Source organism: Sinohyriopsis cumingii, chromosome 6 (genome assembly GCF_028554795.1).
Source record: "Sinohyriopsis cumingii isolate HCF-2022 chromosome 6, ASM2855479v2, whole genome shotgun sequence".
Taxonomy (NCBI): domain Eukaryota; kingdom Metazoa; phylum Mollusca; class Bivalvia; order Unionida; family Unionidae; genus Sinohyriopsis; species Sinohyriopsis cumingii.
The window spans coordinates 4,539,442-4,683,620 of NC_142966.1; the positions used below are offsets into that span (position 1 = coordinate 4,539,442).

The 144,179-nt window shown below is 38.7% G+C and overlaps 2 protein-coding genes across 4 annotated transcripts; both read left to right on the forward strand.

Annotated features, from left to right (window-relative positions):
* The first annotated feature begins 9,744 nt into the window (after positions 1–9,744).
* LOC149796297 (lim and transglutaminase domain protein ltd-1-like) lies at positions 9,745–77,163 on the forward strand. Of its 3 annotated transcripts, XM_089960940.1 has the most exons (8): positions 9,745–10,185; positions 43,220–43,577; positions 47,168–47,397; positions 48,294–48,595; positions 49,692–51,157; positions 52,037–52,195; positions 54,046–54,106; positions 75,557–77,163. In XM_089960940.1, exons 2-8 carry the CDS (start codon positions 43,281–43,283, stop codon positions 75,667–75,669), a joined length of 2,628 nt encoding a protein of 875 aa, XP_089817066.1. In that variant the 5' UTR covers positions 9,745–10,185; positions 43,220–43,280; the 3' UTR covers positions 75,670–77,163. The 3 variants fall into 3 exon arrangements, with proteins under 3 accessions (XP_089817066.1, XP_089817068.1, XP_089817067.1); XM_089960942.1 differs by lacking the exon at positions 43,220–43,577 and having other exon boundaries at positions 9,746–10,185; XM_089960941.1 differs by lacking the exon at positions 54,046–54,106 and having other exon boundaries at positions 9,747–10,185.
* Positions 77,164–99,108: 21,945 nt separating this feature from the next.
* Positions 99,109–138,484, forward strand: LOC149796298 (neuroligin-4, X-linked-like). Its single transcript, XM_089960205.1, has 10 exons — positions 99,109–99,504; positions 100,305–100,374; positions 104,175–104,325; positions 111,206–111,391; positions 112,123–112,316; positions 123,225–123,372; positions 132,733–132,899; positions 134,628–134,757; positions 137,369–137,552; positions 138,182–138,484. The coding sequence occupies exons 1-10, from the start codon at positions 99,191–99,193 to the stop codon at positions 138,393–138,395; spliced, it is 1,758 nt and encodes a 585-aa protein (XP_089816331.1). The 5' UTR covers positions 99,109–99,190; the 3' UTR covers positions 138,396–138,484.
* The last annotated feature ends 5,695 nt before the right edge of the window (positions 138,485–144,179 follow it).

A 144,179-nucleotide genomic window follows, 5' to 3' on the forward strand; every position in this document is an offset into this window, starting at 1 on the left:
AATTGTGTGTTTTTTTATTCGTATGGGTTGGGGCCGCCAAAAGAATGTTTAAAATATCTCGGCTCAAACTAAAACATTCCCGTCTGCATTCAACATTACCAACACAAACAATAACCGATCCTCCAGTTTGTAACGGTGAAGCAATTTCTGTACTCAACGCTGTGTCACAATCTTCCAATGCACTTTATACAGTTGTACATGGGTAAACGAGTTCTGTTTTAAATAATTAATAATCATATAATGGTTGATATTTACGGAAGATCTTCTATCGAAGGCAAGAAAAACAATATGATATTGGTTTTTAGAATTATTCGACTAGAGATGATCTTGCTTATCCTATGAACCTCTCTGAAGTTGCTATTTTTCAGGACAAATACGGTGTTTTAAGGACGAGTAGCATTAAGTGGGTTGCCATAGTTTGTAGAGTTCGCAGATACCAAGGATAACATTCTTATACTAACTGACATTAGTAGAATCAGAGACTGAAATGTATCAATCGCAACAATCCGAAATGAAACTATAAAATAGTTGCTGATCGTTTACGATCTACCGGTGATACAATGACAGGTGAACTCAGCATGGAAACAAACAGTTGTCTTAATAGAACCAAAATCCGCTGAAGATGCCGTAACAAAAAATATGTAGACAATAACTGTACTACAGTACATACTAAATTAACCACGCTGCAATCTGAGTATGACATTCACGTGAACATGTTTTCAAACATTCGCAGAAATGCTCAAAAGCTGAGTAAAATCACAGATGATTTCTTTGAAAGTCGGTTGTTAGTTGACTTAAAACTCTCTAAAATTCACACAAAACTCAACGATATTAAAACAGCTATGTGAGACATTGAAACGATTAATCAACGATCATGTATTATCAGAGATCTTAAGTCATTTTTCAGATCTAATCACGACAGCGTAGAGTAATATCGATGATATTAGGAAACAAATCGAAGATGTTATCCGTAGAATTCGATATCGTTAAAAATGAATCTGATTAAGATTCCTCACATGCAGGTCATCAACGATGTATACACAGCATCATCAGGATCATCAACATGGTTACATCAAATTAACACTTTCAAGCATTCCGCGGACGTCAGTGGTGTGTATAGTATGTCCGTGTTCAGCTTTACAAAATTTAGTATAATTACATGCATCTTTGGAGTCATTCAACTGATATTTTTTTTTTTTCTGGAACTGTCTATTATATTTAAATAAAGCGGACAAAGAAATGTTTATGCTGGAACCATCTGATAAAACATTAACCGCAGAGTCTTACTGGTGTTGTCTGGAATTTGTAGCTGAAGCACCTCAATTGATTACATAGTAAAACATATATGATTTCACAACTGTCGGATCTAAATTTTGTAAACAAATACAGATTTGGACAAGTATAGTTGTCGTTGACATAACTGTTTATTCTGCATCCACTGTTATCGCTGGAATCAGGGTAATGTTACCAACAATAACAATGACATCACCAGCAGTTGTAACAATTTGTGTTTCAGCTGCAACTGTAATTGCTGGTATTTTTAATGTCATTGCCGAAAATATATCTACATGTGCAAATACAAAATTGAATGATTATACAGAAAAGTTGCATGCAGCGACGCTAGCACACTCCAAATTATCTTTGGTAATATCATCAGGTCTTAACGATGGAATAATATCAGATAGCGAGTTCACGGAAATTATTAGGAGTTATATCAAAGGTGTACATGTACTTTTGGAGACAATCAGAATCTACGTCCGATTTATAAAATAATAATAATAATAATAATAATAATAATAATAATAATAATAATGCCAACGTCAAACGAATTATTACAACAGTTTGTTGTTAATACAACTACAATGAAAACCACGATGATAACAGCAAACTCAACGAATCTTAAGTTCAGCGTGGTTTTTCCAACTGCAATTCCAGCCAAAGAAATGGCACTAGCACAATTACAAGTATATCATGCTTGGCCAAATATTAGATCAAAATCTTTTGTTGAATTGCCAGCAAATAAATCACTAGCATTTTCATATAAAATAAACCCTATGGAAATCCCGATTGGCAAGTTTTGGTATTCCTACAGGTAATAATCAAATTGAACAAATCAGTCATGAATTCCAGGGCAGAATTAAATCTATGTAGAGAATCTAAAACTGCTATCACTGATCATTACCTAAACTTGTCGATTTCTCCACGGCCAAGAAAATATTTTTGAAGCTTCCAGAAAAAACATCCATGGAGTCTAGTGGAAGCTACTTTCATTGCATCTGATGGTACAAAGCTTCCTGCAATAAATTTATATTTTGATTATTAGTATGATAAAATAATATTAAGTAAAGAATAAAATAAATTTTCTAACGACATCAAGTCAAAACACAAATGTGTTCGATCAACTGCAAAATTTGTTTTCAAGTGTCACACAATATTACGGCGACTATACAAAGCAGCAGATCATCGCAATGATACAACATTGAAATCAGGTTATAACCGATCTTGAGTTTGTTAAAAATGTTATCATTAAAAATGTAATTGATAATGCTTATAAAATAATTCGATGTATTGGTGTAGTAGATTATGTCTTAAAAATTAAACATTTTTTTCCTGAACGGATATGTAATTACAGAGGAACGATTACCAAAATGTGTAATACCGGAATTTAATACCGACGAACTAACAAAAATCAATCATCTTATTGATAAATCCTTCACACAAATATTAGCGGCATGAAAAAAATAAACCCACATGTAGGTATTATTAATTACAACAATGATCCATACGGGGGAGGTCGTCATATTTCATCATATTTTGTTAATATAACATCAACGATCGAATTCAATCTTGTATGTGATGCTGGCAGCTTTCAGCTAGATCTTGACAAATCCAGTCAGGCCCAGCCGGGATGTATTTTATATACTTTACACATCAAGCACACCCTGGATTTTTAATTGTTTTAGAACCCGTTAATCCGGTTTATCTGCGATGTCATAATCCACTATTATCAAGGATCATTTCACACTTACTGACCAGACCGGACACCTTGATGTTGTTGGTGTTGTTGTTGTTGTTGTAGGGTTTAACGCCATTTTTCAGCACACGATAGGCCATACATGGCGGCCAGTATCCACGGAAAGAACCACCGACCCTCGAGAAGGACACCTTCTTGATTTGCGACATAAAATTCTAAATGTAAATCAGTGTATCAGATCATAAACATCTGTTCGTAGAGGATTTTGTAAAATCTGTTTCTGAGTCTAGGAACTAACAATAGTTACTTCTTGATTTAATAAAAAAGGGTATTATATAATGTACCAACACATGATAGATTTTGTATACAAAACAGAGATGCTTGAAAGTGCGGTCAGAACAATATTGACACTATCCACCCTTGACAAAGTCAAGGCAGAAAAGTTTAGTGTTAATATAGTTATTGATGAATACGGCGACGAAAAGTAGTTGTCAACGCAGAAACTGTTAAATGAGCTTCAGCGAGAAAATAGGCAGAATAAAAATAAATATCAATGATAAAATCATTGAATCTTATTCAGTATATTACCCATACTGTTTAAGATTATCAAACAATTTCATCAACTCAAAATAATAAAATTCTCATCAAAAACAGAAGAAAAAAAAAATATAATAATTTCACATACGTATATTATAACAGAATTTATTATTTTACTGATTCTCGTCCGGATTTCAGGGGAACGGTATTCAAAATTGTGAAAATCAGATTTTATAATTTGGTGCGGTTAAACATTCAAATCCGACTAAATATTATTTTCTAAATAAAGATAAAAGTCTTATTCTTCACTGATTATCAAATTACCGGCAAATGATACTCAAAATTGCCAAAACCCTACTGACAACAAAATAATTACATAATAAATATATTAATCTGAATAAAAATAAATCTTAATCCGGATAAATATTATTATCAGAATAAATATTATTATCCGGATAAATATTATAATCCGGATAAATATTAAAATCTGAATAAATCTTATTATCATAATAAAAATAAAAATCTTATTCTTCACTGATTATTGAATTTGCTCGGGTGAACACTACTCAAAATTGTGATCATCGACCACATTTCATAATTTGTTGGGGTAAATGGTACTTCAAATAATAATTATAGGACTAATTTCTTAATTTGATTGCGTAAATAATATTCAAAATTATGAAAATCCTATTGGAAACAGAAGAAAAATTAATAATAAAAAAGAATATTTCTGAATAAAATGTAATATTATTATCAGAATAAAAATGAATCTGAATCAGAATAAATATTATAATCTGAATAAAAATATATCTGAAAAAAAATCAGAATAAATATTACATGCATTATTATTTGGTAACACTTTCACGTTCCCAGTCACTAGTGACTTTGTCATTGTTTTCATTTTTACAATCCGTTATCCCAGACAAAGTGGAAATGCTCACTGTTGCCATAACTTTCACTTTCACAATCACTACGGTCACTGGTGACAGCGCTTTCATTTTCGCATTTACAATGAATGGTTTCACGATCTGACATAATCTTTCGCAACTAATAAATAATCGCATATATATTTCTGCTGAGTTATTACATGTAGTACTGTATAACTTAGCTGTATTGTACACTTAAACGGCGCGAGTGTGATTTACTGTTTTTCTGACTTGACTTTGACAATGACGAAGTTAAAAGTGTAAAGATCCTTCTACTAATTTTGAACTATTACAAAATTACGTTACTCCACTAACAGCTAATTGCCACACAGACACAAAAAAATCTGAGGTCTCACTGGATAGTTTCGTATTAAGACACCACTCTAATTTTTAAGTTAGAAGGTATGAGCCTAATTATCACAATCCTAACATTTATAAATTCACACATAAGCTAAATCTGTAATGTGATTTACATTTACTTTGAGTTAGGCTGAAAATGGGTTAGTTTGTTGGTGACTGCCTGTCACATTTAGACGAGCACTGGAGATCAAATGCGTAACTTGGGCTGCAAATGAGAAGCCGACTTGGCTTACGTATTTATGTGCGTCAGCTACAGAGGTAAATATCTAAAAATCTTATATTTGGTCTTATCATTATCAGTGTTGATAGAGAAGGAATCATTTTTAAAAAATAAATTTAAATAAATAACTTTTGATGGCTAATCGGCATACCGTTTACAAAATAGAAACGTCTTAATGCCAGAATAGTTAAATTGTTTTAGAGTTTTCAGAGAAGATGAAATTTGAAGTTTTTTGCTATGTTTATTAGCAGCGATTTGCTATTTTTTAGTAAAGGCTGCCATATTTAAAAACAGATCGACGTCATATCTACAGACATGAAAGCCCATCCTAACAGAATGATTTAGGTTTGATTAAATTCTGTGCAAAGGTTTTTGGGAAGTTACAGGATTTGGACCAAATTTAACTAATTATGGCCACAGCTGATGACTGATTGGCATCTTCTGTACAAATTTGAAGGCCCCCTCTGACGCTTCCTGCCAAATTTGGGTGAAATTAGTTTGGTGGTTTTGTAGACGAAGTGGAAAATAACAATGTTTGGCTGACGCACAATGCACAACACACAACTCACGACGGACTCAAGACCATACATTAAGCTTATGTGACATCTTTCCCAGATGAGCTAAAGACTGAGGATATTCATTTGAGTCTGACGACCAGACCACTGACAATAGAAGTAGGTCATTGAGGTGATAAATATTCCTAATATAAATAAGTCCATACAATTTCATGACTGTACAGCTAACAATGTTCAAATAACAAGGCTAAATGAAATAATTTATATGTGTTGCAACGTCACTATCATACACCCTGTCCAAGGTGTGCAGTACCAACAGAGAAACTGAACTTCATGCAAAACGTTTATGTAGTCGCTGCAAGGTTAGAAGTAGGTCAACATGACCTATATTTGACAGCGGTAAGTAGTGCCTTCCAAGATTGATAATTTCATTATGGTTCATGCCTGCGGTGTCAGAGAAAGTTAGCTATTCCTGTAAATTTAATTTGATATTCAAACATATGCACCATAACACCTTTTTCAAGAAATATCCTTTTTAAGTTCGCAATCAATGGCCAGGAAATACAATCGGAAGACCTTGTGGTTTTTCTACCAAAAACATTTGCGAAAAGGCCCATGCTTGTTTGAACAGTTTGAAAGTAGCTGTCGAGGAACAACAAATTGATTTTCTTTCAGGATATTTACTTTAAATGAGAACCCAGCTTTACTGGAAATCGCATTGCATTATTTTTCATTGCGTTGTGCCATGACTTCTGGTAATGACCTTTACTGAAGTTGCTTTTGGTTACAGATTTCAAAGATGGTGTCGGGTTGTTACAAGCCTCATTATTCAGTAACAAAAAATCTTTGCTCCTGGAGACATTGATGCTTCAACGGTCATCATATCGACATAGGTGATGCATTGTTCGCAATTTTTATTTATTGTTTACTGCAAATATTCACGTGAAATTTATTTAAATATTAAAATGTCCTCGAAAGTAATAAAAAATATGTCACATGCATATGATGTGTGGAGATATACTCCCAACAAGTCTGACGGCAGTCTGGTTGCTTTCCCGAGTACCAACTAAACACAACAAAAATAAAAGACCACGAATTTATTGAGAATTCTAAAAGAGGCATTTAGTGGTGGTCAAGCTTTACCTTCTTGCTCCACGATTGCATTTTTAAGGCATGATGCATTTGGAGGCCTCAACAAAAACACTCAGTTCAATACTTACAGGGCGCGAGGGAGACCACTGCTTTCCGTCTGGTCTGTGTTAGGGTTGTTTCCCCTTTACTTTTGAGATGCTATAGGTTTTCTCTACATAAATAGAAAACATGACCAAAGAAAAGATACGCACATTTATAAATTTTAAAGCTCCGATGCCGCCGTTATATGCAAAAAGTCGTATATGACGAAATCATCTGAATAATAATTAATATTGAAAGATATTGGTTCCAAACATCGTTTGGTTCCAATAAAACCAGATAATATCGTAGTTTCATCACTTATAAGTCATGTAATTTCTTCCTCGAACTGAAAACCAGGCCTTTGTTCACATGTATACTAATTAATCTGATGTTGATTGGCGACATCCTTGAGTCAACCGATTTTCAAGCGAAAGCTGAAACACAAGTTTTGATGACGTCACCGTTTTAAGCATACAAAGTCAACTTAACGCTATGAAAGATACGTAGGTGATAGTTATATAATACGCTATTCTCGTTTTGTGTTTTATGTAATGCAGTACTCGACCTAGAATTTACGAGTATTTTGTTTTATTTAAATGCACAACAAAAGTATATTATTTTTATAAGTCCGTGTCGCATGCTTAACAATTAATATGAAAATTAGCAACAGATGGGTTTGTCTCAGCCCAAGTTCGCCCTTTGAAGTATTCCACCACAACAGCTGATCACCAATATTGACCCCAGTCTTATTTGTATCTAATGCACGGTTTTTCTTCTCAGATCTAAAAGTGGACGTGCATCTCTACATTTCCTCTTGAATCAATTTGTCAGCCACGTTATATTGTTGTTGTTATTACATTGCTCACTAAAATAATTTGTCGAATGTATCATTTCACTACTTATGGAGCATTCCCGAAAAAGATCGGAATTACGAGCGACTTCGGTGATTGAATGGAGAGGTGGTACATCTTAGTTTTAAACTGAATATTTGTACATTTTGATTATTTGCAAGAACGGTTTATGGCAAGAGCATTTTCAGCAACTCATTTCCTTCTTTCCAAACATTAGTAAGATTGGAAGAGTGTCGAAATTTATGAAATACGGCAGCATTAGGCTTTAAGATAGATGAACTAAAAATTATATTTTTGTTAATATATTCTCAAATAAAAATCACTATTTTCACCTGAACCCAGCTAACGGTAGAACTGGACATTTATCTCAGATCCAGATTTGCAGTGGACCGTTGAAAACATGTACAAAGTTTCATACACTTAAAAGTCTTGAGATTGATACCTGTGATAAAGCGAAATTCGAGCGGGTGCTATATATATATATTTACCTCTTCTATTTAATATAAAACTAAATTTAAAAACATTCTGACTCTAAAGTATCGCCTGGCTCTTTTATCTGTACCTGGGACGTATGTAATTAAAAGTTAGTAAGGCAGTTTATTTATAGTAAATATATATTTTTTCTTACCGCTGCCTGAATAAGTGAAAGGCGAAAGGTATAGAGGATTCACTTGTTTGTCCGAGATAAAAAATCCCGTCTATTTTTATGTTTGATTACAAATTAGTAAATAATCTTGTCTGGATCCTAAATTTCCATAGTACGTTCAGTGAGGGTTAAACATTAAGATGGATATGAGCTGCGCACTTACACTAGGTCACGATGAACTATCTTATGGGGTTTTATTAAAAAGTGCTTAACATTTAAGTCCATCTTTCTTGTCTAGTCTGTTATTCCTGCCGTAATATGCCACTTGACATCAAACCTACAGTTTCTACTACTTAGAATTAACTTGTATTGAGTAAGCACGTGACACACCGTGAATATAATCAAGCATTGTGCAAATTGGTACGAAATAATGTTCTGGCTACACTACCAATATTGCAGTCACACGTATACTGGGGGTGGGAGTATACTTTAGGATGGATAGGTGACGCGAACCAAAGATCGATAATTGTTAAAAGGGATTGTTGGCCTCTGTTCTGTTTGGGATGTAAAGTCTATTCTGCTATACAGCAAACGTCACATTTAAACTATTTGCCCTTACTGTGTGCCGCACTAACAAAATTAGGTGACTGTGATATTCTTTCAGTATTTAATACAAAATTCATCACAATTATTTACTATTTAAGCACCAAAACGTTTGCATCTATTGCACCCAACTGACATTGCGTTAGCATTTTACTATGTATATTGTACACATCTAAAGTAGGTCACTGTGAAAACTTTTCCAAACTTCTGAACATTATTTAAATGCTGTCTGTTTTCTTATTTCAACACCTATTTAAATCACTGACATACACTGTATGTGCATCTTTAATTTGAGCTGCATCACACACAAAAACTGACTCTCTATTGTCAAATGGATACGTTTGAAGACAGTGACTCGCTCCACGATGTTGCTTTTCTTATAAGCTCATGTTCACTAACAACTCTAGTATAAGTCTATATATATCTAACAGTTCCCATGAAGGCATGCACTGAAATGCGTTACAGATAAACATTTATTTTCCGGATTCGTCTTATTTAATTGTACTGCAGCGATTTTACCTTGCATAACGTTTCCACGTATTACGATATGCAAGAGTTTTCATGATGATTTTGCACAAGAATAGAATATATGTCATGCTGTGCTTTAAGAAAAATGGGTCAGTGTGCGCTAAAGCCTGTATATTACCCCTAGATTCGTTATATATCTTTTGATATATAGAGTGCTATCCTCGATATAGGATTGTCATTGAGGAATTGGAAATAAGCCCGATCGCAAACATCAATAAAATCCATGCCTCTACAGTGGGGTAAGGGTCAAGTTTCGTTAAATGTATACAAGTCATAGTATTTGATCTAGCAGAATATTTCTCTATGTACAGTAGTGACGGTGGATTAAGGGGGATGTTGATATTTGCACTTCACCACTAATCAGCTGTTCTACATATTCGGTAATCGATTCTCGATACACAAGTTTACAATGACACATTCCTGGTTAAAGAGTTTATAGGTGGGCCTGAGGTGGCACTTTGCCAAAACCCGGTACAGAGACTTTCAGTACAAATTTCATCCTTCAGATGTGTCAAGTTTTCTCGTTGAAGACAAATAGTATTATTTTCATGGGATTGATATAGATGTACTCATGTTCGATTTAAACGGCAAGTGTAACGGAGCAGGTCGAGTTGTGTTACAAATATTTCTATTCAACATACTAGCTAGATACGGTTCATTGTTTCTGTAGTGTGATCAGAAGATAACGTTAGTATGAACAAGAGATTTCCAGCCATACAAATGCGTTTCCATTGTTCCTGGAATCGGCTTTTGTTACGGTTAATACACACGACTAATTGTCGTATGCTATCTCTATTGTGAAGTGGGCAGCTCTACAAACCTAATTGTTTGAACGAGGATCAGAATTCAGAAATGGGTGCTTACTCGGCGCTTTTATCACGGTCAGTGTAGACGAATTCTGTAAATTTGCGGGTAAGTCTGCCGTTCTTTGCTATATTATCTGATATCAATTACTTATTTATTCCATCCTCTGACGAAATGTTTTTAAGTAGCTCGTATCTAAATTTCTCCTCCTCGATTTGCAAGCCATTTTTGTTAGCAGTTTTCTCTAATTATATATTTTAAATTCTGTTATGCAATTTGTTCATTGGCACCATTGAATGCGTATACAAGAGTGACAATTAAATATTGAGAATGCATGAACTAAAACTCTAAAAATAGAAACAAAGATCCATGACGTTTAATGATAAATGAAAATAGAAAGCTCATTTCAAGCAACCCCTTCGCGTGACAACTATTTTGCATTTCGACGTGAAATGTCAAGTTTTACGTCAGTAAACTTTGAATTTTAACTACAATATATATTATCAAAATGAAAACAATTATACAACATAATACCTTAGATTCTATATAAGGTTCATTCTTGCAATTAGAGCCATACCTGCTAGAAATTATAGAACTGTTTTCTCTTTTGTTTTCGAAAGAAAATCGATCAAACGTCTGGTATAATAATTGTCTGGTAATGTCTGGTATAATAATTGTCTGGTATTGTCTGGTATAATAATTGTCTGGCATAATAATTGTCTGGTATTGCTGGTATAATAATTGTCTGGTAGTATAATAATTGTCTGGTATAATAATTGTCTGGTATTGTCTAGTATAATAATTGTCTGGTAGTATAATAATTGTCTGGTATAATAATTGTCTGGTATTGTCTGGTATAATAATTGTCTGGTATAATAATTGTGTGGATTACATGGCTTAATATATATATAGTTCTCAGATCTTCAATAATGAAGCAAGAGCGTTCTGGAACTGTAAGCAGACAATTGTTTCACATTTGAGTTTTGTCCCGATGCGCAGGTGACCACGGGATAATATGCAAAAGTAACAAATTCATATATAGTGTAAGTCTGAACTAATATCAGCAATACGTATGAGAGGTTTGGTGATTTATGTCGAACCATACCTGGTCACAAGGACCGAAACATACTCTAGCATGTTCCATCAATCGGACTAACTCTGAACTTTTCTCAAAACAACTGTATTGTTTGTTTGGTTAATATATTCTGGCTAGGTAAATTTCCCGTCCTAGAACACGAATAAAAAAGCAATAAAAACGAATAAAAAAAATAAAAAAAATAAAATGGGTTTCCGCCGTGAGTTTCGAAATCGCGACTGTTGCTTGCAATTTGGCAAGTGTTACATTCAGCAAGAAAGTCAAATGTGGGTGTTTACATATAAGTAGTGAAGGGGGATATTATAGCGTCAATGGGACTTACCATTAAAAACACACCTGGGAACATATAGCGTCAAGGGAAATTTAACATGGAGAAAAATCGTGGGAACATATAGCGTCAAGGGAAATTAACATGGAGAAAATGGGAATAGGGGACTGTATAGCGTCAAAGGAATTTAAACAGGGTGGGACTGTATAGCGTCAAGGGAAATTGAACATGGGATTTTTTTAAAAAAAAATTTAAAAAAAAAAATAAAATAAAAAAGGGGTAGGCAATTCAAAGGCTATCTCTTTTCGAGAAATATGGGGGGCCCTGAAAAGGGCCTTTGGGTTTATGTTAATGTATTCATTAACATAAAGGGCACCGCATTGGTCTTCTTCTTGTCCTTAGGCTGCGTCTTACTGTTGGTCCGTACATCAGCACTCTTTTCAGGCATCCTTGTCTTTCGACGTAGATCCTACGTATCCACAGGCTGGTGTTTGTCCTGTGGACAACGGTCCACTTCGATCGGACATACATGAGCAAGTCTGTCCGAAACATCATGGAAGACACAAGGGTGGATGACTCAACTGTGGTCCACATCTTGAAGCGACGAGAACAGGTGAATCAATGCATTGAACGGCGCTTATTTATAGGTACAGGAAGGATTGAAACGGATTGAGTTCATTCACCAATCCGAACACGCGTTACACAATTCAGTCAGCCCGCATCCAATCCGAAGATAGCAGTCTGTGACGTCACGTAGTCTATATAGATTCGCTAGCGCTTGTGTGCAGTCAATCTATGCGACAGTGATTCAACATGACGGAAACTCAGAAAACGATCCAATGGGGTGCACCAGCAGGGGAGACCGCCCAAGGGAACCCGGACTTACTTTCAGAAGAGGTGAATTGGGATTTTGTGGATTTTCTCTCCTCGCAAGAATTTGTTCCGGAACCTTCGTTACCTTCTTCATTACCGCAAGTGGAGAATTTTAGACAGAGACAGAAAGAAGAATTGGAGAAATTTATACAACGACAAAAGGAAGCGGAACAGGCTTTTCTCCTACAGCAACAGCAACAAGAAGAAGAGGTAAGAAAAAAACAACAGCAACAACAGCAAGAAGAAGTAGCAGCAAAGAAACAAGAGGGTGAAAATCAAACGGTCACGGTACTGTTGGACATTTTAGCGGAGTTAAGAAGTCTGAAACAAATGTATCAGACTTCATTATCACGACCGAAGAGAATACGACCTTCCCGAGCTAAACACGTCAACCCTGTGACTAAGCCTACCGTACCACCCTTAGTGATTTCAACCCAATCATCATCAGCATTACGCAGTTCAGAAGTAGGCCTTGGCCGTGGCAAAGGCATAAGGCAGTTAAAGTTGATTGCTTAAACTCACCCCTACACCATAAAGAGAAAAAAGCCCTTTTCAGGGCCACCCACATTTCTCGAAAAGAAATACAATTTCAATTTGCCAATAACTCAAAAAAAACCCACCCATTTTACCTTTATAGTACGTGTCTGTGTATGAGTGCGTGAGTGTACGTTCTTATTTTAAATCAAAACTAAAAGACTCTTACCTTATATCATTCATTTATTCTTTTATCCATTTTTTTACAATCCAATTCACATTTCACAACACAACACTTTAATAAAAAGTTCATTGACTTCTTCTTTCTCCTTGTTTAGTCTCTCTGTTTTTTGAATTTCTTCACCGTCTTTTCCTCATTTTCTTCCCTTCTTCTTTTCTTCTTCTCCTGTTTCTTTGCCTCTTGTAAATAGAATTGTCTTTTTTCTTCCTCTTCTTCTTCTGAAGAATCCCTCTCTTCTTCCGAAGAATCCCTCTCTTCTTCTGAAGAATCCCTCTTTTCTTCTGACTCCTCTTGTTTCTTTTTTGGGCAATCTGGAGACCAATGTCCTTTTTCTTTACAATATTAACAGGTATCTTGACTTTTGTCTTTTTTAGTCCCTGTTTTTGTTCTTTTTTGACGGTCTGGACACTCTGAAGACCAATGCCCTTTCTTCTGACAGATATAGCAAGTATCTTCACTTTTATCTCTAAAGGAAGGAGAGTAGTCCGTAGGCTGGTCTGAAGAGAATTTTCTAATGACCCCTCGCAAAGCTCTGACGAAACGTTCCATCTGGTTAGTCTCTTCCATCGTTGTGCTCGGCTTGAGAGTGAAATGAATAGTGAAAGGACAAGACACACACCCTTTTATATACGCTGGTCTGCTATGACTATAAAGTAGCTCATGGTGTTTGAACTTGAGTCATTTGACCTTTTGCTTTCAAGATGAAACGATCTAATTCATTCGAGAAGAAAGAAGAAGAAGAAAGTAAGAGGCAGAAACGTGATCTATCGCCTCGTACCAGGGCTGAAATCTTGGCACAAATTCATGCCAGTGATTTTGAAGAGGACATGAGTGAACCAGAATCAGAACCCTCTAAACCAAGTTCACCACCCTTAGTTAACCCTGAAAAGTACTATTCCATTCGAGAGACGGAAAAGCGCTCCTCTAGAAAATTTAGAACTACGGCTTACAAATACACAGTGAAGTTTAAAGATTTCAAGGCTGAAGTGCCGTTAGAGAAAGCAGAAGTGTTTATCACTGGGGTGTGGGATTCTTTGCTCACTGCACTCAAGCAACAATGTCAACCCAAAGAAGACGATCGCTTGAGACTTTCCATACAACACGACGGTTTGAAATCCCCTGTTTGGATCGAGTTTAGCACCCCTGCAGAAGTGACCGCTTCCAAAGTCATGGACAAGATTCAACACGTGCAACAATCTAATGACCAGTTTGACATCACCGATGGAAAAGCCACATTGGACATGACCCACGTCTCTCCTCCTCAAGGGACCGGACGCAAAAAGATGTTATTGGTGAACGACCTTCGCAGCATTAAGCGTAGCCTTGTCCAAATTCACAATCCTCATGACCAGATGTGTTTAGCCCGTGCCATCGTGGTGGGACGAACCTATGCCAACAAGAACGACACGGTAGAATGGAAAAGAACCTGGAAAACTATTCAACAATCCGACCGAGCCAAACAACGAAACGAAGCAGAACTCCTGTTGCAACAAGCTGGCCTGTCCAAAGACACACCCTGTGGCATTCCTGAGATGCAAAAATTGCAAGATGCCCTAGCTCCACGCTACACCTTGAAAGTGCACCCTCAAGAAGTGCGAGGGCCTCTGTTGTTTCGAGGGCAAGATTTTAAGGACGGAAAATACATTCATGTTTATCATCACGATGACCATTTCGATACCATTACCAGTATCACCGGATTCCTGGGATACGGTTATTACTGTGAGAAATGTGACCATGGTTATAATAATCGAGAGCAACACAAGCATTGTGGATCGAAATGCACAGGATGTTTGGCCTCTTCACCCTGTCTGAGCGAAGAACCAGTGCCTTGTTCAACTTGTCTGCGCACGTTTGTCAGCCCTACCTGTTACCAACAACATCTGAAAACGCAAGGTTCACAGAAGAAATGCGCTTGTCAACTGCTGGGATTGTGCTCTACGTGTGAACAAGTCATACGTACCAATAATACCAAGGCACACGTATGTTCAGGAAAGAAAAAATGTCACATTTGTCACCACATCGTGGACTTGGAACACCAATGTTACGTGCAAAAATACCAACCCCCACCAGAGAAAGAGGACGGTCACAAGAAGAAAGGCAATTTCATCTTTTTCGATTTCGAATGCATGCAAGAAACCGGCATTCACATTCCTAATTTCTGCGTGGCTCATCGAGCGTGCGAGAAGTGCATTCAAGAACCTATCTTCAGTCATTGCCCTTACTGCAGCAAGATTCCTGGAGGACGTGAAAAAATCTTTCGGGGACAGAACACGCTAGCCGATTTTGCCCAATGGGTCTTAGACCCCGTCGACAAGACGTGGAGCCAAGAGGACATCGAACGTTACGGAGATTGTCATCGTCATGCCACGGTGATGGCTCACAATTTCTCCGGATACGATGGACAGTTTCTTTTGAGGTACTATACGGAACAAGGCACCGAGCGTCCTAAAGTGACTTTGAACGGAGCCAAAATCATTTTCATGCAAGTGGGACAAGTACAGTTTAAAGATTCGATGAGTTACTTGGCCATGCCTTTGAGTCGAATGCCTAAAACGTTTGGAATGACAGAAATGGCTAAAGGGTACTTTCCACACTTTTTCAATACGGAAGCCAATCAACACGCCGTTCTACCCCATTTGCCTGAGGCTCATTATTACGACCCCGACAACATGCGTACCGAACAACGAGAAGCTTTCTACGCTTGGTACCAGGCTCACGCCTCGGACCCTTTCGACTTTCAGGAAGAAATGCTAAAGTATTGTCGTTCCGACGTGGACATTTTACGGCGTTGCTGTGGAAAATTTCGAGAACTGTTCATGGAACACGGAGGGGTCGATCCTTTGAAAGAAGCTTGCACCATTGCCAAAGCGTGTTCCTTAGTGTATCGACAACGATTCATGCCTGAAAACACCGTGGCTGTCATCAGCCCTCAAACGACCCACTTTGTCAAACGTCAATACTCGGTCAAAGCCCTGCGCTGGTTACATTACTTGTGCGACAAGGAAGACAAGTGGATTCATCATGCCCGCAACGGAGGGGGCGAAAAGACCATCGGAACGTATTCGGTCGATGGCTGGGACTTAGAAAACCCCAAGATCGTGTACGAGTTTAACGGTTGCTTATTTCACGGATGTCCCGTCTGTTACCCTGACCGTGGCACTAAAAATCAGTTTTTACAACGAACCATGGAAGACTTGTACCAGGACACTTGTCAGCGACGCCTAAAGTTGGAACAGGAAGGATACCAAGTGGTGGAAATGTGGGAACACGAGTACGATCACCGTATGAAAACCGATCCCGAGTTTAAACGCCTCGTGGAAAGTTACCAGTTCATGTACCCGCTGAACCCGAGGGATAGTTTGTACGGAGGAAGGACCAATGCCACCTGTTTGCTGTACCAAGCCGACGAAGAGAAAGGAGAAGAAATCAAATACTTGGACGTGTGTTCGCTGTATCCCTACGTGTGCAAATATTGTCGCTTTCCTGTAGGGCACCCACAATTGCTGACGGAACACATCGACCTGAAAAACATTCGACAATACGAAGGCTTGATCAAGTGTAAAGTTTTGCCTCCCACGAACCTATACCATCCCGTCTTACCTCACCATTGTCAAGGCAAACTGATGTTTCCCTTGTGCCGTACTTGTGCCGAAACGTGCAACCAAGACCAGCCTTGTCCTCACAGCCAGGAAGAACGTGCCTTGACGGGAACCTGGGTCAGCGTAGAATTGTTCAAAGCTTTGGACATGGGATACCAACTGTTAGAAGTGTACGAAATTTGTCACTTTCCCAAGACACAACAATACCACAAGGGTGACCCCACGCAGAAATGCATTTTCGCAGACTACGTGGATGCCTTTTTGAAACTGAAGCAAGAAGCCAGCGGCTATCCTTCCTGGTGTCACACTCCCGAAGACCAAATAAAATTCAAAGAGAAATACTACGAACAAGAAGGCATCACTTTAGACCACATCGAGAAAAACGAAGGCAGGCGATCGTTTGCCAAAGTGATGTTAAATTGCTTGTGGGGTAAAATGGCACAACGACCGTGTTTACCCAAGACGGAATATTTGACAGAACCTTCCCGCTACTTCCAGATGATTCACGACAAAACCAAATACATGAAACACGTGGACGTCGTTCGAGAGAATTTGATCTTGGTCAATTACGAAGAAGATCTGGACTTTGTACAAGACGACCCTTTTGGAAATGTCATCATTGCGGCTTACGTGACAGCCCATGCTCGCTTAAAATTGTACGAAGCTTTAGAACTGTTAGGGGAACGCGTCCTGTACTTTGACACGGACAGTTGCATTTACATCCATCACCCGATTCAATATCACCCTAACATCGAAGGAGACCGTTTAGGAGCCTGGACAGACGAGCATCCCGACGACAAGATTCTAAGTTTCGTCAGTGGCGGTCCCAACAATTACGGCTACGAATACCGGGACAAACAAGGAGAAGTGCACACGACGTGCAAAGTGAAAGGACTGACTCTGAATTATCGTGCTAGTCGAGTGGTCAACTTTGGGGTATTGAAAGAAGCCTTGCAATCGGGAGAGGATGGAAACTTTAAAGTGACCACTTACCAACCTAAAAAGATTGTACGTTTACCCACTCACCACATCGTCAGTCGACCTTTGGAAAAAGTTTATCAAATCGTGTACCAGAAGCGAGTTCGACTTCCCAATCATTTCACCTTACCGTATGGACACGTTGGTATAAAACATTGGTTGTAAGAGGATAGTTACCCCACCAAAAAGATGACTTCGCCACAGCAAGAATCGAGTGAGAAACCCGATGAGAACTCCAAGTTCAAACCCTACCATTTTCCAGTCTTCTTACCTGACTATTGTGATTGTGCCCGTCGATTGGACACGTTTCAGAAATGGCCTACGGATAGGGAAGGATTACCTTCTTCGCATGTTTTAGCTAGAACAGGATTTGTCTACTTGGGACCTGAGTCAGGATTGGGATACGAGGTACAGTGTTTCGCTTGCGGGCTGAAGTTACGAATGGATCTATGTATCTATAAAGATTCAGCTATTCTGGAACATACTCGATGGTCTCCGCACTGTCCTTACCTTTCTATGGCCTTTCCACCCATCACACTACGGTACAATGTTGACGGTACCTTAGAGATGGTGCCTTCCAGAACAGGACATAAAAAACGTAAAAAAGGAAAGATGTACAAGCTGGAGACTGCATTGAGACTAGTATAAAAAGGGGGCTATGGTCAAGATCGATAGTTCATTGTGACTACCAAGACCGAGCGAACAAGATGAATACTTTGAAAGAGACATCGTTCCAGTTTGGGGATTGTAAAAAAGTTGTATCTTCCTCTAGTGTGACTAATACTGGATGGATAAGACCCAGGCATTGCGACGGAAAATGTCCGGAAGGAAACTGCGATTGTCCATGTGGTTACCATTGTAATTGCGTAACGGAGTTTGCAGACGAGTGCGATTGTGAGCCTTGCGATGGATACGATGCTGTACGTTGTGACCTGAGCGATGCCGTAAAGCATCATGGGAACTTTGTTCTCACTGCCCCTGTCATGGAAAGTGATGCTGTGCGTGTCAAACCTGTGGGATGCGAAAGTGATGCCGCTCGTCCTCTTGGACATTTTACTGGGTTTCGTTTTAAAGGGGAATGTTCACCTTCACGTCTACCCCCCTACGGATGTCATCCAGCCCTGAGCAAACTCCTACCCATGTCACTCAACCCTCATCGAAACGAACCTGTGAAAGACGAATATTCGTTTCCTGTGCGTTTGTCGGAATACTGCGACTTTGAAAATCGTCTTCAATCGTTCAAAGGAAAATGGCCTAAGTATCTGGGAGGACCGACCCCCGAAGAATTAGCCAGAGCCGGATTTTTCTACTTGGGCGAAGGAGATAAAGTCAAGTGCTTCAGTTGCGGTGTGTCACTTCACCACTGGGAACCGCAAGATTCGGCCTACGTTGAACATGCTCGATGGTCACCGAATTGTCATTACTTACCCTTAGTGGGACCGAGACATTGAAGTAACTTCTTACGATAATAATCTGTTCATGGATACTTTACAAGAGAACATTCGTGCTTTGCCTGTGGAGTTGAGAGAACGCATTTACCGAGAGCTGGTCAAAATACAAGTGAAACGTAAAGAACAATTGCATCCGTTACGTCACCGGTGTTTGAACCACTGGTACCTGAAGGCTATACAAGGATTGATTCAATTGAAAGTGTTCCATCGGACAGACATTGATCAACGATCCTCTAGTTTTAAAAAGGATTGGTTTGGTATGGACGATTGTAGTTACATCATTGTAAACGTACTGCATCGAATTCCAGAGGAAGAGTTAACGAATTACCAACATCTTGAACACAATGTCAACTTGGTGAAAGAGGAAACTTCTGAACGAATTGTAATGTGTAGATTAGTGACTCAACGATTTAAATTCGACACTGAAGTAAAACCATGTTTGTGCAAAGAGTACATTTCTTGTGTCAGACCAAAGAGGATTTAGTATGACCTATTCATGGATACTTTGCTAGAGAACATTCGTGCTTTGCCTGTGGAGTTGAGAGAACGCATTTACCGAGAGCTGGTCAAAATACAAGTGAAACGTAAAGAACAATTGCATCCGTTACGTCACCAGATCTTTAACCACTGGTACCTGAATGGTATAAGAGAACTGATTCGTCAGAAATTCTTTCAATGGTCAGACATTGTTCAACACTTTGAGGTCGCTAATGATCGACATGTTCATAATTATGGTTACTTCGAGATTCACCTACAGCAATACATTGAGGAAGACAAGGTAAAGGATTACCAACATTTGTTACGTGGAATCTACTTAGCGGAAGAGGAAACTTCTAAACGAACTCTGACGTTTCGGTTACAGTATGCAAGATTTAGATTCCCTACTGGAGAACGAAGATCTCTGGCTAGAAAGTACGTGTATTGCATCCAAAAAAAAGAGAATATAAAAACAGGCTGCCATGCCACGGTTTATGTCACATGTCATCCAACAGATTCCGTGGAAGGAACTCAATGACCATATTCAAACCGTGGATCATTACCATCAATTATTACAAGAACTGTATCCGTTCAATTTGGGACGACAAGTGGTGTGTGTCTTAGTGACTTGTTTTTTGGGATTTCGTTTACCAGCCGATTCTTTGTGGACTCTTTACGATCAGTACTTACCACCTCCATGGCCTTAAATGGTCACGAAAAACTCCTTTTGCTCAAAGCCTTGCGTTTTCATCTGGATACTTCTCGACCTCAACAGGAAAAAAAGATTCGTCAACTTTTAGCTACCCAAGACGTGTATGACGATGTGTGTGTAGCTTGTGACTTACATCCCCATTGGACAGATGTCCGTGCCTGGAAAGAATGGGGTTTTGAGGCTTGGACCCAAGAAGTGGCCCAGTATGCACGAGAGTTGTTCAAGGAAAAAAGTTACTTTTCAACCCGTGTTAGTGACGGTGCCAGAAGAACCCGTCACCCAGGACAGGACTGTCGTGGACAGACCTGAAAGACCCTTTCGGGAGGACACTTGTGTGACCTTACCCCCTACTATAGAACTGGTTAGAACATTACCCAAAACATGTTGTACAGACACTTGTTTTTATTCCACGTTCATCGTTATCATGTGCCTTTTATCCTTGTACTTAAGCCTTTGGCTTTTATGTATTTTTGTCTTTCGTATTCATGTTTGATAAGAAAAAACATTCAATAAACGTGTTCTGAAAAAGTATATAAACTCTTGTCTTGTTTGTTTTCGTGTCACAAGTGACATTTCTCACACCATGGCTACCTCTACTGTCTCTGCTCCCTCTTCCTCTACTGTCAAAGTCATCGACGAACACTTAGATCGTGCCAGTTGGGAGGCTTTGTATCTTCGCCATCCCTTTAACATGCTCATTGCTGGACCTAGCGGTTCAGGCAAAACCGAATTCGTCAAACGTTTGATCGAACATAAACATCATTTGATCGATCGGCCCCCTCAACGGATCGGGTGGTGTTACAAAGAGTGGCAATCGGCGTACAGCCTCTTGCGAGAAAGTCAAGGTGATTCCATCGTGTTTGTGGAAGGCATTCCTAAAGAAGACGACGGCATCGTCTCTGACTCCCGTCAAACCCATTTGGTCATTTTCGACGACATGTTAGGAGAAGACGAAGAAGAAATTAAATTGTGGTTCACGCGCAAAGGGCATCACCGTAATGCCAGTGTCGTTTACATCACCCAAAATTTGTTTCAACAAAGTAAAGCCCATCGCACCATCAGTCTCAATGCGCATTACGTGGTCTTGTTTAAAAGCCCTCGAGATAAATCGCAAGTGCAAGTCTTAGCCAAACAGTTAGGAACGCCTTGGCTGACTCAGGCGTACGACGATGCCACTCAAACTCCACACGCCTATTTACTCGTCGATTTGAAACCTACGACTCCCGAGGATTTGCGATTTCGTACCCACTTGTTTCACCACTGGTGCCAAGACGGAGGGCCTGTCCTGTACACGTCTCCGTCCTCGACTTCATTTCACTCCCCATGAAAAAAAATCTATAAAAACCTCAGACCCTTTTTCGTCTGTCTCACACAGTGTGAACATGACGTCCCTTCAGTCGCATCTTCCCGTCAAATTGATTCGTGCCTTGTATGGCATCAGTCGAGAAAAAAATCCACAAACACGAGCTCGTGTCTTAGAAGCTAGTCTCAAAGAAGTCTTACGATGGTTCACGGTGACGGCACGTCAATTACTCCAAGGAATCATTCAGATTCCTCATCAAACCCAACGCTTTTTCGATCGAAACAAAGTCGCTTTGGTCCAACTGGCCGATCCCCGCATCGACACTCAAACCAAAAAACAAATCATTTTGAAACCTGGAGGGAGCGGTACTCTAGGAGGTGTCATCATTCGCTCACTCTTAAGATGGGATCCTAATGCCCCCAAAGGTATTCCCAAGACAAAAGTCCAACGAAGCCCCAAGAAGAAAAAGAAAAAGACCAGGTCCCCAAGAAGAATAACTTCTCCAGTGGCAGGACCCTCCTCTTACCAGACACCACCCCGGAAAAAGAAAAGAAGCCCCCAGAAAAAGAAACAGAAAAAAGTCCCCAGAAAAAGAAAAGTCCACAGAAGAAAACTAGTCGCAAGAGAGGCACTTCGGCCAGGACGCAACCTTACACTCGCAAACCACGACCTGCCACGGCAGTGACTGCGTCTCCGGCAGCCTCACGTTTGTCCACTTCTCCGTTGATGTCACCAGGAACTGAAGAGTACTTGGAGACGTTGATCACACCAAGAACTTCTCCGTTGATGACCCCCAAAAGAACTTCCCCAGTGGCAGGACCTTCCAATTTAGCGGCAGTGGCTGCTGCTCACAAAGTACCTTCTCCCAAAATCAAAGTCCATGAAAGATCGGGCATGTTACAAAGTTTACTGGATTTGTCCAAGCAAGAACTGGCTCGATTTAGTCCGTTACGTACCCCTGCACGACGTGTCATGCCTGTCCTCAAACTGATACGCCGTAAAGACAATCAGTGGCGACGCGTTCCAGTATAAAAAAGGCCTGTGACCGAGTAGGGTATCAGTGTTTTTAGGTGCTCCTAAAGACTCAAAGATGTCAGCCTCCAGAAATCCCCAAGGAAAGAAAAGGAAAGGATTGCCACCACGTTTAGCCAAACATGGGGACCTGTTATCTGTCCTGTCCAAAGCTTCTCCACCCCTACGAAAAAAACTCATTCAAACGGCCTCCAAAGAGGTCATCGATACCGTGTGCGAATGTTGTTTGAACGTTTTGAAAGGCACGATCCCTTTGTCCAAACACCAGAAACAATGCTTAAGCAAACATCGTCACGTTCTTCGCCAAATGGTTCAAAAGAAAATTCCCATTCGTCAAAAAAAGAAGATGTTAGTGCAACGTGGAGGCATTCTACCTCCCTTGTTAGGCCCCATACTGAAAGGAGTCTTGGGAACCATGTTGGGGGGGGGGGGGCTAGTGGGAGCAAGATAAAAAGGCCTTCGGAAGTCCCAAGATCTCAGAATCGACCGCTGACAACCCCATGGAAGGACGAAAACTAGCTTTAGTGCCTTACAAACGATGGATGGAATACCATCGGTGGCAAGAACAACGCACCCCGCATTTACCTCCCAATCCCAATTTGAGCGAGATGTCCCAGTTACAACACGAATTGCAGTCCTTGATGGATCGCCAAGATTTGTCCGAAACAGAAAAATTGCAAAAGTACGGTCAACTCTTGCAACGACTGCAACTCTTTCACCAGAAAGCTTTAGACGAAACAGCTCTACCCACTCTGCAAGATTTTAAGACCTTGATGAAAAGTCCAGCACCATCACCAGTACCAGTACCAGTACCAGTACCACCAGTACCCGTGACCAAGACAGAAAAAGGAAAAGAAGAAGAAGAAGAAGGGTTTCAAACTCCACCAGAAAAAGTACGCAAGTTAACAACACCACCTACCTCCAGAATTGGATGGATTAAAAAGATGATGGCCACCCCTTCTTCCTCACAAGAGAAAAAGAAAGTGAAGACAGAAGTGAAGACAGAAGTGAAGACAGAAGTGAAACAAGAACCGATATCCCCTGCTCAGACATCCTCCTCCTCCTCTTCGACACCTATTGCTGGCCGCACACGCAAAGCATTGCAATCCAAGAAAATACCCCAAGAGAAAAAGAGTAGCATCTTCCAAGAGTGGGTGCCTTATTAAGACACCAATCAACACAAAAAATGGAAAAAGTCTTAGCCAGCATTTACTACGATCCCTCGCATCCTGCAGGTTACGCAGGAGTTCAAAAATTGTATCGTGCTGCCAAAACGCGACTGAAAAGTCTCCGTTTACCTCAAGTAAAACGATGGTTACAAGAACAAGCTACCTACACTTTGCACAAACCCATTCGACGCAAGTTTGCCAGAAGTCGCACCCGAATGGAAGGCATCGATCATCAATGGCAAGCCGATTTAGCCGATGTCTCTCATTTGGCCAGCTACAATCGTGGCTACAAATATTTGTTCTGTGTCATCGACGTCTTTTCCAAATTTGCCTGGGTTGTGCCTTTGACTTCCAAATCCAGCAGCGAGTTAGTGCGAGCCCTGCAACGGGTGTTGAAACAAAGCGGTCGTCACCCTCTTCGATGGCAAACGGACAAAGGCACCGAATTTCTGAACCAAGCTTTCCAAAAAGAATTAAAGAAACGTGACATTCATTTTTTTACCACCGAGAATCCCGAAACCAAAGCCAGCATCGTGGAACGTTTTCAACGCACTTTGAAAGAACGCATGTGGAAATATTTTACGCATCACCACACTCTGAAGTACATCGACATCTTACCGCACCTGGTGCAAGCGTACAACCAATCTTACCATCGAAGCATCGGACGTGCCCCGCAAGACGTGACTCCCGACAACGAAGTGCTGGTGTTTGAGCGCCTGTTTGGTACGTCCCCGACGAGGGCTGTCCCCAAGAAAAGTGAAGAGTTGGCCGTAGGAGATTGGGTACGCATTGGCAAAACCAAACGAACTTTCGACAAAGGTTACTTACCTAACTGGACGACCGAATTGTTTCGCGTCACTGGACGAGTGCATGGCCGTCATCCTGCCGTCTATAAATTGGAAGACATGAACGGAGAAGTGCTCAAAGGAACGTTTTATTTGCCCGAGTTACAACGTGTGACCAAAAAAGAAGACGACGTGTACGACATCGAAAGCATTCTCGAACGCAGAACCCGTAAAGTGGGCAAACGACGTGTCAAAGAAGTCAAAGTACGTTGGAAAGGATATCCACCCAGTTTCGATTCTTGGATCGACGCTTCGCAAGTCATCGACTATAAAAAGAAGAAGTGATCATCATGCCCTTTCACTCAGCAGACGCAGCTACGTCGACCACTCCTTCTTCACCCAGTTCTTCTGTGCAAGATTTACAAAAACAACCCTTGTGGGTGTGGTGTGGAGAACGTGTGCCTAAAACGCAAATCGTCTTTTTCTGCCAAATCTTCGTGGTGTATTGTGTCATCGGGGCAGCCATTGCCAATTTGAGTTTGCAACAAGGAGACAAACAATTGTGGACCATTTTATTGAGCAGTTGCATCGATTACCTGCTTCCCAATCCCTCCCTGAAATTCTCCTCGAACGGGAACGTTGTGTCCAGTGCCAGTGCCAGTCACCACTCCAACAACCACAACCAGAACCCCATTTTGGGCGGAGACACGCCTCTGACGTCCAGTAATATCCCCTCGGACAGCCACAGAACTCTGGAATTATGAGTCACGAAAACCAATTTTACTTAACCTTACCCAGTGACAGTTCCATGGAGGTGTTTCCCCACAACACGTTGTGCTGTTACACGGCTAAATTACCTCAGGCCATCCAGTTAGATCACGAAGCCCATTGGGAAGTGGCTTTAGTAGAAATGATTCACCCGACCCAAGTCCTCAATGTCCTTCCCAATCAAAATAAATTTGATGTGGAAGTTCATGACGAGCAAATGCAACAGTGGATGGATACCCATAGCAAATATGACAAGAAAACCCGTACACCAAATCTAAAGTGGACCACCTATCACTTGTTCATTCCCCCAGGCTATTATTTTAGTGGTCAACATTTGGTCAACACCATAGCCACCACGTTTAATGGTATGTTTCTGAAAGCTTTGGAAAGTGTCAAAAAAAGTGTCACCCTGGAGTACCACAAAACAGCTCGTTGCTTCCTGATAAAATTTTCTGAGGGGCCCAAAATCGTGTCTTTCTTATTTTGTCCTGAATTGTTTGACATGTTGGGCGGTGACATGGAGCTGAGGAAGAAAGTAGAACAAAAAACACAACCCGAATTACCAGTCATTTACGACAACGATTCTTTTGCCAAGTATTTTCGTAGCCCGGTAGAACTGAACCAAGGACTGAATTTGATGTTTGTGTACTCTGATGTGGTGGAATACAACGTGGTGGGACACACCTCCGTGCCGTTACTGCGTGTCATTCCTTTCAAAGTGGATTCTGCCGCAAACGCTGACGAGGAAGGTGGAAACACTTACCACGTCCACCGCGAATTTGTCCATCCTCACTATTTGCCTGTCAGCAAGTCGTATTTGGACACGGTCAACATTACTATAAAAGGAGATTTGGGACAAAATATTCCATTCACCAAAGGAAAAGTCACGGTGAAACTTCATTTTCGAAAACGGTTTTCTCACGACTCGTAAGTAAGTCATGTATCCAGTGTACCGAAGGGTTGCTCGACAGCGAGGACACGGTTTAGGAGACATGTTAAAATCGGCCTTTCGTTCGGTGGCTCCGGTGTTGAAACCGATGGTGACACGCGGATTGCACGCCTTGAAAGATGCGGCACTGACACAAGGCAAAGAATTTCTCCAAAATGTTATCATCGACAAACAAAACCCTAAAGAAGCCTTCATGAGGGCAGGCAAAAATGTCTTGCTGCAAACGGGCAAAGACATTTTGGGCCGACGAGACACACCTATAAATGCCCTGCACGCTACCGAGTCAGGCATTCAGCAAGGACAAGGCAGAAAGAGACGACGAAGAAAACACCCTTTCACCAGACTTCAAGCGAGAAAGGCCAAGAAAAGAAGAACCGTTCGAGACTTAGACGTTTTCGATTATTGAGAAAGAACAGAACAAAAAAATGATGCACCGAGAGTCATGCGCCTGTTCCAAGACAGAACTGGATCTGTTTGCCATGCCCCCCACCATGATCACGATGCAAGAATCCCAGTGGGTGGAATTTCACCCCGTCTCCTCATTGACAGCCTCAGCTCCCATCGAGTTTGAAATCAAAGGACAGCCCGAAGATTACATCGATCTGAATAGCAGTTACTTGTACTTGAAAGTCAAAGTTGTCGATGAGGACAATTCGACCCTAGATGGCGATGAGGTAATAGCTCCCGTCAACAATTTCATGCATTCCTTGTTTAGCGGAGTGGACTTGTACTTGAACAACAAACTGGTCAGCAGCAGCATGGATACTTACCCTTATCGAGCGTACCTGGAAAATCTCTTGACGTACGGAATAGTTGCCAAGAACACTCATCTCAATGCCTGTGTGCTATGGGAAGCTGACGAAGCAGGCCAGTTTGAAAGATTCGAAACTGATGCAAGCAAAACACCAAACAATGACTGATTTGTAGAACGAAGAGACAAAATCAAAAACGGACAAAGTTTAGAACTGATGGATCGTTTACATCTGGACATGTGGTTGCAAGAGAAATATTTGCTAAACGGGGTGAATGTTCGCCTGAGACTGAATCGTAGCAGTGCCGCTTTCCATTTGATAGGTACTACTGTTTGCAAAACTGTCATCGAGGAAGCCAGGCTCTACGTACGCCGTGTGGAAGTGTTACCTAAAGTGGGAAACGACATCAGTCAGACGTTGAGCAGAACGACCGCCAAGTATCCCATACGACGCGTGGAAGTGAAAACGTTCACCATTCCCAAGGGACAGCGATCCATGATTGAAGATCATCTGTTCCAAGGACAGCTACCCAAACGTTTAATCGTTGGTATCGTCGAGAATACAGCCTTCAACGGAGCTCTCGAAAAAAATCCTTTCTACTTTCAACACTTTGGCGTGTCCAAGATCGAAGTCAGTCGCGATGGCAAGACCTTGTGTACCCGACCTTTCGAACCTGACTTTGAGAAGAAGAATTACTTGAGATCGTACTTGTCCCTGTACGAAGCCACCGGCCAGTTAGGAACCAACACCAGTCACGGCATTACGTACGAGGATTACGCAGGAGGTTATGCTTTGTGGGCTTTCGATTTCACTCCAGACCAAGGCAGCGACGAGGGACATTTCCACCCTATAAAATCCGGCCAAATTCGTGTGGAAATTCAGTTTTCAAACCGAGGCCCTGATGTAACGGTGAACGTCATCCTGTATGCCGAATTTGATAATACCATAGAAATCAATAGTTTGAGAGAAGTCATTCTAGATTACTAGAAGCCATGGAAGACTGTTATCCCTCTTTACCTAGTGGAGAAACTTTGGACATGGAATGTAAGGAGACCGTGGAAAAAGAAGAAGAAGTGATCATGATGAAGTCCCGATGGCCAGAACAAGAAGCGCATTTAGTCTCCTGTTTTGCCAAACACTTGGTCGACAAAATGACGGAATTGATCAAGAAAAATTGTTATGGATGTCAAAACGATCATCCCAGTCAAATTCAACACGATAAATGCCTGATGTTAAGTCAAGAAGAAAAATTGGACGAGTATCTGGACGAAGCTTGGAGTCTCATCTCGAACAAAGACGTGTTGCACCAGTGGTATAAAGACTTGCGTGAACATTCTTGTCCACCATTAACCACTCAAGAGATCCATCGTATCGAAGCTCTCCTGAATCAGAGTGAGGAAACAGAACGAATAACCGTTTATTCGTCAGACATTTTCAAGCAAAAAGTCAGGATCGAATTGACGACTTATTATTACCTGTGAAGAAAAAGAAAACCACACAAATGGATACCTGGGAACTTTATTACCTTTTGAACCACAGTTCGTATACGTCTTCTTGGAATCCTGTCGTCTGTGCTAAAGATGAACTCCCTCATCGCAAACCTAAAGACCATCAAGCTTACGTGATCAACACGGACGACAGTCATCTCCCAGGAACCCACTAGGTAGCCGTTTACTTTCCTCAAGAAGGATGTGTGGAATATTTCGATTCGTACGGATTGCCCCTTTTGGAAGACGATATCATTGACTTTATGAGAAGAAATGCTCAGACCACCCGATTCAATAATGTGAAATTGCAAGGCACAGATTCCTTGGTGTGTGGACAGTACTGTGTGTATTTTCTGCATCATCGCAGCCTGGGCTATTCCTTAGAACATTTAGTGACTCATTTTGATCCTCGTTCTTCTGCTAGAAACGATGTGAAAGTAGATCGATGGTTTTGTGACCATTATGCTTATCTTTTGTCTCAAGCTAGGAAACGTAGTGTCCATCAATGGCCTAATGATTTCCAACAGTGAAATCACAATTTCATTCACAACGTTGTCAGCCCTGTTTAAAGTAGATTGTCTATTGAGAAAAAATGTTTGTGATTTGAAAAAATTGTTTGATGTTATAGCGTTGAATTATTGTTAAAAAATGTTAGAGTTGTTGTTGGTTAGTGTTAAGTGATTTATGAATAAAAAATGTTGTGTTTTGAAAAAATGCCTTTGTGGTTTGTTTAGCTATAAGAATGTTGGATTGATGCTCTTTCATTTCTTACTATCCCTCTCATGACACTCACTGAACGTTGCGGCTCGAAAACCGTGTGGGGGATGTTTTCCTTCACGTCCGCGCTTTGACTTTAAGAACCGGGGTTGTTTCGAGTCTAACCATCCATTGTCGACTCATCCTCCTAAGAAGATGTGCTCCAAACTAGCTAAGCTCAACGAAGCCTACGTGAATTTGCATAGGGTCAGACACAGTCTGATACCGAAGCCAGAAGAAATAGAGAATGTGAGAATGTTAAAAATCACTGAAGACCTGATAGAAGAGCTCTTCAGAGAAGAAATGAACAGGGAGAAAGAAGAATGGACAGAGAAGTACAGACTTCAGAGACAGCAGCAACAGCAGCAACAACAGCAACAGCAGCAGCAACAACCTGAAGCTGACAGAGGCTTTGTCGATTGTCGTATCGACACCAAAGAGTTCTTCTTCTCTTTCCGAAGAAGCAGACCTATCGCCAGAAAGTCTATCCTCAGAGGACATCGCATTCTTAGAAACTAAAAAAGAATGCCATAGCAAAACAAAAAAACAGCCCTTTTCAGGGCTACCCAATACTCTAGAAAAGAAATAACTATTAATTTGCCAGTGTGTGTAGGTAGAGTAGTGTGAAAATAAACACTAACTCTTTTATAAAAAATGTGAGGGTATGTGTTTGTGTGTTTGTGTGTTTGTATGTGCTAACGTAAGTTGGTGTGGATAGTACATTAAAATGATGTCTTTTTGGGTGTTTGAGGTGTATATTTGGGGTTAGATTGGATTGGTTTTGCGTATGTGGATAGTCTATTGAAGTGATTTATGAAAAAATTTTAAAATAGTGATGGGTAGCATAAAAAGTGAGTGAGTGTTTCTTTTAGGTCCGCGCGTTGTTGTTGTTTTTGGTCATGATTTAGGTAAGATCAATTTTATGTTTTTAGGGGATGTTTTCCTTCACGTCCGCGCTTTCACTATAAATTGAAACTCGCTGGACAGTCTAGCTACCCTTGTTGATTGATCAACACAAGAATGAATAGTAGCAGAATAAGCAAACTTCTTGAACTCCAGATACATCTGGAATATGTAAGGCGCCTGGTCAATGAACTGGCTGCGGAGGCTATAATAGAAGAAGAAAGAATAAAGAAGGAAGAGGAGGAGAGAAGACAGAGGGAAGAGGAGGAAAAGAAAAGAGAAGAGAGGATGTCGTTCAATATTCCCGAGACAGAGGATTGGGGTGTTGAAGCGAATCATCCTCCCTCTGCGCTCCCCAGAAGAAAGGTGAAAGAAGACTGGGGAAGAAGATGCGTGTGTGGCGCCAGGCCAGGAAGGTGCAACCATTAGATAGGTGCATCAGGAGTTCAAAAAAACCAACAGCCCTTTTCAGGGCTACCCAATACTCTAGAAAAGAAATAACTATTAATTTGCCAATGTGTGTAGGTAGAGTAGTGTGTATATAAACACTAACTCTTTTTTAAGATCGTGTGAGGGTATGTGTTTGTGTGTTTGTGTTTGTAAGAGTAAAGGTATGTTTGTGTGAATAGTAGATTATGGGTTTCTTTATTGTTTCTTAGCAAATGTGGAGAGTATAGTTTGGGTTATATTATATGAAATGAAAAAGTAGGGGGATGTTTTCCTTCACGTCCGCGCGTTGTTTGGTCATGATCTAGGTAAGATCCATTTTATGTTTTTAGGGGGATGTTTTCCTTCACGTACGCGCTTTCACTATAAGAACCCACAGTATTCGTCGTTCAAACCATTCTGCAAAGAATAAAAAGAAGATGGCGTCAAACCAAATGGACAAAATACAAACCTTGCAAGACGTTTTAGACAACTTAGGAATAATGGAACAGATGCTAATAAGACTCGTTGAAGACCATTATTCCTATAGTCCCCATCGTGTAAAGATGGAATTTAATAACTTAAGAAAAGCAAAGGACAAGATTAGTGGTGTCATGAAAGAGATAAAGGAGGAGAAGGAGGATGAAGAGGAAGGAATAAGAATACGCAAATGGAACGAAAAAATTGAAAAAGAAGAAGAAAATGAGAAGAGGAAGAAAGAAGAAGAGGAGGAAGAGAAGAAAGAAGAAGAGGAGGAGAAAAAAAGAAAGAAAAGAAGAGAAAGAGTGTTGGAGATAAAATAAGAAGTTGGTGGAGGAAAAGAAGAAATTAGAAGCAGAAGAAGAAGAAAACCCAAAGGCCCTTTTCAGGGCCCCCCCCCCCCATATTTCTCGAAAAGAGATAGCCTTTGAATTGCCTACCCCTTTTTTATTTTTTTATTTTTTTTTAAATTTTTTTTAAAAAAAATCCCATGTTCAATTTCCCTTGACGCTATACAGTCCCACCCTGTTTAAATTCCTTTGACGCTATACAGTCCCCTATTCCCATTTTCTCCATGTTAATTTCCCTTGACGCTATATGTTCCCACGATTTTTCTCCATGTTAAATTTCCCTTGACGCTATATGTTCCCAGGGGTGTTTTTAATGGTAAGTCCCATTGACGCTATAATATCCCCCTTCACTACTCATAGAATATTCTATATTACATGCCTATCAGGATTTTCTACCAAACATCTAAGTAAGAAATACTCCACTGGAGTAATACAGTACATAAATTGATGGTGGTGGGGTGAGCCAGAAAATAATTGAGAACTCAGTAGAATCTTGAAGTACACAAATAATTTTTGTTCGTACATAAGTTATATTTTATTACTCCACTGCTTTCACGCACGTTACGCTTTATATCAATCGGTTATTCATGCAACCAAAGGAGAATTTTTGTATGTGTGTGAGTGTGAGTTGGATTTTTAACGTAGCTTTAACAATTTTTCATTGATATCGCTACGATGTCTGCAGTGTGGCAGTTTATAGTGATGTCTAGCACTGGGGCATCATGCCGCAGTCACGTAGCATGATGTCCCACTCAGTCACATTATCCTGACACCAGGCCGACCAGTCCTAACACTAACCTCTTAGTGTTGAGCATTTAGCGAGGTAGCTGTTAGTACCATTTTTGTAAGTCTTTGTTATGACTTGGCCGGGGAGCGAACCCACGACCTCCCGCATCCGAGGCGGACGCTCTAACCACTAGGCCACCGGAACGGTGTGATTTTTTTTTTTTTTTTAATGATAAGCTAAAATCTAAAAAGAGGAACTGACGATAATTAAATTAGTGTCTACATAACGGCAACGCAAAGGTTTGAAATCTTTTGGGATCGGTAAAAGTAATACGATAAATTCCTCTTCGATTTCAAACTGCATAGTGCTGTTATAGGGAAAAACAAAACAAATCCTGCTCAGTTACAGAACTTCCAATGCCACTTCAGGGCAAGGTAAATGTCGCGGCCAGTTGCTGTTTTAGAAACATCAAAAAGCTTGATTGCAAAACGGAACATAAAAAGCCAGATGTAACATGAACATTGGATGTGTTTTTGTGCGCTGACCAAAGGTGTCTGTTCGGACCGAGACTTAGTCTGAGGTGTGTTTTTATAAGCTGACACAGACGTATGGTCTTTCTCACAAGTGACGCCCACCTCCTCCTCAGAAAATAAAGTGGCAACTTCCAGTCGGCTATATTGCTTCAGTTCATACCGAAATCACAACACAACTATACTCGGCAGTCTAATTAAAATAGAGATGACCAATGTAACGAAGATTTGATGGACACCGGTACAGTGTCATGTTCTGTTGACCTTAAAATCACCAAATTAAAGTACAGCTCTCACATTCATGACAGTGGCAAATATAGTGCACTGTAGGACTCACTGTACTAATTGTAAGGAAAAATGGGAACCAGTCTGGAAATGGATGAAGATAGTACCTCTATATAGGTTTAGCTGGCCAGGTTTGATTGATGAGGATAGTTCAATTTTAGAAAACATATTCTTTTGAGAGATTATCCTAGTTGTAACTGAAAAACACAATGTTTTATTGGTAGAATTTCAGTCCTTGAACAGACTTCAACTCATTATTGAAATTAACACCTGACTTTTTGGTGCGGAATTGAAGGCACATATTTCATACACACGTAGAGCCAGAAAATGCCGCGGTTCATATGGTTTTCTCTGCACAAATCTGTCATCCAGGATACATATATACTGATACAAACTGTCATCCAGGATACATCCATACTGATACAAACTGTCATCCAGGATACATCTATACTGATAACATCTGTCATCCAGAATACATCTATACTGATACAAACTGTCATCCAGGATGCATCTATACTGATACAAACTGTCATCCAGGATACATCTATACTGATACAAACTGTCATCCAGGATACATCTATACTGATACACACTGTCCTCCAGGATACATCTATACTGATACAAAGTGTCCTCCAGGATACATATAAACTGATACAAACTGTCATCCAGGATACATCCATACTGATACAAACTGTCATTCATGATACATATATACTGATACAAACTGTCATCCAGGATACATCTATACTGATACAAACTGTCCTCCAGGATATATCTATACTGATACAAACTGTCATCCAGATACATCTATACTGATACACACTGTCATCCAGAATACATCTATACTGATACAAACTGTCCTTCAGGATACATCTATACTGATACAAACTGTCATCCAGGGTACATATTTACTGATAAAATTTGTCATCCAGAATACATATATACTGATACAAACTGTCATCCAGGATGCATCTATACTGATACAAACTGTCATCCAGGATACATCTATACTGATACAAACTGTCATCCAGGGTACATATTTACTGATAAAATTTGTCATCCAGAATACATATATACTGATACAAACTGTCATCCAGGATGCATCTATACTGATACAAACTGTCATCCAGGATACATCTATACTGATACAAAGTGTCCTCCAGGATACATATAAACTGATACAAACTGTCATCCAGGATACATCCATACTGATACAAACTGTCATTCATGATACATATATACTGATACAAACTGTCATCCAGGATACATCTATACTGATACAAACTGTCCTCCAGGATATATCTATACTGATACAAACTGTCATCCAGATACATCTATCCTGATACACACTGTCATCCAGAATACATCTATACTGATACAAACTGTCCTTCAGGATACATCTATACTGATACAAACTGTCATCCAGGGTACATATTTACTGATAAAGTCTGTCATCCAGAATACATATATGCTGATACAAACTTTCATCCAGGATACATCTATACTGATAGATACAGTTTTAATCATGATCACTCAGAACTTTAAAGATATTTAATTTTTGACATCATGGTGTTTGCATAGATTTACTATAAGAACTGAATTAATACCGTGAGTCATGTCGGCAAATAGAAGACAGCGAACCACACCATAATTCTCTCACTCGTAACACATGTCTTCTAACGATAACCCTTCAAAACATGAAATACAATGCTTTATCAGGTAGGTTACTAAACATAAGCGGACTGGGAATTCCAACGGTCGACAGAACATGAACCTTTGTCAGTACCTGTCAGATCTATCTATAATGAATAGACACGATTTCAATCAGAGAGTTGTATTCCCTAGTTATTCTTTGCATTTGATTTTCAGTTTCGCCAAGAGTGTTATATTCCCTAGTTATCCTTTACATTTGATTATCGGTTCTGGGTTTGCAATTGTGTTCTAATCTATATAAATCATATATTAATTCAACATATCTTCTTCGACGAATTTACATTAAAGTCCTTGACAGAGGATATCCCGTCATTTTTTTATAAAAAAAAATTGTTGGGTTTGAGGGTCTTAACTCTAAACAAAGAGAAGTACCCATAGGTCACATATTTTCCATCTTGGGCAGCATCATTGATTGATTACTGACGGTGAAATGTAGCAATCGAATCATAAAGAAACATACCGAAATTCTCACAAGAAATTTAATATTTGTCTTTAAATCTGGACCTAGAATGCCCAAACTCAAATCCAAATCACCACCAAAAAAAGGATGGAAAAAGCTGCTTTAAAATAGATTCAGACTTTACAGGTGGCTATTGACCCTAAAGTACAAAAGTGTGTGCTGGATCCATAAAGCATAATATGGTTACCCTTGATTCTGCTATCTTGTTGTCGAACCGACCATAAACTTAGATTACACTTTAGCTGGAATAATGACGTTACAACACCAGTGCCAGAGTCATCAGAACAGCCGGCTAGAGGCCAACATGTGAAACGGGAAGCATAGGAGAGGTCAGAGGACGGCCAAAACACAGCCTTAATCGTAAGATTCGTGCAGTGTCAGGTACAGGGTTTGGAAACTCAGTCAGTGTCTGCTACATTCCGGACAGTGTATGGTACATTTCGGAACATATATGAATAACCTTTCACATGTGTACATTTTGAACTCCAGGGACAAAGTATGTCCAATCGTTCGTTAAAACTAGGAATTGACGTTTATAGATAACACATGATTTGACGTATTAGACAAGACAGGAATTTACGTTTATATATAACAAATGATTTGACGTATTATACAAGACAGGAATTGACGTTTATAGATAACACACGATTTGACGTATTAGACAAAACAGGAATTGACGTTTATAGATAACACATGATTTGACGTTATTAGACAAGACAGGAATTTACGTTTATAGATAACATATAATTTGACGTATTATACAAGATATGAATTGACGTTTATAGATAACACATGATTTGGCGTATTAGACAATACAGGAATTATAACAAATGATTTGACGTATTATACAAAACAGGAATTGACGCTTATAGATAACACATGATTTGACGTATTATACAAGATATGAATTGACGTTTATAGATAACACATGATTTGACGTATTAGACAAGATATGAATTGACTTTAATTGATAACACATAATTAGACATATTAGACAATAAAGGAATTGACGTTTATAGATAACACTATCACTTGCGTAGATATTTGAAAATAAGACTTATATATGGTAAACAACTGAGAATAACATACCGCAGAAGTAAGAAAGTACCACCAGATGCATACGTTATGGTTCAACGGATGTAAGAATTCAACAGAAAAATTAGTTTGGATACCTGGAATCTTTGTCATTGGAGTCGTTACAATCCTGACAAAATATCTGTTCTATCTAAGAATCTTACAAAATATATCTTCTTGTGAAGCATAAATGCGACCATGGCATCAATATTTGAGGCAATAATTATTTTTCAGGAATACGAGTAAGTTATGCAGTGGACCCCTCCCCCCCACACACACACACAAACAAACACACATAATAACATTACCTGCGCGTCCAAAGGCCATTTTGGATTTAATAGGCGTCTTAACCCAAGGTTGTAAGAATCAGAGTGTAGCGATATGTAGTTTTCTGTCTTCAAAGTTTATATTATTGACAAAATGATAAAGTGCATTTAGTGGACTAAGTTCTCGCAATCTTTTGCAATAATTCATTTGCAATTTGTTTGAATTTCGTCACCATAAAGATAAATTGCATTGGGCGGAATAACTTTCCAAAGTTATGCCAGTAAGTAATTGGCTCTTCCTACACCTCTCCCACCAGCGCCAACAATAATAACAATTCCATGGGAATAAGTTTCATCATTAGTGGCAAACGATTTAAGTAGACGATGACCAACAGCGCTTGACCGATGATCGTTGCTAATAGCCTTAGGCCACCCAAAAAATGTTTCCTGTCGGCCGACCGTCCCTATTTCTCGTTGCCGTCCCTAGCACTTACCACCCCTCCCCACGTGCAGAAAATAAATTAAAAAATAATTATTTTGTTTTCAAATTCCGCAATTGATTAGTGTATCTACACATACAGGAATTACATGTAAGCAGCTTTACGTGAGACGTCAAAACATATACTGTTTGTTAAATATGAAAAATTAATAGAAATGATGGGACGTTGCTATAGACAGTGTTTCTAAACCTCGATATAAATATTAATGCTGCATCAACATGCATGATACAAACTTAGAAAATAAAACAAAAGGGTTATTTTTGTTCACATACAAATAGAAATGAATTTTTTTATTATTATTTTGCAATCGGTAAGTCTGAACATAATTTGTTTTTGTGTTAATTACCACAGCATGTATCCATATTACACTATGTGGTCCCTTACATTCCTTCCCAGTGTGTGTGTGTAGAGAGAGAGAGAGAGAGAGAGAGAGAGAATTAAATGGCGATAAGCCATGTACCTATTCCGCTGTTGGAGTAACTTAACACTCCGTGAAGATAAAACATTCGATCAGTTATTGACAAGGCGTATGGCAGTTGATATCCTATCACCTAGGGAATCCGGCACGATGGCATGCGTTCCCGTGTTATTATTTTTATGCCCAGATACATTATTAATAAGGATGAAATTCCAATTACAGTGGATAGAGGCAACCCGTGAATGGAGTATAAAATACTGTCAGCGGATTACAAGCCCATTATGGTTTATCATGAAGTTGCGATACAATGTAAATTTACATTTGTAATCACCGGTAAATACAATTAATCAATATGTGCATAACCTAAACCCTATCTAACACAACGATAGTACATATTCCTTGACTATGTTGCCCTCACACAGTTATCTAACACAACGATAGTACATATTCCTTGACTATGTTGCCCTCACACAGTTATCTAACACAACGATAGTACATATTCCTTGACTATGTTGCCCTCACACAGTTATCTAACACAACGATAGTACATATTCCTTGACTATGTTGCCCTCACACAGTTATCTAACACAACGATAGTACATATTCCTTGACTATGTTGCCCTCACACAGTTGTCTAACATAACGATAATACATATTCCTTGACTATGTTGTCCCCATTAACTTACCTAACAAAACAATCTTACTTATTTTATGACTATATTGCCCTCACACAGGTCTCTAACATAGCGATATTACCTATTCCCTATGTTGGCCTCACACAGGTATCTAACATAGCGATTGTACTTATTCCCTATGTTGGCCTCACACAGGTATCTAACATAGCGATATTACCTATTCCCTATGTTGGCCTCACACAGGTATCTAACATAGCGATTGTACTTATTCCCTGACTATGTTGGCCTAACACAGGTGTATAACATAACACTAGTACTTATTCCCTAACTATGTTGCCCTCACACAGGTATATAACATAACACTGGTACATATTCCCTGGCTATGTTGTCCTCACATAATTACATCTCTTAGTGCACAGCAGGATAGACTTCCTGTTTTAAACTTATTATTCTTTCTTTCTGATAGTAACTATCCGAATTATAAAACAATAGATTTTATTTAGAAAACTTGCACTATATCCACACAATAAACGGGTCAAACAAGACTTAAAAATGGCGATAATTAGTCCCTATTCCTTAGGTGCAATTATGCCGGGTATATCTGTTCTTTTTAACTGGCCGCAAATCCAGATAAGCTGGATTAAGTTATGCAAATATAACATGACCACTCTATGTCCTTTTCTCTGTTAAAATGAAGGCATAACAGAAAACAAGACAGAACCTTCAGATTTCGCTTTTCAGTTGTCTTTTTGTTTTCCTCAGAATGACAGGGCTCATTAGGTTTGAAGTTTTACAGAACGAACATACAATTAGGGCATGTAGTGCAGATGCACTTAGAGTACCGCTTTGTAAAACGACACATTACGTTTGCTGACCCGCACTGATCTGATGGTAGTATTCCAGTCTGCAGCTGTTTAGTCGCGAGTACGGCATGCTTACCTCGAAGTCGACACCACTTCTTCCGCAGAAAGATTCCACACCAAGGCTAATGTATTGGCATATTGCAATTCAATGCCTTTGAAACGACGCTAAAGTTCTATTAGTCAACCAACCTTTCCTTCCATCTTCCCTAGCTTCCCATTCACCGTCACAATGCTTTTGCCAGAGCATGGATCTAACCGACACTCATTAGAAGGTAAAAGCCTAAGACGTATTTTTCACATCGATCTTACGCGGATTTTTTCCAGTTGCATATCGTAATAAACGTAGACAACTATCAAACAGTAACGTCAAATTCTGAGCCATTCTACTTCTAATTATGTTAATTTCCTTACATGTAGAATAAGAGAGGCGGAAGTCATGTTTCGGTACAAAAGAGAGTGTAGTGGTGCAAAATGTTGTAGATATTTTCGCAGTACATTTGTGTCGTGGTCATCGTGACACGTAAACATTAAGATTTACGTATGGGATAGGCTCGCGATATCTTTGGTAGCATGCAATGGTTAATACCTCTTGTTTGTAAACATGAGTGGATTTTATTTAGGACCCGATAGGTTAACGGTCCGATAGATATGTCAATGTAGTGGAAGAAAGACTGGGTTAAGACAAGCCAGAGGCACATTTTGGGAAATCTTGGTTCATTTGAGTAGGTTACATGTAATTATATTCGGTCTAGTAAGAATTATTCTGGCTTCCATTTGAGTGTTAAAAGTTTGAAGGTTAGATAAAGTTGATCTTGACTGGCTAAGCGAAAAGAGTGTGTGTGTGTGTGTGTGTGTGTGTGTGTGTGTGTGTGTGTGTTCCCAGAGGCAATCAAGGATTTAAGAAATATCCATCGCGAAATATAGTCAATCCAAAATTTTCCGCCGAAAGGGAAGTCTAAGGGACTCCCAGAAAGTTAATTGTAATTACTCTCGTTACGTAAATCGTCCAAGGGAAGTGGGTCTGGAAGAATTTGAAAAACCCGGAACCAGAGAGAGATTTGGCTTCATAGAAAAGGGAGCGAGTCTCGGGAAAAACACCATAGATTGTCGCAATCATGTACAATATGCATTGATGTAAGTTTGTAATTATTTTTTTCGAATTTATTCGTTTTAAATTAATACATAACTTTTCCGTGGGTTCGGAATCTAATGGTTTGATTGTGTTTGCTCAAATGTTATGTGACTCATGTATCATTTGAAATTGTTCGGATTGATATGAATTTGTTCAAATTACCTCGTTCAGATGTAGTAGAAATCATGTATTTTAGGAATTCCATGCATTCTTCTGATACGAATTGTGAGAATTAATACATCTGTCTTAAATGATATGTATTATGTAGGCTAAGAACTGATGTTCTTAATATATGTCGGTGAATCACTAATTAGCAGGTAATGTAGTTAAGACAAAACGTGAAGCCCATTGATTCATTTTTGTAATGATGTTGCGAATTCTCTTAACTGAGAAAAGTCGGCGTTTGTCGATCCAGTTAGTAATTTACAGCTCACACGGGCGCAGTACTATATATAAAAAGGTTCCGTTATGTCGTAGTTCTAGTTAGGAATGCGATTAGCAGCAAAAAAAGACATAAATTCACGTTAATATATATATATATATAGCTGTTTATCAGCATCATTAGGTTGCCCACTGAACACAGCTTTGTTCTGTTAATTACGATAAGACGATATATGACGTAGAAATAATAAGAATATTGCTCGATCCCAAGAGAAGAGGAAATCTGACAAATATTTATGTTGCGTTTCATTTATTTGAAAAAAAATATAGCTCGATACCTGTGCACCATGTATCAGGAAAATACAGTAGACAGCCAAGTTACAGTTGATGACCTGAAGAGGTTGGAGAGAGAGAGAGAGAGAGAGAGAGAGAGAGAGAATAAATACAGCAGTGCTAATCTGTCACCAACATTGATTTGGAAAGGACCGGAAGCAATCAATTATTCCGACATGTCAGCCATTTGAGTTAGATCAGTCACTAGAATCTACGATTTATTGTATCAAAATAACAGAACGGCTGATTGCATTTCGCGAAAATTGTGCTGTTTTATTTCTAAGAGAAAGTGTATTATTCGAATGCCATGTTCAGTTTTCTTTTGTTTATGTAATACTTACATTATTATAGTTTGCATACTAGGGCTTGTGTAGTTCTTGTCTTTATCTTTGCTCAGATCTCTTATTCTATCCATTAATTTCATATTTTATGTTATTAATTTCTCGATATGGGCAATAATACCGTGATTGATCATCCACTAGATAACGAAGACCAACGTACCGTTGCAGGTGGGGGATTACACATACCGTATCTCCCTTCACTCCCTGGCAGAGTCATTACATCATGTGTTACTGTTGTTATTTAGCGAGTTAGCTAGCCATTGAATAGGCACCAATATCGAAATATATCTTAGTGCACTAACCAAACTTTGGGCCATCGAAGTTTCAAAGCGGACTAGCTGGCATAGTAAGCATTTACGAGATAACTCTAAACTAGAAACACCTAAGTGACTTTAATTGGATATACCTGGTCAAACTCAGTTATTTATTACAACCAAATCAAGAAGCTTCTGCCATAAGATTTCTGCATTGAAAATCTAGGAATTGCGGAGGAATGATGAAGATATAAAATTTCATTTTTCTGTTTAAAACAGTCCCCGGTCGTTCAAAACCTGTGTTTCGTTGGCGCTAAAGATAGCCGAATTCTCCAGTGGCTACAACAATTTTGCGATGAGAATTCATTTCAATTAAAATGTCCAGAGGATAGAATTTTAGAGGATGTTGTCTGCCGTATATTTGCATTATTGACGTCCTTTTGGTATAACTCGTTTTCGAGGTTTTAAGCTTGATATAAGGAATTAAATGACTTGACAAAACGAACATTCCGAAAGTCGTTTCTTTTATTAGTTCGTAAATACAGACTTAAAGAAAAATAGAACAGTTTCTGATAGAAAATACGTGTAATACTGTTCAATGACTAATCTGAAATAGAAGGGAGCATATCCTGACGGAAGATTCGACAGTGCAGCTCTTTAATGGTACATCATACAATCGAACATGACAGTATTTTGCAAGGAACATTTGTCGGCTGCTGAGGAAATTCTAGCGCCAACCCCTCAATGGCATTTGATATATGTCCTACCTATTGATTACCACCCCCTCAATGGCATTTGATATATGTCCTAACTATTGATTACCAACCCCCAATGGCATTTTATATATGTCCTAACTATTGATTACCATCCCCTCAATGGCATTTGATATATGTCCTAACTATTGATTACCACCCCCTCAGTGGCATTTGAGATATGTCCTTACTATTGATTACCAACCCCCAATGGCATTTGAGATATGTCCTAACTATTGATTACCATCCCCTCAATGGCATTTGATATATGTCCTAACTATTGATTACCAACCCCTCAATGGCATTTTATATATGTCCTAACTATTGATTACCAACCCCCAATGGCATTTTATATATGTCCTAACTATTGATTACCATCCCCTCAATGGCATTTGAGATATGTCCTTACTATTGATTACCACCCCCTCAATGGCATTTGATATATGTCCTTACTATTGATTACCACCCCCTCAGTGGCATTTGAGATATGTCCTTACTATTGATTACCACCCCCTCAATGGCATTTGAGATATGTCCTTACTATTGATTACCACCCCCTCAGTGGCATTTGAGATATGTCCTAACTATTGATTACCAACCCCTCAATGACATTTGATACATGTCCTAACTATTGATTACCAACCCCTCAATGGCATTTGATATATGTCCTAACTATTGATTACGAACCACGTATAGCCTAGAAATATTTCTAACTTTAATATACACACACATCCATTATTTATTTAAAATAGTTGTAACAAGCACGTTAAAGCTGTGACGTTATTAAAGCACCAAATTTACCGAAACAATGGCAGCCACATATATAGGAACAACAAAGGAATAAACAAAATTGTAATATTCTTTTTGTAATTTTGCATTTTAATTCTAAAGCTAATGTATAACTTTTTCCAACCACGTACTCAAACTCTCATACACAGTGTCATCACATATAGTTACACACACATACTATGAAACCCAAATTAGGTAAACTATTTCTTTGCTATATTCCTAGCATAGTGGGGTCAGTTTTAGAACCCAATTTTATATTATATTTAATCTTTCTGTGCATTTGCATTACACACACACACACACACACACACACACACACACACACACGTATTGAAATTCGTTTATTTCCTTATTTATCAGGAGGATATTGAAGGCTTTCCAATCTGCAAAAACCAGATGAATGGTTGCTTAGATACTCGAAATGAATTCCTTACGGTCACCCCGATCTCCCAAGTCACCTATTTCATTTCACGGACAGACAAGACGGAAGGAAAGAGAATTCTGGGATACAATCAAAAGTCACCTGACATACAAAGGATACTATGATTCTTTCCCAACTCCAAAGCTCCTACGGCAGGCGCAAGATGAATACCGAAGCATCCAAATATCGCCTCCTTTAGATAGCAACAATAAACCATTGCCGTACCCAACCCCCTGCCCCAAAGAGGAGTTGATGGATAGACAGAGGATGTACGAGTTGGATAGGCACTCGCTTGAGGTAATATGGTAATTACAAGAGAATCTGTGTTTTGTCCCCAACGTTTATTTTCTCACCACCACCCCGCCACCAAGATAATAGATATGAATCCATCTTAGAGGAAGAGACATGTGACCCACACCCGTCTATTTCATTTGTGAAGATAATGCTAAGATAGGTCGCGATATGGTGTTTATTATTACACTTGTGACTTGCATTATGTCATTTATATGGTATACAGTTTGAATTTAAGTAATATAACATAAAGAGTACTAAACTTTACAATCTGTTATCTAAAACACATCTATGTGCCTACATTAAGGCTGAGTAGGGTATACGAAGCTTTGCAACCTGTTATTCAAAACACCTAAATGCGCCTAAAATAAGGTTGAATAGGGTATGCAGAACTTTGCAATCTCTTATCCAAAACATGTTAGTGCGCCTGAAAAAGTTTGAATAGGATATACACGGTAGTTTGCGTTCAACACATTAATGCTTACAAAATAACGGATTACTTAAAAATATAATGCTCTGTCAAATAAAAGCATATCATGTTACACAAGTGTTTCGCGCCCCTAAACTTTATATTAAGCTAAAATGGTGGTTGTATATATAGGCATAGAAAAATCGGTCCATTCGGAGACGAAATAAAAATAAAAAATAAAAATTTTTTAAAAAAAATTGGGCAATAAAACAAATCGACTGTTTAATTACTTCTTATGCATGCTAACTTGGTCATAAACTATGTCTCATAGAGCGAAGCATTCAACCGAATCCATTGTCAAGGTCCAGTCGTGTGTCTATGCACGAATGTAAAATAAAATGCGTGTTGACTTTTTCATAATGTATAATGAAATCGCTTCGAAAAAACGTTTTGATAGATTATATATTTGCGTCTTTAAATAATAGTCTTATTTAACCTTGTTTTTTTATTTATTCCAAAGATAATTTCTAGGTACTGTTCTTTTGATACGTATGAAACTTAGTGAGGGAATGAAACTAAGTTGATGAAGGAATGTAAATCAAAGAGTACTGTTTCCTTATCAACAACTTAGGGAACTGTCACCCATAATTCAAGCTTGATGGATTTGATTAATTTGCCGATTTACTTACAAAGTTACTGTCACACAGAGTGTCATGCAGTTTAGTATTTGGAGGAATCTCTCAGTACTAGAACTAAACAGCAGAATGTTGGACAGTGTGACCTCATTGTCCCACTCAAGTTCTCGTAAATTTCTTAGGCAGTGTTTATGCATAATAGTTTAGACTGTCATTTGGTAGTGTCACTAATGTATATAAAACTATAAAGGTGTTTGTAATTATTGGGTCAGTAATGTACATTTGACTCTAAAGGAAATTTGATTTATTTCGATTCGCATCGACTGATTTGTAGTAATATAAAAGATAAATGTTATACTAGCTTAATTAATCTTTTATGCATGCTAACTCATTAATGAGGCGGATTAACATTACTGTTTTGTTGAAATGAACTATGTGAATGGCTGTTAGAGATTTTCTATGGTTGTTCCTCAAGTTTCAACACTATGCGCCATGTGTGTGTGTGTGTGTGTGTGTGTGTGTGTGTGTGTGTAATTTTGACTTTTGACGTAGCTTTAACAATTTGTCAGACATATCGCTACGATGTTTATAGCGATGTATAGCACTGGGACATCATGCCGCAGACATGTAGCATGATGTCCCACCCAATCACATTATCCTTCCACCAGGCCGACCTGTCTTAACACTAACCTCTTAATGCTGAGCGCCAAGCGAGGCAGCTGATAGTACCATTATTATAAGTCTTTGATATGACTAGGCCGGGGTTTAAACCTGCAACCTCCCGCATCAAGACGGACGCTCTAACTACAAAGGCTATCGGAGCGGTCACTGTGCACTGTGATTAGATTGTCTGAAATTAGTTCTAGTTAATTTGATAGGAATGTATATTCTGTTGAATTTTTCTAAAATTAGTTCTAGTTAATTTTATAGAAATATTTATTCTATAGATTGTGTCTGAAATTAGTTCTAATTAATTGATAGGAATGTATATTCTATTGATTTAGTCTGAAATTAGTTCTAGTTAATTTCGTAGAAATGTCTATTCTATTGATTTTGTCTGAAATTAGTTCTAATTAATTTGATAGGAATGTCTATTATGTTGAATTTTTCTGAAATTAGTTCTAGTTAATTTTATAGAAATGTTTATTATATTGATTGTGTCTGAAATTAGTTCTAATTAATTTGATAGGAATGCATATTCTGTTGAATTTGTCTGAAATTAGTTCTGGTTAGTTTGATTTGAATGTCTAATTTATTTATTTTGTCTGAAATTAGTTCTAGTTAATTTTTTAGGAATGTATATTATATTGATTTTGTTTGAAATTAGTTCTAGTTAATTTGATAGAAATGTAAATTACACTGATTTTGTCTGCAATTAGTTCTAATTAATTATATAGGAATGTCTATTCTGTTGAATTTGTCTGAAATTAGTTCTAGTTAATTTGATAAAAATATATATTCTATTGATTTTGTTTGAAATTAGTTCTAGTTAATTTGACAGAAATGTATATTATACTGATTTTGTCTGCAATTAGTTCTAATTAATTATATAGGAATGTATATTCTGTTGAATTTATCTGAAATTAGTTCTAGTTAATTTGATAGAAATGTATATTCTATTGATTTTATTTGAAATTAGTTTTAGTTAATTTTATAGGCATGTTAGTTCTATTGATTTTGTTTGAAATTAGTTCTAGTTAATTTGATAGAAATGTATATTCTATTGATTTTATTTGAAATTAGTTCTAGTTAATTTTATAGGCATGTTTATTCTATTGATTTTGTCTGAAATTTCTAGTTAATTTGATAGAAATGTATATTCTATTGATTTTGTCTGAAATTAGTTCTAATTAATTTTGTAGGCATGTTTATTCTATTGATTTTGTCTGAAATTAGTTCTAGTTCATTTGATAAAAATGTATATTCTATTGATTTTGTGTAGAATTAGTTCTAGTTAATTTGATAAAAATGTATATTCTATTGATTTTGTCTGAAATTAGTTCTAGTTAATTTGATATAAATGTATATTCTATTGATTTGGTCTGAAATTAGTTCTAGTCATTTGATAGAAATGTATATTCTATTGATTTTGTCTGAAATTTGTTCTAATTAATTTTATAGGCATGTTTATTCTATTGATTTTGTCTGAAATTAGTTCTAGTTAATTTTATAGGCATGTTTATTCTATTGATTTTGTGTGGAATTAGTTCTAGTTAATTTGATAAAAATGTATATTCTATTGATTTTGTCAGAAATTACTTCTAGTTAATTTCAAAAGAAAGTCTAATTTATTTATTTTATCTGAAACTAATTTTAGTTAATTTGATAGGAATGTCTCATTTACTGATTTATTCTGAAATTAGTTCTAGTTAGTTCGATAGGAATCTCTGTTCGATTGATTAGATTGTCTGAAATTAGTTCTAGTGAATTGGATAGGAAGATCGTTTCTATTGATTTGGTCTCAAACTAGTTCAAGTTAATTTGATAGGAATGTGTATTCTATTGATTTTGCAAAAACGTATTAGTTTATCCATATGTAAATCATCTTTCAGGCGCAGCGCGTGCTGGCATACGAGGACCTGTATAAGCTGGTGAAGTACCTCGTCGAGCCGGCAGAAACAGAAGTGGAGAAGCTGCGAACCATCTTCCGTTGGATCGCGGCTCAGGACCTGAAACAGTGGCACGACGAGGTCTCTTTCAACGCAGATTCTGCTGCCTGGTATCTGGCCAGGATCCGTTGTAAAAAGGCCAACCACAACCAGCTGCTACAGCGCATGTGCAAGTGAGTGTCTAATTTCAATCACATTTATTATTTGGTTTAGAAGGGAAGTGGAGTCTGTAAAGAGGCTGGCGATCCCGAAATGGGGCTGTTTACTTTAGGGAGTTGTAATGTTAATCTTTGTTTAAACTTTATAAAATTACATTTATATTGAGATGCGCACTCTTACACACGTTGAACATATATACCTTTGTAGAGAGAAAATGCAGTTTTCAATACTATTTTCACCTCTAAATCAGGGACCCCTAGCGGCCGAGTAGTCTAAATCGTTCACCGTTACGGATTATTGCCAACTCACTTCTGTCTACGTGGGTTCGAGTCTCAGGTTCGGCCAGTGTGGGTATGTGAGAAAGCTTGCCAGCAGGTTCTCGTGGGTCGGTGGTTCGTTCCGGGGTTTTCCCGTTTCCTACTTCTACCATTTATACTTAACTCCAGCCTATATTGTGCTGAAAATGGCGTTAAACCCTACACCAACAACAAACAAATCACCTCTAAATCACGATTATAGATGTAAGGCTCATAGGGAACGAGGAAACATGTCAGCAAAAGGGGTAATAATATAATACCTTGACTCAGAGAAATACTTTGTTTGCCACAACAAGAGCAACAATAAGATGTTTAAGCCCTGTGAAGAGCGTCATCTAATATGTGTGTGTGTGTGCGTGTGTGTGTGTGTGTGTGTGTGTGTGGGTGGGTGTGTGTGTGTGTATCACCCATTTATTCATCTATATATTATGTCAAGAAAGGGGTATCTATGCAACGTGATTTCATAAGTACCAAATAACAAGGAAAAAAAGTAATTTAAGTTTAGACAGCTTGAACCAAAGGCAAGGATAGCCCTAAACTATAATTCATACTCGTTTTTCTGCTTCGCAGATTTAACATATTTATATTTTTAGCCTAGCCAATATATACTGTGTGAAGATCCGGGGGTACGTTAAGGGTGTGGACTATGGGTTGGGGCACGAACTGACGGAGTGTGACTCCACGTGGTCTGCCGTACTAGTTGACGGATCCTGGCGCCTGATGGACGTGTATTGGGCCACGTGCCACCGCGTGCATTCCGGAGATGAATCCTGGGAACTGATTGACGACGGCACGGACAGTCTTTCTTCTCATTCGTCCACCCCACGCAGCGGTCCCAGCAAAAGGTCCATGTCTAAGACCGAATACTCTTACAACGATTACTACTTTCTGACTGGTAAGAACGGTGGTTATACATTAAATTACAGGGACTGGCTACAAAGAAAATTAGAAGTTTCCGTCAATGAATCGAGGGCTGGGGGTCTAACCTGTAACAATATAACACAAGGGAAGACACGAGTCTACACGCCTTGAGTGTTCCAACAATACTAGTTTATCCTAATTTCGTCTGCTAATTTCAAACTTAAGCAAGTCGTAATCAAGAATAGTTCAATTTTCAAAATAGCTCGATAGGACTATCCAAGACTATCCGAATGCAAACGGTACGTCCTTACATACACTTATCCAATTGTCATAATCGGCAAACTATTGTTGCATTTTCTTCAATTTGTCACAAACTAAAAGAAGTGTGTCGAGCTGTTTTGAAAATTGAACTTTTCTTGATTACGACTGGCTTAAGATGGAAATTAGCAGACGAAAATTGGATGAACTAGCAGGTTTTTAACTATCAAGGGGTGCAGACTCGTGTCTTCCCTTGTGTTGTATTGGGACAAGTTGGACTCCCAGCCCCCGCTACATTGACGGAAACACCTAATTTTCTTTCTATCGAGCCCCTGTGCATTCGATAGCATATCAGTTTACACTGAACATTGAGAAAACATGAGTATGTGGTTAATTTTAGTTACATTCTTAGGGTAATGTTTAACTGGATGTGATATATTTTAGAAACGGTACTTTACGAAGTAACACAAATGAAAACAAGAGCAGGCCCGACCCTAGGACAAGACGAACGAGGCAATCGTCTTGGGTGTCGCACTTTCAGGAAATCAACTCCACAATGCAATACTTTTGCTTGGGGCTCCGCTCATCGCTTGATTATTTGGGCCCCGCATGATGCCTTCGGCTCGCACATCCTAGGGCCGGGCCTGTAGAAGAGGGCGTCATGTCGGGCAAATCTTTATTTTTGGGAAAATCCTTGCAATTTGCGAACTTGAACTGATTTTAATTTTTACCGATCAATTATTTTGAACAGTTTCATAAGCTTTAAGCAACCATTTCCCTGTACACTAAGCCGGATTAGATATTAAGACATATGATATACACGCTACTGTTGATCGTTACCAGTTATTCGTCTATGTTCTCTTCTTCTTCAGACCCAGAACAGTTCATCTACTCGCATTTTCCCGTGGACGAAAAGTGGCAGCTGCTGGCACGAACAGTTTCCATAGAGGAAGCTAAACAGCTGGCTTTACTCAAGAGGAACTTTTTCAGTCTCGGTCTTGACATCGTTTCTCACGCGCGCTACCTGGTGGAATGTGACTCAGGCGAGGTCCAGCTCTCTTTCACTAAGTTAAACAACTCCAGGATCAACTTCAAGTATGAACTCTATATTGCTACGGAGACTAGCGCTGACATCGTCGATACGCTTAATTCCAGTTTGGATCGTTATGTGTTTTTGGAAAATCCATCAAAGGAAGAAATCTTGAACGTGAAGATCAGATTTCCAAGTGTTGGGAAATTTAAGCTGAAAATCCTGGCGAAAGAAGCGGATGAACATTCTTATTATTACACATGTACGTATATCATAGACTGTCTGAAGGCCATGGAAAACTGCCAGCCGCTGCCCCCAAACGAACGAGGGGAGTGGGGCCCAGGGCTTGACACAGAGGCATTGGGATTGAACCCCGTCACTCATGGCAGGGGCGAGGTAGAGGCAGAAGATGGGAAGGCTGAGGTCCGCTTCCAGATGAACCAGCCAGTGGAGTTTGAACACAAACTGATACGTGGGGAAAACGAAGAATTGCCCAACCGTGTCTTACACCGCATAGAGGATAAGGAGGCCGTCTTTAACGTTAGAGTTCCACAGGAGGGAGAATATGCTCTCAATCTTTACGCAAGGGAAAAAGGAAGTACCAAGGACTTTCCTAACGTCTGCAATTATCTCTTGAAATGCGAGGAGGAGCCTGATGATAAGACACCTTTCCCGGCAGTTAGCAGTCTGGGACCAACAGGGGCTTTTCGGGAGATGGGCCTGGAGAATATTTCCGACATGCCTGCGTTAATGCTTGCGCCTGCTACAGGGGAGATAACTCTACAATTCCGAGTATCCAAGCCGGCAATATTTATCCCGGAACTATTGCTTCAACAAGACGATAAGCAATTTGATTTCTCTGAATACATGATGTGGGATATTCTGAACGAGGTCGCTACCTTTTATGCAAATATCCCTCGTCAGGGTTTGTATAGTTTGGCCATTCGAGCTAAATCTTCACTTGAACAAGACACATATGTACCGATTTTCAATGCTGTTATTGACGCAATTGTCCCCAAGAAGCAATGCTTTCCTTTTCCACAACAGTCCGTTGATTGGCCGTCCAAATGTCACGTGAACGAGCCCTTGTCCGGGATTCTTCCTGCTAGAGAACTCACTTCATTCTCCATTGAGTACCCGGACGCGTTTGAGGTGGTTGTTACCAGTGGCAACGGCTCAAAGACTCTGTCCCGTGCACCTAATGATACCTGGAACGGCGAGATACTGACCGGAAATGAAGACTCGGTGGTGACGGTTGCCGTTCGCTATCACCAGTCTGATGACCTGAGATACATTCTTACGTACAAGGTTGGTAAACCCAGTCTTAAGTCGCGTAGTTTATATTGATTGAACGCATCTATCTAAAATACATATTACTGAATTTATAACTCAAGTGCAACATAAATAATTACTCAGTTTACTTGATGGTAAGCGGACAATCAATCTCTCTTCATACTCGCCGGCCATCAAGAAAGCATGAAACTTCCTCCGTACGAAGAGATACCGTTTCCCATGCTTATGGTATCATTAAATGTAGTTAGTGATATTCATTTTGATACAATATACTTTGTTTAGTTTCCTTTGGTATAACTGAGACAGCCGCAAGAATTCTGATTTGGTTCATGAAACACACGTGTTTCTTTTCCAGTCGTAGCATGGGTTGATCGGCAGGGAGCGTCAGGCACAAGTAGGTATACACGTTGTGGGGAATTATGAGATGAAACTATCATAGTTTGTCATGCTGCGCGAAATAACCAATTTTCTACTGGATTTAAAAAAAAAAAAACAAAAAAAAAAACATGTTTATTTTAGTTATAAAATAAAAACGGTCTTCGTGGTCCAATAGCAATAGATTCTTCTGCAAATTTCGCAAAAACGTATAACAATATAATGACGTTTGATTATTATCATGGGATCTACTGCAAGAAGCATTTGTTTAAGAAAGAGTTTTCATTGTAATCAGTTGAAAACATTTATCTTACGATAAGTATATTTCTTAAATTGTAGAATGCCCTAATCTACTCTGTCACATCTGTAGTATATCAGGGATTATTTTTATGTCCGAATATCTATCCATGAACTTTATACATTTTTCTAGAATACCGACACTGTACCTATTTTTTGTCAGTCAATAGCTTTTATTTCGCAGTTATTTTGTGACACGATTTCCTCTGAACCGTTCTGCAGGTGTCTGGCAAAGATTACATCATAGAGGAGCGTCGGCGTCAATTAGAGCGATACCGTGATGCGGTGCAGAGAGCAGAGCGCATGAAAGAGAGCGGGAAACTTCCGTTCATGTTTGATTGGTCACGTCTGGAGAGTGTTGATAGTGGGACCGAAATGGAGGTGGGTTGTGCCTTTCGACTTTTTATATTGGATCCAATGAATCACGATAAAATAAAGAGCTACCCAGAAAGAATAATTGACGGTGTTTCGTTAACCTTACGCACAATGAATCGTCGATTAAACGATATAATTAGAAATTGATTTAAAAAAAAAATATGATACATTAGTCTCTAGGGAGATGAAAACCTTAAAAATAAACTTTCACATTTTCCTTGTGTTTTGTGCCGCTTACATCTGTTGGAAAAATTAAAGTATAGGAAGTATGGAGTAATTTGCGTATTGAGTTTTGTAGATAAATCGTGATGGTGAATATTGATTTACGTATGTTATTGATGGATCCTACTGGTGAACATTGATTTACGTATGTTCTTGATGGATCCAGTTGGTGAACATTGATTTACGTATGTTCTTGATGAAACCTAGTGGTGAACATTGATTTACGTATGTTCTTGATGGATCCAGTTGGTGAACATTGATTTACGTATGTTATTGATGAATCCTAGTGGTGAACATTGATTTACGTATGTTCTTGATGGATCCAGTTGGTGAACATTGATTTACGTATGTTCTTGATGAATCCTAGTGGTGAATATTGATTTACGTATGTTCTTGATGAATCCTGGTGGTGAACATTGATTTACGTATGTTATTGATGAATCCTAGTGGTGAACATTGATTTACGTATGTTATTGATGGATCCTAGTGGTGAACATTGATTTACGTATGTTCTTGATGAATCCTAGTGGTGAACATTGATTTACGTATGTTCTTGATGAATCCTGGTGGTGAACATTAATTTACGTATGTTCTTGATGGATCCTGGTGGTGAACATTGATTTACGTATGTTATTGATGAATCCTAGTGGTGAACATTGATTTACGTATGTTCTTGATGAATCCTAGTGGTGAACATTGATTTACGTATGTTATTGATAAATCCTAGTGGTGAACATTGATTTACGTATGTTATTGATGAATCCTAGTGGTGAACATTGATTTACGTATGTTCTTGATGAATCCTAGTGGTGAACATTGATTTACGTATGTTCTTGATGAATCCTGGTGGTGAACATTGATTTACGTATGTTCTTGATGGATCCTGGTGGTGAACATTGATTTACGTATGTTATTGATGAATCCTAGTGGTGAACATTGATTTACATATGTTCTTGATGAATCCTAGTGGTGAACCTTGATTTACGTATGTTCTTGATGGATCTTAGTGGTGAACATTGATTTACGTATGTTCTTGATGGATCCTGGTGGTGAACATTGATTTACGTATGTTCTTGATGAATCCTAGTGGTGAACATTGATTTACGTATGTTATTGATGGATCTTTATAGATGAAGTAAAAGAACGAAAACTCTAGATTTAAATAGATCTAATTCAGAATTTTTATGAGTCAAATTTCCAAAGATGACGCTGTAAAATGTTTAATTATATATTGATGATCACTGTCAAATCCAATTTGGATATCAATGGGATCTTTGTAAACTAAAGAAATCGTGAATTCCAATATACAAAGTGTTAAAATGGTTTTTGATATTTTCGTTTTATCTTTCGTGTTTAATATTTATTTAGCACGCGTATTTTACAATATTTTATTTCTTATTTCTTAGTTTACAGTGGAATACATTTGCAGTAAAGACTTTGGCCTGTGTTATTGGTATAACAACTTTATCGAGCTTAAAAGCGTAACTAAAAAGGGCTAGCAATTTAAACATTAACGAAACATTCAAAAATCACCAGGCAGAATTTAATTTTGAATCGGTTGTCTCTTGCCCTGATTAATATGTAGTATATATACATCTCGTGAATAGTTAGTAAACATTATTTGTTGTACACAGGCATTCGCCTCAGAGATCTTCAGCAGGGCATGGCATGGTCTGCCCACTAACAAATTCACAGGTAACATTTTCTGTTGTTGTCATTGGTATTGTGCAACATAATCAGGGGTATGGTGAATATTAGCATGGATGTTAAATAACAATGCCATTGATTTTACCAGAGGAAACTCACCCAGAACTATGGAATTTGTAACAGCTGGGCGTATGAGCTGTAAAATTGCGAGTGGTATGAGCTATGCACAAAATTGAATAGATAGTGAACTCAACTATGACTATAAAAATAGCCAGTAGATTCTGCATGTTAAGACATTTGAACAAACCCTAAGCATCATCCATAAATTGAAGTAATCCAAAGATATAAACGAAAGTGGTTGTTTCTCTTGTAACCTAAGATTGTTGTGTCAGTCGCATCTCGATCAATCTTCATTCTCTGTGCATTGGTTGACTCGACATTTTTCGTCAAGATGGATCGGTTCTATGCAATACCCTGTCCATTAATTTTGCATAAGATATAGAGTTATGAAAAAACATTTCGTCATTGTAGGGTTCAAAACCGTTTTGTTGTAGGCTCAGAGGTACATTTTCCCGTCCTTTACGGAATGTACTGTCTGGTTTGCAGTAATAAAATACTGTTTTCAAGTGTTATGCACACTACGACGCAATTGCAAATCTCCACGGGATTGTTTGATGGTACATACACCTTTTTTGACAATTCAGCCTCTTTTATTTGGTTTTCTGCGGTTATTTCTTTTGATTTTACTTGTTAGTTTTGGTTTGCTTACTGTGTTGATTTATCTTATATAGAGTGAGTGGAAATTCGTCCCTTTTGCTATGACATCTTTCTTAATGTAAATGCACATCTATTCACTTCATGGAATTAAAATTAAATCCTTTTTGAACTTAATTTAGCAATTTTAATTCTGTTATATAAACTTGATATCCACATCATCAATACATATGCGATTTCAATTAGATCTGACGAGTAGGGTCTTGATATCCACATCATCAATACATACGCGATTTCAGTTAGATTTTGCTGCAAAACGTTAGCCACACCAGAGTGTCACAGGATTTTTTTGTAATGCTTATTCCCATTGACGCTAAAGTGTCCCCATTAACTACTCACACCAGGTGGACCGCACTGCAATATCGCTGATATTTTTATGAGCAGCATATGAATAAGATTGAATTTGAGGTGAAAATCGATGGTGTGCTGAATTAAATATTCTAAGCTTCGATATGGGAGCATGTTTGGTATATATAAAGACAAATTGTCATGTGTACATACCGGCTATATTTCATTTTGTGATAGAAAACACCCACTCACCTCGAACAACATATCACTCTTAACACCCTCACTCCAAAAAATCAATGAAATGAAATTAAATGTAAACAAAACAAAACTGACAAAACAAAAACAAAATTAGGAAACAAACAATAGAACAACATCAAAAACAGCAAAAGTTCCACATTTTCAGAAGAGGACACGTTTTTTACAACTCGATGAAATATAGTATGTCAGATAGGTGGGCTTTGTTTAGGCTATAGCAGTTAACCTTACTGTAAAGTTGAGAGCTGCCGAAATAATTAATTATAGAATTTCGTAAAATCGAATTTAAATCATAAATAAAAGGTCCACTTATTCTAGATACGCCGTTTCTTTCGGAACTTGCATGGTAAATGATGTCGATACAGATTTTGAACCTCATCAAATTAGTATTATGATATTTGTACGCGGTAGCTTTGAGTTACTGTTTACAGTCAAGACAGCATGAATATGCCCGCACTTTTTAGAGCACATTTGACTGTCCTGTCTGAAAAATATACGAACTGGACATAACTGTTTCGTAACTATTTCATTTCTATTGGAGATTAGTCCTTGGTGTGGTGATTAATCGTATTGCAATATGAGTTCATGGTCTTTTATTGTTGATATCTGTTTTAACAATGACATGCGTTAAATAGTGATGCAAGTTTAAACATAATATGTTAGTACTTGATACCATAGTTTGGATTTTAAACTTTATGCTTTAACAAATTCAACTTTGGTGTCTTTGAATATTAGTTTTGACAAAGCTGTTTTTTTCTTTCTTTCTTTCTTTTCTAAATAATTGAGGAATGACACTTCATGCGTCCATAAAAGTTTCAGCGTTGTTTATCTTGTTCGCCTGATTACAAGTTTCAGCATTGTTTAACTTATTGGCCTGATTACAAGTTTCAGCGTTGTTTAACTTGTTGGCCTGATTACAAGTTTCAGCGTTGTTTAACTTGTTGGCCTGATTACAAGTTTCAGCGTTGTTTAACTTGTTGGCCTGATTACAAGTTTCAGCGTTGTTTATCTTGTTGGCCTGATTACATGTTTCATCATTCATGTACATAACTTATTGCATGTTTTCAAGTTTTATTATCTCTCCATACATTAAATTTTTATTTTATTTTGGAACTTCTAAAATAATTAAACGGACATGCAACGTGTCAGTCATCTTCAGTTTAAAATAAGTTTTAAAGTTATATATATATATATATATATATATATATATATATATATATATATATATATATATATATATATATATATATATATATATATATATATATATATAATGCTGTAAAGATTGGCACCTATGGGAGTAGTGAAAGGGGTGAGATTAGCGTCAATGGGAATTAGCATTACAAACACCCCGTGGGCGAGATTAGCGTCAATGGAAATTTAACATTAACCACCCTGGGCGAGATTAGCGTCAATGGAAATTTAACATGGGCAAAAAACCCTGGGTAAGATTAGCGTCAATGGAATTTAACATTGGAGAAAGGAAAAAAAAAGGAAATATTGAGATTAGCGTCAAAGGCATTCGAACAATGGAAAAAAAAATATCGATTCTAGGGACAAAGGCAATTGAACATGGGGAATAGAGTTTGGGTCTGTCTAGGGACAAGGGGAATTGAACATGGGAATAAAGTGTGGGTTTGTCTAGGGACAAAGGGGAATTGAACATGTTAGAAAAAAGAAACACTACTTTAGGGACAAGGGGAATTGAACATGGAATTTTTTTTTTTTTAAAAAAAATTTTTTATAAAGGGGTAGGCAATTGAAAAGTCATTCTCTTTTCGAGAAATATGGCTGGCCCTGAAAAGGGCCTTTGGTTTCTTCTTCTTCTTCTGCTTCTAATTTCTTCTTTTTCTCCACCAACTTCTTATTTTTTCACCTACACTCTTTTTCTTCTTTTTTTCTCCTCCTCTTCTTTCTTCTCTTCCTCCTCCTCTTCTTTCTTCCTCTTCTCATTTTCTTCTTCTTTTTCAATTTTTTCATTCCATTTTCGTATTCTTATCCTTTCCTCTTCATCCTCCTTCTCCTCCTTTATTTCCTTCATCACACCACTTATCATGTCCTTTGCTTTTCTTAAGTTGTTAATCTCCATTTTTACTCTATGCGGACTATAAGAATAGTGGTCTTCATTGAGTCGTACTAGCATTTGTTCTATCATGCCCAAATTGTCAAGGACGTCTTGCAATGTTTGAAATTTATCGAGGTGGTTCGAAGCCATCTTCTCTGTAGAATGGTTTGAACGACGAATACTGTGGGTTCTTATACGAAAAGCGTGGACGTGAAGGAAAACATCCCCCTAAAACATAAAATTGATATTACCTAGATCATGACCTAACATCGTGCGGACGTGAAAGAAAACATCCCCTACTTTTCTCATTTCATATAATATACTATCCACATAAGTGAAGCAACAATAAACAAACCCCAAATCTACTATTTACACACGCAAATCATTAAAACAAAATCCATAATCTACTATCCACACAATCGTACGTGAGCGGTTACAAAACCCAAACTATACTCTCCACATACGCTAAGAAACAATAAACAAAATCCATAATCTACTATCCACACAATCGTACGTGAGCGGTTACAAAACCCAAACTATACTCTCCACATACGCTAAGAAACAATAAACAAAATCCATAATCTACTATCCACACAATCGTACGTGAGCGGTTACAAAACCCAAACTATACTCTCCACATACGCTAAGAAACAATAAACAAAATCCATAATCTACTATCCACACAATCGTACGTGAGCGGTTACAAAACCCGAACTATACTCTCCACATACGCTAAGAAACAATAAACAAAATCCATAATCTACTATCCACACAATCGTACGCGAGCAGTTACAAAACCCAAACTATACTCTTCACATACGCTAAGAAACAATAAAGAAACCCATAATCTACCATTCACACAAACTTACGTGAGCAGTTACAAACACAAACACACAAACACATACCCTCGCACTATGAAAAAAGAGTTAGTGTTTATATTCACACTACTCTACCTACACACACACACACACATACACACACACACACACACACACACACACACACATATTGGCAAATTGATGGTTATTTCTTTTCTAGAGTATTGGGTAGCCCTGAAAAGGGCTGTTTTTTTGGAACTTCATGGACACCTGGTTAATGGTGGCCCCTTCCAGGCCTGGCGCCACATACACATCTTGTTCCCCAGTTGCATTTTTCTCTTTTGGGGGAGAGAGCAGAGGCAGGATATGTGGCTTCAGAATCCCAATTTTCGGTTTCTGGGATTCTGAAATTTCTTCTTTTCTCCTTTTCCTCCTCCTCTTCTTTGTATCTTCTCTCCTCTTCTTCTTCTTTGTATCTTCTCTCCTCTTCTTTGTATCTTCTTTCCTCCTCTTCTTTGTATCTTCTCTCCTCCTCTTCTTTATTTCTTCTTTCCTCCTCCTCTCTCATCCTACCTTCTTCCACAATGGCCTCCGCGGCCAGTTCGTTCAACAGGCGCCTGGCATATTCCAGATGAACATGAAGTTCCAACAGTTTCGCCAGTCTCGTGTTCATTCTGGTGTTGATCAATCAACAAGGGTAGCTGGACTGCCGAACGAGTTTCAATTTATACTAAAACTGCGGACGTGAAGGAAAACATCCCCCTAAAAACATAAAATTGATCTTACCTAGATCATGACCAAAAAACAACGCGCGGACCTAAAAGAAACACTCACTTTTTTATACTACCCATTCCTATTCTAAAAATCTTTTTCATTAATCACTCCAATATACTATTCACATACGCAAAGCAATTCAATCAAACCCCCCAAATCTACTCTCCCCACACCTCAAACAGCCAAAAAAAACATGATCTTAATCTACTATCCACACCAACGTACGTGAGATGTTACAAACACAAACACACAAACACATACCCTCACACTATAAAAAAGAGTTAGTGTTTATATTCACACTACTCTACCTATACACATTGGCAAATTGATTGTTATTTCTTTTCTAGAGTATTGGGGTAGCCCTGAAAAGGGCTGTTTTTTTTTTTTTTTTTTGCTATGGCAATCTTTTAGTTTCTACGAATGCGATGTCCTCTGAGGATATACTTTCTGGCGATAGGTCTGCTTCTTCGGAAAGAGAAGAAGAACTCTTTGGTGTCGATACGACAATCGACAAAGCCTCTCTCAGGTTCAGGTTCCTGCTCCTGTTGCTGCTGCTGTTGTTGTTGTTGCTGCTGTCTCTGAAGTCTGTACTTCTCTGTCCATTCTTCTTTCTCCCTGTTCACTTCTTCTCTGAAGAGTTCTTCTATCAAGTCTTCAGTGACTTTTAGCATTCTCACATTCTCTATCTCTTCTGGCTTCGGTATCAGACTGTGTCTGACCCTATGCAAATTCACGTAGGCTTCGTTTAGCTTAGCTAGTTTGGAGCACATCTTCGTAGGAGGATGAGTCGACAATGGATGGTTAGACTGGAAACAACCCGGTTCTTAAAGTCAAAGCGCGGACGTGAAGGAAAACATCCCTCCACGATTTTCGAGCCGCAATGTTCAATGAGTGTCATGAGAGGGATAGTAAGAAGTCAAAGAGCATGAATCAAACATTCTTATAGCCAAACAAATTACAAAGGCATTTTTTTCAAAACACATCATTTTTTATTCAAAAATCATTTAACACTAACCAACAACTCTAACATTTTTTAACAATAATCCAACAATATAACATCAAACATTTTTTTCGATTTACACTCTACTTTAAACAGGGTTGGCAAAGTTGTGAATGAAATTGTGATTTCCACTGTTGCAAGTCATTGAGTCATGGATGGACACTACGTTTCCTAGCTTAAGACAACAAAATAAGCATACTAGTCAAAAAATCAACGATTTACTTTCTCATCGTTTCTAGAAAAATCACGATCAAAATAAGTCACTAAATGTTCTTTTGCTGATAATAAGTGATCAATTTCGATCTCGACTTTCTCTTTGAATTTGTCAAAGAGGGTTTTGATGTAATGGATGTCTCGAGTCGTTAATGGAGGACAGAAATGTTCACGCAAGTCTTTATACCACCAACGTAACACGTCTTTTTTAAACAGACTCCAAGCTTCGTCCAGATATTCGTTGAATTTTTCTTCTTGACTGATGTTTTGACACCCATAGTAATCATGCTTCATCCATGTCGTAATTGTGTCTGCCAGGTATGTAGCACAGTAGGAGACCAATTGCTGTTCTTGTTCTGGCCATCTCGACTAGATCACGATGTCCTTTTCGTCTTTGTGTTGGGATTCTCCTTCCACGGTCTTCTCACATTCCATCTTCAAAGCTTCTCCACTAGGTAAAGAGGGATAACAGTCTTCCATGGCTTCTAGTAATCTAGAATGACTTCTCTCAAACTGTTGATTTCTATGGCATTATCGAATTCTGCATACAGGATGACGTTCAACGTTACATCATCATCACCGATTCTGTTTCCGAACTGAATTTCCACACGAATCTGGCCGGATTTTATAGGGTGGAAATGTCCCTCGTCGCTGCCTTGGTCTGGAGTGAAATCAAAAGCCCACAAAGCATAGCCTCCGTCATAATCGTCGTACGTAATGCCGTGACTGGTGTTGGTTCCTAACTGTCCCGTGGCTTCGTACAAGGACAAGTACGATCTCAAGTAATTCTTCTTCTCAAAGTCAGGTTCGAAAGGTCGGGTACACAAGGTCTTGCCATCGCGACTGACTTCAATCTTGGACACGTTGAAGTGACGAAAGTTGAAAGGATTTTTAGTGATAGCTCCGTTGAAGGCTTCATTCGAGACCATACCAAGGATCAAACGTTTGGGTAGCTGTCCTTGGAACAGATGATCTTCGATCATGGATCGCTGTCCCTTAGGAATGGTGAAAGTTTTCACTTCTACGCGTCGGATCGGATACTTGGCGGTCGTTCTGCTCAACGTCTGACTGATGTCGTTACCTACTTTAGGTAACACTTCCACACGACGTACGTAGTCTGGCTTCTTGGATTTTGGTTTTGTACTCGCCAGCATCAGCCAATAAATGGAAAGCGGTACTGCTCCGATTCAGTCTCAGGCGGACATCCACCCCGTTTAGCAAATATTTTTCTTGCAACCACATGTCCAAATGCAAACGATCCATCAGTTCTAAACTTTGGTTGGGTCCTATGATTCTCTTTCTTCGTTCTACAAATCCCTCATTGGTGGTTGTTTTTGATTTGGGGTCAGCTTCAAGACCTGTTTTATCAAATTCGCCCGCTTTGTCAGGTTCCCATAGCACGCAGACATTGAGATGAGTGTTCTTGGCGTCTATTCCGTACGTCAAGAGATTTTCCAGGTAGGCACGGTAAGGGTAAGTATCCATGCTGCTGCTAACCAGTTTGTTGTTCAAGTACAAGTCCACTGAGCTGAACAAGGAATGCATGAAATTGTTGACGGGAGCTACTGGCTCAGTGTCTATAGCATTTCCATCCTTATCTAGAACTTTGACTTTCAGGTACAAGTAACTGCTATTCAGATCGATGTAATCTTCGGGCTGTCCCTTGATTTCAAACTCGATGGGAGCGGAATCGGTCAATGAGGAGACGGGATGAAATTCCACCCATTGGGATTCTTGCATGGTCATCATGGTGGGGGGCATGGCAAACAGATCCAGTTTCGTCTTGGAACAGGCGCAAGACTCTCGGTGCATCATTTTTTTTGTTGCAGTGTCTCAATAATCGAAAACGTCTAAGTCTCGAACGGTTCTTCTTTTCTTGGCCTTTCTAGCTTGAAGTCTGGTGAAAGGGTGTTTTCTTCGTCGTCTCTTTCTGCCTTGTCCTTGCTGAATGCTTGACTCGGTAGCGTGCAGGGCATTTATAGGTGTGTCTTGTCGGCCCAAAAGGTCTTTACCCGTTTGCAGCAAGACATTTTTGCCTGCCCTCATGAAGGCTTCTTTAGGGTTTTGTTTGTCGATGATGACATTTTGGAGAAATTCTTTGCCTTATGTCAGTGCCGCATCTTTCAAGGCGTGCAATCCGCGTGTCACCATCGGTTTCAATACCGGGGCCACCGAACGAAAGGCCGATTTTAACATATCTCCTAAACCGTGTCCTCGCTGTCGAGCAACCCCTCGATACACTGGATAAATGACTTACGAGTCGTGAGAGAACCGTTTTCGAAAATGGAGTTTCACCGTGACTTTTCCTTTGGTGAATGGAATATTTTGTCCCAAATCTCCTTTTATAGCAATGTTGACCGTGTCCAAATACGACTTGCTGACAGGCAAATAATGAGGATGCACAAATTCCCGGTGGACGTGATAGGTGTTTCCACCTTCCTGGTCACTGGTCATGGTACTATCCACTTTGAAAGGAATCACACGCAGTAACGGTACAGAGGTGTGTCCCACCACGTTATACTCCACCACATCGGAGTACACGAACATCAAATTCAGTCCTTGGTTCAGTTCTACAGGGAATGGAAAAAACTTGTAAAATTCCGTATTGCTGTTGATCTTCGGTTTAAAATTTGGAGCCATTTTTGTGTCTGCACCTAAAATATCAAACAAGTCACGATTAAAACTGATGGACAACGTTTGGGTATCCTGAAATTTCATCAGTAAGCGACGAGCCACTTTATGGTACTCCAGGGTGACACTTTTTTTGACTCTGTTCAGGGCTTTGCCAAAGGCGAACTCGAACCTGGAAGTAATGGTGTCCACCAAATGTTGGCCACTAAAATAAAACCCTGCCGGAATTTTCAAGGTGTAGATATTGAAGGGTGAATTGTTGGATGGTCTTGTGTCCCCTGAAAACCCGATGTCATTCATGGCTTCTTGTAATTGTTGGTTCACGATTTCGACCTCAAAAGTGTTTTGCTTTTCGGTGATGTTTTGGATTTGTGTAGGGTGAATCATTTCTACTAAAGCCACTTCCCAATGGGCTTCGTGATCTAACTGGATGGCTTGAGGTAATTTAGCCGTGTAACAGCACAACGTGTTGTGGGGAAACACCTCCATGGAACTGTCACTGGGTAAGGTTAAGTAAAATTGGTTTTCGTGACTCATAATTCCAGAGTTCTGTGGCTGTCCGAGGGGTTAGTGGATGTCAGAGGCGTGTCTCCGCCCAAAATGGGGTTCTGGTTGTGGTTGTTGTTGGAGTGGTGACTGGCACTGGCACTGGATATAAGGTTCCCGTGGTTCCCGTTCGAGGAGAATTTCAGGGAGGGATTGGGAAGCAGGTAACCGATGCAACTGCTCAATAAAATGGTCCACAATTGTTTGTCTCCTTGTTGCAAACTCAAATTGGCAATGGCTGCCCCGATGACACAATACACCACGAAGATTTGGCAGAAAAAGACGATTTGCGTTTTAGGCACACGTTCTCCACACCACACCCACAAGGGTTGTTTTTGTAAATCTTGCACAGAAGAACTAGGTGAAGGAGGAGTGGTCGACGTAGCTGCGTCTGTGTGAAAGGGCATGATGGTCACTTCTTTTTATAGTCGACGACTTGCGAAGCGTCGATCCAAGAATCAAAACTGGGCGGATATCCTTTCCAACGTACTTTGACTTCTTTGACACATCGTTTGCCCACTTTACGGGTTCTGCGTTCAAGAATGATTTCGATGTCGTACACGCCGTCTTCTTTTTTGGTCACACGTTGTAACTCGGGCAAATAAAACGTTCCTTTGAGCACTTCTCCGTTCATGTCTTCCAATTTATAGACGGCAGGATGACGGCCATGCACTCGTCCAGTGACGCGAAACAATTCGGTCGTCCAGTTAGGTAAGTAACCTTTGTCGAAAGTGCGTTTGGTTTTGCCAATGCGCACCCAATCTCCTACGGCCAACTCTCCACTTTTCTTGGGTACAGCCCTCGTCGGGGACGTACCGAACAGACGCTCAAACACCAACACTTCGTTGTCGGGAGTCACGTCTTGCGGGGCACGTCCGATGCTTCGATGGTAAGATTGGTTGTACGCTTGCACCAGGTGTGGTAAGATGTCGATGTACTTCAGAGTGTGGTGATGCGTAAAATATTTCCACATGAGTTCTTTCAAAGTGCGTTGAAAACGTTCCACGATGCTGGCTTTGGTTTCGGGATTCTCGGTGGTAAAAAAATGAATGTCACGTTTCTTTAATTCTTTTTGGAAAGCTTGGTTCAGAAATTCGGTGCCTTTGTCCGTTTGCCATCGAAGAGGGTGACGACCGCTTTGTTTCAACACCCGTTGCAGGGCTCGCACTAACTCGCTGCTCGATTTGGAAGTCAAGGGCACGACCCAAGCAAATTTGGAAAAGACGTCGATGACACAAAACAAATATTTGTAGCCACGATTGTAGCTGGCCAAATGAGAGACATCGGCTAAATCGGCTTGCCATTGATGATCGATGCCTTCCACTCGGGTGCGACTTCTGGCAAACTTGCGTCGAATGGGGTTGTGTAAAGTGTAGGTAGCTTGTTCTTGTAACCATCGTTGCACTTGAGGTAAACGGAGACTTTTCAGTCGCGTTTTGGCAGCACGATACAATTTTTGAACTCCTGCGTAACCTGCAGGATGGGAGGGATCGTAGTAAATGCTGGCTAAGACTTTTTCCATTTTTTGTCTTGGTTGGTGTGTTAATAAGGCACCCACTCTTGGAAGATGCTACTCTTTTTCTCTTGGGGTACTTTCTTGGATTGCAATGCTTTGCGTGTGCGACCAGCAATAGGTGTTGAAGAGGAGGATATCTGAGCGGGGGATATCGGTTCTTGTTTCACTTCTGTCTTCACTTCTGTCTTCACTTTCTTTTTCTCTTGTGATGAAGAAGGGGTGGCCATCATCTTTTTAATCCATCCAATTCTGGAGGTAGGTGGTGTTGTTAACTTGCGTACTTTTTCTGGTGGAGTTTGAAACCCTTCTTCTTCTTCTTCTCCTTTTTCGTCTTGGTCACTGGTAGTGGTGGTACTGGTACTGGTACTGGTGATGGTGCTGGACTTTTCATCAAGGTCTTAAAATCTTTCAGAGTGGGTAGAGCTGTTTCGTCTAAAGCTTTCTGGTTAAAGAGTTGCAGTCGTTGCAAGAGTTGACCGTACTTTTGCGATTTTTCTGTTTCGGACAAATCTTGGCGATCCATTAAGGACTGCAATTCGTGTTGTAACTGGGACATCTCGCTCAAATGGGGATTGGGAGGTAAATGCGGGGTGCGTTGTTCTTGCCACCGATGGTATTCTATTTTGTAAGGCACTGAAGCTAGTTTTCGTCCTTCCATAGGGTTGTCAGGGGTCAATTCTGAGATCTTGGGACTTCCGAGGGCCTTTTTATCTTGCTCCCACCAGTCCTCCCAACATGGTTCCCAAGACTCCTTTCAGTATGGGGCCTAACAAGAGAGGCAAAATGCCTCCACGTTGGACCAACATCTTCTTCTTTTGACGAATGGGAATTTTCTTTCGAACCATTTGGCGAAGAACGTGACGATGTTTGCTTAAGCATTGTTTCTAGTGTTTGGACAAAGGGATCGTGCCTTTCAAAACGTTCAAACAACATTCGCACACGGTATCGATGACCTCTTTGGAGACCGATTGAATGAGTTTTTCTCGTAGAGGTGAAGAAGCTTTGGACAGGACAGATAACATGTCCCCATGTTTGACTAAACGTGGTGGTAGTCCTTTTCTTTTCTTTCCTTGGGGTTTTCTGGAGGGTGACATCTTTGAGTCTTCAGGAGCACCAAAAAAGCACTGATACCCCCGACTTGGTCACAGGTCTTTTTTATACTGGAACGCGTCTCCACTGATTGTCTTTACGGCGTATCAGTTTGAGGACAGGCATGACACGTCGTGGAGGGGTACGCAACGGACTAAATCGAGCCAGTTCTTGCTTGGACAAATCCAGTAAACTTTGTAACATACCCGATCTTTCATGGACTTTGATTTTGGGAGAAGGTACTTTGTGATCAGCAGCCACTGCCACTAAATTGGAGGGTCTTGCCACTGGGGAAGTTCTTTTTGGGGTCATCAACGGAGAAGTTCTTGGTGTGATCAACGTCTCCAAGTACCCTTCAGTTCTTGGTGTCATCAACGGAGAAGTGGATGAACGTGAGGCTGCCGGAGATGCGGTCACCGCCGTGGCAGGTCGTGGCTTGCGGGTGTAAGGTTGCGCCCTGGCCGAAGTGCCTCTCTTGCGACTAGTTTTCTTCTGTGGACTTTTCTTTTTCTGGGGGCTTCTTTTCTTTTCACGGGGTGCTGTCTGGTAAGAGGAGGGTCCCGGCACTGGAGAAGTTCTTCTTGGGGACCTGGTCTTTTTCTTTTTCTTCTTGGGGCTTCGTTGGACTTTTTTCTTGGGGATAACTTTGGGGGCATTAGGATCCCATCTTAAGAGAGAGCTAATGATGACCCCTCCTAGAGTACCACTCCCTCCAGTTTTCAAAATGATTTGTTTTTTGGTTTGAGTTCGATGCGGGGATCGGCCAGTTGGACCAAAGCGACTTTGTTTCGATCGAAAAAGCGTTTGGTTTGATGAGGAATCTGAATGATTCCTTGGAGTTTTTGACGTGCCGTCACCGTGAACCATCGTAAGACTTCTTTGAGACTAGCTTCTAAGACACGAGCTTGTATTTGTGGATTTTTTTCTCGACTGATGCCATCCAAGGCACGAATCAATTTGACGGGAAGATGCGACTGAAGGGACGTCATGTTCGCACTGTGAGTAAGACAGACGAAAAAGAGTCTGAGGTTTTTATAGATATTTTTATGTGGAGTGAAATGAAGTCGAGGACGGAGACGTGTACAGGACAGGCCCTCCGTCTTGGCACCAGTGGTGAAACAAGTGGGTACGAAATCGCAAATCCTCGGGGGTCGTAGGTTTCAAATCGACGAGTAAATAGGCGTGTGGAGTTTGAGTGGCTCGTCGTACGCCTGAGTCAGCCAAGGCGTTCCTAACTGTTTGGCTAAGACTTGCACTTGCTATTTATCTCGAGGGCTTTTAAACAAGACCACGTAATGCGCATTGAGACTGATGGTGCGATGGGCTTTACTTTGTTGAAACAAATTTTGGGTGATGTAAACGACACTGGCATTACGGTGATGCCCTTTGCGCGTAAACCACAGTTTAATTTCTTCTTCGTCTTCTCCTAACATGTCGTCGAAAATGACCAAATGGGTTTGACGGGAGTCAGAGACGATGCCGTCGTCTTCTTTAGCAATGCCTTCCACAAACACGATGGAATCGCCTTGACTTTGTCGCAAGAGACTGTACGCCGATTGCCACTCTTTGTAACACCACACGATCCGCTGAGGTGGTCGATCGATCAAATGATGTTTATGTTCGATCAAACGTTTGACAAATTCGGTTTTGCCTGAACCGCTAGGTCCAGCAATGAGCATGTTAAAGGGATGGCGGAGATACAAAGCCTCCCAACTGGCACGATCTAAGTGTTCGTCGATGACTTTGACAGTGGAGGAAGAGGGAGCAGAGACAGCAGAGGTAGCCATAGTGTGAAAAATGTCACTTGTGACACGAAAACAAACAAGACAAAAGTTTATATACTTTTTTTAGAACACGTTTATTGAATGTTTCAAACATGAATACGAAAGACAAAAATACATAAAAGTCAAAGGCTTAAGTATAAGGATAAAAGGCACATGATAACCATCAACGTGGAATAAACACAAGTGTCTGTACAACATGTTTTGGGTAATGTTCTAACCAGTTCTATAGTACGGGGTAAGGTCACACAAGTGTCCTCCCGAAAGGGTCTTTCAGGCCTGTCCACGACAGTCCCGTCCTGGGTGACGGGTTCTTCTGGCACCGTCACTAACACAGGTTGAAAAGTCGCAAGGCTCACAATCGCATTCCACTTCAGAAGCCCCACACTTGAATTGTGCCTGTCTAAACTTGTTTTGTGTCTCTCTGAAAGTATTCATCTTGTTCTCTCGGTCTTGGTAGTCACAATGAACTATCGATCTTGCCTAGGGTTCCTTTTTATATACAGACCAATACCGACGTGTCCATACGGTAAGGTGAAATGATTGGGAAGTCGCACTCGCTTCTGGTACACGATTTGATAGACTTTTTCCAAGGGTCGACTGACGATGTGGTGAGTGGGTAAACGTACAATTTTGTTCGGTTGATAGGTGGTCACTTTAAAGTTTCCATCCTCTCCCGATTGCAAGGCTTCTTTCAATACCCCAAAGTTCACCACACGACTGGTACGATAATTCAGAGTCAATCCTTTCACTTTACACGTCGTGTGCAATTCTCCTTGTGGGTCCCGGTATTCGTAGCCGTAATTTTTAGGACCACCACTGACGAAACTTAGAATCTTGTCGTCGGGATGCTCGTCTGTCCAGGCTCCTAAACGGTCTCCTTCGATGTCAGGGTGCTGTTGACTCGGGTGATGGATGTAAATGCAACTGTCCGTGTCAAAGTACAGGACACGTTCTTCTAACAGTTCTAAAGCTTCGTACAATTTTAAGCGAGCATGAGCTGTCACGTAAGCCGCAATGATGACATTTCCAAAAGGGTCGTCTTGTACAAAGTCCAGATCTTCTTCGTAATTGACCAAGATCAAATCCTCGCGAACGACGTCCACGTGTTTCATGTATTTGGTTTTGTCGTGAATCATCTGAAAGTAGCGGGAAGGTTCTGTCAAATATTCCGTCTTGGGTAAACACGGTCGTTGTGCCATTTTACCCCACAAGCAATTTAACATCACTTTGGCAAACGACCGCCTGCCTTCGTTTTTCTCGATGTGGTCTAAAGAGATGCCTTCTTGTTCATAGTATTTCTCTTTGAAAATCTTTTCGTCTTCCGAAGTGTGACACCAGGAAGGATAGCCGCTGGCTTCTTGCTTCAGTTTCAAAAAGGCATCCGCGTAGTCGGCGAAAATGCCTTTCTGACTGGGGTCACCCTTGTGGTATTGTTGTGTCTTGGGAAAGTGACAAATTTCGTACACTTCTAACAGTTGGTATCCCATGTCCAGAGCTTTGAACAATTCTACGCTGACCCAGGTTCCCGTCAAGGCCCGTTCTTCGTGGGTGTGCTGACAAGGTTGGTCTTGGTTGCACGTTTCGGCACAAGTACGGCACAAGGGAAACATCAGTTTGCCTTGACAATGGTGAGGTAAGACGGGATGGTATAGGTTCGTGGGAGGCAAAACTTTACACTTGATCAAGCCTTCGTATTGTCGAATGTTTTTCAGGTCGATGTGTTCCGTGAACAATTGTGGGTGCCCTGCAGGAAAGGGACAATATTTGCACACGTAAGGATACAACGAACACACGTCCAAGTATTTGATTTCTTCTCCTTTCTCTTCGTCGGCTTGGTACAGCAAACAGGTGGCATTGGTCCTTCCTCCGTACAAACTATCCCTCGGGTTTAGGGGGTCCATCAGCTTGTAACTTTCCACGGCACGTTTAAACTCGGGATCGGTTTTCATACGGTGATCGTACTCGTGTTCCCACATTTCCACCACGTGGTATCCTTGCTGTTCTAACTTTAGGCGTCGCTGACAAGTGTCCTGGTACAAGTCTTCCATGGTTCGTTGTAAAAACTGATTTTTAGTGCTACGATCAGGGTAATAGACGGGACATCCGTGAAATAAGCAACCGTTAAACTCGTACACGATCTTGGGGTTTTCTAAGTCCCAGCCATCGACCGAATACATTCCGATGGTCTTTTCGCCTCCTCCGTTGCGGGCATGCTGAATCCATTTGTCTTCCTTGTCGCACAAGTAATGTAACCAACGTAGGGCTTTGACCGAGTATTGACGTTTGACATAGTGGGTCGTTTGAAGACTGATGACAGCCACGGTGTTTTCAGGCATGAATTGTTGTCGATACACTAAGGATCACGCTTTGGCAATGGTGCAAGCTTCTTTCAAAGGATCGACCCCTCCGTGTTCCATGAACAGTTCTCGAAATTTTCCACAACAACGCCGTAAAATGTCCACGTCGGAACGACAATACTTTAGCATTTCTTCCTGAAAGTCGAAAGGGTCGGAGGCGTGAGTCTGGTACCAAGCGTAGAAAGCTTCTCATTGTTCGGTACGCATGTTGTCGGGGTCGTAATAGTGAGCCTCAGGCAAATGGGGTAGAACGGCGTGTTGATTGGCTTCCGTATTGAAAAAGTGTGGAAAGTACCCTTTAGCCATTTCTGTCATTCCAAACGTTTTAGGCATTCGACTCAAAGGCATGGCCAAATAGCTCGTCGAATCTTTAAACTGCACTTGTCCCACTTGCATGAAAATGATTTTGGCTCCGTTCAAAGTGACTTTAGGACGTTCGGTGCCTTGTTCCGTATAGTATCTCAGAAAAAACTGTCCAACGTTTCCGGAGGAATTGTGAGCCATCACTGTGGCATGACGATGACAATCTCCGTAAAGTTCGATGTCCTCTTGGCTCCACGTCTTGTCGATGGGATCTAAGACCCATTGGGCAAAATCGGCTAACGTGTTCGGTCCTCGAAAGATTTTTTCAAGCCCTCCGGGAATCTTGCTGCAGTGAGGGCAATGACTGAAGATAGGTTCTTGAATGCACTTCTCTCACGCTCGATGAGCCGCGCAAAAATTAGGAATGTGAATGCCAGTCTCTTGCATGCATTCGAAATCGAAAAAGATGAAATTGCCTTTCTTCTTGTGACCGTCCTCTTTCTCTGGTGGGGGTTGGTATTTTTGCATGTAGCATTCGTGTTTCAAGTCCACGATGTGGTGACAAATGTGACATTTTTTCTTTCCTGAACATACGTGTGCCTTGGCATTATTGGTACGTAGGCCTTGTCGACACGTAGGGCACAGTCTCAGCAGTTGACAAGCACATTTCTGCTGTGAACCTTGCGTCTTCAGATGCTGTTGGTAACAGGCAGGGCTGACAAACGTGCGCAGACAAGCAGGACAATGTACTCTTTCTTGTCCTTCGCTCAGACAGGGTGGAGAGGCCAAACATCCTGGGCATTTCCATCCGCAATGTTTGTGTTGCTCTCGATTGTTATAGCCATAGTCACATTTCTCACAGTAATAACTGTATCCCAGGAATCCAGTGATAGTGGTAATGGTATCGAAATGGTCATCGTGATAATAGACATGAATGTATTTTCCGTCCTTAAAGTCTTTCCCTCGAAACAACAGAGGCCCACGCACTTCTTGAGGGTGCACTTTCAAGGTGTAGCGTGGAGCTAGGACATCTTGCAATTTTTGCATTTCAGGAATGCCACAGGGTGTGTCTTTGGACAGGCCAGCTTGTTTCAACAGGAGTTCTGCTTCGTTTCGTTGTTTGGCTCGGTCCGATTGTTGAATAGTTTTCCAGGTTCTTTTCTATTCTGCCGTGTCGTTCTTGTTGGCATAGGTTCGTCCCACCACGATGGCTCGGGCTAAGCACATCTGGTCTTGAGGGTTGTTAATTTGGACGAGACTCTTTTTGGTGCTGCGAAGGTCGTTCACCAATAACACCTTATTGCGTTGTCCGGTCCCTTGAGGAAGAGAGACGTGGGCCATTTTCAGTGTGGCTTTACCATCAGTGATGTCAAACTGGTCATTAGATTGTTGTACGTGTTGAATCTTGTCCATGACTTTGGAAGGGGTTAGTTCTGCGGGTCTGCTAAACTCGATCCAAACAGGGGATTTCAAGCTGTCGTGATCTATGGATAGTGTCAAGCGATCGTCTTCTTTGGGTTGACATTGTCGCTTGAGTGCGGTGAGCAAAGAATCCCACATCTCGGTGATAAACCCTTCTGCTTTCTCCAATGGTACGTCGGACTTGAAATCTTTAAACTTCACTGTGTAGGTGTAAGCCGTGGTTCTAAATTTTCTAGAGGAGCGCTTTTCCGTCTCTCGAATGGAATAGTACTTTTCAGGGTTAACTAAGGGTGGTGAACTTTGTTTAGAGGGTTCGGATTCTGGTTCACTCATGTCCTCTTCAAAATCACTGGCATGAATTTGTGCCAAGACTTCAGCTCTGGTACGAGGCGATAGATCACGTTTCTGCCTCTTACTTTCTTCTTCTTCTTTCTTCTCGAATGAATAGGATCGTTTCATCTTGAGTGCAAAACGTCAAATGACTCAAGTTTAAACACCATAGACTAATTTATGGTCATGACAAACCAGCGTATATAAAAACGGTGTGTGACTTGTCCTTTCACTATTCATTTCACTATCAAACCGAGCACAACGATGGAAGAGACTACCCAGATGGAACGTTTCATCAGAGCTTTGCGAGGGGTCATTAGAAAATTCTCTTCAGACCAGCCGACGGACTACTCTCCTTCCTTTCAAGATTAAAGTCAAGATACTTGCTATATCTGTCAGAAGAAAGGGCATTGGTCTTCAGAGTGTCCAGACCGTCAAAAAAGAAAAAAAGGGGCTAGAAAAGACAAAAGTCAAGATACCTGTTATTATTGTCATGAAAAAGGACATTGGCCTCAAGATTGCCCAAAAAAGAAACAAGAGGAGTCGGAAGAAAAGAGGGATTCTTCAGAAGAAGAGAGAGATTCTTCAGAGGAAGAAAGCAGCCAGGTGAAGAAAAAGAAACAGGAGAAGAAAAGAAGAAGGGAAGAAAGTGAGGAGGAAGAGGAGGAAAAGACTGTGACGGTGAAGAAATTAAAAAAAAAAGAGAGAGTAAAAAAGAAAGAAACAGAAGAAGTGAATGCAATTTATAAAGTGTTTTGTTGTGAATTGTGAATTGGATTGTAACTATGGAGAAAAGAATACATTAATTGTATAAGGTAAGTGTCTCTGAGTTTTGATTTTAAAATAAGAAGCTACACTCACGCACTCATACACAGACATGTACGATAAGGGTAAAATGGTTTTTTTTTTTGTTGTTGATTTTTGAGTTATTGGCAAATTGAAAGGCTATCTCTTTTCGAGAGAAGTGGGTGGCCCTGAAAAGGGCCTTTTTAATTTGGTGTAGGGGGTGAGTTTAAGCAATCAACTTTAACTGCCTTAAGCCTTTGCCACGGCCGAGGCCTACTTCTGATGATTGGGTTGAAATCACTAAGGGTGGTACGATAGGCTTAGTCACAGGGTTGGCATGTTTAGCTCGGGAAGGTCGTGTTCTCTTCGGTCGTGATAAAGAAGTCTGATACATTTGTTTCAGACTTCTTAACTCCGCTAAAATGTCCAACAGTACCGTGACCGTTTGATTTTCACCCTCTTGTTTCTTTGCTGCTACTTCTTCTTGTTGTTGTTTTTTTCTTACCTCTTCTTGTTGCTGTTGCTGTTGCTGTAGGAGAAAAGCTTGTTCCGCTTCCTTTTGTCGTTGCATAAATTTCTCCAATTCTTCTTTCTGTCTCTGTCTAAAATTCTCCATTTGCGGTAATGAAGAATGAGACGAAGGTTCCGGAACAAATTCTTGCGAGGTAAGAAAATCCACAAAATCCCAATGTACCTCTTCTGAAAGTAAGTCCCGGTTCCCTTGGGTGGTCTCCACTGCTCGTGCACCCCAATGGATCGTTTTCTGAGTTTCCGTCATGTTGAATCACTGTCGCATAGATTGACAGCACACAGGCGCTAGCGAATCTATATAGACCACATGACGTCACAGACTGCTCTCTTCGGATTGGATGCGGACTGACTGAATTTTGTAACGCGTGTTCGGATTGGTGAATGGACTCAATCCGTTTCAATCCTTCCTCTACCTATAAATAAGCGCAGTTCACTGCATTGATTCACCTGTTCTCGTCGCCTCACGATGTGGACCACAGTTGAATCATCCACCCTCGTGTCTTCCATGATGTTTAGGACGGACATGCTCATGTATGTCCGGTCCAAGTGGACTGTTGTTGATAGGACAGATACTAGTCTATGGATGAGAAGAGTTTACATAGAAAGACAAGGATGCCTCAAGAGGGTACTTGTGTATGGACCTGCAGTTAGAAGGAGTTTAAGAAGAAGAAGAAGATGTGACAGATGCCGTCTATGTTAATATTAATATTAACATAAACCCAAAGGCCCTTTTCAGGGCCACCCACATTTCTCGAAAAGAGATAGCCTTTCGATTGCCTACTCCTTTATAAAATTTAAAAAAAAAAAAAATCCCATGTTCAATTCCCCTTGTCCCTAAAGTAGTTTTTTTTTTCTAACATGTTCAATTCCCCTTTGTCCCTAGACAAACCCACACTTTATTCCCATGTTCAATTCCCCTTGTCCCTAGACAGACCCAAACTCTATTCCCCATGTTCAATTGCCTTTGTCCCTAGAATCGATATTTTTTTTTTCCATTGTTCGAATGCCTTTGACGCTAATCTCCATATTTCCTTTTTTTTTTCCTTTCTCCAATGTTAAATTCCATTAACGCTAATCTTACCCAGGGTTTTTTGCCCATGTTAAATTTCCATTGACGCTAATCTCGCCCAGGGTGGTTAATGTTAAATTTCCATTGATGCTAATCTCGCCCACGGGGTGTTTGTAATGCTAATTCCCATTGACGCTAATTTCACCCCTTTCACTACTTATGGGTTTTATCATGCCGTTATTTGTCTTTGAAATCAATTACAATTGTTGGCTTTTGCCATCGAAAACATCTACCTTCATTTTAAGTAAAGATATACATTTGTATACGTTTTTCTTAATACTGAACCTTCACCATAAAGTATAAGCAGAAATAGGCATACCCTTCGTTCTCTGGCAAAGCCAGTTTTGTAGTCTAATTTTGCACAGGCACTATTTTGCTTTCATCTTTGGACTTTCTGTTTTCAGCAGCGAATCAAAATTTTCCTAACTCATTAGCTCCTATGTACTTCAGTACGTTTACAATTTCAAGTGTCCATCTTTTAATTTACTGGATAACTAATTTATAGCTTGTATTGTCGTTGGCACTAATGCCTAAACTACTATTGAAATCATTTGGCACATTTGTTTCATTTTATCAAATTATTGTTTCAGTGATTGACCTTGACCTTGCATTTAATAAACATGGATTAGTCTCTTTCGTGTATGAGGGGTTACTAAGTGATAACAAATCACTGCCGTAAATGGTTTATGTTTTGCTGCAATGCTGAACTTATTGTTTCAGCTCTATGTAATCAGAAGCATATGGATTCACCAATTCAAAGTAAAATATTACATTTCTATATAAAAATGGAACAGATTATATATTTTTATGTCAAATTCAGTTATCGAAAAGCAATAGGTTTAAGTCATAAATACGATAAAAGTGCATAACGTCAGATGCGCAAGATTATCCGAGGTGCGATATTGGATATATATACTTGCAGTGATCGAATTACTTTTTATATACAGGAAGAAGAAAAGCCGAACTCCAAGTCGTGCCAGACTGTTCTTACCTTGCTGGAGGCAGATCTGACGTTGACCAGTGCCTACCTGTATTATGGCGAATAACTGAATTCTATTAGACTGACTGCTGGGTATCATGGGGATGTAACGTGTGAAGCGGAAGTAGATGTACATCTACTGAGCTGTGGGGATAAAACATAGAATCGATAGAATACTTGACAGATGAGCACAGCATAATGAAATCCATATTAAATGAAACATTCTAGCCCTGAAATCCTTGTCATACCTTATGAATACTGCTTTCATTATATGCTGTACTTGCCAAGGAGGTCGAATACGTTTGAGCAATGTTCATTTCAGGATACTACACTTACTGTTTCATTGAATGTGTGTTATGTGATCTTCATTCCATGACACCTTACTAACTGTATTATTGAATGTGTGTCATGTAATCAACATCTTTCATGCCAATTTTATGTGTATCATTTTACGTTACACGTGTGGCTGGTACACAGTTCTTGAGTTCTGTGATGTTTATGCAGGTTCAATATGTGTTTAATGTAATATATCTCTGACCCTATAACGTTTCTAGCTTTTCTTGTTTCATTATCATTACAAATTGTGAGGGGATATATATATATAGCTTTATTTATAATAAAAGTGAAAAACATATAATCACAAATATAATTCCGTATTAAGTGCATTATTGTGATTTTTAGAGTTTTTGTTTTCTTCTGTTTGTCATGTAAGCATACCTAGTATAATAAATTTTCAAAAGTCTTACTAAGATATTGCGGTGTCAAGACAACACTATCCTGAGAGTTCATGTGTTTGATATTTTCTTCTATATATTTTTTATTTTGTAAATATGTGATGTGCTTCATTTACAAATCTATTTTATGCTTATAACGCATTGTTCATCAGAATATGTATATCATGCACTCTTGATTTACACTGGAAAATGTATTCTGTTTCCTAGTGTAGTCAAGAGAACTTCACTAGCGTTTGCCATAAAGCTTGCACGGACAAACATTAGATTGAAAACCGTCAGCACGACGTCTGCAATAACATGGTTAGTATCTCCGTCTGAACACGACGAAATGTCAGCTTGCAGGATAATCATAGAGCCTGCAAAATTAGGATCAGCAGGATAATGACTCCAAAAATGATCGACAACTTCCACTGTGGCATGTCCTGACACAGGTTGGAGATCCTATTTTATTTGGTTATGACGGCAGCACCTACCACATCGACATGCAAGTTCGAATGATATTATTTACTGCTGAAAGCTAACAAATATGCAATATATCGGCAAAACCAGCAAATACACAATATATCAGCGAGAAAGTTTGCGGCGTGATATTTTTTCTGAAAAACAATGTCTAAAATGATAAAGTTCTTAATAAATTGCTGTTTTGTTGTTGCATGCGAATGTTTCTGTTACGTTTTTACCAGATTACCTAAGTGTTGTTTTTGCTCAGCTCAGTTTTTAAATCTTGCTCGTTATCAGCAATCGTACGTGTTTGGTTTCTTGCTAACCGGTGATAGCTATGGCTGTGATGACTTGCTATATATTGATATTGTTTATCTTTTAATTAAACGTTTGAAACAAACAGAGACTTTGTTAATACTGTCCTGGAATACAACTATAACACTTTCTGTGGTGTAAAGTGTGCAAGTTGTCTACGTACAGAGCTTAAACAGGTTTATTATATTAACAAAAAAATGAGATCTCGATATTGCTTTTTCAGATTAACATGTTTATGTGTTAAAGATTTTCCACCTGGGAACAAAAAGATATGTGCTGATTTTTGTTGTTGTTCTTGTAGGGTTTAACGCAATTTTTCAGCACAAGATATGCTATACATGGCGGCCAGTATAATTGGTGGAGGAAGAACCCTGGAAAACCCCGGGAAGAACCACCTACCCACGAGAAGCTACTGGCAGGTTTTCTCACGTACCAACGTTAGCCGAGGCTGAGACTCTAACTCATGCAGACAGAGGTGAGATGGCAGTGATCCGTAACGGTGAGCGCTTTACACCACTCGGCCACTCGGGGCCCGGATATGTGCTGAATTTCCCAAGTTTAAATTAGGTGTCTTCGTCATCTCCTGAGATAACAAACTAACAATAAGCTTCTCCCACCCGTAAAGACAAGTTTACCTCTAGAATTTATATCAGTAGGCTGCCAGTGAGAGAAAGCAATTAATCTATTTACATCCTTAAATAATTCAAATGCTACTGTAAATTACTGGATTTGTTGGTAAAATGAGATTAATGAACCACGATAACATTTAAAATCGTACGGTTATGTTCTTATGGGTTTTGTAGATACACAGATAAGTTTTCAGAAATTCGCATTTCTATATTTTAAGTTTACTAAAATAATAATAGACCTGTATAAATCGAGGACATTTTATTTACATATTAAAAATTACTAGACCAGGCATATCACGAAAACAACTAGCGGTCGCAAAATAAGGAAAATATGGAACATAAAATAAACAGTGCACACACTTAAATTGTATTGAAATCCGTAGTTTCAAGAGTGATCATGTTCAAAAAAGTTTACACGAAAACAACAATGTCGGTGTACAGAGATAATGTGTATCTGTTCACAGTTTTGAATGGGATAAAAGTTTGGTAAATCTAGTTGTGGAGAGAATTTGTTTTGTAACTTATTGATTTCAAACATCGCAAAAGATATACCCTTGTGTTTGAGAAAAGATGTAGATTTACATATCACGTGAGTAGTTATATGTGGGCATTGGGGACAAATATGACCCTTCGGGGATAAACGGGAATTCCTATGTTACATTAGTCCATAGGTTTAACATGGGAATAGATTAATAGTGACAAAATTGTTCACAAGCTGATTAAAATCAGATTTCATCTGTCCTACGTGAATATATGACTGGGACTACTTAGGGGTCATGTTCTGTTGACCTTGGAATTGGCAATGGAAATGCAGCTTTCAGAAATCTGAAAGTAAATCAGATCGTTCGGCAAATATTGTTGCTCTTCAGCGATACTTCTTCCTCTCCCAAACGCGAAGATATAAGACATCATCTGAGTGACTGATATAATTAGTGTTTACAGTAACAGTGTTACAAGTTGCTGACCTCAACGATAGTGTCATAGTAGCAAAATGTGCCAATATAGGGAAGTATGGGAAATCATAATGTTAAATTAGTCTATCGGTTTAACAAGGGACAATAATATTTAACAAGCTGAAGGGCTTATGTGGACAAACGGGAAGGGTAATGTTAATAGGACAACAATTCAATACATATACACCACATAGACAAACACCTATATCAATATTTAAATAAGGGTAGTGTTAATAGGACAACAATTCAATACATATACACCACATAGACAAACACCTATATCAATATTTAAATAAGGGTAATGTTAATAGGACAACAATTCAATACATATACACCACACAGACAAACACCTATATCAATATTTAAATAAGGGTAATGCTAATATGACAACAATTCAATACATATACACCACATAGACAAACACCTATATCAATATTTAAATAAGGGTAGTGTTAATAGGACAACAATTCAATACATATACACCACATAGACAAACACCTATATCAATATTTAAATAAGGGTAATGTTAATAGGACAACAATTCAATACATATACACCACATAGACAAACACCTATATCAATATTTAAATAAGGGTAGTGTTAATAGGACAACAATTCAATACATATACACCACATAGACAAACACCTATATCAATATTTAAATAAGGGTAATGTTAATAGGACAACAATTCAATACATATACACCACATAGACAAACACCTATATCAATAGTTAAATAAGGGTAGTGTTAATAGGACAACAATTCAATACATATACACCACATAGACAAACACCTATATCAATATTTAAATAAGGGTAATGTTAATAGGACAACAATTCAATACATATACACCACATAGACAAACACCTATATCAATATTTAAATAAGGGTAGTGTTAATAGGACAACAATTCAATACATATACACCACATAGACAAACACCTATATCAATATTTAAATAGTATCTCTTTCGTAGAGATGCTTGTGGCCTTGAAAAGATACGTTGGGTTTCCTCCACGTCTTTGGCCACCGTTTACCCGCCAAGACCTCCACGACAATTTCTTTTTGAGGACTACTTTTTCTTTGCTAGACGGTATCCAATATGGATGGCCTAACTGTCTAAGCATGTCCTGGACCGTAATCTGGGTGCTATTAAATGTCCTTATCTTTCTTCTGACTTCGCTTAATGCACTTAGTTTTTATTTTCTCAGTTTCCTGTGCAATGACTTCTTTCACGAGGCTCTTAGCTCTTTGATATGTAGCAACAACCCTTCTAACTTGGCTTGTAGTGTACCACCGAGCTTATGCATGCCATAGCTGTTGTTCCAAGGCTACCAATAAGTCTACTGCTTCTTGTAGCCTTCAAATTTTACAAGGGTGGACTTTTGTCATTCTTGTCTTATTGACGCCAAATGACATGACCGAGGAAAGCACATCCTTGCATCATTTGAACGTGAAGGAAAACATCCCTCACACAATCTACATTTCCTACCATATACCAGACTAAACAACATCTAAAAGAAACATCGGGCGAACCTAAAATAAACTCTTTCTCTACTTCTGCCAACATACACACTACTTCATACAAACACACACTGTATAAGGGGAGGAGTTTTTTTTAGGAAAGATATTCTTACACCAAATCTACAAAACGTACACAAGTAAGGGAAGGAAGTGTTTATAGACACATTACTATATTCTTACATTTAAACACTCATTGGATAAGGAAATTGTTTGTGGGGATAGATAAAGACAAACACAAATACAAATATTTGGCAAAATTATTGGTATCTCTCTTTTCCAGAGATCTGGAAGGACAACCTGATCTCGCTGTTGGCACTACAACGGAATAAGGCTTGCCTTTTTGAAATGAGAAAGAAAGCTCATATGTCACTCTACATTCCATTTCTCTTCCCTGCTGCTGTTGTTGCCTCTGTTGCTTCTGTTTCGCCTTTCTCTTTTGTTGCTCCCTGTGTCTCTCCATCCGCTCTTTTTTCTCATTCGTGATTTTCTTCACGCGTGCAATCCTATAATACGTATTGCATTATTTTCAAGAACATTGTTTTCTTCCTTTTGGCAGGCTCCTAGATCGGGTTCTGCCTGATAACAAGGAAATACATATAGGCTTCGTTCTTGCTATCTTAAGAGTCATCTTGTGAGTTGTTGAAGAGTTAACGATGGCTGACCAGACTTTATTCATACATAGCTTCGATTATAGTCGCTTGCTCTCCGTAGGCATGTGCGTCTGGTTTATTACCACTATAGGTGAGATTCTTAATTGATAGTTAGAAAACTAAAAAGAGACCCGATCCTTACGCATGTATGTACACAATGCGTGTTATTTAATTGTTCAGGACACTGAGGCAATGAAGCCTCAGGGTACAATATTAATTTTAAAATTGGTGGGAATCGAACCATGCACACTCTCAACCTGTAAGACAATACGACGTTCAGAGGGATTAACACCCGGACATCTGGTGCCTTGACGAGTGGGAATCGGCCCACACACTCATCTTGGCAGTCCGAGCAGGAAAGAGAGAAAAATAACTCGGATGTTTGTCACTACAATCAGTTGAAACGTTAATCAAACGCATTGATATACTATAGTCAAATTCTGCCGAGTTCACAAGAGTGGGCCTTTCCCTATTGCCAGTTTGGTGTATGCCACCTTGGTAATTATTGTCCCATGTGGCAGTTAATAATTTTAATTTTTTTCTGCCCCATTATATTTTGATGGTATTTGGTCGGTGGTTTTGCAATCATATTTGTTTAAATTGGTATTGCCAAGAAAAGCATCCCAGCACAAATGGATGCTTACAAATATGTTATAAATATAGCCCAAAGAAGGGCTTTTGGGGCAAAATAGAAAACTCGTTAGAAACGGTTTGGAAGCGTAAACTGTTTCCTTTTTCTATCTTTTGTTTGCCAGGATCCAATAGGTCACGACGAAGAAAACACACAGAATGTTCCAAACGCCATGGAATCTGTTCCAGGTAATCTCACATAATTGAATCCAATCGATACAGCATTTCTTCTCATAAAGTGAATAATGTCGTATTTCAAAAGCTGCGATCCATAAGATTAAAATTGTCCAAACTGTGATCGTTGGAATGTAGGCGGCTACCAAATGGTTTCTTGGTTGATGACTGTCATCTGTGTTGATGATATAGCCTTGAATGTTTTTAATTTTGCAAAGGAGAAGTTCATCTTTAGCACACGTCACACGATTTTGTCTGTCAAATAAGTTGCTCTAAGGTTCAAGAGAGATTCGATGTGTAGGATCTCCAGAAAAGTCGGTGGAGGTAAGGAATGGCCATGCAAACCTGTATAGTACTATATTCAAGCTTTATCTTCGGAGATGAGAGTCCAAGCCTCATCTACATCCTATTTCAGGTGTTCCTCTTGGCTCATCATCAGTTTCCTTTTGAATCTGACTGGTATGATCGATTGGACATCCAAAACAATGTTCATGAGTGAGATCTATTATTCTTTCAGTTAGGTCATTAGTAAATAAGGAGACTAAATGCTATTATTGTCCTGTCCACGTCGACATCACCACTCTCTCTTGTCCTTTTTCTTTTGTAGTTGTTTCGTTTTCTTGTTCTGGTGTTAAAGATATCCTAGTGGCCCATATGCAGCGATTGTCAGTATTCCAAAGTTTCTAATGGACTAGAATAATTTGTCTTAAGCTGTTTATTTCCAGACTTTTGTCAACTTCTGCATACAAGACGTGCTTCACCGCTTTGGTCAGAGGTGTGACAAACTAAAGTTCTACACGTTAGCCGGATTTTATAGAGTGGAAATGTCCCATGTGGCAGCCTTGGTTTGGAGTGCAATCAAAGCCTCACAAATAATTGCCTCCTCCATAATCCTCGTACGAAAGGCCGTGGCTGCGTTTGGTGCATAACTGTCTCGTGGCTACATTCAGGGACAAATAAGATCTCAAGCAATTTTTCATAGCGAAATTCGGCTCCAAAGGTGGGGTACGCAAGGTCTGGCAATCTTGACTGACTTTTATATTGGATACCCTGATTGAAGAAACTAACCCATTATCTCTTATCAACACAGAGGGAAGAGAAAAAACATTATCTGCTATCAACATAGAGGGAAGGAAAAATCCAATATCTACTATCAGCATAGACTAGCCAGGAGTTAGTGTTTATAGTCACACTACTCCGCATTCACAAATATTCTTTAGTGCAGAGTCAAGGTTTTTGATCTATTAAATGAAGAAACAAACACACACTCACACACACACATACACACAAACACACACACACACCCCCAAACAAACGTAGGTGGACGCACACAAAAAATACACAGACACACACAAACACATACACGCACGTACACAAACAGAAAAGACATACACACACAAGCACGTACGAGCACGCACACATAAAAATACACAAACACGCACACACGTACGCGCACTTACACACAAACAAAAATACACACACTCTATCAATGTTTGCAAAATGGGTGGGAAATTTAACATAGGGAATGTATAGCGACAATGGATTGAGACTGTCTACAGACAATAGGAATTGAACAGGGGTGACGTTATAAACACTGGTAACAATGTTACAAGTGGCTGACCTTAATCGGGCGAAACAGGGACAGCGGGAAAAAGCTATAACGTATGGAGTAGGATTACCGCCATAATTTTATGCGTGCATTTTCTAATCTTTGATAAATTACTGTAAATGACTGCTTGCGAGTGCTACTTTCATAATTCTATCCATGTACATTTTATTCTTCACTGATGCAAACTGTACGTGGCAGTTTACAAGTGTTACTTTCCTTCTGCATTATTGTAAATGGCTGTTTGTAAGTGCTTAGATATACTTTCCTTCTGCGTCATTGTATATGGCCAACTACTGAATTGATTCTGTAGTTTGTCGTATGACAAACGCTTTATCAGTTATTACAAGTTTGGTATATTCTGTTTATAAACTTGCCATGTTATAATTACATCATTCGAACTGCTGTTTTCATACATATTTGGCCTTGCAACAATGTACATATCTAGTTTTATCAGTATCGTCTTTGTTATCCAACTCGTGTCGCCATCTGTTGTCATAATGGCATACTTGAGATTAGCATGGCATTATGACAACAGACGGCGCTTTAAATCTAAGTTGTTCTCTTACCAGAAATAATTAATGCGCCCCACGGAGCTTTACTGCATTATGTTTGTGTCAATTATCATTCTAACTCTTTCAGTTCCTTTTTTAATGGTGTACGTTATCAACGAAGTTTTAATCGTTCTCTAAATCCATGCGCTTTCTCGAAGATCTAAGTGATTTATATAGCACCTTACGAAATCAAAAACGCATACACTACAGCTGGGTGGTCCATCTTCTTCAATCCCAGTTTTGACGCACTTAAGTATTTACTTTCACCGTTTATGAAATCTACTTCTTAGTGATATCTCTCATTACTTTGAAAACATTATCTTTTTTAACAAAGTAAGGATCCGAAATGACAATGATACCTTCCCTCGTACTCTTTTTAACGAGCATTTATAAGCCGATCCCTGGTTGTAAGGATCGTATTGACGCACCTCAAAGACGTCTGTATTTCAGAGCAACATTAATAGCATATAAAAAAGTTTATAGGTAAAGTGACATTAAAACAATTTAAGCAGTCCATAAGGTTTTCTAATTTTTTTATCACAATCTTCATTTTAAAACATAATTTTGTCGCAAAAGCCGAAATAATCAAAAAGTGGTATATCATGTTCGTATCATGATAAAAAATGTTTACTTGCGATTAGAAGTATTAGATTTTGTGCATGATTGTTTTCCAATGCTTACTTTGCATTGCTAATGTGCAAAACCTCAACCTTTGAATACATTTTTAAAATTTGAAATTAACAAACAAAGAAAAGAAATAAAACAAGCTTTAAAACTGGTTTGCAGCCATTAAAACGTTTGTCCTTAAAAGTGGAAATAATAAGAGACAAAAGACGCAATGTTACAGGAGATTTTACTTCTAATTATTGTATTTCTTACCATTATCGGACCAACTGAAACTAAAAAAATTGGTTAAAGAATTTTAAAAACATAAATTTAGTACCTTTAGGTTCTAATTATTCAGATGCTCTTTGTCACATTAAGATTGCAAAATAAACTTTGAAGTATTTTCGAAATATGAATGTAGTGACGCAAGATTACGACTTATTAATTGTACTGCTCTTCGCAACATAACAGTAGTTTAGTGAATTAGCTGTGATCAAAGAGAGAGAGAGAGAGAGAGAGAGAGAGAGATTTAATTAAGTTTTTGTAAATGTATACATGTATCCTGTGTCGTGTTTTGGAACAGTCTTAGGATCTTTCCTTCAGCAAGTATTAACAAGAGAAAAAACTCTACTGATCTTACTCGATAATTATAAATGGTATAATTTTATTGATCACTGTCGTTTTATTTGGATTTATTCTATTTAATTGCCAACATGTATCCTGAGTATTTTTGGGGCAGTCTTTTGCTGTTTTAGGGTAGTCATGGGGTCTTTCATTTTGTGATAATTACCAAAACGTTTTTTTTTAAAAGAACTCTCCTGATCGTACTCGATAATTTTACAATGCAGGGATTTACTGATCACTGTCATTTTTAAGGTCTGATTCAACACAGTTGTGTACATGTATCCTGGGTAGAAGAGAGTGTTTTCTGAAGTCTTGTGCTAGCCCCATGACTTTCAGTGTGATAGGTATGAAAATTAAACTGTTGGATGTCCAATTCATGCATACATTTTGGGAGGCAAACAAGTGTTAAAAACATTGCCTAAACATTTAGAACAGTTTTTGCTTTAATATTCTTCAATGGAATAGCCTATGAAAATATTGAGAACGCACACATTATGGTCATCAAGTATTGGTTACTTGACTCGGTATTAGGAAAGGAACAGACAGTACCATTTGTCTGCTAAATGGCTTGTCAAATTGTTAAATGCAAGAATAGGTTGCCTTATATAGCTTATGGTTGGGATTTCCTACCATTTTACAAGTGTAACAAGATCTATGCTACTTATGAACATCACTTTTAATTTTCGGCAAATAAAAATGATCCAGGATCTTGTGATAAGTCTTAATGACACGACAACGCCCAGCTTAAGGAGTTTTATGGGCTAGACTATGATTTTTCTGTCGATACTACGTAGGAAAAACAATTTGATTGCTCTTTGACAACTCATCATCAGCAGGTACACCAGGTGGTCTCCATTTTCTCATGACCCCATTTTTTACAAAGTAACAAATTGGTACTGCGTGGCTTCAATTTCGGAAACCCAGTCTAGTGTCTTTTCTGAGGAATAGTACTTGGGGGCCTATAACTCACATTAAAATGTATTGCATGATTGTAAAGTACATGAACGGCGTTTGGGGGTGGCAAGTGGGGCGACCAGTCAGGGCCCCTGCTCTTGAGGGGGCAAAGCGCTTCAGATCTAAGATCGTCCTTATGAGTTTGTCAAGCTATATTCTCCGGTAAATTGGAAAGGCTGATACAGGTCGCACGTAATGCACGCAAAGTTGCGAAGTCATCTTAGTCAACTTCGTAAAGCAATTAACCGGTGGCCTCATAGATGACGAGAGATGCAGCCATTTTCTCAACGCCACTAGCGACGAACGGCTGTCCGATAACTTCGATCTCAGTTTTTCACTTTGGCCCCGCGCGGTCATGGTCGGCCCTAGGCTTCGCGTACTCCTAACGCTGCCTCTGGTAAAGTAGTTGTTACTTCAGCTCAGATATCTTACAACTGCAGTCAGAAATTGGCTAGTGGTTTCTTTTATTCTGTAAAGAAACTAACTTACTTATGAAAATCTCTCTCTCTCTCTCCCTCTCTGTCTGTTTAGTGATTAAGTCATTTAAATTTTGGAATTTACCTTATCCATTGTTCCAAGGCACATATATTAGGGATAACATGCCAAATTTAAAATTTCATCTCAGGTTCATGTATATATATATATATATATATATATATATATATATATATATATATATATATATATATATATATAATAGTTAAGTGAAGGTCAAAAACTTAAGAAATAAAATAATTTTTTAGCAAATAAAATATAATTCTTTTCATGGGTTTTTGCACATAGCAAGTGCGAAAAACTTATTTTATTTCCCGTAAAAAATTCTCCAAAAAGTGCCTATTTTGTTACAGTGTATATATTGAATACAGATCCAGTAATGGAATGATTTTAGGGATTAATTCATGAAATAGTCACTGTGAATATAACCTGACTGTTCTTCAGGCATAATTTACAAAAGAAATGTGTCTTGGCCAATCCAGAATTTACAGTTTTAATTCCTCAGAATTTGTAATCATGAGTGTATGTCCAATCCAAAAGCCAAATTGCGTGAAAAGCTTGCCTTTATTTATGTTTTATGCATGTGAAAGTGAAAAAAAAAGGGATTGGCAAAAAAATCTATAAGAACAATGTAGCAAGACAATCCAGGTACTTGTTCCTTTCAATAAATACCTGTATGATAGTTTTAGACCAATTAATCTAAAAATATTGTTTTTATGAATGCCGGTTTACATTATATATTTATTTGTCTCTAATATTTCCTATGAAAAGTTAGACACAGGACTGCAAATAGTTTTTATTTATTTAGTTTGCTTTATTAAATAGTTGTATTGTGCTGACATTTTATGTGTCATGACAATATTAATTCATATTTTAAACAGCATAAAATAATGATAAAATCACAGACAAATTAAGATGTTAATGCGGGTGGGGGTATGGATGAAACAACAGCTTGAGCTGTGAGGAGCTTTAAAAACTGTAAAAAAAAATAATTAAATTAAGGTTGGGGTCTTAATCGTCTGACGAAAAACAATCACATCTGTAGAAGTTACACGTAAAAATTTGTATTAATCTTTTTAACTACGACATTAATTTCATATCGAAATGTATCAAGCAAGTTTGGTACGTCATTGTAACAGTAATAATAAAAACAAACTGAGCTGGTTACTGGTAGCGGTATCAACGTTATTTATATTCAATATATTTTTTATAATTGCTGCCAAAGGAGTCTGATGTTTTATAAGTGAAATACCTTACAATCAATCATCTTTTCTGTTCTATACATATCAATTCATACATGGACGAATACGACTTTGAATAATACAAAAATGTATTTCCCAGTTTGATATCTGTGGAAATAAAGCATCTTATAATTGCAAGGACACGTTCTTTATAATAATAATAATGAGGACTTTGTATAGTGCCTAATCTTTAGAAGCTTTAAACGCTTTACAATATTAGACAATACCTGTAAGAAAAGAAACATAATAATATTATTACAAAAACAAACAACATGAAATTTGAAAAACATTGAAAAGTATAAAAAAACATGCTGACAACATTTCAGGTAAGAAACATTATTAGGTCTTTCAGTTTGTTCTTGCAGTCGAAATAAGTGAGTTTTGAGAGCCTTCTTGAATGTGATAACTGTGTCTTTGTGTCTAAGTTCAGTGGGCAATTCATTCCACGTTGCTGGGCCCTGGTATGCAAAAGAACACTGCCCATATGACTTTGTTTTCATAGTGGAAATAATGAGTATACGATTGTCAGAAGAGGAGTGTAAGTATCTTGCTGGTGTGTACACATGGGTGAGGACAGATAGGTATGTTGGACTAGAGTCCGACAGTGAAATATAGCACAGAGAACAAATTTTGTGTTTGATTCTGTATCAAATGTATAGCCAGTGTAGGGTAGATAGCAGCGGGGAGGTGTGCTCTGATGGTGGTACTTTAAGTATGATCCGAGCAGCTGTGTTTTGAACTTTTTGAAGTTTCTGGAGTACATATTGAGATGAACCAGACAGAAGAGTAGTTTCAGTACTGTGGCAAAGGCGATATGCAGATTGTACATTCCGAAAAAGACTGTTTGAATATAGATGAGATACAAGCTGGGATATAACAATCTTTCCTAAGATTTTTGAAATGAATGGGAGATTAGAAACTGGGCGGTAGTTCTTTAAATCATTATGGTCTAGTGTTGGTTTCTTCAGCAGAGACTTTACCAGGGTAGTTTTGAAAAATGATGGGAATTCCCCAGATGAGAGAGAGGTATTAATAACATCAGTTAGTGAAGGCAATACTGGATCTAAGCACTCAAGCAGCAGTGATGTTGGAATTGGATCAAGTTCACATGACTTTGGTGCACTCTTCATCAGGATTGTATGTTCGAAATCAATATAAACAGGTTCAAATGCTGCTAATGGTTGCCGCTCAAATTATATATCCCAACTGTATGGTGACGACGAGTCAATTGAAATTGTGGTGTCAAGCTTATCTCTAATGGTTTGTACTTTTTCACGGAAGAAATTTGCAAACATGTCCGAAAGGTCGACTGGAGAGAAGGTAGTTGGAAGTGGTGTTGATTTGTTCCATGACATTAGCTTGTTAGTAATCTCGAAGAGCTCTTTGGAGCTGGAAGTTTCCATGATTTTGTAGTGTAGTGGGCTGATTTCGCTGCATTTACTATATTTGTGACATTCTTCTTAGTGAAAAGCCAGAGCCTCTCAGGTTTACGGCATTCTCTTTTAGCAGTGTAAAGCTGGTCCCTAACACTGCTATACCATGGAGAACACTTTTGAATTGATACTCTGCACTTGCTAGCTGGGGCATGTTTGTCAAGTAATTAACGCAGACAGTTATCGACTTGTTCTGTGGTAGGAGGTAAGCAAGTTGTTACGTTAGCTTGGATGTCGTGCCTTAGTTTGTTTCTATTTATCATACTAAGGTTTCTCTTAGTTGCAGATACGGTGGAGATTTAGGGACTGATACGTCAAGATGGCAAATAATGCAGAGGTGATATGATACAAGGTCATGGGATACCTGGGAGGACCGTAGAATGTTATCATCAGGTCTATGAAGAATCCAGTCTAAAATGTGACCATTTTTATGGGTGGGTTGGATATGGTATTTCTTGGATAATTGACACAAAGGTTGACGAATTAATTGGGATTTGAATTAGGTTATCTAAATTAACGGTCGAAATTTTTTAAAATTGTTGTGCCGAAATAAGGGAGATAACTGGAATTCTTCTTCCTGTTCTACGCCAGCCTGCTTTGAAACAACGTTTCTTTTTTCGCTTCTGTTTACATTTAGGTAATGATGAATGTAGTCCCAGTTCGTTTAGTCTAGAGCACAATGTAGTATGGAGAGCCAAGGAGTGAACATTTAAAGCAAATAATGCTTCAAGCCGGTTAAGCGATAGCGGCCATCTTGTACATCAGTTCTTTATGTTCAGATATAGAAAGTATATTTCATATCATTTGAATTTATTTTCTTATATAATGAAATATGTTCACATTTTTGTAGCATATAGCTATGCCACAGTATATGTATTGTATGTGACGTCCTTGTTTTAAGTCATTTGCCTCTCGCTGTTGTATTGGAATACACCGATAAACAGTTTCAGCAGCGCAGCCATTTTGCTTAGTAGAGCCCGAATATACGAGTAACCTTTCCAGCTGTTAGACCTCCATCATAGTTGTCGTTACAACTACGCTCCATAGCCTTCGAATCAAAAGACAACCGTCGTGTTGAAATGTTAGATTTGAATGACATGACGTTGGACAAGTTTAAATTATGGTCGACCCATGCCTTGAAGCTGTATTTGTCACTCAGAAGAAAGAAAAAAAAAAACGATTAATGGGAATTTGGACGAGCTCGCTGCAAGGTAAGATCACTGAGAGATCAGACTTGCAAAATGCTGTCTCCTCCATATCCACTTCAGGTCTGTTTTATCAATAAAAAAACGAGGAAAATTTGTGAAACCATTTATTTCGTATTTTTACAAATTTTCGTTCTTTGTATTGATAAAACGCAAGGCTTGTTGGGTTAACACTAGCCATAAATACACACGTTCACCCCACCACCATAGCGAAATCCAATCATATTTCTTTAGAAAATTACCCTGATATGCAAATATTGTAATCTTAAGAATTCATTGTGTTTGTTTTCCAACCGACTTGTAGTAATATATGTAATGAGCATTTGACAAGCATTTCCAAATATAATCATTTAACTAATGATGTCTGAGCAAGATTTCTAAAATAAAAATTTATGTCCAAGCACTATGTATATGCACTTAATCTTTCATTTGTGAGGAAAATGCTGTTATCATTTTACAGTGTTCATTTTTATCCACCGAAGTTTACATCTGTCAAAATAATCAGTAACCAAATTTGTATTATATTTTCTGTATATTACAGGGCTTTTTGTGCTTGGGAAGAAAAAATACCAGTTGATGCAAGTGCGGAACAAGCGGAACGACAGTTGTTGGATGAATACCGTCGGAAGCTGATCATTAATGGTGAAGTTATACCAAATCGTTTTTCACTTATGGACGGGGGAAAGGTGAAAAAAACAACAATCACAGAATGGCCCTCTGTTTACATAACAGACACAGCTACATACCTGAATAGCAAGACCCCAACATAAATTGTCTCACACTAAAATCATCCAGACAAAACGTAATAAACAAGTCATACCTGAATGGTGGGTCACATTTACAGTTTTTCTCTTTGTGCAAGCATCCACAGAGGTCACACAACTGCTTTTTCCATTTATTTAACCAGTAAGTGCTGTTCGAGCAGTCTTTCACAGCACACGTTAACGCCATTTTTGTAAACTCGCAATTCAAGAACAACATGCGCACTCTAAACTGTCTATCGGTGTATTGAAGATTTGAAATGAAATTAGAGATACGAGATACTTGTCACAGACAACTAATGACAATACCTGCTGGCTGTTGCATATATATATATATATATATATATATATATATATATATATATATATATATATATATATATATATATATATATTTCAATTGACTCGTCGTCACCATACAGTTGGGATACAGAATTTGAGCGGCAACCATTAGCAGCATTTGAACCTGTCTCCATGGATTTCGTACGTACAATCATGATGCAGAGTGCACCAAAGTAATGTGAACTTCATCCAATTCCAACATCACTGCTGTCTGAGTGCTTAGATCCAGTATTTCCTTCACTAACTGATGTTATTAATACCTCTCTCTCATCAGGGGAATTCCCATCATTTTTCAAAACTGTCTTTGTAAAGCCTCTGCTGAAGAAACCATCACTAGACCATAACCATTTAAAGAACTACCGCCCAGTTTCTATTCTCCCGTCCATATAAAAAAATCTTAGAAAAGATTGTTCTATCCCAGCTTGTATCTCATCTGAATTCAAAGAGTCTTTTTAGCAATGTACAATCAACATATCTCCCTTGCCACAGTACTGAAACTATTCTTCTAAAATTAGTTAGTGACATTCTCTCTGCGTTGGATAGCGGAAAGAGTACAGTACTCGCCCTCATTGATTTGTCTGTAGCATTTGACACAACTGACATTGATATATTACTTCACCGTCTCCAGCATGTATTTGGCATTCATAATACAGCCTTACTGTGGTTCAAGTCCTACTTGTTCAACAAGACACAAATTATGTCTGCAAATGGAATACACTCCAGCCCTGTTGATCTATATTGTGGTGTTCCACAGGGGTCTGTTCTTGGACCTGTTCTCTTCATTCTATACACTCAGCCGCTCTCAAGTGTCATATACCATCATCCAGTGTCTCACCAATTGTACGCTGATGACACCCAAATATACAGATCTAGCCACCCAACTGAAGTTGATGCTACCATCTAAGGTGTAGAAAGGTGCATTTCTGATGTGAAATCATGGATGACATGTAACAAGCTGCAGATGAATGATGATAAAACTGAGGCCATTCTGATTACAACACAAAGACTTTCTCATTCACATCCTTGTCCTCAGACAATACATATCAGCAACATCAACATTAAATTCACACAATCAGTACGAAATCTAGGTGTTACTCTTGACAGTATTCTCACATTCCGCCAAACATGTCATGAACATATGCAAGGCTGCATATCTTGAGCTGAGACGCATCAGCTCCATTCGCAAATATCTTTCAGTTGATGCCACTAAAACACTTGTGTTTTCATTAGTACTTTCAAGACTGGACTATTGTAACTCAATTCTGTCTGGTTCATCTCAATATCTCCTCCAGAAATTTCAAAAAGTTCAAAACACAGCTGCTCGGATCATACTTAGAGTACCACAATCAGAGCACACCTCCCCGCTGCTCTGTACCCTACACTGGCTATCCATTCGATCCAGAATCAAACACAAAATTTGTTCTCTGTGCTACGTTTCACTGTCGGACTCTAGTCGAACATACCTATCCGACCTCACCCATGTGTACACACCAGAAAGATACTTACGCCCCTCTTCTGACAATCGTATACTCATAATTTCCACTATGAAAACAAAGTCATATGGACAACGTTCTTTTGCATACCATTGCCCAGCAACGTCGAATGAATTGCCCACTAAACTTAGACACAAAGACACAGCGATCCCATTCAATAGTGTTCTCAAAACTCACTTATTTCGACTGCAAGAACAAACCTAAGGACCTAAAATGTTTTCTACCTTAAATATTTTCAGCATATTTTCTATGTTTTCTAATTTCATGGTGTTTCTTTTTGTATTCATATCATTATATATGCTTTTTATCTTATAGGTGATGTCTAAAGTTGTAAAGCACTTATAGCTTCTAAAGATTAGGCGCTATACAAAGTCCATGATTATGATTATTATTATTATTATTATTATATATATATATATATATATATATATATATATATATATATATATATATATATATATGTAAACTGCCAGTAGTAATGAGAGAATAAACAGAATCCTCATCTCTGTAATGTACTCCCTCTCTCTCTCTCTTTCTCTCTCTCTCTCTCGTGAATAAACAATAAAGAGAAAGCATGTCCTTGAGGATCAATTATCTGCAATTTGCTCAAACCTTATGAGGTCTTTACTGTTCCAAAAAAGCAGAATTTTGCACAGCGCCCTAACGTAATAAATATACTCTAATTTGATACCAAGAGAATATATGAACATATTAAGACCTTAAACCTTGCTTGTAAGCAGGTACCCTATTCTGCCAACGTGCGGCATCGGTAAATTACACCCACAAAATGTTAATATTGCGAGAAATCAGCTGAATGTAATGCGGTTCTATAATTCGAATGGTATTTTAAACAAAACGCCCAAACATGCCGTAAAATGGCATAACCTCTTCTTGCTAAGGTCAGGGGAGTAGTCATATTGTAAGAAATTGACGCGTCACAGCGCCATCTGTTGTCATAATGAGGCATTATTCTCTGCAAACTTCCGTGATGCTAACTTGCAACGTGCTTGATGCTACATTATAATCACAATTTTAGAAGGTGCAACATATGTAACTTGTGATATAACAAGTTTATAAATAGAATATTTAGTACTTGTAGTAACTGACATTACCATACGACAAACCTCAGAATCAATTCAGCAGTTGGCCAATTGCAAGATACAAAGACGCAGAAGGAAAGTAGATCTAAGCACTTACAAGCAGTCATTTACAGCTTGCATCAATGGAGAATAGAACATTCATGCCTAGAATTAGGAATGTAGCTTTTGCAAGCATCCATTATCAATAAAGTAGAAGGAAAGTAATACTTGCAAAGTGCCACGTACAATTTGCATCAATGAAGAATACAGTCTGCATGGACAAAACTATGACAGTAGCACTTGCAAGCAGTCATTTACAATAATGCATCAAGGAAGAACAGAAAATACATTCATAGAATTATGGCGGTAATCCCACTCCATAATAACGCTTGCATGGGCGGGGCATAGCGACAGGGGAACAAAAACAAATGCCATAAAGCTTTGTGGGTTGGACATATAGTGAGAGTGGAACAAAAAACCCAAAACTATAACGTTTGGCGGGGCGGGACATATATTGACAGTGGAACAAAAAAAACCAAAGCTATTATGTTTGGCGAGACGGGAAATTTAGTTACAGTGGAACAAAGAAAAACCAAACCTGTAACGTTTGACGGGGCGGGATATACAGTGACAGTGGATCAAAAAAACCCCAAAACTATAACATTTGGCGGGGTGGGACAGATAGTGACAGCGGAACAAAAAATATAACAATAGCGCTTGGCGTAGCGGGACATATGGTGACGGTGGAACAAAAAGACAAAGCAATAACGCCTGGCGTGGCGGGACATATAGCGACAGTGGAACAAAAAAAATACCCAAAGAAAACCCCCAAAGCTATAACGTTTTCGGGGCGGGACATATAACTTTATATAAATTATGACATAGGTTCGGTCGCGAACTTCCGCGAGATTCTGACCAACGGTACGGGTAGACCCGTGCCGTTTATGCCAATACATAAACTTAAGCATACACACAAAACATCAGCACCTTATTTTTTTCGGGGGGGGGGGGCAAGAACGTTAATCTTTTTGAGACAGGTGAGGACCAGAAAACGGCCTTTGTTTATTTTTTAAACAACACCATTCAGTTAACATAAAGGGCATCTCACAAGTTTTATTCTCTTCCTCAAACTTCGTCTCGTCTGACCTCTGGACCGTTTATTAAGACTCTCTTCAGGCAGCCAGCATATGTGTTAGTGTTTATAGTCACACTACTCCACAGTCACAAACATCCTTTAGTGTAGGGGTAAGGGCTTTCTTAAGGGAAACACACACACACACGCGCGCGCTCACGCGCTCACGTGCACGCACGCACAGGCACGCACGCACACACACAAACGTACGTGCACGCACACAAACAAAAATGCACACACACAAACCAACGCGTGCATACAAAAACACGTAGACACACTTTTTTGTTAAGGGATATGTTTTTTGTTGATGGAAAAGACAGACACATTGAGCAGGGACAAGTTTTGTTTGTTAAGATATAAAAGAAACACACATACACACACACACACACACGTTTGCGTGCACACACACATACATACATACATACAAACGTACGCGTGCACACATACACACACACATCTACTATCAACAGAAATGGAAGGCAAAAACCATATTATACTATGAACAAAGAGGGCAGAAAGAATAACCCATTATCTACTATTAACACAGAGGAAGAAAAAAAACTTTATCTACTATCAGCACAGAGGGGAGAAATGAAACCATTATGAACTATCAACACAGAGGGAAGAACAATAACCCATTTTTTACTATCAACACAGAATGGAAGAAGAAAAACCATTATCTACTATCAACACAAAATTAAGAAAGAAAAAACAAAAACATTATCTACTATTAGCACACAGTTAAGGAGAAAATAACATTATCTACTATCAACATAGAAGGGGAGAAAATAAAACTGCATTTGCTATCAACACAGTAAAGAAGAAAAACAAACGATGTCTATTATCATCACAGAAAAGAAGAAAATAACCCCAATATCTACTATGAACACAGAGCGAAGAAAAGAAAGAAAGAAAAATACATTATATACTGTCAACATTGTGCAAGGAAGAGGGCTTTTTGCTAAAATAAAAAACAACCACACACAAACGTACGTGCTCACACATACACTTACATACACGCGCATACACACACACACACACACACACACACACACAGAGGAGCTGAAGTCATAGCTCTAATCCGTTTGAAGACGACATGAGCGAGCCTTAATCAGTGTCCTTCATTTCTGTCACAAAACCAGGTGAGTCCTGATTTAGCCCAAAAGAAATTCGTTCGTCCCGTAAAATTATTGTGACATTTGAGAGACACAAAAACGCACTTCCAGAAAAGTGAACGAAGGCTTACACCTACACAGTTAAATGTAAATAGTTCAAATAGTGAGTAAACTTAGTCGTAGTTTGTAATCAAGTTGAAGTGATGACACTTTTCTAAGGAGAAAGCAGACACCAAGGGAAAAAGACGATCCGTGTCACACAATACTTTTCAAAATCTTGAAGTATGATTGTCTGATATCTAATACCATTTGCATTAAAGGTTGAGACTAAGAGACTGAGAGAGAAAAAAGCGGCAGTAATTCTGACTAGGGAAGAAAAAAATTCGTTTAGTACGTCATGAAGATTATTTTTTTACAGTCCAGTAGCCTCAAAAGTGACTTGCAGAAAAATTTAGAACGATGACATACACCTACACCGTGAAATTAAATGGTTTACGTCAATGGTTGCTATTTCTTTGTTTATTAAATTTTTGTCCAAGCGATATGTGTGTAAGCGAAAGATAACACACGCACACACACATACTTACGCACGCACGCACACAAGTGTTACTGTACTGGGAGACAGTAAGTCCACAGACTGATGTTTTGAGAGATGGACAGACAGAATGAGCATTACAGAATGAAATAAAGAATGGTAACGAAAAACCCCAGGACAAAGACAATGAAGTCAACCATACATTCTATGTGAAAAATGTTCATTGTTTTCGTTGTTTTCATTCATTTTATCAATTTCATTAAAAAACGTAGTGTGATATTATTTGTCCTCTGACTGCTTTACATTTGCTGTATATTCCAAATTTAAGAGATGTCCTGTGTTTGGCAGAACACGCTACAAACAATGTTGCAAAGTTTTCACAAATCTAAGGGCAGGAAACATAAGAATAAAAAAGCAGCTCCAAAATGTACATTGTTCTATCGACAGTCTGAACCGTAAGAAAAATAGGTCAAACATTGTTAAGGCAAGTAATGAGTATTCTTTCTCAAAACATCAATAATAAATCTAGCTACAACGCAAAATAGATGCCCTCATTTGGGTCAATCCTCTGGAACAAACCTAATTGATACATGGTATTTGTAACGTACTCCAAGTATGACCTCGATTTCACTTTATGATTCTTACTCTGAGAAAGAAAACAATTAAAAAAGTTGTTTACTTCAACTCTTACTGTTTCTTTTTCATGGTCAGGGACTAGGTCAGCATAGATGAAAAAAAATTATATTATTAATTGTTTTGTTCTTTAAAGTGAAGTCAGACAGAGCTGAACTGAATTTCATGACAATGGCAAGTCCCCCAAAAAGTTACATCACAATATATTAAAAAAGTGAAGACTAACAAAAATCAATTAAATTAAATCAAATATAAATTAAATTAAATATACATAACAGTATATAATGTTTTTTTTTCTTCCCTCTGTGTTGATATCAGATAATGGGTCATTTTCTCACCTTCATGTTTATAGTAGATAATGTTTTTTTTGTTTGTCCAAATAAAACTCCATTAATCCCTATCAAATTTATTTCACCAACCTACCTACTTACAGTAGCGCGTATTCAGGTCAGCCAATTGCAACGCTGTTGCCATTATTCCCCTAGTGTCCAGTAAAATGACGTCATTGAAGGTAGAAAGTTTGAGTCTATAAATATAGACTTGGTTTTCTCCATAGGAATTTCTACACGTTATAGGTATAAATATATATTAGGTTTTACACACAGAAATTTCCACAAGTTGAGGCTATACATATATACTAGGTTTTCCATAAAATCGTCACACAAGTTGAAGCTATAAATGTATACTAGGTTTATCCATTTTAGTCTAAACCAGTGCAACCTAATATTCTGGGATATGTTTTGTCTCCGTTAAATTCTGTGACAATTTTGTAATTTTAGCGTTACTTTTAGTCACATCAGTTTTGGCGTTGGTCTTTTCCTTAATTATAGCTATTTGTAGCATCATTACAATTATGCAAATTTGTGAACACCGCCAAAATAATTTCAGACATAGGTAATACTTTATATATAAATTTCGGGGTTGTATTGGTATATGTTTGTCTCTGTTGTGTTCGGCCCTCTACCACCCTTGTCCCTCGACCAGCCCTATACAATTTCCCCATTGTCCCAAGACAGGCCCATCCATGTTCAAGGTCCCCTTGTCCCTAGAATGTCCCAATCCATTGTCGCTTTACATCCCTATGTTAAATTCCCCTCGTATTGCTATATTCCCTACACAGGCCCAATCAATTGTCCCTATACAGGCCCACACCTTGACATATAGATTATATGGATGATTTGAGACTGTCTTGGAACAATGATAGATTTTATGGATGATTGGATCTAACAAAGGACAATGGAAACACTCATGTTAAATTTCCCATAATATATTCCCCTTGACCTCAGGGTACAACTACCCCAATTTAACACTAAAGTCGCCTTGTCTGTGAATCGTCCCCCTTCACTACTGAGATCATGTAAAATAAGAAACATTTCGTATGCATTTTTCATCGATTTCCACGGAGAGCTCTACACTGGCGCAAGTCTGGCTGAGTTTTGGTGAACGTAATTGTTTTTATATGAATTTAACACAAATTAAAATTTGTTCATTAAGGGGATACGAGATATATTGAATAAAACAGGCAAACGTCGCCACATTTTATGCAGACGATGCATTTTCGTTTGACACACTCTGCTTATCCTGCTTATCAGCTTTCGGAGGAAAGATAAGCCGGTAGATGGAGACATTCATGTTATCATATTTTGACCTTCCAACAATCACGCGGATTTTATTATTTTGCCTTTTGAATCCATTGATTGTCTATTCTTCAGTTGTTGATCAAGGGTTCGACGTTAATGGACATATGATGCATTATTTCTATTTTTTTCTTGTTTCCGTGCTTTTTATGGAGTCTGTGTGTACAGAGAGCAACATGACTGTAGTCATCACAACAGTGAACGGTGACATCGTTGGATATCGTATGGATCTACGTCAAAACAACCTGTCCAGACTTTCCGTACACAATATTGGGATATTCCAGGGAATACCGTATGCAGAGCCCCCGACTGGAAACCTCAGGTTTTCCCATCCGGTACCCAAACATTCGTGGAGACCGCGACAGCTGATGGCCACCCGGCCCTCTCCAGCCTGTCCTCAACCACTCTGGTTCCTGAAGCTGTAATTATATTCACTGTTTGTCTCTTTCGTCTTTCTTTGTTGATATGAGTGAAAACACAAGCTTCCTTTGGAAAGCTGTCTATATTGCACCATGTGTGTTTTATGAATAAGTCAGAATGTTTGCCTGTGGATCAGTCCTCCTTTAATGTCTGCATGCTCTAAACCAACCTCTTCTGGGCTATTCCGAGAGTTAGGAACGTTTGTGATGACACTCCAATGTTCCAATAAGTTAAATTTTGACTTAGGATGTCAAGTTGTGTCCCATCTTTCACTACTAAGTTGTATATGTATTCGTTTCATATCATCACCATTATAGGCTGTATTTAATAAATGTTTTTGGAATATTTGTCATACCATTACATAGTTTCTGATTATATATTTCGTGACAAGTTCAACCTAACTTGCAGGAACAAAGGTTTCGTAAGTTAGGTGTTACATAATCAGGCCCCAAACTGGGGATTGTGACAGAAATTTCACACTTCACTAAATTATTTGACTTACTTGTGCATGAAAGGTAGCTTAGACGCTATGAAATGTTCAGTAATAACTTAATGTGATCAAGTCATAAATGTGCGTGAAGGTGCCGTAACTTTAACAATTTTAAATTTGCGCTAAATGTAGCTTGGTCACGATGTGTGTTGCAAAGTGATGAAACTCACATGTACACATAATGAAATATATAGACTTTGGAAATGTGTCAGTACTAAAGTAAATACATTTAAAATATTTCAGACACATCATCTTATAATGTTTCTTTAGTAGATTGTGTTATACTTCATAGCCTTTCGTTCTTTCTACAGGTATAGCTTCGGACCCGATTACAACAGCACAAGCGAGGATTGTCTCTACCTAAATGTTTACGCACCCAATGTATGAACTGCTCTTATGATCCCTTTGAGATAGATAGATAGATAGATAGATAGATAGATAGACAGATAGATTGATAACATAGCAGGTATTATTGTCAGAAAAGCTACAAATACGACGCCGATACATAGATAAAGTGGTATATATGTAAACACTTTGCAAATATTCACATTCAAGCATATTCTTACCAATACAATGAATATACACAGTAACTGTAACTACGTAAACTCATTCATAAAAATACCTCCACGCAGTAGCTGTAACTACCTATACTCATTCATACGAATGAATTTACACAGTAACTATAACTACTTTCACTCATTCATACAAATGAATTTACACAGTAGGTGTAACTACCTACACTCATTTATACAAATGAATTTACACAGTAGGTGTAACTACCTACACTCATTTATACAAATGAATTTACACAGTATTTGTATCTACCTACACTTATTTATACAAATGAATTTACACAGTATTTGTATCTACCTACTCTTATTTATACAAATGAATTTGCACAGTAGTTGTATCTACCTACTCTCATTTATACAAATGAATTTACACAGTATTTGTATCTACCTACTCTTATTTATACAAATGAATTTACATAGTAGTTGTATCTACCTACTCTTCTTTATACAAATGAATTTACACAGTATTTGTATCTACCTACTCTTATTTAAACAAATGAATTTACACAGTAGTTGTATCTGCCTACTTTCATTTATACAAATGGATTGACACAGTAGTTGTATCTACCTACACTCATTCATACAAATGATTGCACACCCTAGATACGTACTCGTGTGTATGTGCCATATGTACAAATGTCCTTTATAGATGCGAAGATAAATGGAATCTAGCATCGGTGTTTGGTTTAGGCAGGGATACTGAAAGCCGAGGAATACATTATCTTTTCAGGACTGAGGTATACCTAACTCCACTGGGATGATGATTAGTTGTCTAGCCTAATGTCTCGTTTTTCATAATGTGACAAGAAAAACAATTATGATTGTGATTTGTGTAGACTGTGTCAGCCGTGCCTTTTTCTGTTTTTGTCACTGTGCAAGGAATATTCAGGCCACGATCTCAAAGTCCCTCCCCCACCTTACAAAAGACAAAACTACCCCCCAACACCCCGCTACAATAAAACTAACAAAACTGAAGTGAAAAGTAAACAAGTTGCCTCAAGTTATGATGCTGTTTGCGGCTCCGCGATTGTCGATTAAGCTAAATAAAGTTAACGATGAAAATAAATAATGCCAATTCACACATTTTGAGCAAAGACGTAAACTTTACATCAGACAGGAAGTTCGTTGCAAGAACTTCTTATGTATATCTATATTTTCTGTAACGTATGCTATATGATTTTATTTAAATTCCGCAAATGTTATTCATGGTCGTAAACTGTATAGAATATTTTTTGTTATAAACTGTCCGTAATTTGGCTCTCTTGATAACACAGATCACGTTGGATCTATACATCGTTGTTTAGTTACGTGTTAAGAATTAGTAATACTTATCGTAATAATAAGACTTATAACGGCGCATATGGCGTAGTTTCTCAGTAACTGATGGGATATGGAAGTTTGGAGAAGTATTCTGTGGCGTCCCCATTGATTGCGTAAGGTCATGTGAATATAGTATGTCGTGACTTAGTACTTCGTAAATCAATAGTATTTGCTGTCATATTGGGTCCATTTCCGGTATTGAAATTATATGGGACTTCTCACTCGTTTAGGACATTCCAAGAGCTTTACAAGGACAAATTTGGATTCACTTCATTATTCTGTAAGTTCATCTCACATTTTTCAGTTATCACATTAATATTTAAATTGTTAGTTGAATTTTATAAACTTGTTGGTTTTGCTTCTTTTCTGTTACATAAGTGTGTGACCATATAGTCGTAACAAACAACATAGTTGTATAACAGAATAGGGCCTTTTTGATGGCATGTGCACTGCTATGTAATACTATCGCTGATGTCAACACCTTCTCAAGCGATAAATCTAAGATAAACCCGCAAGGGTCGTAGTTTTCAGGAAAAGAAATTTCCTAAGTGATTTCAAGCTTAAAAAAGAAACTTCGGATGTTTTAGCCTAGAATATATTATCACTGTCGAGTCGCCCGTAATGAAAGCAAGGATAATGTGCAATGTGCGATCGTTTGGTAAACATGGAAAATACACTTGCAATGACGACTACTGTCGTAATGCTTGTGTATTTTTTTCTTCTATCATTGTCGGAAAAATCTGAGCGCATTCTAATTCTATTATCCCATTGGTCAGGTAAGATTTTCTGTGTTAATGGGTTTAAATAGTGAAATCGGAAGAGAAAACTCAGTCAAACAAAACAGGATCTTGTCAAAAGTGTTATGTTCAATAAATAAAACAATATGTAAAAATAAAGGGGGAAAAAAGTTTTCCTGTGAGTTCATTTTTATCAATATATGAAACATGTAAATGTTTCGGTCCAGAATAAATCAGAATATACTCAAATTCTAGTATTGGTTAAATGAGTGACGACCTATTGATTCATGTGAATAATAAAGCTTTACGGGTCAGAGTTCAATACATACGAAGGCGTTTTCTTACGTAGTTTAGTCACCCTAGCTTGAAGCTTTTGTTATGAGATGCGTTTTATCATAACAAGGGTGTCACAATAATCGTGACGATACGACTACATCTTGGGGAATGAGGTACGGAATCGCTGAAAGGAAAAGACAGAGCTATTCTGACTGGAGCAACGAATTAATTCTTCGTAAGCCTGATTCGCTATTTATACAGTTTTTCGTTTGCTCAATGTTTATGAGAACATGCCCTTTTTAACTTTTCCATGGCGATCGTGTGTACCATCTGCGCAACGCATCCAATATTGATATATTAATAATTAGCATGTTCTGCAGATTCCCTCCAAATCTAAATTGATGACATCATTTAGATACGAGATAAATGTATTTCGTGCTGACAATTGTTGATTTTTAGTTACGAGCAAAATGTACTTTGTGCTGATAAATGTTGACATTTAGTTACGAGCGAAATGTATTGTATATTTTGTATGGGTTTCTGCACCTGCTTGAAAGTGCGATCTTTATAAAATAGCATACAGTTATATTACACAGATATACAAATTTTATCTCCATATATTTTAGTGGAAAATTATTTTCAATATAATTTAATGAAAAATTACTTTTGATACAATTTAGAATAAATTTCAATCGTAATACTTTTACTTAAAGTTCTGTCCTAATACTTTTATTAGTCGCGGTCTGAGTAACCGTCTTATGTTCCCACACAATTCAAAAATAAACATCCCGTATTTGAGAGTCACGTATGGAGAAGTTGCACCAGGACACAAATTAATGGGACTGAAGAAATTCTCCTCTAGAAAATAAGATGTTACATGATGTAAGAGCACAAGCGTTGGTAGCCCTGCTTCAGAGTGGTCTGACAGTACACATACCTCGTGTAAATACGGTCTATGGATCGGGTATTGGAGAATGAAATGCGAAAATTCCTGCATATCTGCATTCAAATACTTTAATGTTCCAGTACCTTTTTGTATAGGTACTTTCCTATTCTTCGCATCATGACATACAATTCATATTTGTATAGGTACTTTCCTATTCTTCGCATCAAGACCAGTACCTTTTTGTATAGGTACTTTCCTATTCTTCGCATCAAGACATACAACTCCTATTTGTATAGGTACTTTCTTATTCTTCGCATCAAGACCAGAACCTTTTTGTACAGGTACTTTCCTATTCTTCGCATCAAGATATACAACTCATATCTGTTTCAGATTGACCGGGCGGCGATTAATAGGTACCCAGTGATGGTGTGGATACACGGAGGATCCTACAAGTACGGGTCGGGGGCGGAGTATGACGGGAGGATACTGGCTATGTACGGGGTGGTTGTCGTCACCACGAACTACCGCTTGGGCGCTCTAGGTCAGTCTCTCAGTCAATCGGAGTTGGGGGGGGGGGGGAGGACATAAACGTGCATTGTTTTCAAATCTGCTGCACGAAACCAGACTGTTTTAAATTTGTTGGGCGAGACCTTTAGGTTTATAACAGGTCCAAACAAGCAAGTGCTGCGATCTGTTTATTACAAGTTCTGTTTATGATATATGGTGCACAGAAAGCTAATAAAATAATCGTATCAAACAATGACTAAAGCGTGAAAGAATACAATCCTTTCCAACCAAAAGCTACATTATGCACGCTATTTCATTTCACATGTTTGGTTCATCTTACTTTCTCGTCGAAAATATTGCAAAATCCTTTTAATGATGAAAATTAAATTTATGTATACTAATAGACAATGGCAGCGTAATGGCAGTAGTATCACACTTTTCTTTCAAGCCCCCTTTAGAACCCTTCCACCCGTCCACGTCTCTGCTCCCTAAGACAATTTAGCCTACACACGAGCGTTGCCTGCTAGTGAATTACTCTACGGGGATGCTTGCACCAAGAGACGTGAGTGATTAAGTCATGTGGGGTACAGTCTTGTCCGGATAGAAGTACCCTAAGGCTTTCAGAACAAGGGCAAAAGGCCAGCCTTTTACACTACGTGGGTAATAAAACATATAGACGCTGTTTGTAATTGTAGAAAGGAAAACTCCTCACAGTGTATTATTTTTGGCAAGCCTACAGTAGCGATCAATATAGACACTGCGATATAATATTTTTCAGATCGAAAAGAAGTTCTCTGCGTGATGATTATTTGACTTTTGTGGCTGTAAATCAGCATTGTTTTATTTGTGCTCGCAGTTGTCTGTAATTTTCCATTTCTACCAGTACAATCTCAAACGCAGCTGCACTGATTATTTTATCTTCAGTTTCAGCCGAGTACAATTTACTGATCATATTGAGACTATTTTGTGAGGCCCTGAGTATTTCAGACTATTCGTGTATTCGGGAATTACTATCGATATATCTCTGACAATAATACACGCTGGTTCATCTATGATAGTTGGTGCTTTCTTAAGTCAAGTCACACCAAAATCAACAGTAGCTGCCGCTGCAAGACCGCACATAACTTCTATGACTAAACACGACCGTTTTTATTTGCGATTTGCTTGGTTTTCGTTTTCGATTTCATTTCGCAGCTGCTGCTTCGCTTCCATTATTTCTTACGTCGGTAAGACCGAGGGTCCGTCATTCATTTTGTATTAAAACAATCACGTATTTTAATTACGTGACAGACACACCTTGTCCACTCACATCATCACGTACAGGAGCAATACACACGAGCACTTCTAGCTAATTAACCTCGTCTACTGGCAAGATTGTCATGCAGTTATAAAAACCCTCTGCCGCGGGAATACTTAAATCTCCGTCGATCGTGCGCTCTGGCGATTTGGCACACATCTCATACAAAGACACACTAATTGCACCAGAAACTTTTACATCTAATTATCTTCATCGCAAAATAACTTCACTCGAGTAGATGCATCCATGTTGAATAATAGTCCAGATCTTTTTTGACTTAATTTAGTCGATGTTGGTGTAAAACATTCATTGCTGAACGTAACTGTTGTGGATAAAACAGAGAATATCACTTTGCTGTTATAGAAACAATCCCGGAGTGTTGTTTCATCAAGTGATGCAGTAAACGTTTGGGTGTGTGCTTTTCGATGATTGCGAAAATGGTTTCGTATTGGTAACGGCACATCAGGGTGATTGCAACGAGTCAATTTCTTCTTGACCCATATCAAGATTATATTTCAGCGTATACGAGGGTCCGGTAACACTGTTCTGAAGCAGATATTCAATATCAAGTGGAACAAAATCACCGTCGACGTTATCATCCGCTGACAGCTGATCCAACACCCCGTCAGTGGTAAATTCGGCAACCTAATCACCGTGGTCAGAACCCAGGCCGTATATAATGTTAATGATATAATTTAATCGTAAACACAAACACCAAAGACGGCTAAGTGTCCTTCTGGATAAACATTGAATGCTTCAAGCTGAAGTTCATCATCTTGGTACTGTAAATGCAAAAATATATGTAACAGTACCTGAGTTGTCAACACACGATACTGGTGGTACAAGGTCAGGAACAATATGTAATCGATTATTTATTAACAATTCCATTATACACCACCCACCGCTAGTTCCGTTACAATGAGAAAGTATGAACCGGATTAGCGCACTTTTAATATGACGTTTAGCACATTCAAATCTATTTCCATGAAGATAACTGAAAATAAGTCGATCTTTCGATAATGTTACTAAGTTGATGCTTACCTACCCTTCTTTGATTAGTATCCTTATACTTGTGCCCCAAAAAGTTACTACGTGTTGTGGTGAGGGTGCGTACATGAATTCTTCTTGTACGTATTGTCTTATCAAACTGTTAACTGTATCAACACACTCTTTGTTCATCGTAAGCGACACATCGCTGTTATTTTATTTTACCGTTATCAATTAGCTCAGCCAGGTTTTCTACAACAAAATCACAGTTCAGTTTGACAATAATATCTTTAATGTCTGAGCCTTACGTTTTCCGTATACCACTATGATCGACGAAAATAACATTGCTGGTAAACTCAGTCAAATCCTCTTTTGTGGAAAATCGGCTCAGATCTAAATCAGCACCGTATCAGCGAGCTGAGTAATGTCCATAAATGTTAATTTACATTGTTGTATAACATCAACCATACTTTAGTGTGAAATATGCATTTAAAACAAATAAGTATTTCTATCATTGGTAAAGTCTTCAGTACATGAAAAAATGAGTATTTCTATCGTTGGTGAACTCTTCAGTACATGCAAGGCTTCAATGAGAAAATGATGGCAAACAACCGTAATCGAATGAAACAACGGCTGTTTACCCTGCTTGGAAAAATACTTAACTTGAACTGGCGGTGGAAATCTATACGAATAAAAATAAAATGAGGAGTTGCATTGAGAACTAGGGCATGCTGTTAAATACGGATTGACGATGATGTTTCCTGTGTGCGTGGCACCATCCATGCAAGTGCATCTCGCATAAAACACAACGAACATGGTAGACTGATTGTGCCATCGCGAGTAAATCAAGACTGGTCAATGGTTAAATGGACGGCGTTATCATCTGCGACATTTTAAATAAAGACCTCTGCCTAAAGGTATCGGCGACTCGTGTCTGGCAATCGAAGGCCTCTTCTTTTTTATGTAGCCTCAGACCGCTTTTTTGAAAGCCTTTCATGACGGAATTCCGACAGTCCCTAACGCTGCAACTTTTGCAACTGCTGAATCCGCTACTGCCAACGATTCTGGAATGGCTGCAAGGAGTATAAATATTTCACCATTCTTTTGCATTTATGTCAAATCTGACTTGGATAATGTTAATGTGACTGAAATATTGTTGTGTTTGGCCGCATTAATCGGAGCAAAGTACGTTTCGGTCAATTACACAAGGACATTTCCGGTTAATTTTGCTGGAGAACGTTTCAGTGCTTTTGGTGCAGTAAGACTATATTATGTACCTATTTGCCGAGTAACGTGTCCTGCAATAGCAGTTGGTGTGCGTCCATAGAATGTACTAAAAAGTTTTGGTTCCATACTGCATAAACTATAACAAACACGATTCTGTAAAAGGTGAATGGAATAACGCAAGCATCCACAAAGCCAGCGTTGACAACTCAACTTTACCAGCAGCACCTACACACCAAATGCATCGTTGGAGTTATTCTTACGAAACAAGGTGACCGTGTGTTTAGCTCCAAGTATAACAGTGAGAACATCTCTCCAAACACCAATGATGAAGTGCGCATGAAAATCTCAGTGAATCACCAATCAACGATCTTCAAATCAAAAGTTTAAATTAGGATTAGGAAATGATAACTTTTCTACAGCTGCATCAGCATCACCAGCAAAATTTCGAACTCCAATAATTACATTTGGTCTATTATTAATAGCATCTTTGACAGACATCATTGTTGGGCCATGGTTTCTCGTGTACCCATCGCTATATCTGGCAAGCCCAATAATCGTCGTGGCAACAGCGACGTTGTCCAAAATATATTAGATTTCCTTTTCATCGATGAACTGTAATTGACCCAGCCGAAACGTGATGTGTTTTTCCATTGTGTTCAGCATCACGATTATCTGTGTGTCTGATGCCGTGGCTACTGAGTACACATTGTACCCACGCAGGTTATGAAGTACCACATAGATTTTGGTTTTGTGAGGGTAAATTCTCAACTGGAAACTGCATGTATTGTGTGTAGCACCTCTGTACGCTCCAGTGATATGACAATGATCACGAACTTTGGATCCAGGACTTTTACTTTCATCGCTTAAAGGGCTTTCCTCTTTATCTGTGGACCGGCTTTGCTCTGCAGTGAAAGTTTCTTCACAAGCCCAGCAGTGAGTGGCTGCAGAGAACCCATGAATATTATTACCAGTCATACTTATGCGTGCTGGTGAGAAGAGTTACTCTCGAATCCATTTTGCCGTAACTTCGATCGATCTGAGAGATAACTCAACTGTGTCTAAAACGTTAATATTCTGAGCTCCAACATTCTTAGCACTGATACGACCACAGGCAAATTCGTGAATAATGAGCAGTTCTTGAGAGTCAGTAACATGAATGCAAATTCTGCATGAATATTTATTTCCCTTATTCTAGTTGTGCGGTTAGTCGATCAAGATTCTTTATCCTTACGTAGTGCTATATTCTGATTCTTTCATTTCACTCAGCTGCAACAAATCAATATGGCTTCTTTCGTGTTGATCATGGGGAGATAACTTCAGCAGATAAAAGTATTTGCCATACGTAAACACATTGACAGCGATGCCTGGGTTAAAGTGTTTTTTTTTTTCAGTGTGGTTTTGGTAACATACACTTGAAATTTGATATTGCTAAAGTAGTTCACCCTGATTTTGCTGATATTTTTGGGGCAATTCTTAGTTGTTACTGACCGGATATGAATGTCAAAATTGCCTATTCAAAACAACGATTATAAAAGTGTTTCACGTTGATTACTGACCTTGGTGGGACCTAGTTTGGTGTTGTTTTGTAACGTGTTCTACAAAAGGGGTGATACAGCGAAGATGTACATTGACCTGGCCTCATCTTTAGAGAGTTAATACCGACCATATATCTGTGTAATTCTTCAGCGTTTTGAGAATCATTTCAATGCCTCTGCCAGTTTCGTCGTTTATGACGTTGCTATACTTGTGGTTCAGGATTACGCGAGCACCACTGTACATCCATTGTGTAGTAGTTTTAAATCCATCCTTGTCACGAATAAGGGGAATAACCAGATTCGTGCTAAGAACAATGTCTGTTTCGATTCCAGCATTGTCAAAGGTTTGCAACACCACTTCGTTTCCAGGAATAGTTGTCGAACGTCTTCGTCTGCTTTATATGTAGGTGGGATAATTGCCACGTGATTTGCCAAGTTGCCACTACGCTTTTGAAATCTGAATTCGGGTTTTTGTGATTGTTGTGTTGTCCCACGAACATTCACATCCGCTTCAGTAGCGATATATAGGTCCTATAGCATCAAGTGAGCAGGGAATCGATACGACATAGCTTACGGATGGCGGAAACTAAGAAGACGATGTATTGGGGTGCCCCTGCGGTAGCGACGAGAAGTGATTTTATCATTGCTACCAGCACAAACACTGTCATACTTCCAGAAGAGAATGAATTTCAATTGGATGTAGCCGGTTTTCTTTCCCTTTGGTAAAATTTATACCGCTACTGGTACCTTCACTACATTTTCCTTCCTTACCCCAAGTAGAGGATTTTAAACAGAGACAAAAGGAAGAATTAGAGAAGATTTTAGAGCAACAGTAAAATGTAGAACACGCCTTTGTTATTATATAGCAACAACAAAAAGAGGAAGACAAAAACGAGATGACAAAGAAGAGAACATAAAGTGCGAAGGAGAGAAGGACGAAGAAAGTTAAGTCAAACGGTGACTGTTCTGTTCGGTTGTGTATGTGTATGTTTTGTGTGTCCCTATCATCCCATTTTTCCCTATAAAACCCTTCTTTCCATATGAAACTTTTTTTCTACCTACCTACAGTAACGCGTATTGAAGCCAACTCGACCACTTTTCCTAAGCTCCCACCCAATGGAGGTCAGCCATTTAGTAACACTGTTCCTCATTTTCCCCCATTGTCCAGTACAGTGACGTCACCCATGTTACTTTTCCATTAATCCCAACTGATGCTCCCGTGTTAAATTCAATTATTACATTAAGCCTATAAATTTATTTAGCTGTTTTCAATTGTAAAGCCCATTATGCCCCAGTCGGGCATATAACTACTCCCGCCACCCCTACTACACATACGCACGCCGCCACTTAAAATAGTTGATTATACTATATCTGCGGCAGAGAAATGTGTGTGTGTGTGTGTGTGTGTGTGTGTGTGATTGTTAACGTAGCTTTAACTATTTGTCAGTAATATCGCTACGATATCTGCAGTGATACAGGTTATAATGATGTCTAGCACTGTCCCACCCAGTCACATTATCCTGGCACATGGCCGATCAGTCCTAACACTAACATCTTAATGCTGAGCGCCTAGCGAGACATCGGCTAGAACCATTGTTATAAATCTTTGTTATGACACGGATTGGGTTCGAACCCGCAACCTCCCGAATCCGAAGTGGACGCGCTAACCAATTAGGCCACCGAGCGGTTGAAAATGCACGATAAGTATAAAAATCTTAATACTTCTAACAATATACATGCATATATAATACTCGATAGACACGAATGAACAAACATCACATTATTTACGCTTTTCTTCCGGGGTGTAATTCCAAGATTAAAATTACTTACATTTAGGGTGAGGAATGACACATATGTATTTGATACAGGTTTCCTATCCACCGAAGATCATATGGTACCAGGAAACTTCGGTCTACACGACCAGTTATTGGCATTGCGCTGGGTGCAGAATAATATCGCCCAGTTTGGTGGAGATCACAACCTCGTGACAATATTCGGCCAGAGTGCTGGAGGGGGCAGTGTGTCCCTGCACATGTTTTCACCCAAGGCAACTGGTAAAAAGTTTACAACTATCATTCTCATTTTTCTTACATGATTTTCCTTTGAATATATAAAAAGATTTAATACAATAATATGCAGCCTCTCTATTAGGATATGTTATTATTTATTATCTTATGACATTAAAATATATCTTATGATATTAAAATATCTCTTCCTTAGTAGTAGCAAAGTGTCTGCTTTTTCCTTTTTAACTTTTTCCGTTCTCTTTACTTTTCTTGGTTCTCATTTTGAAACTGTTTAGACTAATGCTGTATTTTGGGTGACAAAAAGACTAAGCTTTGGAAGCTGTTCAGTACTGATTCCGATATATTACAAGATGTGCTGAAAACTTTCGAAATATACTGGCAAGAACTGTATGTTCCTAACGTTTTCTGTACATTTTGCAATCGATATTGGGTATCATGGAACGTTTTCTGCAGGTTGTCCCCCAAAAGTCTGGAATAGTCGAAATGTTTTCCTAATCAGGACCAATACGGGTTTTTAAAAAAGTAGAAAAAATCCGGTTTGAACAAAAAAATGCAAAACATACACTTGTATGATGGGCTTAAGATGTACAGTTTACTGGACAGATCATGTTTAACATTTTATTTAATATTTATTTATTTTTACGTTTATTTATTATAGAAGAAAAGCATTGAGTCTGTTTTGTTGCAATTCCATGGTTATTTTACATCCTTGTTTTCGTCTTGGTGACTAAGCAAATGTTTCTTCTCTTGCACTGTAGGCCTGTTTAGAGGAATTATAGCCCAGAGTGGCTGCGCCCTGAGTCCCTGGGCAATATTCCGCCCTCCTCATAAAATTAGCACGTACACAAACAAACTGGCTACACATCTTGGCTGCAGAACTACATCGTCAGCTGAAATTTTGACCTGTCTTAGGAACAAATCGATGGATGAAATTGTCAGCACTAATGTTGGAGTAAGCTGTTTGACCTTTTCTTAGAAATAAATTACGGATCAATTTGCTAGCATTAATGTAGAAGAAAGCCGTTTGACCTTTTCTTTGAAACAAATCTACAGATCAAAAAGCTAGCACTACTGTCAGAGTGAATGTTCTGAGAATAATCAAAACTGGTCTTCACTAGAGAGAGAGAGAGAGAGAGAGAGATTGACTTTTGTTGTTGTTCCACACTTAATTGAACAGGATCAAAACGTCGAATGATTTTATGCTACTAATACAGCTACTACTGCATGTTTTTCTTCTTCTTCTTCTCATTATTATTGTTATTATCATCATGATTAGTATTAAACCATATGCATTTAAAAAAGATGGACAGAAAATGAAAGCTATGCTTTTTCTTAACAGTGTTGTATCAATTCCTTCTTTATAACTGGTAGGGCTCTCCGGTAGATCTGAAAAACGTTTTGTTCAAATGTTACAGATTAAAGTCCTATTGCCATGTTAAGTACAGATTAAAGTCCTATTGCCATGTTAAGTATAGGTTAAAGTCCTATTGCGGGGGGTGCGAGGCCTGGGCCTGGGCCTGACGTTCCGCTTGCCAAAGGAAAGTGAAGCGTCTCTCATAGCCTCTCCTTCCCAGGTGTAGTGATCGCCGCAGGACCACTGTCTCGCTCTGCGGGGCAGGAGGTTACTTGCATATGGCCTCTCCTACACTATTGTGTCCACAGCAGCACCTTCACGCGGTGCCCCCTGTTTTAACAGAGCCTGCTGTGTGGCGCGACCGAGTACCCGGCGGTATAACTGGGTGGGCAGACTGGGCTCATTAGCCTTGGCAGGCAACCAGTCTAAGAGAAGGGAAATTCTGACCCGAAACCCGGGCAGATGAAGCTCGTTAGCCTTGTCAGGCAGTTCATCTAGGAGAAGGAAACTCTGATTCAAAACCAACCAAGTCCCATCCATTGGATTATGGCTCCACTGTGGATATCTTCGGGAGAAGGAAAGGCTACGGGAGTAAACCCAGACAGAAAATCAGGAGTGGAGCCCCTAAGGCGGCTGGGGGTCGACTATGACCTCCTTCTGGCAGCTCCTGCATCCAAACTGGTGCCAAATGTCATGCTTAGCATTCCTTTGGACCCCACCAGCAAGGACGTGAGGGGGATCCTGACGTCTGGGCAGCCCAGGATCTCCATACTCCACGCCCAGGCTTGCGCCCTAGAGAGGACACTCCAGTCTCGCTACTGAGTGAGGAAACAACACGGAAGCTGACAGTTTACGGGTTATAAGTCCCACCTGATTGCCGTAGGGAAGGGGCGCCACGGGTCAGCTTTGACGGTGGGAGGGATCATCGTGTCCCACTGGCCAACTATCGCCAGCCTCAAGCCGGGCAGCCCCCGGTCAATAAGGTGTTGACCCGCCATCGTCTGCCTGCTCCAGTGGGTGTCTAAAGTTCAGTGTGTTGTTCAGCATGACAAGCAGACGGTAATTCCACACCAGACAAAAGAAACAAGAAACCAATAAAGAAGACTCCAGCTCTTCGATTTGCAAGCTGAAATGTGCGCACCATGTGTACAGGCATCTCCGACGCCTCAGAGAAGTGGACGACACCAGAAAGACGGCCATCAACGATAGAGAACTCACCAGACTAAATACAGCATAGCTGCCCTCCAGGAAACCAGGCTCGCCTCTAGTGGCTCCCTCAGAGAGGAAAACTACACCTTCTTCTGGAAGGGTCGAGAACCTGAGGAGCCCCGTCAACACGGAGTGGGCTTTGCCATCAAAAACAATCTCCTGGCCTGGGTTGAATCTCCCACAGGGGGCACTGAGCGTCTCTTGTCCATCCGCCTCACCACTGCTTCAGGTCCTGTCAACATCATCAGTGTCTACGCCCCAACCCTCACGTCATCAGAAGACGCGAAGGATCAGTTCTATGGGCAGCTGGACGAACAGATCAAAGGATGCCCGAAAAAAGAACAACTATTCCTCCTCGGCGACTTTAATGCCAGAGTAGGTGCGGACCACGAGTCATGGCCTACCTGCCTCGGATATCATGGCACTGGAAAGACCAACGAAAACGGCCAGAGACTGCTCGAGCTATGCACCTACCATGGCCTGTGCATTACAAACACCTTCTTCAAGTGTAAGCCACAACACAAAGTGTCATGGAAACACCCCAGATCTCATCACTGACACCAACTCGACTTGGTCATCACCAGGCGCTCTGCCCTTAACAACGTCCTCTCCACCAAACCTACCACAATGCAGACTGTGACTCTGACCATGCCCTTGTGAGCAGCAGAGTGCGAATACAGCCACACACGCTACACCGCTCAAAACCAAAAGGACGTCCTCGCATAAACACTGCGCAGATGTCAGTCCCTGCCAAGGTGGAGGAGTATGTGTCTGCCCTGAACAAGGCTCTCCAGGACCTGCCTGAGTACGACGCTACAGCCAAGTGGAACGCCATGAAGGGTGCCATCTACAGTACAGCTATGTTAACGTTTGGCAAGAAGGAACGACCCAGCCAGGACTGGTTCAACGCACACCTATCAAGGATGGAACCACAAATCGAGGAGAAACAAAAAGCCTTCATAGCTTACAAAAAATGCCCTAATGAACGGACGTTTGCTGCTCTCAGAAGTGCCCGAAGTAACACCCAACGCATCGCTAGACAGTGTGCGAACGAATACTGGCAACAACTGTGTGAAGGGATCCAGCGCAGTGCCGAGTCCGTACACATCCAAGGTATGTACAGTGGCATCAAGAAGGCTCTAGGCCCTACAGTGAAAGGGGTCGCTCCCCTGAAATCCCTGACGGGAGAGAAGATCACAGACCGTGGGCAACAGATGGCCAGATGGGTGGAGCACTACTCAGAACTATACTCCCGAGAAACGTCAGTCACCGATGCAGCCCTCAGCAGCATAAAGTATCTGCCCACCATGGAAGAGCTCGACAAAGTGCGAACCTTAGAGGAGTTCAGCAAAGCAATCGACTGCCTTCCAAACGACAAAGCACCAAGTAGTGACAGCATCCCGCCCGAAGCTATCAAACGTGGAAAACCAGCATTGATTAAACCACTGCACGAGCTACTTTTGCCTCTGCTGGGAGGAAGGAGTAGTCCCCCAAGACATGCGTGATGCCACAATTGTGACCTTTTACAAAAATAAGGGCGACCGCAGTGACTGTAATAATTACAGAGGGATCTCGCTCTTGAGTATTGTTGGTAAAGTGTACGCCCGCATCATACTCAACAGGCTGCAGTTGCTGGCAGACCGTGTGTACCCGGAATCACAGTGCGGCTTCAGAGCAGGCAGGTCGACGACAGACATGATCTTCTCCCTACGACAACTCCAAGAGAAGAGCAGAGAGGAAGGTCAACCACTCTACATGATGTTCATCGACCTCACCAAGGCCTTTGACTTGGTCTGCAGGAAGGGCCTTTTTGAACTTCTGAGTAAGATCGGTTGCCCCCGAAAACTCCTCAGCATGATAATCTCTTTCCATGCAGATATGAAGGGAACAGTCCTGTTTGATGGATCGTCCTCAACCTCCTTCCCAGTTAACAGTGGTGTGAAGCAGGGCTGCGTGCTGGCACCAACACTTTTTGGGATCTTCTTCTCCTTGCTCCTGTCCTACGCCTTCGACACGTCCACGGATGGCATATATCTACACACCAGGTCCGTCGGGAGGCTGTTCAACCTGGCACGACTGCGCTTAAAGACCAAAGTGAGAGCTGTGCTCATCAGGGATATGCTTTTTGCAGATGACGCAGCTCTTGTGGCCCACACCGAGGAAGCCCTCTAGAGACTGGGAGACCGTTTTGCTGTTGCCTGCATGCAGTTTGGTCTCACCATCAGCTTGAAAAAAACAAATGACAGCGTGCAAGATACCACCATTGCCCCTTCAATCAAAATCAACGGTGTCACCCTGGAAGCAGTCAACAACTTTACCTACCTAGGGTCAACCATCAGCAACACTCTCTCGATTGATATGGAGCTGGACAGAAGGCTTGGAAAAGCAAACACCATCATGGCTCGATTAACGAAGAGGATGTGGGAAAACAACGCGCTGACAGAGCACACCAAGGTCCGAGTCTACCAGGCCTGCGTTCTCAGCACCCGTCTATATGGAAGTGAGACCTGGAGTACCTACATGAGGCAAGAACGCCAGCTCAACTCCTTCCATATATGGTGCCTAAAACGCATCCTGAAAATCAGCTGGCAAGACCGTGTTCCACACAGCGAGATCCTGCAGCGTGCAAGTACCCCCAGCATGTACTCCCTGCTAATTAAACGCCGCCTTCGATGGCTGGGTCACGTCCGACGCATGGAGAATGGAAGGCTGCCAAAGGACATCCTATATGGACAGCTGGCCACTGGCATGAGAAGAGTCGGACGCCCCTCACTCCGTTTTAAAGATGTGTGCAAGAGGGACATGAAGGCATGCAACATTTCACCCGATGGCTGGGAAGAGGTGGCCTAGGACCGAGGCACCTGGAGACTGATGGTAAACAATGGCATATCAGTCGCTGATGCGAGGAGAGGCCAGTTGGCGGCAGAAAAACGTAAGAGAAAGAAGAACGCAGCAGCAACCACAGTAACGCAAACTTCCCAGTATGTCTGCACCAACTGCAATAGGGACTGTCACTCACGTATAGGCCTGCACAGCCACAGCAGACGATGCCAACAGAGACAGACAACACCCCAAGGGCGTTATTCGCATGGTCTTTCGAGACCGAGTCTCCAATGATGATGATGAAAGTCCCATTACCATGTTAAGTACAGACTAAAGTCCTATTGCCATGTTAAGTACAGATTAAAGTTTTGTTGCCATGTTAAGTATAGATTAAAATCATATAGCCATATTAAGTACAGATTAAAATCCTATTGCCATGCTAAGTACAGATTAAAGTCCTATTTCCATCTTAATTACAGATTAAATTCATATTGCCATGTTAAGTAAAGATTAAGGTCATATTGCCATGTTAAGTACAGATTAAAGTCATATTGCCATGTTAAGTACAGATTAAAGTCAAATTGCCATGTTAAGTACAGTTTAAATTTATGTTGCCATGTTAAGCATAGATTTAAGTCTTATTGCCATGTTAAGTACAGATTAAAGCCATGTTGCCATGTTAAGTACGGATTAAAGTTCTATTGCCATGTTAAGTACAGATTTAAGTCATATTGCCATGTTAAGTACAGATTAAGGTCCTGTTGACATGTTAAGTATAGGTTACAGTCCTATTTCCATGTTAATTACAGACTAAAGTCCTGGTGCCATGTCAAATACGGATTAAAGTTCTATTGCCATGTTAAGTATGGATTAAAGTCCTATTGCCATGTTAAGTACAGACTAAATTCATATTGGCATGTTAAGTACAGATTAAAGTTCTAATGCCATGTTAAGTACAGATTCAAGTCCTATTGCCATGTTAAGTACATATTAAAGTCCTATTGCCAGGTTAAGCACAGATTAAAGTTCTGTTGCCATTTTAAGTATAGATTAAGGTCATATTGCCATGTTAAGTAGAGATCAAAGTCCTATTGCCATGTTAAGTACAAATCAAAGTCCTATTGCCATGGTAATTACAGACTAAATTCATATTGCCATGTTAAGTACAGATTAAAATCATATTGCCATGTTAAGTACAGATCAAAGTCCTATTGCCATGTTAAGTACAGATTAAAGTTATGTTGCCATGTTAAGTATAGATTAAATTCATATTGTCATGTTAAGTACAGATTAAATTCATATTGTCATGTTAAGTACAGATTACAGTCCTATTTCCATGTTAATTGCAGATTAAATTCATATTGCCATGTTAAGTACAGATTAAGGTCATATTGCCATGTTAAGTACAGATTAAAGTCGCATTGCCATGTTAAGTACAGATTCAAGTCCTGTTGCCATCTTGAGTACAGATCAAAGTCATATTGCCATGTTAAGTACAGATTCAAGTCCTGTTGCCATCTTGGGTACAGATTCAAGTCATATTGCCATGTTAGGTACAGATTAAAGTCATATTGCCATGTTAAGTATAGATTAAAGTCCTATTTCCATGTTAAGTACAGATTCAAGTCCTATTGCTATGTTAAGTACAGATTAAAGTTATGTTGCCATGTTAAGTACAGATTAAATTCATATTGTCATGTTAAGTACAGATTCAAGTCCTATTTCCATCTTAATTACAGATTCAATTCATATTGCCATGTTAATTACAGATTAAATTCATATTGTCATGTTAAGTACAGATTAAGGTGATATTGCCATGTTAAGTACATATTACATTCATATTGCCATGTTAAGTACAGATTAAATTCATATTGCCATGTTAAGTACAGATTAAAGTCCTATTGCCTTGTTAAGTACAGATTAAATCCATATTGCCATGTTAAGTACAGATTAAATTCATATTGGCTTGATATGTACGGATTAAAGTCCTATTGCCATGTTAAGTACAGATTAAATTTATGTTGCAAGGTTAAGTGTAGATTAAAGTCCTATTGCCATGTTAAGTACAGATTAAATCCATATTCCCATGTTAAGTACAGATTAAATTCATATTGGCTTGTTAAGTACGGATTAAAGTCCTATTGCCATGTTAAGCACAGATTAAAGTCATATTGCCATGTTAAGTACAGATTAAAGTCCTATTACCATGTTAAGTACAGATTAAAGTCATATTGCCATGTTAAGTACAGATTAAATTCATATTGCCATGTTAAGTACAGATTAAAGTCATATTGCCATGTTAAGTACAGATTAAAGTCATATTGTCATGTTAAGTACAGATTAAAGTCATATTTCCATGTTAATAAATGAAAAAAATATATATGGTAAAAATAATTGAAATTATTAATTTGAAAAACAAAACAGAAATTCACATAGGACAACAGGTGTATCTACACTGGCTTTGATGACTACTCTTGTAATATAAATCCCTCTGACTGTAGCTTTGCTTTTGGCTGGATCTTGAATTTATGCAGCAAAGCACACCCGCGAGTTTGTCAGTAGCAGTATTAGTTTTACTACTGCGAATTTGGAAGATATATATTATGAGGTTGATGGAACTTTATGGGGCTGAATTTCTTTGAAGTTGATTTATAATACGTGTCGTTCGGACGGCTCTTTGTTCGCTCAAAGAGGTAGTTGTTGATGAAGCGTCAGCGATACGAGGGTTTTCATTGAAACACCTCATCGTTTGCTGAAATCTGCACTGAGAATAGCCTCGTTTCCGAACGCTGTAGTTTTGACTAGCGGAACGACAGCAATTATCTTACAACAATTTTCCCGACAGGTTTATCATGGTCTCCTCGCAAGGTTCGACTCTTCTTCTGACTGATAGAACGTTGTTTGCCAATTTTCGGTTACAGCATTCGCTTGTCGACATCAAGCAATTATTGTTCGAAATGTGCCGGTACTTCGTCTAATTCGTCTATTTCAGGATTATCAGGCCGCGCAAACGATTCGTATTAATTGCTTCCTTTTGGCTTTGTTTTCTTGTCTCTAATCTAAGTATAATGAGATTTCTAATTTTCTAAAGCCGAAAACGGTTAGAGGAGCTGAAAATCCTTACAGTAATAGTACGTGTACCATGGGGCATAACTGAAATTAACATTATACCGCAGGTTTACATTGGGGAACTGTCTATTGCATAATATGAATTTATCATTGAGGCTACATTGTTACGTTGTTAGAAGTTGTTGACGATTTGTGAAACTATCTAGGGGATAAGGGGAATTTAACGTTTCAATTGAAGCAGGTATAGGCCGTGTATCTTTTCTTTTTTTGGGGGGGTGGTGGGGGCACTGCGGATAATATAATACTGTTCAACACCAACTTTTTAATTAATATCCAACACATCACGTTTTGATGAATATCGAATACCCCGCACTATACTGTACGATATACAATATATACTCTCCAATTAAAATGGAGTATGCATTATTCACAAACTAACACACACAGTCAATGGTAGGAGTATTTATAAACACACGCTTTACCCCCAAAATGCACTATCAAATGCATGTAAGCAAGCGTAGGAAGTGTTTATAGATACAATATACCCAAACACACAAGAGAGGGTAAGGGTTTAAAATTTATTTGGGCTATGAGCAGGCATAGATGATGATCTTTTGAGATTATCCACTACTCACTACAATAGATTTAAATCTATGAGGATCGCGTTTAGTACACCTGCAGAGTTACTTTCTTTCAAGAGTATTGTCATAATTCAACATGTCGGACATTTGATTCAAGAGTTTAACATCAATGTAGTTGCTCGAACGTATGTCCGAAATCAGTGATACAGTGGAATGGCAAAGATCATGTGAGAAGATTCATCGTAGAACTCAACAATGGAGATAAAGGAACCCAAATTTCAGGAAGCAGGTATTTTTAAGGAGACAGACTGTCGAGTGCAAATGCAAAACTTCAACAGCTGTTGAAACCTCCTTATAATTTGAGCGTATACCTTCAGGTGTGATTTTCTCTTATGGAAAACATATTCACATTTAATCTGATCAAGATCATTTCTATGCCATTAAAGTCATTTCAGAACTTATCGGATACTAATCACTAATCTTGTTGTCAGAAATGTGAACAAGGATTTAGCATTCGGATCAATATATTCATTGTAGGCGAAATACAATGGGTATTTAGCTTCCATATCTTAATTTCCTGAAGGAAAAAAGAATTAATTCCTCTACTTCGTCAGTCTATCCTGTTATGTGCGGACATAAGGTTGGAACACTTTCCGTGGATGGCTGAGAGAGAGAAGACCAACAGATCATCCATAGATTTCAATAAATTTTATATCATGGATTCCAGATATGTTTCCTCAAATAAACCTGAAAAGTTCTTTCGCAGTTGTCACCACTGAGGAGTTGTGGTCATATTCTTCAGTTACTGCCGACTCTCCTTTCACGTAATTGTATTAGATAAATGCAGTGAGAATACAAGCTTCTCTGTCTGTCGTAAGGGCTGTAACAACAGAGTCAGGGAGTGCCTCAGTTATTTTGACTATTGAAAGTTAGGCTATCGCCTTGTACTGGTATCCAGTATCCATAAAAATGTAAAAGTAACCATGCATATCTTTCGTCGACGCACAATGTTCCAGAAACATGTGGGGATTCGTCGATTTAAAATTATTCTTGCAATCACGAAATCAAGGTCTAGGTTTTTAGGAGTAGGCAGGGTCCAGAAGTATCTTATCAAGGTCAAAGAGCTTCTTTATCGATTTCATTGGAGCGGAGGGGTTGTGTGTGTGTGTGTGTATGGCGAATTATTTGCTCATGATCATACCTAATTGCACCACTGTTTCAGGGTGAGCAAACTCTGCCCTGGCCGCCAGTTTGCGGTCGAGCCTCTTCCAGATCTGTTACGGTAATGTGCGGCTCCTTGGATAAAGAGTTTGAAACCAGGCCAATGCATCACGGTCGTCCCGCAATACACGTGCTGATGTAAATATGAGATTATCGCACGACTAGAAATTATGGCTATAGTTGATTGTAGTCCACAGACATCTTTGTTTCCATATCTATACATTAGTTACATTTCTTGCAAAATCTCTACTACTGCAACATACACGAGCCATGCGATCTACCTATGTCCTTTTGCCACACTTTCAGCATGGCTACACCATGATTATTTTTTAAAACTGTAATATTTGAACACAACATAACTTATTTACGCAATATTTTCAGCACTGTTATGTAATCCATCTTCTAAGCCAAGCACGCGTACTTTAGTAACAAAACACCAAGATTGTACATTGAATCGACAAAAAATTAAATAATTTATATGCATTCATTTAAATAAGAAATAAATAGATGATTACTTGCTACTTGTATATATGGCATCTTCAAACTTCATAGTCTTCGTAGATAGGCATTTACTTGCATTCTGGTTGGAATACAGATCTCGACATCGTTTCCTGTTGTTATAACTATTTTGTCTATTATCAATGTCAATAAATCAATGGTAATCACGAATAATTAGAACAACAATCATGTTCTGATTTAAAACAATACTGATTTGATTAGTTATGCTCTTAGCTGTTTGTCAGAATTGGTGAAAATCTCAGAAATAAACTTTAAATATGACATAATAAAAATATAAGATTTATAAGTAACTTTCATCCCAGATTAATAATCAGGCCGTATAACGTATATATGTTCATATATTATCAAATTAGAATGTCCATTTTATCATTAGCGGTCGACACCTTTTAGAGACTTAAAGTAACAAATTCTACTTTATTACATCTTGTGCTGGTGGTGCATCCTTAACATATTTCTTTTACAACTCCATGCAAGATTGAAATATAGTATCCATACATATTAGGAACAATGATGAGATATGTCATTTTAAACAGCTGCTACGTCTTAGCTTTTAAATCAAAGCAGATCAGGAAAACAGAGTTCAGCGGCCTTGTACAAGTTTCACTAGGACTATATAAGTTTCCTTTTACAATTGGAGTTTAAGTTTAAATATTTAAAGCTAAGCTGAATCTAATAGGCAATTTGGAACTTGCAGGATTTAATTTGCCTAATATTCATGTTTCCTCATTGCAAATATAGATGCTTGACAAAAAAGATGAATCATATTTGTTGGATCGACATGTTCTCTTACTTTTATTTGGCTCTTCCTTTTGTAAACCAATGTGAAGTTTTAAGCCATAAATGTTGTCCTATTATTATTATATTAGTTTCCTTTTTCCCAAGACACAATTACCATATTTATGTTTATTGTGAATACAGTAATTCGATCCACTGCTAATTGTATTGCATTGTTTTAAACTTCATGGGCATGAGAGAGAGGTTTATCTATTGACACGGTGTCCACATGTAATGTCAGAAAACATTATTTCTGTATTTGAAATGACAAATAATATTTTTCTCCTCTAACTAGTGCCTTGAATTTCAGGCTCCACCGATGATATCAGCGTTTGCTCCCCGAGTAGATGACGACTACATCAAGGATCTTCCTGAAAATCTGCTGACTAAAAATGAATTCCTCAAGGACATTCATTTCATGTCCGGCTTTGTTCCTCAGGAGATGGCCGAGGATTTCGGTTTCTAAATCTTGCTTTTAATTATGCTTAATTATTTCTTTTCTATTTGCAATTATCTTCCCGCTTTAATCTTTGTAACTACTATACTCTTCAATTCTTTTTAATAATTGCTCTGAAACAACGGTCCTAAAAGTATAAACGTATACACGGTGGCGAACCATGCGTGTTTGTGTCAGTTATAACTCTTACCATTGATGCGTTATGACCTTTATGACCAGAAATATGGTTGGACCTAGATCATCACTCAGAAGTATTTGTGATTTTGGTAAACAAATGCTTTTGATATACCTTTTATTTTGTTTGTGCTTCTTGCATATTGTAAGACGAATCATAGTACTGTCTTATCTAAATTCAGTTTCCTGTATTATGTGGCAACTTTAATCCACTACATTTGTTTGTTTTTTAAATTTAAATTAGTGCATATTGCCAATGCTGCATTTGCATTCTTTAGTCCGCTGCTCACGCTTAATAATCATTCATACTGGAGGAAACGTTACGAAACCTACGAAATACACCCCACATGATATGAAGTTGTGCAAACGTTTTTCCCGGTTCCACACCCTTGGACCCAGATGCACGTGTCAAAAGGTCAAATACACAAATATGAAATTGCTAATACATTATTCGATATATTAATTAAATAAGTTACATGGAATCGACAACTATGTACATATGATTGTTCAGACTACAATAACAGCCTTAAGAAGTACCCAGCATGGCCTCAGCATTTGAAAAGGATAATCCAAACATTTAACAAGCCCCGTTCACCTACCAACGAGTTGAGTCAAGTGCCCCTAACAATGTATATGGAATAGTCGACTGAAGAGTACCTTGACAAAATATATCAAGAGATGACCCGCTTGGCTTATACTGCAGAGGATAATTTGATGTGGATATTTCACACATGCACTTTTGAGCTGACAATTTCGTTCAGATTAACGAAGATGTTGAGTAGGCACATGCCATGAGCATGAACGTTTATTATGTCGAGGTGCTCTGCAACATCTGATGGTGCTTCTCTTCTTGGCTAAATGAGTTGGACTGAAAAAGAGAGACACATAGTCTTTGCCTTCAGCAACCACCTCATGACTAGACAAAAACATGAAGACTCTGGGCTGGCCGTGCGCCACTGCCTTAAAATCATGCACCGGAACGAATTATCATACGAGGCTGCACACGCTTCTCTATAGTCACTGCGTTCATACCAAGCCGTTGAAAATGAAAAAGTAAAGGCTGAGATTTTCTTCAAAGACATGAACTGCAGTCATGTGGCACACAATGCCATGTATAAAAGGAGGCAAAGGGATCACTTCTCTCCCATCATTGGCATTGCTAAAAGGGCATAACGTAGACCACACCTTGACTGAAACAAATTCAAGCTTCCTCTCTCCTCACCACCACTTGCCGTGTTGACACTTTTATCTCACTATGCGCAGTGCCGTCGTGCTTTTGTTTTTGACGACTTTCAAAACGAATGAGCGGACACATATTCTTTCTTATCTGAGGCAACATAACTGTTGAGCAATGGACAGTCACCATTGAATATTATAGACTATGACTTAGATGGGATTTGGATGGTCGACAATGCTTGTACGATGCTTGTTGCTTAGAGTGGGGGCATCTATCCAGGTGGATGCCAGTGTGTAATATTGCAAACCGGTTGGTATTTATATTGAGCAAGGCGACCCAGTGTTCGGTTGGAATGGATCCAAAAGAGAGTTGCAAAGCTGTATACTAAATTAATGGATACCCATGGAATCTTTAAACACTATGAACTACAAACAGTCGGTCGTACCAGCTCAAAAGACGACATAACAATTAGGTAGGTCTTGCAAAGACAATAAAAGAGAACAACTCGCGTTTTGTTGGTCTTGAATGGGAATGTAAAAGTCAGCTATATTTGGTTCGAGCTCTAACTGATTGACATTTTTACCATTGATATCTACATCTACATTACTTCATCGAGGTCATGAAACAAGCGCATAGTGTGCTGTTAGCGACGGCCCTAAAACTGTCTTAGTCCAGGCTCTATGTTCCTTTGCGAGACGTCATGGAGTTGTGCAGCAGCTTTATCTTGGTGTTGGCGCTTGATGTCCGTGTCTTTACTTTGTAACGATGGAACTAGACTGTTTGAAAAAGACTAACGCATTAACTACTGCTCCGCCAACCATAATTGCTATAGTAACCATTCTTAACAACGCGTCCCTACTTCAGTATGTCTGCCAGATTGTTGCTCTGTTTAATCAACGCGTCCTCGAGAACAAGGACTACTCCCTCATCCAGAGTTGGCATGCTCCAATCGTAAGAAATAAAGTAAAGCTATGGGAATATCACCTTGAATGTTTTCTTGGACATATGGGCGTTGACAAATCAAATATCAGAAAATATAGATCCATAGTAGACCATTTTAACAATTTGATTCCCAACTGCAGACATCGTATCCGTAGTCACAAAGTCTTAAGCGCTATTACTGCATATTATATGTGTCTTGACATGTATTTAATTTCGTTCTCGGCCAGTGGCTAAGATGGAGGTAGGGACGATCCAGGAACTGATGCTTGCTTTCGGATTTGTGTTGCATTATAATTTGCCCAAATGGCTTTGTTGGCACTATCACTGGGGACTTGAACATCTGATTTTTTTTTGTAAATATTTTTTTCACGTTCACTGCCTTATTGTCACGTACATATATAGCGTTGTAAGAATCAATAAGAAGCATAGATAGTACGAAAAACACGCGAGTCCAGAAAAAGTTGACGAATTTATGTTGAGGGCGTGATAATTGACCTAAGTTGGCAGTAGCAATAAATCTTGGTGAACTGTGGACGGTGTAGTCTGTCACTAAGAGAAACAATGCCTTTCTTCACATTTTGGTGTATGCCTGAAGGTCAACAGGACTACAGCCATTGAGTGGAACAACGACATTCAATAGGAGATTCAATGTCCGTGCTGCGTTAAACAATTGTTTGGAGTAGCGAGATTTCTAGCTTTGCATCAACGCAATCATCTGTGTGCTGCTATCATTAACTGTTCACAAAGCCTGGCTGATATTCATAGAGGACGTATGCACGTAGAGAAAATCGCACCGGTGGCTTAATTGGGTAGAGCGTCCGCCTTTGATGAGGGAGGTCGACCGAGTGATAACAAAAATTGATAAAAATGGTACTAGCAGCTTCCAAGAACCGATTGTTGTTCAATGCCTACGCTGTAGAGACATGTCAGGAATACGTGAGAAAAGTGTTTTGAAGATCCAGCACGCTTTCCAATTTTGTCCAATGGATATTATTCCTTATGGACGACACTGAGCGAAGAAGACATCCAGTGTTACGGAGACTGTCATCGGTATGCTACGATGATGGCTTACAATTTATAGGGATACGATGGACAATTTCTTCTGATGTACTATGCAGAACAAGGCATTGAAAGTCCCAAAGTCACCACGAACGGAGTAAACTTCATCTACATGAAAGTGGAATAAGTACAGTTTAAAGATCAACGAGCTTGGCCGTGCACTCGAGTCAAGTACCTAAAATTTTTAGGAATGACAGAAATGGAAAAATGAGTATCTTCCACACCTTTTCAATACCAAAGCCAATTGATACGAGTTGCTGCAGCATTTTCCGACGTTACTTATTACGATTCCGAATATATGCACACCGAACAACGAACCCCAACTGTTACCCGCAAACAACACATGGATAGTGCCTTCTCGCGAAAACATTCCAATGAGACCTGAGCTTAGAACAGCAAGGATATCAAGTGGTATAAATCTGTGAGTAAGAGAACTATTGACGTTTCAAAACCGATCCCGAGTTTAGACACATTGATGAAAGTTACAACGTTGTGGACATCGAACATTTTCCCCCACGCGACAGTTTATTTGGAAGACGAACGAAAGTCACACGAAGTAGATGAATCTCAAGAATAAGAAATCAAATGCATCAGTGTGTGTTCATTGAATTTCAACAGGTCACCCCGAAATGTTGACAGAACATAACGACCTGGAACACATTCTTCATTTTCAAGGCCTGATACAATGCGAAGTCGAATCTCCCCTTTTCCATCCCGTTTTATCATTCAACTGCCGGTACCTGTGCCGAAACCTGTAACCAAGACGAACCTTGCCATCACACAGGAAGCAGGCACTTTGACAGGAACGTGGCTCATCTTGGAATTGTATCATACTCTGGATCTAGGATACTGTCTGTTAAACGTTTACGAAAGTAACCACTTTCCAAACACAGAACTCTACCAAAAGGACGACGAATCCCATAAAGGAATTTTCCCAGGCTACGTCAACGCATTTCTCAAACTAAAACAAAAAGCCAGGGACTATCAGTCCTGATGTCAGGCTCCAGACGACCACTCGACATTCAACGAATAGTATCGTTCTATAGAAGGAATAAGTTTAGACCATGTTGAAAATAACTTGGGAAGAGGCTCGTTTGCCAAAGTCATGCTCAATTGATTGTGGGGGAAAATTGGCACAAAGCCCGAGCTTACCCAAAATAGAGTACTTGGCAGATCCGAATCGCTACTTTGGACTGGTGGACTGCAACGAAAAACGAATGAAACAGGTGGATGTCCTTCATACTCAATTACGAAGAAGAACCAGAGCCTGCACCTCCATACGAGTTTGAAAATGTCATTGCTGCCTACGTGACAGCCTATGCTCGCTTAAAAGTTTACAAAGCCTTAGACCTTTTATAAGATTAAGTCCTGTATTTTGGCACCAACAGCTGCATTTATATTCATCACCATTATAGCCTCACCCAGCTATCCAAGTGGATCGTCTAGCTGCATGGATGGACGAGCTCTCAGAAGAGAAGAACCTGGGTTTTGCAAGCGGAGAGGATCAAGATTTTCGATACGCACACAGTTTCACGGTTACAAAACCACCAAATCGTCAGTCACCCTTCAGAGAACGCAATACATTACCGTACGACCTCGCCGAATTTCAGTATAAAAAAAATGTTCCAAAACGAGAGTCACCAATAATGATGATGACGATTTCGACACAGCGAGTATATTATTGATCCAACTACGGACTTCAATTTCGAAGACGACAAATTTCATGTCTTCTTGCCTGACTATTGCGATTGTGCTAGTCGAATGAAAACGTTTAAAATTAAGATATTCAAAAGATGTGCCAGTGGTCAAAAGAAATGTTGCTTTAGTTTTGCAAGTTTTTCAGTACACTTGCGCAAATGGGTAAATATAAATCTTGAGTTGAGTTATGTTTGTGTATTTCAGATATCTTAGTTTTGTGCATGAGTAGTTAATCCTAATTTTATGTTTGTGTATTTCATATATCTTAGTTTTGTGCATGAGTAGTTAGTCCTAATTTTGGCATGTAGATTATATTAAATCTTGAATTGAGATGTCATATATCTTAGTTTATGGTAGGAGTAGTATAATTTTGATTGTGAAGTGTCATGGCATAAAGATCTCGCATTAGATCTATTGTTTTCCCAAGAAGAAGATAACAACGCACTGAAAATAGGCCTTCTACTTTACAGTGTAAGAATAACTTTAGTAAAACTATTCTCCACTCTCATTCGTAAAATGTAAAAATGTTTGTCCTACTTTGTCGCAACTGGTTTAAGAGTGCAATAATACAGCACTTCTTTTGGTGCTTTGTTCTCGTCAATTGTTTGCAACATTCTAGCTTCAGTGCGTGTGCTGCCAAACCTGATATCCTTTATATTTGTGATGGGTTATAGCGCAAACCTTTCTGCAATTATTCGACAATAAATAGAACACTTCCAATTAATTTAAGTGATGAATGAAATTAATTGCTATTGCACATTCCTAAAATACAATTTATCATTGTTTTCAGAAACTCATCAACAGGTAATCTCATGCAAATTTTTCCTTGTCTTATAATGACACATAATAATATACTCTCGTTATTCCCCGTCTCTCGTAACGTCGTAATATAAAGTCCCTATCACTCTGTCTCTCCAAAACACTCGTCTCCAGACTAGATAAAAAGTCGTCAAATGCAGCAATGTACACAAACCTAATTTTTTCTCGTAATCTGACTTGAATCTGCTAATAGCTCAAGAAGTGTTCTTTTCCTGTCTCTGGTTTATGGTTAGGGGAATTTCGTAGCATTGTTCGTAATAGTCTCATGGGATGAAAATTAAGTATGGCATCTTAACATTTGGGACATACAACAAATGTTGCGTCAGTCATTTGATAATAATTATAATAATGCTTTTTCTTAAAAAGTCATAAACGTTAACCTCGTGTTACTTCCTCATTGTCCTGTTTTACAGCAAAAATCACATCCCACTTTTCTGTATTTTAGAATACTCCATGTGAAGGCGCGTACGTGCCCTCGTAATGTTAATTACCTCTCTTTCTCTACAGCATAATGTTAACTCCATCTCTCTCAAATTTATCTACCAATTTCATCATTAAATAATAATAATAATAATAATAATAATAATAATAATAATAATAATAATGTTTGTATGGCCTATAACCACCTTATCTTGGAAAATCATGAAAAGGGTTACCTCTCTGTTGGGACTAAAACAATAGGTTGTGGATATATTTTTACTTTGATTATTTGATAAAATTGTATCGTGGACAATTTACTCACAATGGTTATTCATGTAGCTAGGTCAAAACGACATATGTGAGTGACAGAAAACTTCATCTACTACTAGCTGTTAGTAAATAAATATTTTTCTTGATTGTTTTATACTTAGTGACTTAAAGACGCACTCAAACATACCATATAATGATGGGAAAGGGGAAATTGGAACATCTGTATGTACAGGTGGATGGAATGTTTGTGAGGTGTCATCTCCTTCTTTTAAACTCTACTTTAAAACAAAAGCGACTTGGATAATGTGTATGGGGTGTTGTGTGGTAGAGGTGATGTGATATATCGTATGTTTGTGAAATTTCACCCCCTTCTTTTAACTTCTACCCCTTTCTTCTGATCATTGTTGCGAGGACACTAGACAAGGTGTTTTGGATTGTGTGTATGGGGTGTTGGATGGCATAGCTGATGTGCGGAATGGTCCTTATGTGAGATTCTATTTCCTTCTTATTCATTCTACCCTTTCCTTCGATAATAAATGTAGATTTATTTTTAGGGACTACACAAGGCGCCATGGATAGTGTGTATGGGGTTTTGGATTGTATATTTATGTTTGAATAGTATATTTGGGCGATTTAATCTCCTTCTTTTGCACAATAGTCCTATCTTCCGATAGTTTGTGTGGGATTTTAGGCACCATACAAAGCATTTGGATTGTGCATATGGGTTATCGGATGGTATTGTTGGTGTGGTGGAAAATATGCTTGAGCGATTTCATCAATTATTTGCGTCACACAAGTTTCATGTGATAGTTGGTGTTGGATTTTAGGCCCTACACAAGGCATTATGGATAGTGTATATGGGGTGTTTGACGGTAGAGGTGATGTGATAGATATTATGTTTGTGAGACTTCATTTCCTTCTTTTAAACTCTGCCCTAAAAGAAGGAGTTTTGAATAGTGTGCATGGGGTGTTAGATGGTTGAGGCAATGTGATGGTTAGTTTGTTTGTGAAATTGCATATCTCCCATTTGAATCCTTCCGGTTTCTTCTGATAGAAGGTGTAAGGTCACTACACTCAAATTTGGTGTTTGATCGTATATTTGTTGTATTGGATTGACATAAAAAGGAGGTTAAGAATAGACTATGTGTAATTTAATTTTATCTAAACATGTTAAAGTTACATTTTCCGTAAGTTTCCGTAAAAGTATCGGAAAGGCCTATAACAATTAGAAAGTTATCATTACATGTTCCTTTGTCCCAATAAACACTTTTAATCCCATAAACACCTTTTACCGTATAAACACGTTTTGATCCCATAAACACATTTGACCTATAAACACTGTTGTTCTTAAACAATTTTGACCCTATAAACAATTTTGACTATTACAAACCCATTCCTATGTTAAACATATTGAACCCCTTTCACCTAGGATTTTCTATTTGTACCTACCATGGCGTATATTGAGGTATACTAAAACACTGGCACTATGTCACCCCCATTCGAAGGCATCCAGTTGAAGCTGTTACCAGTGGTCCCTATAAACACATTTACTCATAAACTTTTTTGACCCTAAAGAGTTTTCCGCACGTTGACCATATGGACCTCTTTTACATATGATATCTCGTTTGACCAGAAAGTGTTTATTGTGACCCCCAGTCGTCGCATAAAACTACTCAATACACATATTGAAACGGACGATCTTAAGCTGCAAGAGCCCGTACTGACCGGCCTGGGGTTAATGGGTCGTACCCATGGCTGATTATTTCTACACCTGTTATTTTTATGAGGGGTGGACACGCTACTTGGGAGGAGGGTTTGAAGTTAGATTTGTACCCTAGGATCGACGTCGCACACGCTGAGGTTAGATGGCAAAACAGCAGTGTGGTGTTACGACTCTATGGTCATACACAAAGTAACTGATAGAAGCAAAGCCAACAAGTTTTGTAAACTTTAAGAATAATTTAATAGTCAACGTTATAAATAAAAATGTGAGAGACCCATATAGTATTATGAAGTGAATCCAAAATAACCCCGATAAGGAAAATCCAAATGTACTAGTCCGCCTAGAATCGTGACGTTGACAAAATAGCATTCTCCAGAACTCCTTCGAAAAATTCACAATAGTCCAGAATAATATCGGAGTCTAAAAATTTAGCACTTTCTATTTCCACTGAACAATCCAAAACAAACGTTTTTCCTCTCGAATAATATATCTAAGTACATCAAAAACACATATGTAGACTTAAAACAGGAACACAATAAATAGGAATGATTCAAAAATAGGAATATATATGATTGTTCCGTTCTTTCCTTATATACACCTATTATGACTAAATTTTGCAACATACCCCACGCGGCTCATCTTACTACTAAATTTATTTCGAAATCGCCAATTCATATGACTGGCCCAACCAATAGAAAATTGTTTAATTCTTCTAGCATCGTCCACACTCCACCAGCCAATGAGCAATTAACCCTCATCATTAAGTCTTATTATTAAGATTATTATTAGTAATTATCAACACACGTAAGCATCTATTTAGAGATCCTTTGTAATTTTACGCTCATGATATGTTTAAAAGAGACCCTGGTCACTTATGCAAAATTTAACTAAAGATAATGAGAAATCATTACATTTTACAGCCATGAAATATTTTTACAAAAATAGATAAATCCATGCACAAGGAGTTACAAAAATATAGAAATACGTAACTGTAATGATATGAGTTTAATTTGTTTTCTGTTATAAGCAGCGTTGATACGTCTATATAGATTTTAGTGTTTAGATTTAAACTTTTGCAGGTGACTCTCCCGGTATTGACAACGGACTAACTACTGAGATGCTGAACGATTTCTTACATGACAAGAGTAGACGATACTTGTCCCAGGCAGATGAGATGGAGAATGCCCTTAAATGTGTGTACCCCGCATCTGACAACATGGAGGCAAACAGAGCAAAGCTAATTGAGGCAAAAAAATTGTTTTTATCAAAATCAAACATAAATATGAGAAACAAGTCAAACTAAATAACCGTACTTTTCCAACCTCTCTCTCCGAACACTCCCACCCTATGTCAAGTATAAAATTATTTGTCATTTACTTATCCTATGAAAGCAAACATACCAAATATGACCAATGTCCGTCAGTTTATTACAATGGAGTAAGGTTGCAGAGAAGACCGTATCACGCACGAAAGTGTGACCTTATCCTGAGAGGAATATCCAGGATCCAAAGTATTTGTTGTCATATGCCCAGCCTCCTACACCATCATGTGGCCTAGTGGTTAGTGCGTCCGCCTCGGATGCGGGATGTCGTGGGGTCGATCCTCGGCCGAGTCATACCAGAGACTTACAACAATGGTACTAACAGCTGCCTCGCTTGGCGTTCAGCATTAAGAGGTTAGTGTTAGGACTAGTCGACCAGGTGTCAGGATAATGTGACTTGGTGGGACATCATGCTACATGTCTGCGGCATGATGCCCCAGTGCTAGACATCACTATAAACTGCCACATTGCAGACATCGTAGCGATATGACTGAAAAATTGTTAAAGCTACGCCAAAAATCAAAATCACATCACACATGACATCACACCATCATGCCAAATATGACCACCTTCAATTACTCATTGCCATCCATTTGCATATTCTTGAAATCGTACAAAATATGACCCCCCTCAATCAGTCGGTGCAGATCCAAGTAGGATACGACAATAGGATTGTCGTGTGTTGTTTCATGACTAAAGTGACAGAGATGTGACTAAGGTGTACCATGTAGTGCAAATGTGGAGTACATCGAGCTTATTATATGCTCGTAATTCTTTTAGTTTCTTTAATCTCATTCTCCCAAATTATGAAAAAACAAAGCTGAAATAAAGGTTCCAAAACGCTTATGGATAGGAATTGTTCATTCATTCGTCATTTTTGTTAATTCGCTAGATCAATTATATAACTGCATAGTTCCTGTTGAACCTAAACTAGAGAAACTCCATCAATAGATAATAGAAAAATATACAGGACTAACCTACAGCTGGAAATGAAACCAAAACAAAACATCCACACCTGCTTTTATTTGCCTTCATCTGCCATGCCAAACTCCACCAACTAGGGTTACCATACCTCAATTAATCATATAAACTTCAATTTAAAAGAGAGGTACATTTTTGTTAAAAAAATTACTTTTTAATCTCATCCTTCCCACTCAACCGTGATTTACCTCTTAGTATGCATCTATTATTTATAGTAAAGTATCATTACAAACATGGTGACCCTCCCTCAATCTGTGTAGTTCAAACTCATGTCACTAGGCACACTCAGTGAGGGACAAGAAGAACGGATATTTGTACGTAGAGACTCATAGATGGGCTAACATGACCTATTACCAAATTTCGAAAAAGTGCCTTTTTAATCAAGTTAACGCTGTTTTATTTTGGACCAAACTCTCATCTTTTATTTTTTAAACATATTTTGAAATATTAGATCTGGCTGCATAAAATATTTTCGGGCAAAAAATTTGAAACAAAAATGAAAATCAAACATTTATTCTCCATCATTACTATCCATGAGTGTTAATACACTTCAGCCACCTGAAAACGATTAGGGACTTGCATCAATTTATTAAGATAGCACGTAAGAATGGAAACTGCATTTGTTTACTAAGATATATTATCGTACTGAATGATTCTTTTCTTGTGCATCAGATGGAATCTGACTACGGTTATGTTGCTCCTCACGTCAAGCTGACAGAACAGTTGACAAAGCGTGGCGTTTATGCGTTTCTGTACAATTTCAGCTACCGGTCTGAAAATAGCATTCTTAAGGGATGGATGGGTAAGTTTACACGACGTTATTTCTCAATGCATGGGCTGATAGATTGATTTTAGAGTATAAACTACACCGTTTAAAATGAATCCTTAATACAATACACTATTATGCATATTTAACTTAATTGTTTGTTTGCTAGTTTCAATTTTTTTGTTATTTCATTACATGTAATTGTAATAAAACATTGTATACTGGACTTGACCTTTTCCAAAGTTGAGTTCATTTCTCCTTGACCTGGTTTACTTTTGTCTTTATTTCAGTTTATGTAAACAACTAGTAACATGGCTAAATTATTCATTCCGTGTATGGGCTTAAAATCAGGATATTTATACACTGAAGAAGTAAATATGTTTATTTGGGTCAGGGTTTTATAAATTCCTAAGTGAATTTTACAGGTGATGATTTTAATTTTGTAACATCAGGATCATTCTATTTATTTTCCATTAGGTATTTTTGTTTATAAAGCAAATGCTAATAGTGACCTGAGGTCAAGTAGATAACTATATAATTTTGTAATTGTGAGAACTTGGTCATTATTTTCTCTGGGAATACAACAGAGCTCTGATAAAATTCCTGGATAAAGGCATTCACTGGAATTTATGGTGTATTCGAACCTGAATTATATTAATGTGATTCAACAAAAGAATGTTGACACATGAACACTCTATATGATATAACAGAACGTCATCGCCTTCAGTTGTTGGATTTCTTCGGGACTTGTACTGAGTTTTACTCAGGGCTTTAAATTACTAGGAGTTGTGTCTGTAATTCTTGGATTATTTTGGGATTTAATTTGAAATGCCGTAAGTTCTTTTTTCCCATTTTAGCTTTTGTATTCAAGGAAAATCAATTATTTGTTAAATTTTACAAAGCTTGTTGTGTATTGCCCTTTTCTGTAACTTATTGTAAGAGCATAGACTGGTAACCAGACCATCCGGGATATATATATATATATATACACACAGGACCGACAAATACACCATGTACTGTAAAACTCAATAATTAATTTATTTCACTAGAGTACGAAGCGAAAATGTAAAAATTGCTCACGGTATTGCGAATTAAATTCCACATAATCATATAGTTTCTAACACAAATCCTACTAATAAATTCAGTTCTGAATAAGCTTTAGTAGTATCCGAAATAATTTCCAAAACCTGGAGAAGTTGGTGAGCCAACAGACTTTTGTTGAATCACAGGAATATAAGCCATGGTTTCCTTGTTTGAATTTACTTTAATTCCAAGTTAACATCTAGCTTAAAGAATTTTATAAAGCACTTTGTATTTTAGAGAAAATTAATAGACTTCAACCAAATCAAACTCTGAATACAAAAAATATATGATTATTGCTAAGATGTTATCGCAGGAATCAATAACGTTTCCATCACAGAGGTTATATAAAAAAAAACTTAGAAAAGAATAACCCGAAAGTGGGCCAAAAGTTCATTTCTAGAAAACCTTAATTTTAATTAGAACGCCAATTGCTAAAATTATAATAAAGAATATTGTAAACAATGTCCTTGACTCAGACCTAGATAAATATATTTGTTTCTATTGGTATTGACCCTAGCATTAAACCCACAAATATAGGAGATATTAGATATGCATTGGTTGTTTTCAAGTTAAAAATGTCATTGATTTTAGTCAGGTAAACAGTGAACTTCTTCTTGGACAATGCAGCTGCATATTACAAATTTACATAGTGCATATACTAAATTAAGAAACGAACAAACTATATAAATTAAATAATAATAATAATAATAATAATAATAATAAATTTTATTTATTTATTTCATTACCCCCAGAGACACTTATAGCCTTTTGTCCTAGTTTACTCATGTAGGCAAGGGAAAATACAATGTGGATGTGTATTGATTCCAATCTATCATCTATGTCAAAAGAGGATATATTTTTTAAAACACATACGTTAGCTGAGACATAACCTGTTGTTGAGGCCGAATTGCCATGCATACATGTATATATCACTAACCCTTTATCTGATACACATCTGCCATTGGCGATTCTCAATCCAGTCATTTTGCACAGTTGTAGAAGTTTTTCTCCATAGTGATTTATCTCCCTTATGTCTTGATTAGCCCGATTATACATTACTAAGTCTTCTAACCCATTTTCCACCACTGCATCTACATTTTATTCAGAATGAAAAGAGGCGAATTCACAATAGACCAAAATTAAGTTGACTTCAGTATACTAACCTTAGACGAAAAAAGCTAATCAAAAAGTAATTTTTGAGGCACTTTTTTATCGATATAATAATAATAATAATAATAATAAGCAGAACTTGACTGGAAACAGCTTATATTTATATTACCCATCTTTTTGAAGCAAAGGATTACGCAGAATGTCCGATTCTGAATTTAAGTATGACTACCTCTTGAACTTTGAATAATTTCACAAACATTTTAAATTAACTTTCGGTTTATATACAAGCAGACTGCAGTTATTATCTTTATGTCATGTGTTATGTTGAAACAGTGACATGCACCTCGTTATTCCCTCCATCTTCTGTTCATTGTAAACAAACACGAAGACAAAACAAATATGTTTCTGCTGCAAAACTTCGTTAATGTAACTGTTTTTATTTTGCTTTGTACAGGGGTACCTCATTCAGCTGAGTTATATTACGAGTTTGGTAGTCCATACCTTGATAGTATGCCATGTCCTGCAAATAGGCAGTCCACGTGCCCCGTCACATGGGGAAAATACCAAGCTTGGTCAGAAATCGATTCTCGAGTTAGCAGGGATACAATGTCACTTTGGACAGACTTCGCAAAATCCATGTAAGTGTTAGCTTACTTTATGATTAAGCGTTGGTATGCATAGTCCCAGCATATCAGTCAACCCTAATTAGTACCTCTTAATATTATTACTTTTAACCAATAGCAGGACAATCAGCAGTATCCTGAACTTAAGTATTACACAATATTATATGGCACGGGTTACCATGTGAAAACTACAAAAAAAAAAAATAAAGTAGTATAACTTCGCACTTAAATAACTATAAAAGCATGAGTTGAATTTAGCTACGAATGTTAATTTAATTAATTTGATTCAATTATTCTTATCTATAAATATTTCTAGAAGATTTCAATTGGAAATTATTACAAGCCTATATGATCAGGTTATAAAACGGAAACAATAATCGATCAATAAGCTGTCATTCAGAATATTTTACTTTATAAAGGCTTTTTTTTAGTGCTTCTATTGGAATTTATATACTTGTTAGGTTCCGTTTGGGGCATATTTCGGATTGTCTTTCATGAATCCTGAAAACTATTCTATACATCTGTTTAACACAGAGAACCTTTATAGGCCATGCATTACACTTGAAGTCTGACACTAGCATTGCTGTTTCATTGAAAACTGATTTGTTGCAGAAAAGACTTAAATACCGTTTTTGTCTTTTCAGGGAACGAAATGACACTTTCCTGATTTCTTCAACAAATCAAACTTGGTCTCCGTATGGACAACGTGGGCTGTTAATTAACATCAGTAATACTTTGGTGATAGATTCGCTGGTTAGAACTAAAAGCATTGAATTCTGGGATAGTTTTAACTATCTTGATCTTTCGGTTCGCATACCAAACAATTGCAGTAAGAGCCACAGCGTTATTGTAGGTTAGTCAGGTGAATATATTCGCTTTGCAATTGTTTCCTTTACCGTTCAGCTCTGTAATATGCTTAATTATACTCAAAGATCCTGTGCAGTGTTTCTTTGTTGTTGTTCGGCAAGGCAGACATTTAAATAGTAATCACCTGGTTAATAGAGTTTATGCTAGTAAACTAAGTTTCGATTTCACCACTAGTATCTTTGTCAACAAAATTACTGCAGTTTTATCTTTCTCTAGCAAAGTTCAATATCTATTCAAATTTCTAAATCACTAGGAAATTATATTAAAAAAACGAGAACATTTCGATACATTTTTATTTTTTTAATATACTGAAAATTTACAAGCACAGTAGTAATAATTCGAATGACAACTGCCGTGAAATTCTTTACCTGAGAAATAAGCCCCATACCTCCTTATCGAGTCAGAGGTGGACTTACAAAATGTTTCAACATCGTATTTTCTTCCTACGTTTCGTTTTTCAAAATAAATTTAGGTCATTTTATATGTTAGACAACGGGCTAAAATATGTTTCCAAGTCCCTACGTTGGAGAAAGTGTTTTATTTAATTATCAATGTGAAAACTTTAATCGTTAACGGCAGAGTGTACATTGTTGTTATTGTCGTAGACTTGTATGGACTTGCTTTATCATCGTAAAGCTCATTTTTAGTAATATTGCATCACCAAAAAATTCCGACACGTACTATCTTCATCTATTTTAAAAATAGAATGATTGAATAAACGCCTAAAGATTGTAAAATTTAGGTAACACATATGTACCATTCAATGAAATGATTTCTGATATCTGAATATATATTAGGGGCACTGTGTAGTTTAGCGAATGACAGTTTATGCCATGATAAAGCAGAACCAAATGAAAAACGTCTACCCAGATGCCATAAGAAGACTTCTGGTGATATGATTTACGTTCATGGCACTTAATGATGACAAAATTTCCAGGATTTCAGACATATTTAAAGATATTTTATACTGGATAACAGATTTACACCATTTTCTTTTAAAAATAACTAGATATTAAAATAAGTATTTTCGGGAAAATGCAATGTCGATATGACCAGCCATCGAGGCGGTGTAACGAGTGTAGCGGCCATGTTGGATGTCATATCAGAATCCTTTTTGAACCAAGTAGACATTATAAGAAGTGTTTTAGTGATATCCTGATCTTGATATGAACATTTATTCGAATGTGTTGTCGAATTTTCGGTAATGTTTTCTATTGGCCAAATGTTTTTATACTACCATTACATAGACTGCTTTATCCATAATCACCATGGCTGACTTTTATCGGTTTTCCTTATGACAATGTTCTGATCTTAGTTTAGTGTTTCTATCGCTGCTTATTCGGTCAAGGAGAGATTTGCTTTCTTATGTACGAATCTCGAATGTGATACTTGTTAAAATGTGGTCGGTTATTTTTCGTACACTTAAGGGTAGGGTTGAATTCGGCGGGCACGAGGAACTTTTCCCTATGATTTTTGTTTTAGTCAACTTTAGTTTACCATGGAAAACGTTACTACCATTAATATATTTTCAGGTAAATTCTTTCACTGTATTGAAACTAATGTTCTAGCTATATAATAAGGAGCAGTAATAGGGGGCGATATAGCGGCAATAGGAAAATGCATTACAGAACCCACTGGGGTAATATAGCGACAATATTTATAGCGACAATGAGAATTATCATTACGAGACCTCCTGCGGCGAGATAGCGACAAGATTTATAGCGACAATGGGAAATTACATGACATGCAAGGTGACGTCACAGTACTGACGATTAGCAACAATGTTGCAAGGAGCTGACCTCAATCGGTCCAAAGAGCGGGGGAAAAAACCTAGAACGCTTGGTGGGAACGGGACTGGCGGGACAGAGACAGTGATAATACAGACAACAGACAGTATACTTTATATAAACAACTATAGAACTGTCTAAACAAATTGTTAGGTAAGAAAGCAAATCTTTTCGATGCATATGACAAGGGCCTTTTTGATTAATCTTAACATTATTCCGTTAATATAGAGGGCATCGCATAGGTCTTCTTTTCTTCCTCAAACTTTTTCTGATTTCATGTCCGTAAATGAAAACTCTCTTCAGACAACCTTATCTCTCCACATAAATTTCTCTTTTCCAAACGAGTGTATTCGTGATCTTGATAATTGTCCATGATGATTTGACATACATGGGTAAGTCCGTACGGAACAGCATCGACGATACGAGAGTAGATGATTCTACGTTTGCACACATCTTGTGATGACAACAGGTGAAGGGAATGCAGTGAACTGTGGTTATTATAGGGGAAGTGCGGATCAAAACGGATTCAGTTTATTCACCAATCTAAACACGCGTTACAAAATTTAGTCTCAGCACAAAAGTCAGTCTTCCAATCCGAAGAGAGTGGACTGTGACGTCGAATATATAGATGAGCTAGCGCCTGGCCCAGTCAGTCCATGCGACACAGTTTTCAAACATGACGGAAACTAAGAAGACTATGAATTTGGGTGCACCGGCCGTGGAGACGGGAAGAAATGGAATAGCAGATGCTACCAAAGTCAACACGGGTCTATTTACGGAAGAGGTTGATTTGAATTGGGATTTAGAGGATTTTCTTTCTTCTTCGCAATAATTGGTTCCTGTACCAGTATCTTTGCCACCTTCTCCTTCTTCACCACACCTCGATGATTTGAAATAGAAAGAAGAATTGGAGAAATTTTATTGCAGTGAAAGGAATCAGAACAAGCGTTTCTCCTTCAACTACAACAGCGAGAAGAAGAATAGACAGGAAGAAGCAGCAGAGAAGAAGCAATGTGTAAGAGAGGGGGAGGATAGTTAAAATCAAACTGTAACGGTACTCTCAGACATTTTAGCAGAGTTAAGGAGTCTGACACAAATGTACCAGACTTTCTTACTACGACACAAGAGAAAAAGACATTCCCGAGCCAAACAACCCAACCCTGTTACTACGCCTGAGATACCACCCCTAGTGATATCTACCAAATCATAATTGACAGGAGCCAGCCCAGAAATAAGCCATGGCAAAGACTTAAGGCAGTTAAAGATGATTACGACCCGTTCCTGAGTTTTTTTTTTTTAAAGAAAGACCTAACTGTCCTTTTAAGGGCCAACCACGTCTCTCGAAAAGGGATACTATTTCAATTGCCAAAATCAATTAAAACTCTGTTTTTACCCATGAAATCAAAAGGGTTAGGGTTAGGGTTAGGGTTAGGGTTAGGGTTTAGGGTTAGGGTTTAGGGTTAGGGTTAGGGTTAGAGGGTTAGGGTTAGGGTTAGGGTTAGGTTAGGGTTAGGGTTAGGGTTAGGGTTAGGGTTTTGTTTTCGGTTTTAAAGGTAGGATGGGAGTTTATAAACTCCCACGTGCACTGGCCTAGGGAGAATTAATCGCGTTGCCTCTTTATTTTGTTTCTTATTAAAATGTCGCATAGGTTTTTATTCTTCCGATGTGCTGTATCTAGCTTTTGATGGTAAATCAGAGGGAAATTTACCTGAATTTTGCTCTACGCTTCTCTAATCAATTTGGCGGCAAGAGTTGCTTTAGTGTTATATTTGATGACAAACGGCAAAATGTCTCCCATTTCTTCGTTCAAATTAAGACCGAATGGGCTAACGGTTAGAAGTTTTTTGATCCAATAAGCCTCTCTTTTTGTGATATTTTCCTTCTTTGCCACCATTTCAATCTGAAGGATTGAACAGTCATCCAAAGAGTTTCCATCGCTATTAAAATGATTGGAAATTGATTTATTTTCTTTATGAATTATATAAAAGCGGTGTCTCGTGAAACGATCTCTAAGTGTAAGAGTGGTTTGTCCTACATATTGTTTACCACATGCATCCCATGAAATTAGATAAATGATATTCCTGGAGTCACACGATAGGGTTAGGGTTAGGGTTAGGGTTAGGGATAGGGTTTAGGGTTAGGGTTAGGGTTAGGTTAGGGTTAGGGTTAGGGTTAGGGTTAGGGTTAGGTTTTAAAGGTAGGATGGGAGTTAGGGTTAGGGTTTGGGTTAGGGTTAGGGTTAGGGTTTAGGGTTAGGGTTAGGGTTAGTGTTTAGGGTTAGGGTTAGGGTTAGGGTTAGGGTTAGGGTTAGGGTTTAGGGTTAGGGTTAGGGTTAGGGTTTAGGGTTAGGGTTAGGGTTAGGTTTTAAAGGTAGGATGGGAGTTTATCAACTCCCACGTGCACTGGCCTAGGGAGAATTAATCGCGTTACCTCTTTATTTTGTTTCTTATTAAAATGTCGCATAGGTTTTTGTTCTTCCGATATGCTGTAACGAGCTTTTGATGATAAATCAGAGGGAAATTTATAGGGTTAGGGTTAGGGTTAGGGTTAGGGTTAGAGGGTTAGGTTATATCTATATAAGGGAGTAATGTAGCATTACTCCAAGCACTGGCCTAAGGAGAATTACTCTAAAGACTATATACTTATAAATATATATATTTTATTACGAGGATGTATATTAAGATCCCTATGGTTGACGAATGTAAGGACATTAATTACCACTAATAGTACTAGGACTATTCCAACCTTACCGCTAAACAAGCATATCAATAATTCGCTCCATATTGGGTTTCTGCTTGGTATCGAACCTAGGACCTCTGAATGCGAGATAAGACAACTATCGCCTGCCTGCACGTTCCAGCACGCATACTACCACGGCCACCTCCACATCACCAAAAATGATGTTTCGGTTGCCGTTCATATACGGTACTAGAACGTGCAGACACTCTCGAAACTTTAGATATATATATATCGTATGTCCTAAGATACCTTGGCACTGGCAAAGTTAGGTTATATCTATATAAGGGAGTAATGTAGCATTACTCCAAGCACTGGCCTAAGGAGAATTACTCTAAAGACTATATACTTATAAATATATATATTTTATTACGAGGATGTATATTAAGATCCCTATGGTTGACGAATGTAAGGACATTAATTACCACTAATAGTACTAGGACTATTCCAACCTTACCGCTAAACAAGCACATCAATAATTCGCTCCATATTGGGTTTCTGCTTGGTATCGAACCTAGGACCTCTGAATGCGAGATAAGACAACTATCGCCTGCCTGCACGTTCCAGCACGCATACTACCACGGCCACCTCCACATCACCAAAAATGATGTTTCGGTTGCCGTTCATATACGGTACTAGAACGTGCAGACACTCTCGAAACTTTAGATATATATATATCGTATGTCCTAAGATACCTTGACACTGGCAAAGTTAGGTTATATCTATATAAGGGAGTAATGTAGCATTACTCCAAGCACTGGCCTAAGGAGAATTACTCTAAAGACTATATACTTATAAATATATATATTTTATTACGAGGATGTATATTAAGATCCCTATGGTTGACGAATGTAAGGACATTAATTACCACTAATAGTACTAGGACTATTCCAACCTTACCGCTAAACAAGCATATCAATAATTCGCTCCATATTGGGTTTCTGCTTGGTATCGAACCTAGGACCTCTGAATGCGAGATAAGACAACTATCGCCTGCCTGCACGTTCCAGCACGCATACTACCACGGCCACCTCCACATCACCAAAAATGATGTTTCGGTTGCCGTTCATATACGGTACTAGAACGTGCAGACACTCTCGAAACTTTAGATATATATATATCGTATGTCCTAAGATACCTTGGCACTGGCAAATTTAGGTTATATCTATATAAGGGAGTAATGTAGCATTACAATAAGCACTGGCCTAAGGAGAATTACTCTAAAGACTATATACTTATAAATATATATATT

Bases quoted from the DNA above. Each gene is read 5' to 3' on its own strand.
- LOC149796298 (XM_089960205.1), top strand. From the start codon at position 99,191: ATGATGCATTATTTCTATTTTTTTCTTGTTTCCGTGCTTTTTATGGAG. The intron at 104,326-111,205 runs GTCAGTCTCTCA...TATTTGATACAG, and splicing joins CTACCGCTTGGGCGCTCTAG to GTTTCCTATCCACCGAAGAT. The intron at 123,373-132,732 runs GTTTCTAAATCT...AAACTTTTGCAG, and splicing joins GGAGATGGCCGAGGATTTCG to GTGACTCTCCCGGTATTGAC.
- LOC149796297 (XM_089960940.1), top strand. From the start codon at position 43,281: ATGAATTCCTTACGGTCACCCCGATCTCCCAAGTCACCTATTTCATTT. The intron at 47,398-48,293 runs GTGAGTGTCTAA...TTATATTTTTAG, and splicing joins CTGCTACAGCGCATGTGCAA to CCTAGCCAATATATACTGTG. The intron at 48,596-49,691 runs GTAAGAACGGTG...CTTCTTCTTCAG, and splicing joins CGATTACTACTTTCTGACTG to ACCCAGAACAGTTCATCTAC.